This window comes from Hibiscus syriacus, unplaced genomic scaffold, assembly GCF_006381635.1.
Source record: "Hibiscus syriacus cultivar Baekdansim isolate YM2019G1 unplaced genomic scaffold, ASM638163v2 tig00000340_pilon, whole genome shotgun sequence".
Classification (NCBI taxonomy): domain Eukaryota; kingdom Viridiplantae; phylum Streptophyta; class Magnoliopsida; order Malvales; family Malvaceae; genus Hibiscus; species Hibiscus syriacus.
This window is the reverse complement of record NW_024061783.1, coordinates 3,496,409-3,612,316: the sequence shown is the minus strand read 5'-3', so window position 1 is coordinate 3,612,316 and position 115,908 is coordinate 3,496,409. Positions and strand designations below refer to the sequence as shown.

The following is a 115,908-nucleotide window of genomic DNA, read 5'->3' as shown; positions in this document are numbered from 1 at the left end:
CTTGCCCTACCCATTTGTTATCCCTATTTACACAAATATAAAATAGGGTCAACTATAAATGTTTTAGTAAATTTTCATTTTCCTCGCTGAAGTTTTAAAAGTTACAAATTGATCACTAACATTATCAGTTTGTTATAAATTGGTCATTAGTGTTATCAATTTGTTTTAAATTGGTCACTCAATATTAACCGTCATTAACATATATGAGGGAATGCACAATTGGACCGTTTAAAGCTTACATGAACTAGGTTGACCATTACGTTGGAGATCCAAATGTCTTCTACGTTCACCTCTTCACCTTTGAATAAAAAAAATCTTACCCCTAAACTAATTTAGGGTTTTTTCATTCATGTCTCTTTTATTTAGAATTTTTCAGAAAATTATAAGAAAAATACCAATAAAGTGAAGATGAAAAACTCCATGGGTGTTCCATTTTACAACTATTGATACTCAGTTAAGATGGACATTGCTTAGACGATTAAAAATTGTAGGAGGAAGTTCTTTGGACCAAGGATATGTGATCTGATGAGATCTAAGATAAAGAGAAGGAAAACGAAAGAGGAAAAGATTATAGGAGAAAGAGAGGTACCACCCTCTAAAATTTATTGATCATGGTTGTAACATCTCTCAACGGAGACCAACTTATTTATACAATAGGTTGCAGATATAGAGATGATTGAGAATACAGTTTATCTAACAAACAACCTAATCACCTCTCTAATTGACTCTAATTGCCATCTTTATAGAATGATGCAATAGAAAATAACCTTGCTACACTTATTAGCTAAAGACTAGACATTTAACTATGATATATACTTCAATATTCACCTTGCTTTACTTAAATTAAAAAAAAAATCAGTATTCACTTTGCTTGACTTCAATCAACAGGCCAAGTCAAACTATAACAGACCCAAAATTTACAGAAACCACAACTAACGTATGCTTATGTCTGTTGAACACTGTGGCAGACAAAGATTTAGTCATGATATCGGTAACTTGTTTGTAAGCAGGAACTTCATGAACTTATAATTTTTCATAAACAACCTTTTCTCTAACAAAATATAAGTCTAATTCAACATGTTTGAATTTATAATGTGTCATAGGATTTACTAAAACAACAACAACATTAGAGTTATCGCACCATAGTGTAGGTTTTCTATGTAGAGAAACATGCATCTCACTTAGAAAGGACTTAATCCAAATTATTTCTGTAGTGACACATGCCATACTTCTATATTTTTTTTAGTCGTAGACTGAGCAACCACTTGTTGTTTCTTCGACTCCAAAGACAAGATTGTTACCAAAATATATGTAATATCCAAACGTGGATCGTCTATCATCAATATGAAAACTCCAATTCGCATCAGCAAACCCAATATTAGACAATCTTTTAGAAGGAGAAAATTTCAGACCATAGTCAATAGTTCCTCGTAGATAGCGTAGAATTCATTTTACTGCTTGAAACTGAACATCCAGAGAAGCCTGCATAAACTGATAGACCTTGTTAATCGCAAAAGCAATATCAGGTCTAGTAATAAGAATGTATTGTACAGCTCTAACAACACTCCTATATTCAGTGACATTTTCTATTAGACTTTCCTCTTTGATAGACAACTTACAACCTGTCACAATAAGTATAAGTAGCCCTTTCACTGAATCCAAGCCAATTTTATGCAACAAGTCCTGAATATATTTTTTCTGACTCAATATAAGTCCATCAGATTGATATCCAACTTCAACACCTAAATATTAATGTAAAGTGCCAAGATCTTTTAAAGAAAACTCCTTGTTTAAATCATATATTACTTCTTGAACTTAATGTGTATAGTCAGTACAAATAATATTATCGACGTATACTAGTAGTACACTATACTTGAACCTGTATTCCTCAGAAAAAGAAAAGCATCAGACTTGGCTAAAACAAAAGTTTGAGATACAAGATATTTCTTAAGCTTTTTAAACCAAACTTTGAGAGCTTGTTTCAGCCCGTAAATAGTTTTGTTCACTTTATAAACAAAATCTTGTTTGAACCCTCTTGTTCATAGGTTGGTGGTTGAGTCATGTAAACTTCCTCTATTAGTTCTCCATTCAATACAACATTATTAATGTCTACTTGTTGTAACCTCCTACCATTTGTTATTGCAAGAGTAAGAATTATCCTTACAGTAGTAGGTTTAACAACGAGACTAAAAACTTCATGAAAATCAACACCTATCTCTTGAAGATACCCTCTTGCCACAAGTCGAGCCTTGTATCAAGAAATAGTTCCATTAGCATTTCTCTTAATTTTGGAAATCCACTTGCAACTTAAAATTTTTCGATTTAGTGGTAGCTGAACTAGAGACCTTCATACTTTGCATGAGCTGTTGCTCACAACTTTTCACTTTTCATGGATTATCCTATAGTTTTAGGTTCTTTTTCCTAACTCGTATATTCTAAAGATACTTGAAAAACTTTGGGTTTCCTTATCTCATTCTTATTTCTTGTAACCATATGATGAACAGTTACAACTTTATGTTGTCTATCAATAAAAAATGACTATGTTCTCTTCGAATTATGCATTTCTAGATCATCATGCATTTCTATTATGTTATTCAAAACTTCATCCTCAGAATCTGCCCAGTTCAAAAAAATTGATGATCCATCATTTTAAGTACTTTGTTATCGACTATCAATCTCTAATAAATCATTGTTTTGAGTACATAACAAGAGCTCAATTACATGTTCAAGAGAATTATTATGTTGTTGATTAATCTCAACCAATAAAACATATGTCGATGATGCAAGTTGAAGTTGAGTGTCATTTTCCAATGAGTCACCTGACACATTTTCAAGAGAAGCATTTTGTTGTTGATCACTCCAAATCAATAAAAAACCTGTCGATGATGAGTTGATTTTGAGTTTCATTTACCACTTGACACATTTTTAAGAGAAACATTTTGTTGTTGATTACTCTCAATTAAAAAACCACATGTTGTTTGACACGGTTCAGAACACTCTACATGTGTTTTAGGTAAAGACATTATCAAGTCAGGATTCATAGAAGTACCAATTAGTGGCAGCCATTGTTGAACACCTTCACTACTAGTAATGGACTTAGAAGTAGTTTTCAGCAAAAAAAAAGGAAAAACATTTTCATCGAATATCACAGGTCAAGAAACAATAATTTTACCATCATCATCCATACATTTATACCCTTTGTGAAGAGGACTATAACCAAGAAAAACACATATTTTTTAGTGAAAATCCAACTTATTCCGATTAAAAGGTCGCAAGTAGGGATAACATGCACATCCAAACATTCTCATATTAGAGTAATCAGGTGCCTGATGATAAAGAACTTCATACGAACTCTTTCCATGCAGTACCTCAATTGAAAACCTGTTAATTAGAAAAACTACAATGACAAAAGCATGACTCCAAAATTTTAAAGGCAACGACAATTCATCTAACATAGTCAATCCCATTTCAACAATATGATGATGTTTGCGTTCAACCTTGTCATTTTGTTCTAACGTATGTGGACATGACAAACGATGTTAAACACCATTTGAGACCAACCAATGTGTGAGAGCTTGGTATTTTCCTCCCCATATGTATGTAAGGCTTTGATATTACATCCAAATTAAACTTCAACCATTTTGTGAAAATTAACAAAACATTGCAAGACTTTAACTTTAGACTTTCTCTTAACTAGAAACACCCAAGTATATCGACTAAAAACATCAATAAAAGATACATCATTCAAAAAACTAGCAAAAGAAGTGTGTTGCACCCCAAACATCATAGACTACCAACTAAAAATGTGTTATATATTCATTTAAAGACTTCGAAAAGGGCAGCTTATGAACCTTCCATTGTAGACAAGCAGAACAAATATGAGACATTTTATTATCACTAACATCTATATCACACGATTTTAGAACAGTCTTGAGGACACTTTGAGAGGGGTGCCCTAGACGTTTATGTCAAAGGTCAAAAGAACTTCGAGACTTAGACACATAAAATGTCTTTGTAGTAGCATGATTATTACTTGCAACAGCAACAGGAAGTGCCAATTGATAAAACACTTCAGGAGTGAGCTTTCCTTTTAATAGAATAGTCTGAATCTAAGCATCTTTCACATAACATCCATAAAAGTGAAACTCAAAAAATACATTATTATCACGAGCAAGTTGAGAAACTGACAATAAATTCTTTCTAATATCAAGAACATGTGAAATATTCTATAAACATAAAAGCCGAGTAAAAGAATTAGTTTTAAAAAAGTTGTAACCAATGTGAGCTATCTTGACACCATCTCCATTACCCATATGTAGAGCATTATTACATGTGTAAACTATACCTGAATGAAGATTGGAATGATTATTTGTAATGTGATATGTTGCCCCTGTATCTAGATACCAGGCAACATCATTAGAGGTTGTTGTGTTGACTTGAACAGGAGAAATATGTGTACTTACAAAGGTTTTAGGAGCCATAGGAGAATGTGAGTTTGATAGTGTAGCAAGGGAAAAAAATTGTTTGCATGCCTATGAGTATCATAAAAATAACTTGAAGTTATTCATGTAGGTAACACTGCAGTAGACAAATGTAAGTTGGAAATATGATGATAGTTAAAACCATGACATAGAGGAACAGTTCCAGAAAAACTAGATCCATATCGTGTTGTTGAGTTATTGTCATTGGAGCAATAGTGTGAGTATAAACTTGTCTGTGAGTTTTTGCCCTTTGTGTGTTGTTATTATGAGTTGAATGATCACATATTTTGTAATCATCACCACCGCGTGTTTCATTTTCACTAGAATTATAAACATGGTAATCATGATCAAATCGATAGTAGCATTTTTTAACAGTAAGACCAATCCGACCATATAATTGGCACTATGGTTAATTGGAATAAGACCTGCCACGACCACGACCTCCTCTGTAATTATTACCACCACCACGACTCCCTCTTGACTGAATAAATTTCCCTTGATATCAATCAACATTATCCTCCTTCTTATCTATTTCTTGGGCCACCATGTTTGCTTGAGCTGAGAAATTATGACATAAACATCTTTTGCCTTACCTCATAATCTAGAAGCATTTTCGTAAGAGCCTCCATTGCCAATGACTCATGCAAAACTATCGCAATAATATACTCAAACTCAATCGACAAACCAACAAGCACCATGCTAGCCGGTTATTGATTAGTGACTATATTTCCTGAAGCAACGAGCATGTAACAAATGAGCTTTATTTTAGTCAAGTATTCACTAACAGACATACCACACTTTTTTTGATAATGTAAGTTATGATGAAGAGATGAGATTTTTGTATTTGACTGATCCCCAAACAAATAAGAGATAACACTCTAGATAGTATAGGTGGTATTGAATCCCGTAAGATGTGGGAGAAAATCATTACTAATTGTGGTCAACAACCAAGAAACTAATAGTTTATCTTGTTGTTGATAAACCTAGAACAATGGATTTTTTTCAGTTTCGCATGATTTATTGGTAAAAATTTGACAATGAGGTATAGTATCAACAGATATAAACTTTATCAGCCCATAACTATCAATAATAAGCGTAACTTGATGTTTTCATGGGATATAAGTACTTTCAGTAAGCTTTGTTAACCGAAAGTAACAATCCGAGACAAAAATGAAACCTGAAAAAAAAGTAAAAGAAAGAAATCAGATTCTTTAAAATATAAGAGAATTAAAAGGAAATAAAATTACTCTTTTTTAAATTTTATGTGTGATCGGAATCAATTGAGGCATGTCGCTACACAATTTCCTTAAGATAGATTTTCGGTCAGTCCTTAGTGCTCGAGATCTTTTGATCATCTGTCTCCTAAGATACAACAACTTGATGATCAACTATAGTAGCACAATAGTAGATATCATGAACTTTCCTTGCCTTCGACTATCACCGAAAAACTAAGGGAGAAAAGAATATTTTCTGAGAATGAGAGAAAATATTTTTCAAGAAAAGAAAACTTCTTGAATTTTGAGATGTGAAATAACTAAGAGGATTTCAATATTTATAGGGGAATTTAGAGAGAGTTTTACTCCAACTAAAACTCTTCTAACATCTAAATTTAAATAGATAATAATATCTTTTAAATTTAAAATATTAAACTTGATAGCTTTACTCCAACTAAATATCTTTTAATATTTAAATGTAAACAGATAGTAATATCTTTTAAATTTAAAATATTAAACAAATATATCATCATTTTATTATTCAAATTAAATAAATATTAATTTAATTTAAAATATACAAAAGTATATAATTATCTTTAATATTCAAAGTTAAAAAAGCTAACAAATAGCTTTTTAAATTGACATATTCAAATAATAGTTATCCTACTAATATTCGAATTAAATGATATCTTTTAATTTGAAATATTTAAAAGGACTCTAAATTTAATATTTCATCAATGTAATTCACCATTTTTTCCAACAATCCCCCACATGAATGAAATTGATGATTTAATCAAAAACATTTTGACTCGATGTGGTGATAGCATTTACGATCGATAGTTACATAAGATAGGTAGGTGTTCTTTGAACCTTCCCTTGTGAAAGTATATTTACTTTACTAGTTAAACAGTAGAGCGATGTCCTTGAATTATTCTGTCGTTTGTGTAAACGATGACATACTTCACACAACTACCCCTCTGACAATAATTTAGTTCTCATGGGTATGTCCCTAAAGCCATTGGCATCGCCTGGTTCTACAAGAGTTTGAGAGAACTATGCCCGATTGTCTCCTTGAAGCGGCCCCACTTCACTCTTACATAGGTGACTTAGGTTTCTTGGCTCACCGTAGCACACAATAGTCATTAAAAGCTTTTCTTAGCCTATACCTCTTTGATCACTATTTACATCACAAGAACAAACTTGGGATAAGAAACCCCCACAGTGACTGTACATGGTTTATGGAATTAGGTTTCCCCTTTGAACCTAGATCTTAGGATCTTTAATCAACAAGGTAGAGTTTTCCTTCACATAACACCTTTAAATTTCATGGGGTTTAGTCCCATTCTTTTAGATGTTTTCTCAACATGATCTCGATTTAACCCTTTGGTTAGCAGATTCATGATGTTATACTTTGATTTTACATAATTAATAGAGATGACTCTATTTGAGATCAGTTGTCTAATGGTATTGTGTCGATGACATATATATCTCGATTTACCATTATACATAAAATTATGTGCATATCAATTGTTTCTTGGTTATCACAATATATACATAATGTGGGCACAAGTTTCGACCAATCTGGAATATCCTCAAGAAAGTTTCGAAGACATTCTGATTCTTCTCTAGCTTTGTCTAGAGCTACAAACTCAGATTCCATTGTGAATCTAGTTATAATCATTTGTCTTGAGGATTTCCAAGACACAACTCTTCCTCCTAAAGTGAATACTTATCCACTTGTACCTTTGGTATCTTGAATATCATATATCCAACTAGCATCAGAATATTCTTCTAAGACAGTAGGATCTTTAGAATAATGCAACCTATAATCTCGAATATATCTAAGATATCTTAGTATCATTTTTTTATCAATTTTCATTGATTTTCACCTGGATTACTTGTGAATCTACTTAGACTGCTCACAGTAAAAGCGATGTCTAATCTTGTATAGCTCATGAGATACATTAAGCTACCTATAACCCTTGCATATTCCATATGGTATACACTTTTACCTTGATTTTTAAACAAATATGAACATGAGTCTATTGGAGTTATGACTATACCAGGAACATCCTTGTTAAAATTTTCATGGATCTTGTACACATAGTGTAATTGTGTTAGAATAAGGCCTTCGAGTGACCTTTTAATTTGGATACCTAAGATCATATAGACCAATACCATGTCTTTCATGTCAAATCTTGAATTTAACATGTCTTTGGTACGTTTTACCATTTCATTTTTACTCCCAACAATGAGTATGTCATCAACATATAAGCATATAATCACATATCCCATATCCAATGTTTTTAGTTTTGACATATACACATTTGTCACACTCATTTATCTTGAAGCCATTTTTCATCACGACACTATCGAACTTCTCATGTCATTGTTTTGGTGCTTGTTTAAGTTCATACAAAGATTTCACCGACCTACATATTTTCCTTTATTGACCTATAACTATATGATCCTCATGTTGTTCCATGTAAATTCCTTATTCAAGGTGCCCATTCAGGAAAGTTGTTTTAACATCCATTTGATGTACTTCTAGATTTCACAAAGTGACAATTGTAAGTATCATTCTTATGGATGTTATTCTTGATGCAAGAGAGTATGCATCAAAATAGTCAGGGCATTTCTTTTGTCGATATTCTTTTATTACCAATCTAACCTTGTACTTATCAATTGTTCTATCTGCTTTTATTTTTTGTTTGAAAATTTATTTAGAATTTAGTGGTTTAATCCCAAAGGGAGATCCATAAATTCCCACGTATGGTTCTGCATGATGGAATCTATTTCGCTCTTAATGGCTTCCTTTTATAAGGTGCCTTTAGAGGATCATATAGCTTCACTATACATTTGAGGTTCAACCTCCAACATAAAGGTTAAAAAGTTTGGCCCAAATGATTTTCCAACCCTTGTACATTTACTCCTTCTTGGCTCTATCTCAATTTCAGCCTCTTTTTGATTAATCAGACTATCCTTATTATTAGTCTATAAGGTTCTTTTTATTAAAATTTGATCAACCTCCTTAGATTTATAAAGAAAAATATTTTCAAAGAACGATGCATTCTTTGATTCCATTATCACATTCTTCTGAATCTAAGGATTATTTGATTCATACACAAGAAATCGATATGCGTTGTTATATTCTGCATAGCCTATGAAAATAAAATCCACAGTTTTAAGACCTATTTTTATTTGCTTCGGTGATGGGGCCATTACTTTGGCAAGACACCACCACATTTTCAAATGTTTGTATGAAGGTTTCCGGCCTTCCATAATTCGTATAATGTCTTGTCTTTTTTTTCTTTCGGGGTACCTTATTTAAAAGGTAATTAGTTGAAAGGATAACTTCCCCCATATATTATGTGATAACCCATATTGCCTGACAAGGCATTCATCTTTTCTTTCAGAGTCTGATTTTTCCGCTAGGCTACTCCATTTGATTGAGGAGAATATGATGGTGTTACTTGGTGAATAATACCATATTGTGAACAAAATTCACCAAATAGTTCAACATCTTCACCACCATGATTACTTCTTACCATCTTAATCTTTTTATTAAGTTGGTTTTCAACTTCATGTTAATAGAAAACAAATTTCTTTATAACATCGTTTTTGCACTTTTAACAAATACATATAGCAATACTTTTTCTATCATCACTATAGGTAATAAAATATTTATTCTCCCACACCTGTGCCATTATTACGATTTTTAAGAACTTGACCACTAAAATTTCCTTAATGACCGCATCTTTCGTTTCGTATTTATGGTCCAATGTCATCCATAATTCTTTAGCCATTTTAAACAGTGTACACTTCATAACGTGCATCATATAAGGCTTTGAGAATGTGATTACATCTTAGAAAACCATGTTTTCCAAGCTTTGATTTGATACTTTCAAGAAGTAATTTATTTCTTTTTACAAGGTAGAATCATACTTGATTCTCAAGAAATAAATCCAATGATTTAATTTCTTTTACAAACAAAATCATACAAGTAATTTATTTTCTTGTATAAGATGAAATCGATCAAGATTTCCAAGAAAATAAATTTGACATTTTATTTTCTTTTACCAAAGAGAATCATACAAGATTCATAGGAAAATAAATTCAACGATTTATTTCCTTTTCAAAGTTAGAATCAACACAAGATTCTAAGGTAAAATAAATTCAAAATTTTATTTCTATTTTTCCAGTGTTATATCTTCTGAAACATATATATCAAGACAACTCGATTCTGATTAACAATGTAACATCCCAAAATCAGAGTTAGTGACTAAAATGTGAATTTTGAAAGCTTTCTATTCAATTTTGAAATAAGTGAAAAGTTCATAGATTTAATTGGAAATTATATGAGTATGATTGATTAGTAAAGATTGAAAGAAAGAAGGGTAAAATGGTCATTTTGCAATAAAGATTTTTATTTCTTCCCTTTAGGGGCTATATATATACGTGGAGGGTTAAGAAAAGGAAATAAAAGCTTCCAGCGTTATCTTTTTCTCCTCTCTTCTTCCTACGTGAAGGTCTCAAAGTAAAGGTAAATTTTATTGTTAGTTGATAATTAGTTGAAATTCAAGTTTGGTTTTTAGCATTAGGTGATAATTAAGCTTAAGGAAAGCTTAAATTGTCTTAAAACAATAAGATGAAGATAATAGAATGAATTAAAGAAAAGGGGGAATAAGTGAAATCTTAGAAGATGGTTATTTAATGAAGTTTGAGACTGAATTTGACTTGTCATCAATCTAATTAAGAAGTATGAAGTGTTAGAATTGGAATTAGAACATGTTGCAAAATTGGTGTAATTCTTAAATTATATATGGATGATAGGATTTTAAGGTTAAAGATGTGATAAATGAGTATTAATGACCTTAAACGTGTGTATGTGAGTTAGGAACATGTAAGGGGTGAAATAAGAAGCAATTGAGTTAAAATGAAGTGATTTGTGTGCTTAAAACTGATTTTTAGGCTGGTGTGTATCGGTACACATTCAATAGGTACTGATACATCAAGAGTAAAATCTGGGAAGATGTTCAAAGTGTACCGATACATTCAGGAGTGTATCGATACCCCCTTGAACAGAAAAAACTTTCGAATGTAATTTGTGTATCGATACATAGGTAGTGTATTGATACACACGTTAAGGGATATACTTATACACTATAGAGTGTACCGATACATACCTTAAATAAAAGATGAAAGTATCATTTTTAGTTTAAGAAATAAAAATTAGAGTATGCCAAGTGAAATTCTAATATGTATCAATGTATGATTATGTAGACATCAAGTGTAAGGAACTTTCGGATCGAGCACCGAGTTAAGATTTGATCGAACGAAAGGAAATCATAAAAGTGGATTTGGAACTTAGTGAGGCCAAGGTGAGTGCATATTAAGAGTATATGATGTTTAATGGAAATAAGACTTGCAACAAGTCTATTTCCGATTGTAAAATGCATGAATTCATAAATAGAAGAATGTAATTGTTATGATTTATATGTGTGCATGAATATATGTGTTGACATGTTGTTGTGTATATTACATGATTTATGTACAAATATATGTTAGTGTGATAAGTCATGTGGAATAATACAAATGATATATATGATTATATAAGAAAATGAAATAAGTTATATGATAGGGACATAAGGAGGTTTATAAACATATGATAGGTGACCATACATGTTACATAATATATGTGATCAATTATAGGAATCAGTATAAAAGAATTATATGACTAAATGAGAAGTGAGATGAGTTAAATAAGATTAGACTATAGAATAATATAAGAACATATATTAGTGTGGAAACTTGAGTATAAATGATGATATCAAACTATAAGATAAAAGATATAAGGAATATTTATATGGATGTGTGATAATATGGAAAAGTGAACTAAGTTCAATGATATTGAACTCTATGAGTATAAGTACATGTGATGTGTGACATATGAATGTGAAATCATATGAAAATAAGTAATATGGTTACATTATCACAAGACATGAGATATATGAAAGAGAAAGTATATGTGATACGTGAAATGTGAATCATATGTCTATATGAATATTGGAAATTATATAATGTTAATATCCATGTTATGTGTAAGGAGAACTAGAGGTATAGTTGGCATGCCAAGAGTCGAGGGTTCATAGGTCCTTCGGGACATACAGAGGTCCTTCGGGATATACATAGGTCATTTGGGACAAATTGCATATGCCCCTAGTGGGACCCCATACGAGCGGTGGTGACAGTATAGTGCACAACCTCAATGTACTCACATATATATAGTTCCCACATATGTAAATGGGCTAACAAAGAGATAATAACAAACATATGATATATGTTGTATATGCTTTTGGTGAAATGAATTGTATTATATGATTTAAATGATGATATGTGTATTGCGTAGTTAAATGAGTCATGTTGGTTAAAAACGTTAGGTATAAAATGATATGATTACAAGATATAAATGATAATCATATTGATAGTGAAATAAAGTTAATGATGGAAAGGATGAATGATGTGTATATGTGTATATTTGATTATATGTAATGTTATATTGTTTTGATTGTGATAGCATGATATGATATATTCATGCATGATTAAGTAGTTAGAGTTACTTTTATACATTAATGCCTCACTGAGACATCGACTTAGCGTGTGAATGTTTCACACGTAGGTTTGGAGAGCGAGAAGAGAAGTAAAGAGGAGCAAGACAGGTCAACATCTTCCTTACGAATATCAGATTAGAAAAATATTAAATATATATGTATTGTGTTTTATAGAATTTAGTTGGCATATAGTTACAAGATTTGAATCGAATATGCTCTGATCGGTTTGTAAAACAATTTGATTGTATTTATTAATGTAAAGTATTCATTTTCTCAAATGATGAATTTATGATTTTGGTGGATTTGCAAAGAACAGAGTTTTGAAAAGTCAATGTGACACCTCGGACTCGGATCCAGATCGGATACGGGTTGGGGGTGTTACATTTAATGGTATGAGCTAAGGTTTAGCCGATTCTAGGCTTAAGCCAAAGTCAAACAAGTTTTAAAAATTTGTACATGCCAACATAGAGTGAAAATTTTCTGATCTAATAGTGTAAGGAGTATGTTGTCTTGCTAATAGAATTATATTATTAAGTTATGATAGAAGTATGATTATGATGATTTTGAAATGAAGTGAGAGGCGATATTCCTGATTGTGATAGCAATTCACCTGCCCTGGCCAGGCAGGATGAAGAGCGGACACCTCAGGAAGTGCCTCATAAGATCAAAGGTTGATTTTAGAAAGTTGAAATCATATTAGAATTGTGATAGAAGGTTTTCACAGTTTTAAATTGGAAAAGTGATGTGAAATATTCTTATTATTTCGTGGATAAGATAAAATATGGTGAACAAGTGTCACCACAAGGACGTTAAAAGATTAAATGATGCGGTGAGAATTTGTAAAAGAGCTCAAGAATAAGGGCATCAGTGACAAGTGTATAAGATAAAATGAAACAACAGTTTATGAGTTTGAAATAAAAGAATAATATTGTATAGGTAAGAGGGTGGATTTGATAGGGGTTTGTATATTTAATTGAAATAGTTGATGCTGGCTAATAATGATGTGTAATGAAAGGTGTATTGGAGTTAAAAGATTTGAAGGTATGGTTAGGATAAACTAACCAACTATGAAACGGATATGGATATAGTTGTGTATCTCGATTATGTAAATGTGTGTGAAGGAGACAAAGATTCATATGTTTAAGAGAAGTTAAAGAGTAATAGAAAAGTTTAAGAATAAGTATATCAATGATCAGTTTATAAGACAAAGAAAGTAATAACGTTTGAGCTTGGAATAAGGGAATAGTATTGTGTATGAGTAAGAGTATGAGTTTGAAAAGTTGAGTAAGATACCGTTAAGGAAATTTCGACAGAAAAGAAGGTATATGATTAGTTTGATAAGGGTTGTACCCTAGATTAAAAAGTTAAGGATTGTGTTTAGAAGATTGAAAGTGTAATTGATTAATGTTAGAGGATCTCCACTATTCTAAAGTGGAGAATTTAGATGAAGTAATTTAGTTGCTATGCGGTTGAACTAAAGTATAGTAAACAAATATTATCATGAGAATAATAGAAGATTCATTGAGGTGGATATTGTTTCGGAAGAGTTTAAGAAATATGTACATCAGTGATTAGTTTATAAGATAGAAGAAGTTGAAATGTTGAGTGTGAACAAAGAAAATTTCATGGTGTATGAGAAAGGATTGCGGATTTGATAAATTAAGTTAATCAAGTATAATGTGGATTTGGACGTGGTTGTATATTCTGATCACATAGATATGAGATAGACAAGAAAATAAGTATTTGTATGTTTTAAAAGGGGGCTTAAGGAAGGAAATACAAGTACACGAGATGGTAAAGAATGAGGTTCTGTATAAGTAAAGTAGATTATCAAAGTTATTAAGAAGTGATGAAGATCGGTAATCAGAGATGAGTATAAGTTATAGGAAAAGAGTATGTGAACATTAAAGAAGAGATATGATATGTGTATAAGGAGATTTTTATTTTTTTAAGGGAATAAAAGAATAAATGGATAAATAAATGAAAAGGAATGAGTTTAAAGGATCAGATATAATAAAGGTTATATGGAAGTGTAGACGATAAGTTCGATATAGAAGTAAGAAAAATGTGCGAGGTGATGTGAAAAGATTGTTTGATTCTGTAAAGTATATGTTTAATCACATTTGAAGAAGATTTAAGGTTGTGTTCTTGGTCAAATGATGATGGAATAAGAGTTTGGTTATTGTTATAAGGTAATTAGAGATGAATTTATGATGTTGAGTGATAAAAATGGATGTTACTGTCTACGTGATGAGTGACATTATATGGATATTAGAAAAGTCCAAGGAAAATACAGAATCGAAAGAGAGAAATGACATAAATGGATTGAGGTTACTGATTATTGTTTATATGATAAGTGACAGTAGGTGAATGTATAAGGGAAAAAGGTAGTTGAAGAACCAAAGGAAGTAAAGATTACGTAAAGGAGGCGACATGAGAACAGTAGAAGATATGTTCTTATCAATGTGCAATGAAAATTTGAGGACGAATTTTCTTAAAAGGATGACAGATTTGTAACATCCCAAAATTAGAGCTAGTGACTAAAATGTAAATTTTGAAAGCTTTCTGTTCAATTTCGAAATAAGTGAAAAGTTCAGGGATTTAATTAGAAATTATGTGACTATGATTGATTAGTAAAGATAGAAAGAAAGAAGGTTAAAATGGCCATTTTGCAATAAAGATTTTTATTTCTTCCCTTTAGGAGTTGTATATATACATGGAAGGTTAAGAAAAGGAAATAAAAGCTTCCAGAGTTATCTTCTTCTCCACTCTTCTTTCTACGTGAAGGCCTCAAAGTAAAGGTAAGTTTTATTGTTAGTTGATAATTAGTTGAAATTCAAGTTTGGTTTTGAGCATTAGGTGATAATTAAGCTTAAAGAAAGCTTAAATTGTCTTAAAACAATAAGATGAAGAGAATATAATAAATTAAAGAAAATGGGGAATAAGTGAAATCTTGGAAGAGGGTTCTTTAATAAAGTTTGAGACTGAATTTGACTTGTCATCAATCTAATTAAGAAGTATGAAGTGTTAGAATTAAAATTAGAACATGTCGTAAAATTGGTGAAATTCTTAAATTACATATGGATGATAGGATTTTAAGGTTAAAGATGTAATAAATGAGTATTAATGAGCTTAAACATGTGTATGTGAGTTAGGAATATGTAAGGGGATGAAATAGGAAGCAATTGAGTTAGAATGAAGGGGTTTTCATGCTTAAAACTGATTTCTGGGTTGGCGTGTATCGATACATATTCAATAGGTACCGATACATCAAGAGTAAAATCTGGGAAGATGTTCAAAGTGTACCGATACATTCAGGAGTATAACGATACCCTCTTGAACAGGAAAAACTTTCGAATGTAATTTGTGTATCGATACATAGGTATCAATGTAATCAATGTGTATCGATACATCCCACTTGTTGCAAGTCTTATTTCCATTAGAGTATGCCAAGTGGAATTATAATATGTATCAATGTCTGATTATGTAGACATCGAGTGTAAGCAAGTTTTGGATCGAGCGCCGAGTTAAGATTTGATCTAACTAAAGGAAATCATAAAAGTGGATTTGGAACTTAGTGAGGCCAAGGTGAGTGCATATTAATAGTATATGATGTTTAATGGAAATAAGACTTGCAACAAGTCTATTTCCCTATTTCCGATTGTAAAATGCATGAATTCATAAATAGAAGAATGTAATTGTTATGATTTATATGTGTTGACATGTGGTTGTGTATGTTACATGATTTATGTACAAATATATGTTAGTGTGATAAGTCATGTGGAATAGTACAAATGATATATATGATTATATAAGAATATGGAATAAGTTTTAGGATAGGGACATAAGGAGTTGTATGAACATATGATAGGTGACCATACATGTTACATAATATATGTGATCAATTATAGGAATCAGTATAAGAGAATTATATATCTAAATGAGAAGTGAGATGAGTTAAATAAGATTAGACTATAGAATAATATGAGAACATTATATTAGTGAGGAAACTTGAGTATAAATGATGATATAAAACTATAAGATAAGAGATATAAGGAAGATTTATATGTATGTGTGATAATGTGGAAAAGTGAACTAAGTTCAATGATATTGAACCCTATGAGTATAAGTATATGTGATGTGTAACATTTGAATGTGAAATCATATGAAAATAAGTAATGTGCTTACATGATCACAAGACATGAGATATATGAAAGAGAAAGTATATGTGATACGTGAAAGTGAATCATATGTCTATATGAATATGGGAAATGTTATAATGTTAATGCCCATGTTATGTGTAAGGAGAGCTAGATGTATAGTTGGCATGTCAAGAGTCGAGGGTTCATAAGTCCTTCGGGACATATATAGGTCATTCGGAACAAATTTCACATGCCCCTAGTAGGACCCCATACGAGCTATGGTGACATCATAGTACACAACCTCAATGTACTCACATATCTATAGTTCTCACATATGTACATGGGCTAACAAAGAGATAATAACAAACTCATTAGCTAAAGACTAGTTATGCTATATACTTCAATATGATCACCCCTTTTAGTTCCATTCCTCCGCCACTGCTGAATAAGTTGAAGTCTTCTGACTCATCCCTTTATTGGCATGTGTATTAAGTTCCAATTCATCAGATTGAAAATTACCCTAGTACATAGGAAGAATGGAAATATATATATGAACAGATGAAGATGTCATGATTTTTATTAAAATAACTTCATACTTTTTTTAGGGTTATATTTATGGTGGGAAACAACAGTCATCAATCAAGCCATGAAATAGAATAGCAATTAAAGCATCTAATACTAAAGAAGCCGAGAAGAAACACTGCATGCATGGAATGCATGTATGTACTATGTACATGTTGAAATCTACCGTACTGTTGGCTAGACATATACACTAATACTTGCATTTTCTACTAACTATTTCAGACAATCAACTTGAAAACGTACTACTTTCATGTTGGATCACATTGGCATTGCTGCTGCATCTCACTAAATATTTCATATTGGTGGCTCTTAATTTTATAAATATGGTTCAATCACTTTTGAAAATAATGGGCCACAGGTCAATCTATAATATATATCTACAGCAAGAAACAAAACACTCCCACTCGAAACCAACATATACTAATTCAGCACAACCAAACAGAATTTTCGATACAAATTCTCCAATGGCAATTTAGTGTTTCAGGAAGATGAGGTACTTCAGAAGAACCATCAGTAGTCAAGTTTTCATTAAGAATAATTCAAACAAACTTCTGCATTCTTTTGACAAATGATTCAAAGAAGATACCCAACATTGATTTACAATTTTCTGACAAATTTTTTGTTACAATTTTCTGAAAAATTTTAAACACAAAATAGCTACAAATGAAAAACCCTAAATTAAGTTTAGGGATTGAGTTTTTTATTTAAAAGTGAATAGGTGACCGTAGTGTGGCGGTCAACCCAGTTCAGATAAGCTTTAAATGGTTCAACTGTGCATTATGTCACCCATGTTAACGGCGGCTAATGTCGAATGATCAATTTTCAACAAATTGATAACGTTAATAACCAATTTGTAATAAACTGATAAAGTTAGTGACTGATTTATAACTTTTAGAACTTCAATGGGGAAAATGAAAATTTACTCACAAACTAGTGACCATTTGTGTAGTTCACCCTCAAATCTTATTATATGGTTAAAAATAAAATTGATTGAAAAAATAAAAATATAATCAAAATTAGCAATAATTAGGTGACATGTTAATTTGATTTCTTTTCGATCACGTGGTTAATAGAAAAAATATTTTTCAACATTGTACATTGAATTTTAAAATACAAATATTTATTTTAATAAAAATAAAAAATTAATATTTCAGTAAACATGTTGCTGACATGGGAACATTTACAATGACAGGATCCGATATAGAAGCTGATATTATTTTCAATGGGTCATACAATACTAACAGTAGGACTAGAAGTAGTAGATAAAAGGCTAAGAAGCCTATAGGGTACCCATTCCTTAAAACAGGGAAAGAAGGGCCCATAACTAACCCAAAAGACCCTATTTTTTACATTAGAGGAAGGGACCATTGTTTTCTCCCTTTGCCAATCACCATCACCTGCAAAAGCCTAGGCAAATTATATAAGCTTATTCATAGGGTATAGGGCACCTTACTTACTAGGTCTAGGAGGCGAGGGGACCATTCTATTTTACGAAAAGCCCAACAGATGGTAAATTAATTAATGTTAATTTAAATAGAACCATTTAATAAGTTTGATTAGTTTTTATTAGAGCGGATAATTGTTTTTTAATATTTTTTAATTTCTTATTTATTATAAAACCAACTGCATTTTATATTCTTAAATTACCATCCTCATTTTAAAGTATTTTTTAAATCTTTAAATCTTCTATTTTTACATATGAGTTATAACTCTCATTTTAAATTAATCTTAAAATTTCGAATGTTTTAAATTTATCCTCAAAATTTGACCTTCTTTTTAGATTAATCTTTATATTTTTGAACGTTCCAATAGTATCCCCTAAAATCATTTAAAAGTTTGGAGATATAAATGGAACATACAAAAGTTTAGGGGCTAGTATAGGATGAGAGTCATAGTTTAGGGATAAGTTTATAATGCTCAAAACTTCGAAGATCAATTTAGAATAAGATTCATGATTTAGGGATGAAACCAAAATATTTAAATCCTTGAAGATCAACTTAAAATAAAAATCATAGTTTGAAGACATATAATCTAATTAATTCTGTTTATTTATCAAAATTTAAAATAAAAATCAAATTAAAACAAAATTAAATGTCAAACATAATCGAATCAAGTTATACAAATTTAATTTGATTTATCACTCTCGAAATATTCTTTATCATAGATTTTCTGTTCAATAAATTTATTTTAAATCTGAAAAATAGAGGAAATAAATTCTAGAAATAGAAATAATAGGACTGAATTCTAAAAGTTAAAAGAGTAGAGAGACTTGAAAGAGAAATGAACCTTTTTAAATGATAATTTTAGGTGAGGATTGCGTATGAAATTCCCCAAGCTAAAACGACTATCGGGTGATTCAGTTTTGATGTGTGATCCCCTAAAAAACTGACACGTATATACTAATAAACCCTACTGCTGCTTACGATTCTTCTAGGCTTCTCCACTTATAGCTTCGCTCCAAAATCGAATTATTACAGCAAATCTTTCTTTCTACTCCTTTCCCACAACAATCTTCTAGTCACTATTTCTTATAAATAAATTGAATAAATAATTTTAATTTTTTAATTAAATTTTAAGATGATATTGTCAAAAAAAATTAATTATTCATAATATATACATGTTGTAAATATAATTATTCAAACTTAAAATTTTAACAATCCAAGTTATTCAATAAATATAATTATAAACTATTATTAATATCTCTTCTATCTGTATTGATAATGGTCGTTCCTAGTCAATGGATCAAATGTTGAGAAGTTTTTAACATTAGGTATTAAAATAAAATAAAAATTAAATTTTAAATATACAATTTAAATATTTAAATATTAAAACAGATAAAAATTGATAATTTATGTATTAAATAATTATGGTAGCCTAAAATATATTAGAGAAAATATAAGTGGAGGTGTGTATATGGATGGTGAATGTGGCACAGGGCTCGAGGACTTTGAATACCCACCACCTTTCCTTTTCATAAACAAATTGAAAAATAAAATAAAACTGGTAGTTATGCGTTATGTGGGATTTTGGTGGGCATGTGAACCCTACTCTGCCTACCCTATGCGGCTACGACCTATAATCCTACGCCCCCTAGGCCTACGTCCTACACTCGCAGCTCTGCCGCCCGCTATGGTTTCCATTTTTCAACTAGTATTTGTAGATCTGCGCTGTAATACAATATCACCACACCACCTCCACTTTTACCCTTCTTACTTCCCCCACTCTCTCCCTCAACGCGTGTCTACACACCTCCAAGAGGTAAAAATACAAGCGAGAGGCAGTAATGCAATGCACGGTTTCGTGGACCGCCGCTTTCTTTAATTGTTTGCCTCACGGTAACTTATTTTATTGACAGTCTATATGATAGTTTTTTTTTTTCCAAAAATTTTTGATAATAATATTAACTGATAAATTGATATAACATTTTAATTTTCACATGTAAAATAAGATGTTAATATTGATTTGAAATAGTTTTTTTTAATATTTGAAAGAGAGTAAAGATCACGGCAAGGAGGACGGGACACAGTGCTCGAGGAACGGAGATGATTAATGATATTTAACATGCTCACCCACTTGATGAAAAAACACCGATAATAATATGATTAAAATGATATTCTTCTTTTAAAAAATCGTTTATTTATTTTAAATTTAATAAAAACAATATGTTACTCTCTCTTTAAAGATGAGTATTACTCTACTTCAGATTATTACTTAAAAATATAACTAAAATAAAAACTCTAAATGTCTTATCATAATACATTAATGAAAATATAGATATCATAATACATTAATGAAAATATAGATGGAAAGGAAATTATATTTGACATCTTATTTTATCTGATTCAATTAGATAATGTTAAATTTTTTTTTTATAAAAATTTAAAATTTAAAATAGATTGAATTAATAATTTTATTTGATTTTCTTTATATATATAGTTTGGGTTTGTTTTTTCTAATCCAAAGTGAACAAGTTAAATGCAAGCGTTACAGCAAAAGGTCAGCACAGCAGTGTATGAGCTTGCGGCTAAATTTTGCTTCTCTTTTCCTCCTCGTCAAGTATCAAAACCCCAGACTTTTTCCCTAATAAAACCCAAAGCAACTCAACCTCTCAGATTCCAGAAAGGCAAGGGGAAAAAGAAGAAGAGATCTAAAGCTGCACCAACCTCTCTCTTTCTGTACTAAAAACCTTCTCTTTTCTTCTATCTTCTTCTGCTTTAGTTTCAGAGATTTCGACCGACTCCACACACATATAACATCATCCGTATATATATATATACACACATATTTATATGTTTGATGTTTGTGAAGATTGAGTTTTTAGCTACTGAAGGAGCTATCTTTATATATGTAATAGTTTTGTTGTTATCATCGTCATTGTGGCTACCACAAGAAGGCAATTGCCGTCCGACTCTGGAGGAGCCTTTGCAGATTGGTCGACTTCATCGTCCACAGCAATCCGAGCTGGCCCCGATGACCTTTCCCTGGGCTTTAATGCTAACGCTGCCGCCGCTGCTGCAGCCGTTCCCCCGGGATCCACCAACACTCAATGGCCACCCTCAGCTCGTTCTGTCAACTATGGGCTTCCCCCTGAAATGGGGATGGTCGGTCTCCGGGATTTCGTCGTTGTTGCCCCGGCGTCGTTTAATCACCACCACCACCATCACCACCACCACCATACTCAAGATCCTATCATGTCGAACGATCAAATCAGCGGTCCGAATGCTTCGACGGCTCTTGGTGTCGGCGTTGGCGTTATCCCGCTTCTAACAACGGCTCCTTGTTTAGCTCCTCTAAATGTGGACGACCCTGATTTGTTCAATAACAATGGTCGTAACAAGCTCAGTGGGATGCAGCTATGGCAGAATCAAAATTCTTCCCCTCACGACTATCTTAAGAAACCATCTTCGTTCCCTAACAACAATTATCTGATACAAAGCAGTGGCGGCGTCGGGATGGGAGGTGATGCGAGTGGTGGTTCGGGTTCAAGCTCGACGACCACGTGTCATGATTGCGGGAACCAAGCTAAGAAAGGCTGTTCCCATAGGAGATGTCGAACATGTTGTAAAAGTCGAGGTTTTGAATGCCCTAACCACGTAAAGAGCACGTGGGTGCCTGCTGCTAGGAGAAGAGAACGTCAGCTCATGGCGGCTGCGGCCACCACCGCCGGTGCTGGCTCATCGGGGTCGACTTCCGGGGCAAAAAAACCGAGGCTCATAACTTCGCAAAACACAACTACTTCCCATACATCGACTTCAAACACTACTAGAAGCTTTGACACTAGCTCAAGTAACCAAGGTTAGCTTCTATATATATATATTTGTATTTTGCTAGGGTTTTGCTGCTGAAGTTACTATTTGCATATGCAGGCTTTAAAGAGGCACTCCCGGGACAAGTACGTGCGCCGGCGGTATTCAAGTGTGTTCGAGTGACGGCGGTGGAGGACGGTGACGATGAGTTTGCATATCAAGCAGTTGTTAAGATTGGTGGACATGTGTTCAAAGGGTTTCTTTATGACCAAGGAGTTGAAGGAAGAGATGGGTTCCCTAATATGTCTGAATTGAATTTAGGTGGTGGTGCTGGCGGCCGTGGCAATGGTGGTGATGGATGTGGAGGTGGTGCAAGAAGTGGTGGGTCTTCGTCTCCGGTTCTAGATCCTTCTGAAGTTTATGCAGCTACCGGAGGTTGCTTGCTTGGTGGTTCCAGTTATGGTAATCCAATAAACTAATATCCCATATTTCCAAGTAATGTATTGGTTGTTGTTAATATAAATGATAGCAATGTAGCGTAATTCTTCTTTTGTAGACTTAATTATCCTTTTATATATATATATTTCATTTATTTTGTTTTTCAACTGTTTTGGGGCTTTGAATTTCTTATTTTCTATGCTTAATTGTCTTTTAAATTTGCTGTACTTTATCCTTATGTATGTTGAGGCCTCTAAAGTTCTTAGAATCTTTGAGTAATACAATCCCTTGACATTTCCACTGTCCAACCCATCGTGGCTAAATTTATTATACGGTCAAGTCTATTCACTCTGTCGAGGTATAAATAGTCATCAACAAAATTGCACTTAGAGGATCATAGAAAGATAAAGGCGACCATAAGAGATCCGACACTAATAGAAGTATACGGATGCCATAGTTAGAACTCAAACCTCAGACATTTGAGACGTCAACACTGAAGGTTAACCTTATGTTCTTGAAGCTGTTGCCTTTGTTTTGTTTTTTTGTTCACAACTGTTTTACTTGCGAAAGTGAAATATATGGTGCATAAGTGGTTTTCACCATCAAAAGAATGTGCTATGGACCCTAGCTTAATGCGAATTCAGGATCATGCCGTGTCGGACGAATTTCTTGCAGCGATCATCGGAGATCTATAACATTGTATTGCACTAGCTTGCTGTCCTGCTGGTTTAGTTTTCGGTATGTCATGCACCCAAAGCAAATGCAGTTGTACCGTCACCATCATTCATTGCCGAACACAAACATGCATTACATGACCGGCCTATTTCGCCGGTCCGGTATCCCTGCAATGCGGACAAAGCCTTCAATTGCATGCATTCATGAATGCTTGATGTACTCGCTTGAATTCTACATCCATTGGCCCGCCTATCCTGGGAGACATCGGTGATGATAGTTCTTGTGAACTGAAACTTCTAATTATATTGCTGCTTTTGCATTTTGATTATGCAACATTCTATCGTGATCTGGTTTAGGGTATAACTTTTATACATTGTCTGTATTAGATAGGATAAAATGCAAGTTTTCTCATGGGCTATAAGTTGAAGATGAGGCATTCTTCAGAAGCTATTGTGCTACAATAGGTAATAGTTAAATTGCAAATTGAAGGACCAAATTAAATCTTGACCAAACTATGAAAGACCAATACTGTAATTTCTCCTATATAAAAATACAGATCCACTAACCGGGTCGGGTCACAGGACTTACGAATGGGTAACCAATGACAAAAACTACATTGTTTTATCATGGGTATATAAACCAATAAGCCATATATTCTTTCTAAGTTCCCCCATTTTTTTATTCGTTTCTTTCCCTTCCTCTCCCAAAATTTTCTCCGAACCATTGTTGTAATCCGATAATCCGATTGGTTACCTGCGTGTCGGTCCAAATCCGGCTACTGTTCGCCGCTGCTTCGGCATCACACGACTGTTGTTGCTGTTGTGATCACCCGAGGGCTCACCAAGCCCGTTCCTGATTGGGGAGTTGAGTGATGAACCAATTGGGCTCCATTTAGCTGGATTTACTGTTTTATATAAAAATACATATCTATTAGATTTTATTCCAACTTTTGAGGAAGTGGTGGACATGTGGAATTCTTACCGAAATACTTCCAAGCCTCCAAACAAATGACGTGTAATGTGTCAGCTACCTCCGTGTCCTCCTCAGAAAATGGAAAAAAGAAAAAATAATAAAAATTTAAGAAAAAATACCACATAATTTTGTCATCTCAATTCCCATTCCTCTTGGTCAGGGTACTAACTTCTCTCTTGTTCTCTGGGAACGGAAGAATAATTCTTTTGCATCTTCGACTCTTTGTTTTTTTTTTAACTATAGAATCAGAAGAAATTGTTTGCTAGATTAACCTAGGACTGTAAATCAGAATCATAATTTTAGATTTAATTCAGAATAAAAAAAACCAAAACCATGTCTTCAGCGACCAAGATCGTCGGTGAACAACTTGCCATCGCTTTCCCGGATCTCTCCCTTATTGATCAGAACCAGGTACCTTCTTTTTATTTCTAATTTTGATTTTTTTCTTAGCTTTTAGAGCCAGATCTGTATGATTTTTCTGCTGAAATGAAATGTGTTATATTTTGACCCAAATTATAATTAGTAATTAAGTTGAATTTTATTGTAATTGTTTTAGGTAAAAATTATTATGGATTAAGAATTCTTGGTGATCTAGGATTTGATTTTATAAATATAGATAATGTTTGGGGAAATATAATATTTTTTGGATTTTTTAACTTTTGGGTTACAAAGATAGTTTTGTAAGAATTGAGAGATTTTTTGGATACACCGGATTTTGTATCTATACCGGATTTTGGGATACATGTGATATTATGTCCATGTACTTATATTTTTTGTGTTCTTTACATCTATAGTAAATTATTGTTCATCACGTCTGTGGAGATAATAAGGTTGAATCACGTTAAATCTCGTTTCCTGTGCATGTATTATTTTATGTTAATATCGTTTTGATTATTTTTCCACTTTCAGATTATAACAAAATGGAACGAAACAAATGGATATTTCATTGATTAATGGTTATGCACTGCGTAGTAATTTGGTTGATTAATGCGTATGTAACAGTTCTTTTTTAGGATTTTTTTTGTCAATTATTAATACTAAAGTTATTAAATATTTTGTTTGGGTTTTTTTTTTTGCTAGCAGGAGATGAAGAATAAAGAGGCTGTTAGCGAAGAAAGTTGCCAAAGTCATGGTGGAATATGTGCGATATGTTTAGATAAAATAGTTCTACAGGAAACTGCACTCGTAAAAGCCTGCGAGCATGCTTACTGGTTTGTCTAACCTCTCTTAACCAATATTTTCAATTGTGCTCTCGGTTATGTGGTCTGTTCTGTTTCCACTTTCGCTGCTTATTTTTAAAATTTTAAGCCTTTTTGATTTTGCTGGAAACTTCAATGATTTGTTTTGTTGTTCTTATTCTAATTGCCTATTTTAAGTTTTTGTTTAGTAATGGTCACTTTTAGGGTATAGAGTTACCCAAGTATTTTGAATTCAACTTTTGGGATATCTGTTTAATCATATAATGGTCTTGAATTTTGTTTTAGATGATTCTTTTAGTGTCATTCCCTTCATTAATTAATTACATAATGCGTATTATTTGGATAAATTTGCCCCTGAATCCTTCCTATGATTTCTGTGACTGTTTGGCACTGATTCAAGGGAGTTTAGGGTCACAGAATGAGTTGAGGTCTATGGTGTTGTTATTCTGTGAGAAAGAGAGAGAAGTGAAGATTTAGTGGTGGAATGGTCTGAAATGCTCATGTTGATCTCACCAGATGGGGAAGGGTGTGGGTCTCATGTTATGTGCTTACGTTGACTGTCATGTTAATTTGTTGGCATATGGTTCTTGGGGCCAATATGTTTAAGCTGTCACGTCTCTTTTGTGAGACATTTGTGTATGTGATGTGTGACAAATATACCACAAATGCTGGGAGAAGAAATATGTTATATGTTTATGACACTTCATCCTTTCTCTTGACACGCATGTCATTATCTTTGGTGATATAAGTTCTGTTTTGTATACTGTCACATTTCTATAGCTTGTCAAGAAATGTTGTTGCCATATTAAAGGTTTGGACTTTCGAGCGAGATCTGAAGAAGAGATGTCAAGTGTGCATGCTTGAGATATGTTTTTTTATTAAATGTTTTCTTCTTATCCCTACATACTATTTTTTCTTATTTTTTAATTGTTTCTTTTGTTTTGAAATTTTATGATGCCTTGCATGATAGCTTTGAGGCCTACTCTTTGCCTCAAAAGTGGGAGTTAATTGAAAAATTCATTGCTGTCATACTGCCTTTTGAAATCTTGGTTTAAATTGCCAAAATTTAATAGAAAAAGTACGTTATTTGCAGTCTATCATCATTTGCATGTTTCTGCTATACCAATGCATGTTTTGGGGTTCTGTTCATACTATCTCTAAATGTATGCTTTGCTGTCTGGGGTTCTATGAACTGCTAAAAGTTGGTTGGTTATGTTGAGGTAGTAGTCTATTTTCAGATAAGACTCGTATAAGTTACTGGACGTTTATTATAAGTTGAGAAGCATGGGCAATTAATTCCATTAGCTGAATCTGTTTTTTTTTATAAGAATAGTAGGCCTCATTAAAATCCCCCTTCATGATTAATGGAACTTGAAGACAGTTCCTTAATCAGCGGAAGGAAGAAAAGAGTGCCCTAGGATTTCATTAACATCAAATAATTACATAGGAATACAAGACCTAAACTCCCTTAAGGAGATAGAAAACCAAAAAGAAACAACCCTTAACAGAACATAATGATCAACCAATGCCAGCCTTAGCTAGGGTGTCCGCCTCTATATTAGCTGTCCTATTAACCCATCTAATAAGACCTTCACAATCTCTAAGCTTTTGAATAATGTCTTTAACAATTTGAACATAAACTACTGGACATAAAACAATATCCTTAACCCAGTCAACTGCCACCCTACTATCACCCTCAATAATCAAGCGGCCCTTAAATCTATGATGAATAGATTCAAAAAAAATCTAAACCCTTTAGGATAGCTTTCAATTCCATCAAAGCTGGAGGCCCCGGACCAGCAGCCTCTTTGAAAGAGCCAAGGATCGAACCAGACATGTCTTTTAGAACACCACCTAAACCACCCCTCTTCCAATCACTAGTAATAGCAACATCCACATTAAGTTTAATAAAGCCCTTTGGAGGAGGGGACCAAGGAAACTTAGTTGAAATCAGAGTAGAATGGGACGAGTAATAATCCCCTAAGGAAGGGTCAGCAATAAGAACATCCTTGGAGATAGAAACCAGATTTTTCTTAGCTAAAAACCATGAAGCAAGCCTGAACCTTGCTAGAAAGAAAATTTCAGCTCGATCTAGCGTCCCTCCTTCGAACACAATAGAATTTCTCGTTTTCCATATTGTCCATAGAACCACTCCAGGAATAAGTGACCATATTAGAGAGTTGGTCTTCAAATCAGCCCATGCTAGGAGGAAACTTTTAGCATCTTCGTGAAAAACAAACTGAAAATTCTAGTAGCTCATGAATTTAGTCCATATTGACCAAACAAACGAACAAGAAAAGAATAAATGAGATGGAGACTCTTCTAATAGCTTACAAAAGAGACATAAAGTATCATCTATGCCCTTAACACCTCTTTTAACCAGAGCTGTCTTCACTGCCAGCTTCTTTAAAATCACTTGCCAAAGAAAAGTCTCCACTCTTGGAGGCAGCAAGCCCCTCCAAACAATAGTCTTCCAAAAATAAGCTTCCTTCGAATCCGAAATACCCGAGTAAGATAGATTAACACATGATTTAACAGAGATAACCCCGTCTCCAGAACCCTTCCACAACAGCCCATCAGCAGAATCAACAGAAATAGAAAAATCGGAAATAGCAGCCATCAAATTTGTCCATTGCTCATATTCCCAGTCATTCAACTCCCTTCTCAACTGAACATTCCAAAACCAGCCCCACGAGCTGTATTCCCCAAATTGGAATAATTTTCCAGTTTTGTTCACTGCGATAGAGTATAGTATAGGGAAAATGACCATTAAAGGATGATCCCCATTAGCTGAATCTGTCCAACTGTACTGCCATTCAATGTTGTGGGTTCCATCTCCCTCATTTTCTTTCTCAGATGAACTAAGCTTGTTTTAAATCTCTAGTCATCGTTATTTTGCCTTTGAATCTCTCACTCCCACTCGATAATAGCACACTCTAAACCAGATAATCCATAGAGAAAAAAAGGTTATAGTTTTTAAGAAAAACCTAAAATATGATGATTGGCGCATGGAATATGTAGTTTATTAGGTGCACCTCTTGGTGTTGGCAATCGATTCCAATTTATCCTACACTATGGTGTAGGAGCATGTCCTCTGTTCAGGGCATAAAGCACTTTGTCTAGTTTAGAGGATCTTTTAGTTTTGATGAATTATTAATTCTATAGACATTGAACTTTTCGGAGATTATCAATATTTGATTCACTTACTATTCAGTTATTGATTCGATTACAGTTGACATTTGGCACATGCTTTATACTTTCAGTGGATTGGGTATGGGATTTCAGGTTTTGTGTAATTTGCTCTTTGTTCTTGCCGTGTAACATGCATCCTTCGATGGGCAACATATAGTAAAATGCCTACATGCCCTCAGTGTAAACATCCATTCGAGTTCCTCAATGTTCATCGTTCGCTTGACGGCAGGCAATCTCAAATCCTCCATTCCTGATTGTTGAATTGTCCTTGTTATGTTGGCATTTCCCAGTGAGGGAATTCTAGTAGTGAGTTATAATCCATTTTTGGTTGTTGCTTTTTCTTTATAAGGATCAACGACTACATGTTCGAGGAAAGCGTGTGCCTGCTTCTTAGAGCCACATGGTTTAAACCTTTGATTGTGGAGGAACGTGAAGAGGTATATGATGAACTGGAAGATTATTATTACAATTATCCTTAATGAAGACGATGACAACGAGGAAGATGAAGTTTATAACAACAGTGCACCGAGTCTCCGCTTCGGGAATCGGAGATGGGGTGATAACGGATATGTAAGGTCAGGGCGTCAAGAAGCCAGACCTGTCCAACGATCATCCAGTTCCCAGAATACTGCCGCCTCATCGTCTTCAAGTGAGCCCAAGAAGAAAGAAGTTTCGAAAAGTACGATGGGGCGAAGCGAGCTCTGATGCGTGAAGCAGCCGATAAGGCAGCTGCAACCAAACATCAAGAGCATTTGATGAGGCTGGGGCGGAAGTGATCTTTGATTCAATGTCTTTTTTATAGGACATTGAACCGAAGTGCTTAAGGGTGATTGAACCGATAAGCCAGCACTTTTTTTAAGCTTTTATTACAACAATTATATACTTAAGGTATATTGGTACATTATCTTTTTCATTTAAATTCATTTAAATACTTAAAATATTTTTTTTATCAAAATAAGTACTTTAAATATTTCTGATCAAAATAAATATTAAAGATATCAAAATAAGCATTTGAAGTATTTAATTTTTTTTGTCTAAGAATCAAAAATATTCTATAACTTATACCATATGTTAATTTTTTCGAAATTTATTAGGATTTAGATGAATTAGATTTTTTTTCAGAATTTATTAGGATTTAGATAAATTAGAATTTAGATGCAAACATTTGAGTAGTTTAGCTGCTTGTTTTTGATACAAAATAATATAAAACATAAGAATAGTTTAATTATTTAGTATTTCATATAAAATATTTTCAATATTTATTTTGATTAAAAAATAATTTGAAATACTTATATTGATAAAAGAATATTTTAAACATTTAAATAAATAAAAAATATTTTAGATATTTAAATAAATAAGTGGATATATTTTAAGTATTTATTATTATATAATTTTCTTTTTAATTTGTAATTATCGATGTTCATTAAAAAATAATTGAATATTGCACGAATGTTTTTTACATATCATATAACCATCAAATATAGGAACTCAATTTGTTCTTTTTGCATATTATATGATCATCAATCATCAACTATAGGAACCCAACTTGTATCAATAGAAAGAGCTTTTTAATGAGGTTCAATTTTTTTTTCAAATATGGAGTCTTAATTTGTATTGGTAGAAAGGGTTTTTAACAAGATTCAATTTCCTTAAAAAATTCATTCAAATATCTTTAAGAAATTATGTTAACTTTAAGAAATTATTTTTAGTTGGAGTATTATTTAAATATAATATATTAAAATATTGATTAGATGTTTAATTTTTTTAAAATTTAAATCTAGCATGTCGGATAAAATTTTGAAATAATAATTTTAAAACATAAGTTTGAGTATTTGATAATAAAATTGATTACTGATTTTAAAAATCATATTAATTTATAAAATTAAATTAAATATTTACGAATATGAATTTATATGATCTATAACCATTCTAAACTAATCAAGACATAATAAAAGTATCATATACATTACCATTTTAAACAAACCAAGATATAATCTTGATAAACTAAATCATGTATGCATGAGGAACTATATATAATATATATATGAGTGAATTGATATATATATATATATATATATATATATGATATTTTTTTTCATCAAAACAAATAGAATATAATAAATATGAAATTCGAAGTAATGGTTACATGTACAAAAAAAGAAAATAGGTGTCCTAAAAGGTTAACTATTTTCAATGAAGTTGAGATGATACCGATGGTGCATAAACCCTAATTAAGCCACATAGCAAATTCATCTTCTGTGAAGGATCTCTGCATAAGAAGTTGAGTAAACGTTAAGGTGCATGCAGCCGGATTCTCCCCTCCCATGTGCACGCCAGTAGAAGCGGAACTCCCGGTTGCGCCGTTAGCGTTACGAGCTTTTTCTGGCTGACGGCGAACTTCATTGTCATCGAACCAAGGGTTTTCCAAAATAGCCGCCACCACCACCACTTGTGTTGCCGCCGTCAGTTGCCCCACTACTCTCCCTCCAAGGAGTTGAAATTGTGGCCCTTCAAGAGTTATGTGAAAAGAATGACACGACAGTGATGATTGGGGTACTGGTCCGTTGGAAGAAGGCGGATTAACGTATTCCGGGAAGAATGAGCCGATCAAGGAGTGTAACTCAAGGGGTCCCTCCAGAAAGAGCGGTGGTTGTAGTGGAGAAGCATTGCAGAGCTCGACGTTTGAAACAGAACCGGTGGCGCTGATTATACCAACACCGACATGATTTCTACAGGCGAAGTTGATAATCCTCTCGATAACATCGAACCCGGGGGAGATTTCAAAAGCCACCGTCTTCAGCGGCGAAGTTTCACTGTCCCTCCTCACAACAATGGGCGGTTTGGGTTTGTTCTTGGATCCTCGAGGCCTACCTGTACGCCTCTTTGCAGTCTTCTCATCAGTTTGTTGATGATTATCAATGGTACTACTACTAGCCTTAATGTTAGAGTTGGGAGACCTGCCGCCGGAGAAGGAGAAACTTAGAGGGTTTGAATCTTCGTCGTTGACGGAGGCGTGAGGTTGAAAATCAGAGACGGGTGCGCTATAATCCGCCATCGTATGATATCGGAGGCTGAGGTAAACAGAAGTAGAGAACAAGAAACGGAAAGAAACACTTTTTATAGGCTTCGGGGATGCTACGTCGGTGTACTAAAAATTTAAGATTTGGTTCTAATTGGATTCTACTTAAGTTTCTTTAAACCGACTTCAGGGTAAATTACTTATTTGCTCACCGTTTTATTATGATAATTTTATTTTAATCACTTAACTATTTTTTTAAATCATATCTAATATTATATTTTATTTTCATTTTTCATTGTTGGGTTTTACCGTGAAATAAAATAAAATAATGGTGTGATATAATATAATAATAATTTTAGTTCACAAAACTTATACATTATATTAATTTGGTTCTAATTAAAAATAATTAAATAAATCTTTAATATTTTAATTTCTTTTTACCAAATTGATCATCTTTTTAAGCCTTGATAGGCTTGTTTGATTGTAGGCTTAATTGGAAAATAAGTATCAAATTATATTGTTTTTCTCAAATAGGTGTCCAAACGTTTTTCAATTCTTCAAGGTGTCTATTGTTACAAATGTTATCATTTTAGGTGTCTCGACTGTAACGGCCGATAAAAAAATCAGTTAAGTGACACGTGTTATAATATGATATATTTAGAAAATTTATTTTAAAAAAAATTAAAATATTATTAAATTTAAAACCCTAACTTTTCTATTTTACACAAGATACCCCACAATTCATAAAAATCATAATTCCCAAATCTCAAAAACCTAATTTTCTAAAATCTAAAAAATTTAGATCCCTAAAATCTTTAATTCTAATCCACTTATTAATTGTAGTTGGCAATTTTCAACCACTATCTCCATTATGGAATGATTATCCATATGTTATCGCCTACCTACAAATCAATTATCACCCATATCACTATCTTAAACTCCTAGAGATCAATTTGAAATCGAAAAAGTCAAGATTATTTAACCACTGTCGTCAAAAAAAACCTTAGAGATAATCTTAGAAAACGTACAATAAGAGCATATAAAAATGTGTCACAAGAGTATAGAATTTTTATAAAATTTAAATATGTTATAAATTTGTAATCTAAACTATAGTATTTTCATAAAATATAATAGATTTAGACTATAAATTTTATTACCAGTTTTAAAATTTTAAAATCTAGATCAAATTTTAAGTGTTAAAATTTTCTAAGTTTTTTTCCTACAGTGACTTGATTCGGGAATTCGCATCTTTTAACAATCTCTTGTTTTTTTAATTGTTTCATTCTAATTCTCAATTTGATGATTTTAATATTTCTAATTGTTTTTAGTTTCGTCACTTCTTTGATTTGTCATCATTGTCGATAACACATGTTAACTTCCTAACAAATTGAAACCGCAGCTAACCACCTCCAAAGGCCAAATACAAACCAGTCGTAGCCTTTGCTACCCAATAGCACACTACACAACACCCTCTCAAAGCCCCGAGGCTCCACGACAAACCTGAATCAACGTAGCTCAGCTCCCCACTCACAAACTTTCAGCAACAGAACCCACTAACAGCACAGTAGATTTGCTCGCCGCTCTTGGATTTTCCCACCAATCATTCACATTAAAAGCACCTTCGCTATTGGTCGCCTTAATCTAAAAAAAAAAAAGCACACAGCTTGGAGAAGAATAAGATATCAACGAAACTTACTGATTTAGCATTGAAAATCTTATCGTTCCTAGCTAGCCACAAACTCCATAAAGCAGCACCTACCGAAATCAACCATAGACTCCTATGAATACCTAAAAAGTTCATGCCATAAAAAAACTTTAGGGAGGGTGGCAAGGCATCCGGCACAACCCAACCAACTCCCCACCATTCACAAAATAAAATCCAGAAGGATTGAACATGGGTACACCCCATAAACAAGTGGAAAGCGTCCTCAAGAACAAGATTGCATCAAGCACACAAACAATCAACCTCACCTCTTAATAAACCTTTCCTCCTAAGAACAACCTTTGTAGGTAATCTACCAATTTTAAGCATCCATAAAATGCTTTTTATCTTTGGCGGCACTTTTAGTTTCCAAACTAGATCAAAGTTAAAAAGAGTATCATTCACTTCCACACTTAAAATCAACTCTGAAAGCTTTTTAACCGAGAAATAAACCGATTTATCATGGATCCACATTAACCTATTCGGCGAAAAGGGCGGAAGATCGCCGCCTCCTCCACCAAACTCGTAATCTGTCTGACCCTTTCTTATTCACGGTCAAAGAGTGGCCTAGAAAAAAGACACTCCCAATTTTCATTATTCGACTCAATGGTCTACCCAACTTCGGATAGAGGCACACCTTTCTCAACGACCAACCTAAACAACCTTGGGAATAATTTAGATAAAGGTGCGTCACTGCACCAAGCATCCTCCCATAACAGTATATCATTCCCATCTCCCACTTGCCAACGAAATGAGTCTTTGCCCATCCATTTAGCCACATAATCCTTCTTCCAGTTATTAATAATCCAGCTCCTTCACTTTCTGCCAAAGCCCAACTTATGTTGCACCATATCGGGGAAATCCTATCTCACGCAATCATACACCTTAGAGAAGTCCAACTTAAGAACATCATCACTTGCTTCCATATCATCCTCACCCATGGAATGGATGATTTCATTGGCAATTAAAATGTCGTCAAAGCTTTTGACGACCCTTCATGAACGCACATTGACTTTCACTTATAATTTGATCCATCACCGTCCTGAGTTGTCTCCTAAATCGACCTAACAAGACTGATAGGCCTATATTCAAAGATATTCACCGGATCACCAACCTTAGGAATTAAGGCTATAATTGTAAAACAAGATTTTATATCAATTATATAGTCAAATTATTTTTAATACTTATGATTAAAGGTTTAATTTTCACTAATATTTATTATTAATATAGTGCATTAATATTTATATTTAAAAAATCTGAGGCATCAGATTACCATATAACTAAAGCATGCATGCAAGCATTAAAAAACTCGATTTATGAAAAATTTCCACAAAACAAATAGAATAGAATAAATGTCCTAATTAAAAGGTTTACTATTTTCAATGATATCAATGGTGTACAAACCCTAATTAAAACCACATAGCTAATTCATCTTCTGGGAAGGACCCCAACCAATGGGCATCAGAGTAAACTGCAAGTTTGGTGGAGCAGGATTCGCTCCTCCGTAAACACTCGTGGCCATGCCAGTAGAACCGAAACTCCCGATTGCGCCATTTGCGTTACAAGCTTTTTTACGCTGACGGCGATCTTCATTATCATCCAACGTAGGGTTTTCCAAAACAGCAGCCACCACCAGCACTTGTGTTGCCGCTTCCAGTTTCCCGAATACTCTCCCTCCAATGAGTTGAAATTGTGTCCGTTCAAGTGTTACGCGAAAAGAATGACACGGCGGTAATGATTGGGTTGTTCCGTTAGAAGAAGGCGGAGTACCATGTTCTGGGAAGAATGAGCCGATCAACGAGTGTAACTCAAAAGTTCCCGGAAGAAAGATTGGTGGTTCTAGTGGAGAACCATTGCAGAGATTGACGTTTGATACAAAGCCGGTGGCGCTGATTATACCAATACCGACATGGTTTCTACAGGCGAAGCTGATAATTCTCTCGATCACATCAAAACCACGGGAGATTTCGAAAGCCACCGTCTTCACAGGTGAAGGATCACTGTCCCTCGCTACAACAATCGGCGGTTTGGGTTTGTTCTTGGATCCTTGAGGCCTTCCTCTACGCCTCTTTGCAGTGTTCTCTTCAGTTTGTAGATGATAATCATTGGTACTTGTCTTGGCGTCGGCAGAGCCGCCGCCGAAGTCTAAGGAACTTGGAAAGTTTCGCTCTTCGTCGTTGCCGGTGGCGTGAGCTTGAAAATCGAAGACCGGTGCACTATAATCCGCCATCGTTTGATATCGGAGGCTGAGATAAAGAGAAGTAGAGAAGAAGAAACGGAGGGAAGCGCTCTTTATAGAGGTTTTGGACATGAAGTGTCGGAGACTTAAATCTGGGCCGTGTTTTGTTGGCTTTAGAAAACTAATTCTATTCGACTTAAGTTTCTTCTAACCGCCTTAATAATAATGGTAAATTCACTGTTTCGTCATACATATATTTTTATATTTTTATTTTAGTCACTTAATTATTTTTTAAATCATATTTAACGTCTCATTGTTTTACTCGCTCATCGTTTACTTAACCAAAATAATGATTTGATATAATATAATAATAATAATTTTAATCCATAAAACTAATATATCATATCAATTTAATTTCTAATATGATAATTTTATAAATCATTAATATTTTAATTTTTTTATCAATTTAATGTTCATTTTAATTTAAAATTATTTTATAATTCAACCACATAATTTTCGATCAAATTAGATTATAATACAGAAAAAAGAGAACCTCAAATACTAACCTTCGTATACAATTTATGTGTTCATAAGCATATATAACAATCATGAATTTTAAAGCGTAAATAAAAAAAATCAATTGAATACGGTCTGATTTATTCGTATCTATTTTTTTGTTTAAATTTTTTGTTAAGCTTTTAGTTTTTTATTGTATGCTCATTGTGTTATTTTAAATGACTAAGTTGATATTAATGATTATGAAACGATGTACTAATTATGCGGTTAATTTATCTTTATAATAATAAATATGAATTATATTTTTGGATATTTCATCTTTCTAACAACATTAACGGTTTCTATAAAAAATTCAATCAAAATTGACTATTGATAGAATCTTATAAAAAATATATATTTATTTGTTCTTTCATTCACATCATAAATATGATAAAATTTAATATTAATAATATAATATTCGACTAAAAAACTGATTTTGAAAAGATTTGAAAGGAACTAAATAATAAAATTATAATTAAATATTTTAAAAGTGTTTAATTATTATTATTTGTTTGTTGTCATTTAGTTCCAAGATTTCGTTTTGAATAATCTGGACTAGGGGTGTTTAATGAGTTGAGTCGAGCAGAGGCATCGTTTCATCAGAATTAGAAACATCGTTGGGGAGTGATTCTGTGGAGGCATAGAGGGGAGGGATGTCGATAGAGGCAGGATCGTTGAAGGAAGAAGGGGATCCACCCGTCTGGTGGATCATCATCTTGCTGTTTGGGTTTTTAAAGGTCTTCAGAGGAAACATACATCTTATATTAAATTTATTTTATAAATTTATCGATCACATTAAATATAAAAATAATTTTAAGAGCTGAATTATATTTTTGAAAGAAAGGTACAAAGGTGTACCCTTTTGCCTTAATAAATATTGACAGATGACAAGCCAAATGCATAGATCTTATTGTTTTCAACATAAACCACATCAGTTGTCGACCAAGTAGACCCCATTTTTTATTTGTGGTTTTTATTTTATAACTTAGAAACATTCAGCCCTTGCCAAAACTTCCGGCTTTTCCTCCATTGGCGTTGAACAGAAGAAATTTCAGGGCTTTTTTTTCAGGTACCCCTACTACATTCATCTCTCATTAATTCATTCCTTTTTTTGAAAATTTATTGGTTTGTTGTTGTTTCTGTAATTTTTTTATTTCTGGGTTTTGTTTCATTTGCTTCTTTTTAATTTGAAAAAGTAGAATATCAGATCGGATCTTTGTCAATTTTGAATTCTGATCAATACCTTTCATTCTGTTGGTTTGAGATTGGATATTCATTATTTTGTGCTCTGTTGTTTTGAACATTGCGGTTTTGATGCAGCATTGACTCGTGTATTATTGTCATGCTGCTTGCATTGTATTGATGCAGGTTCAATTCTATGGATTTCTGAGAGTTGTGTTATCAATCGTCTTAGATATTGCAACAAAAGGTTTTCTTACGCGCTGCAATTCTACACTGCATTGCATCAAAATTTGAAGGTTCAGTTGAATTATTGTGAATTTTTGCTCTTTCAAATGTTGCTATAGATAACATTTGAACTAAGCCCTGTGGCTGTGAGAAAGGCGGGATTTTGTATTGTGTAGTGAATGATGAGGCGTGTTTCGCCGCTCTTTTTGGTACTTTTAGTGCTGGGGTTTTTCTTTGCAACATATAATTTGTTGACTATGATAATACACTACAATACATATTCAGAAGAGTGGGATGATCCTTTTCTAAAGCCGGAAAATTTGAATGAATTTGGGGGTTCGAAGTCAAAGTACCATGTTGCTCTCACGGCAACTGATGCTCCGTATAGCCAATGGCAGTGTCGGATTATGTATTATTGGTATAAGAAGGCAAAAAATATGCCCGGATCAGATATGGGAAAGTTCACTCGGATTTTGCATTCGGGTAAATCCGACAGTTTGATGGAGGAGATTCCAAGTTTTGTTGTTGATCCTCTTCCAGAGGGTTTAGATCGGGTGAGCCTTTTTTTGTTTGGTATTTCGATTCTTCATTTCCCCTTGTATTTTTGAACATGTAACTCAGTGAACAAGCAACCAAACCATATATAGATATAATCGGAACTGAAAACAACTTGTTTTAACTAAATTTTTCTTGTTGTCTCAATGCCGTCTTCAGGGTTATGTTGTCTTGAATAGACCGTGGGCTTTTGTGCAATGGTTGGAAAAAGCAATAATTGACGAAGAGTGAGTTTTCGTTTAACCGATAAGACCATCCATGGTGTATGCTATTTCTTTATTTTATCTGAAACGTTACCGCATTTTATGACTGATGCAGATACATTCTAATGGCAGAACCTGACCATATATTCGTAAATCCTTTGCCTAACTTAGCTCGCGGACAATATCCAGCAGGGTTCCCTTTCTTCTACATTAAGCCATCTGATCACGAGACTATTATTAGGAAGTATTATCCCAAGGAGAAGGGTTCTCTGATGGACATTGGTCCGATTGGCAATTCTCCCGTGATTATTAGAAAGGTAGCCCTTTAAGATCGTTGTAGCTTGTGTGACAAGTTTGTTCTGAGCATAAATCACCTTCAAATTTCTTTCACAGTAATTTTTAATGCAAATTTAAAGCATGATTTCTTGTTTTATAACAGCCTGTGCTGGAGAAAATTGCACCGACATGGATGAATATTTCATTAATGATGAAAGACGATCCAGCAAGTGATAAGGCATTTGGATGGGTTCTAGAAATGTAAGACACTTTTCACTTTTAATTGTATTCTTTTTTGTTGATATGGCCTTTTGACATGTGCGATTGTTCGATCGAAACTTAGGTATGCATATGCTGTGGCATCAGCACTACATAATGTGCATCATATACTTCGTGAAGACTTCATGCTCCAGGTTTTAATAAAAACACGATGAACATTTTTTTTCTTTTCTCTCGATGACCTTTAGATACAATTCGATATTAAACTCTTGTCGCTGTTCATTCTCAGCCACCTTGGGATGTGGAAATAGGGATGAAGTTTATACTCCATTATACTTACGGATGTGACTACAATTTAAAGGTACAATTATAAAAGAATAGCTCTCTCTGTAATTCATTGTTTTTCGAGTCTATATGTAATTTTTCATTTGTTTTACCACTTTAAGATTAACTTTTGCCTACAACTTGTTCACTCTGAGTTGGCATTACAGGGAGAATTAACTTATGGAAAGATCGGAGAATGGCGTTTCGACAAGAGATCGTATCTTAGCGGGCCTCCTCCACGGAATCTCTCTTTGCCCCCTCCAGGTGTTCCTGAAAGTGTGGTAAGTTCATCCATTTGGGAAAATATAGGAGTTGGTAGACTGATTCATTAAGTTAAAAGAACTCAAGCCACACCCTAGAGTGAATCTAGGTAATAGTTGTAATCATTGTCTCACTCATTGCAGGTTTATCAATTAGTCGTTGTAGTTTCTCGGCATATTAGATAGTTTCTCGACATGAACTTTTTGAGTTTTAAACAGTTCCTTTTCAATTTCTGCAGGTGAGACTTGTGCAGATGGTGAACGAGGCTACAGCAAATATTCCCGATTGGGACGCACTTTAAGTTGTGGCTGAGACCCAATCTTATTAGTTAGTGCATCCATTCGGATGCTGATATTGATCTCCTTCCACCGAGAGTTATCTGCGAAATAGAGGTAGCTGAGACACCAGTATACATAGCGAAAAGGGTATGTTTTCAAGTTAACAAGGGATGCATCATTTTTGTCACTTTTATTAAACATTTAAAGCATTGATTTCCTTTCTTTTGTGTTATATATAAATATGAAGTCTATTTATCGATTTTTTCTCGTGAAGTTTCGAGAATGTAAATCACATTTTGGAGATACAGATCAGTGAGTGATTAAAAATCCTTTTTTTTTTGCTTAATTCAATTCGGTGCCTTATTGGAAAAGTATTTAAGTACACATCACTCAATTCACCCACACCACCATAATCCCGATCCCATCGCCCAAGCGACTCATCTGCAGACTATACATACCTAGTAGACATCTCAACTAGAGTTCTGAAGCCTCCTTGTCTGCAGAGGACTGGCTGAGCATTGGAGCATATTCGTATGAGATTGCTGACTTCGAACCATTAGAAAATAGGATAGTAAACCAAGTTTATTCGACCAAATCCCCGAGAAATAGCCCCCAAAAGTATTAAAAATCCTTTTTTTGCCTAATTCAATCCGGTGCCTTGTTGGAAAAGTATTAAGTACAAATCACTCGATACTAACCAACACCACCATAATCCCGATCCCATTGCCCAAAAAACTCACCCCAGCTCCCAACCTGCCCTTCGCCAGTTGGAAATGGAGGCAAGAGGTCGCCCAAACCCGTGTTTTTTGCTTGAAAAGACCACTACTAAGGGAGGGTAGAAGGGAGAGGCTTACAGATGATAAATTAGGTCTCACGTATACTATATTTCTAGGTCTGTCCGCTGAAAGTGAGAGGAATGGGAGTGGCTCTACTGTTAAGAAGATAAACAGAATTCGAGTTACCGCTTTCTTTCATTTCGGAATGTGGGACGACAATAGAGGTTCTTGATTTCAGAATTTAGGTACAGGACCATAGATGCAGACCATACGTACCTAGTAGACATCTCAGCTAGAGTTCTGAAGCCTTGTCTGCAGAGAACTGGCCGAGCATTGGATCATATTCATATGAGATTGCTGACTTCGAACCATTAGAAAATAGGATAGTAAACCAAGTTTATTCGACCAAATCCCCGAGAAAGAGTCCCCCAAAAAGTTTCGTGGCACTTAAGGCACCAGGTTGTTAAAAGTTTCATGGCTTAGAGGCGACTTCCTCGATCTTTCTCCACTTATCTAGCGAAATCTGAGCCGATCATGTCCCAAGTAAACCGAAAAATATGGTTTGCGTGATAGAACAGGCGTCAACATGCGCACCAGGTTCAAACTAACAGAACCGGACCTGTGAAAGCATTTTGTCTGGTATGGAGTACATAATGGTTTAGACGCATTAGTTTGATGTAGTAAATTCGTAAGAATCATTCCCAAAAACCTAAAGAACAGAAACAAAAGTTGATGAACAAGCTATTTGAAAATAACTTAAACGACAATAACGATCAACTCGAAATCAAGAAGAAGGAAAGGAGCAATAATGAAAAGCTACCTTGTATACTTGCATATTGATTATCGATCTCACATGAAGTACAACCAGTTTTTCCATTTGGAACTGCAATGGTGGCACCTGTGTTTCCAGGGAAAAGAAAGCTTTTTATCCCAGTGAAGACATTGCTGCTTTTATGGCATATAGGGAATATGCACGAGATGCATAATTGACAGAACTATCAAGCTCGGAGCCTTTTGAGGTCACCTCGGAACTACTTTGATCGAGTTTTGAAGTCTCGGATTGGATCAACCACCTCAATTCGCTTCTCATTCACAGATGGCTGGAAAACAATCACTTCATCATCGTCTTCTTCACCAACCATTCCAGGTTGTGGAAATGGCAGAGCATATTGCCAGTATTAATCGTCTTGTCAAAGGGGATTTCATGCTCTGCACCATTTTTTATCAGTGGGTAGAAGACCTGAATGTGACATCTTCACTGGGCTCAGCACCAACAAGAAATTTATTGTCTTTTGAATCAAAAAACACAGTTTTCCAATCAATCCTAATGACATTAGCTAATAGCTAGAGCCCTCCCAGAAGCTATAATTCTCTTGAAACGGGCTTTCTTTTGAAGTATACATGATTGTCATGCAAGATGTCATACCAATAAAATTAAGGGTAAACTACTTGAATGACCACCTAACTATAGGATTGGTGTCAATATGACCACCATTTTTAAAATTTCATCAATATGACCACTTAACTAATTATTAGAGTTTAACATAGCTACATGCTGTTAACAAAATTGGTATAATCACATATATGATCCTTGACACTTATAAATTCTATCACTTTTGTCATAATTTTAATTTAATTCAATAAATTTATACACATTTGGGATGTATTTTACAGCATAATGTATATATTTAATAAACTAGTTAATGCTAGAAAATAAAAGAAATGAAAATGTCCATGGATGGATTTGAACCTAGGGCACATGAAAAATTTGAAAGCAGCAACCACCAAAACAAATCTTACAATCAAACAATATTTTGATAGATTTCGTATATAAATTTAACACTAATTTATACAATATTAAAAGAAAATTAAATTTAAAATTTATATATTTTTAAAATAAATTTAATTGTTTCACATTTATGTTCAATGATTGCATATAATCTTAAATTGGGTCTTTTCAATTTAATTAATAATCTATATGTAATTTAAATTATAAAATTAATGACTTTAAATTGCACATTTTAAATTTCACAATCTAATAAAAAATTAACTAAAATATGATTCATACATTTTTTAAATAAAAATAAAATCATTAACTAAATTAAAAACTCACGAATTAAGATTATATATAATCATTGAATTATAAATGTGAAAAAAATATTAAACTTATTTTAAAAATATATAAAATTTAAATTTATTTTTCTTATAATATTGTATAAATCAATATTTTTTATAGAAAGTCGCTAATTTTATTAAAAATAGAAAATATCTAAAATTACAATGAATATTTACGAGCATAACCGTAAACATATACTAAATTATAATTAGGACATTTTTTATATAATCATTAATACAAAAACTAACCACCTAAATCACACAAGGACCATAAAAGGAAAATGTTAACAAACTTAACCAATGCTCGAATAAAATAAAGATAGGAACAAATCTGACTGCATCGGCAAACGAACCACAAAAGAAGATGAAACTACTGAAAGAATACTGACTAATCGCAAATCAGAGGGTCCAAAGTAGGGAAGATCAACATGATAACAAATAAGCGTCATCTTGATCAATCGTTGCGATATCAAATCCAACCCTGTGAAAAAAGATAAACGAAAACAACGGTAAAAAACTATAAGCTAAAAGGCAGAGAAAACATGCCACAAAGATAGAGAAAAACGAGTCATAAAGATAAAAAACATGTCACAATGACATAATTATTCTTGTTAAAAAAATTAAAAAACAACAAAGAAAAAAGATAACCGACAGGCGGCAACCACCATCAAAACTGGTGTTGCCGCTGGTTAAACAAATATAAAAAAGAAAAAGTTAGATTAATCAACAAAATTGACACAAGTTGTAAAGAAAAAAAAAGAAAGAGGAAGAGAGAGGAGGAGGAAGAAAGCGGGTAATTGTATAAATCAATATTAAATGTATATATAAAATCTATCAAAATATTTTAAAAGTAAGATTTTGTTTAATGGTTTGTGTTTTCAAGTTTGTTCATGTGGCTTAGGTTAAATCCCTTCATAAGCATTTTCATTTTTTTTCCTTTTTAGCGTTGAACAGTTTATACAAATATATATTATGCTGTAAAATACAGCCCAAGTGCGGATGTTGACTCAGTGGTTATACATTATGCTGTAAAATACAGCCCAAGTGCGGAGGTTGACTCAGTGGTTATGCATGCAAGTCTGTGTTGCCTAGGCCTTGAGTTTCCTTTGTAATTTAATTTTCCTTTAACACTACCTTATTAGTGACTAAATTTATTGAGTTAAATTAAAATTATGATCAAATTGATAGAATTTACAAGTATTGAGAATCAAATATATAATTATATCAATTTTATTAATTGTTACACAAACAAATGTTAACAGCAAATGACTATATTGAATTCAATTAATTAGTTAAATGGATGAACTTTTAAAATTGATGGTCATTTCGACATCAATAACATAATTAAGTGGTCATTAAAATAGTTTATCTTAAGATTAAAAAATATATTGTTTTAGTAAGTATTTATGTTTATAATTATTTTAAAAGATTGAAAATAAGAATTAATTAAAAAAGATCAAGAGTTAAATATGAATTTTTTTAAAAAAAAGAAAAGAAAAATAATAAAAGATAAGAAAATCGAAAACCAAATCTATCATCCTACCACAGTTTTTTCTATCGTTTGTATTAACGATTTGTACTTTAATTTTAGTTATCATATATAAGTTGGTATAAATTAATTTAGGATAAACTATTTATATAATTAGTCACTCACTAAGTTAAAACATGAATTAAGGAATAGGTGGATGTTCAAATATGTAATTTATTTATTAATTTATTTATTTAAATAAACAAAATTAAAAAAAAAAACCTCACGTATATATATATATACTCAGACCGACATTTCGCTTGCGAGATGAGAATATACTTCTCAGGATTGAATCTCATCTCACTTAGGATTTCTCATGTGTATATGTAGTCTTTCAGCTGACCAAAATCAAACCATTCCATTCCGTCTTTGAATCCATCGTGTTCTGGTAGAGTTGCATGTTGTTCGTTGTTCATCATCTTCCTTTCTAATTCTTTGCGTATTGGGTTCATAGTAATCAGCCATTCTCGAAAGCTGGAAATAGAGCGAAACTCGATCGCTGCCATGAAACACTCTCCGGAAGAAGATCGTTCAACTTGCTTTTACCGCGAAGAAGAAGAAGACTGCAAAGAGCGTTTTCCGACGATGAAATTGTTTTGCCAGCATATGAAGAGCAACCATCGTCAGAGAAACTCCAGTGGCATTCGAAGTGAAACGGAGACGAATGATATCCCCAAGTGGTCTCGAACCGTTAAGAGAACGAGGAGGCAAACAGCAGCGGGATATGAGTTTTCGAGAGTCTACTATGGATCTTTAGTGTTGCCTCAACTAGAAGAAGGAGAAGATTCGGGTTCGACCCAAAAGAAGCAGAAGACCGGAGATACCAGGCGGAATCGAGGTGCGTTAATGGCGTTCTCTGAATCGGGTGATAATTATGAGTGCGAATCCATCTCCAGCCGTGGAAGAATGTTGAAGAACCCTAGACCAGGGAAGGCCGTGAAAAGTGTGCACCGATGTGAGATTTGTGGCAACCTGTTTGGAACCGGTCAAGCACTCGGCGGCCACAAAACGTCTCATCGGGTGAAGGTGTGGTGAAGTATCGGTTTACCGGTGCCAGACTGCCACGTGTCACCATTGACAAGTTTAGGTTACAAAATTCACAGGACAAATGCCACCCTATATTTAAATTTTAGCAAGGTTTTCTATTTAATATGTGCATTGGGTCCTATTAGATTTGTTTTGTATTTGTTATTTTACGTATTAATTTATAATTATCGAAAATTGATCACATATTTATGGATTACTCCATCGTTCTAACCACTAATATATTATTTTTATGTGTTGTGACATTTATATTCGATATCTAAATAATATTGATATTATAACATGTAAGGGTAGGATACCTCGACCGAATATCAACAAGAAAATAAATAAACATGAAGAATTGTATCGAATCTCCTAACTATGAGTAAGAAAATTACAATGTTAATATAAAAAAAAGAGAGGAGAAAAAGGCAACTAAGCCGTACAACTTCAGTCATCTCCTTAATTCACAAAAATATTCATCTCCAAGCTGTGTTGTCATATATTTTCTTGTTAGCTTGTAATGTACAAATTCTGCATTGCCCTTCATCTCAATTATTCCTTATCATCATCCCTTCCCCGTGTGCTCTGCTAAACAAGGAAATATTCACAATGCCTTCCTTCTCAGTTTTGATCCACTTCCTTCGATCACCTCAAAATATCAGACGAATACGTCGTCACGCCGCTTCTTCGGGTTCGCCTCGGGGTTTCCTTTCCTCATCATTGTAACAAACTCATCGTAGTCTATCCTTCCATCCTGTAAAATGATTTTTTTTCAAACAATTGGCAATGAATTTGCTTCGAAAACGAAAAAGTGTATACGTTTCTGTATACATATAAATAATTAGCTTACGTTGTCAGTATCTACATCAGTAAGGATCTCCTTTAGGTCTCTGCCATCATGCATGCCATATTCACGTAGAGCTTGCTCTAGTTCTTCAGTCGTGATGAATCTGAAAAAGGTAAGCATATGTGTACATAAAGTACTTAAGCAAATGAGAATTGCAGAAGATGGTGGAATTAGCTGCAATATTATCACTATTGTTACCCGCTATTGTCTTTGTCAAAGTGTTGGAAGGCATGGTAGAGATGTTCTTCTCGATCCATTCGGTTCATATGCATCGTGGCCGTGATGAACTCGTCGTAGTCTATGGTTCCGTTTCCATCTGCATCGGCCTATTATTCAAAGAAAATAACAAATGTTCATCTTATTGACAGAGAAAAATGATGGGAATCGAATCATTGATCTTTGGAAATGGCTTACAGCTTCCATAAGTTGCTTAACTTCGTATTCAGAGAGTTTTGTTCCTTGCTTAGCTAGACCTTGCCTCAATTCTTCAAGTGTAATTGTCCCACTGTTGTCAGTGTCTATGCCTTTAAACATCTCCTTCAATCCCATGATTTCTTCCTCCGATAAACAGCCTGCGATGACCTAACAATGTCGTCGAAAAACGAGTCAGAGACTAATTCCGTCGAGTCGTATAACATTTAGACCTTTCATTAAATTGTTTATCAATGTTTAATACCCTTAAAGCAACTTTCTTGAACTGGTTCATTGCTTTGAACTGTTTGAGCCTGTTTAGCACCGCGTTGTCGAGAGGTGTATCGGGTGCTTCACCGTCCACTTTGATCCATGGATGTTCTGTTGATGGACATACAATATAATCAGAATCATGCAAATAACGTGGCCACCATAGCTGAATTTAAGGAACAGAACATTGAGCTTAGACATATATAAATATATATACATATACTTACTTAGAACCTGAACTGCAGTTAACCTCTGCTTGGGATCCAAAGTTAACATCTTCTTAATAAGGTCCTTTGCTGGAGCTGAGATTTTAGGCCATGGAGCACACGTGAAATCGACATGGCCACGTAAAATTGCAGTGAATATCCCGTTTTCAGATTCTAGCAGGGAAAATATGATCTTAGTTTGGGTTCCGGTAAGGTTACTTGAGAAACAAGTTATTAATGAAGTACATGTTCTTAATAATAAATCTTAGTAAATAATATTTCTTGGTGACCAAGGTAGAAGAGAGACGGAAGCACCGAGGGTTGATTAAATGTCGGTTCTGTTTCCGACCACAAATTCACGATGATACATTGAAAAGTTTGAGAAATGACAATGGAAGAAGTTACCTGCCCAGAAAGGAGGAACACCAGAGAGAAGAATGTACAGCATAACTCCAATGCTCCATATATCAGCTTCTGGTCCATATCTCCTCTTTAGGACTTCAGGTGCAATATAATATGCACTGCCAACAATATCTTTAAATTCTTCACCTGTTCCGAAGGCAGAATTAACCATTAAATGTATATCGAATAATCGAATGAAATACGAAGAAGTCAAGGAAATTAAATTATCTCAACCTGGCTTGTAAAAGACTGATAGACCGAAATCCGTGGCCTTCAAGGGGGAATTTTCGTCTTTGTTCAACAACAAGAAATTCTCAGGCTTGAGATCCCTATGGATGACACCCATGGAATGGCATGTATGCACGATTTGAACGATTGTTCTCAGCAAAGAAGCAGCTGCACGCTCGGTGTAATGTCCCTTAGCAATGATCCGATCAAACAATTCTCCGCCGGCGCATAACTCCATCACGAGATGAACCGAATGTCTATCCTCATAAGCACCCTTGAGTTCCACGATGTTGGCCTGGCCCGTCAAATGGTGCATGATCTGCACCTCCCTTCGAACATCCTCGATGTCCTCCTTGTTTGAGAGTTTCCTCTTGGCAATGGTCTTGCAGGCGAACGGTTCGCCGGTCTGCTTGTGAGTGCACAAATGTGTGACCCCAAACTGTCCCCTACCCAATTCTTTCCCAATGTTGTAGGTGGCCTTGATGTCTTCCATAGGTCGGCCTAGCACGGGACCGGTTCCAGAACACTTGGAATACTTGGAGGAGTCTCCTCCACCCCCGGAGAAGGCCGAATGCCTCGAGTTCTGCGCTCGAGAACTGCTCCCGGGATTGTTGTTGACGTTATCCGCCGCGGTGTGTCCCTTCCCGTTGCCGCCGTCATCGGTGAGACTGCTACGAGAGCAACAATTCCCCATTGTTGTAAGGGGGAGAAGGGGGTCAAGTCAGGGTGGCGTTAAACCAGAAAGTAGAAAATTAAAGGTCTTGGTTACAAAGAAATGGACACAATGTATAAGTGATGGTGAAGAATTGGGATTTGGTGAAGGGATTGATGGTGAGGGATTTTAGGATTAAAACTGTCAAACGTGTGTTGAAACCAGTCATTGAGGTGTGTTTTTTTAAGACAACAGTTGGGAGCATTTGTCGTGCCTCCTCTATATTCTGGTATTACCGTTTTCTCTTTCTACGGCTGAAAATCAAAGGGGGGGGGGGGAATATTGCTCTTGTATCAAGTGTTCCACTCTGTTCTTTGGTAATAAAACTAAAAGGTTATAAAGAAAAAGTTTGGATTTTAACGATTAAATAATTATTTTATTTCACTTCAAAAAAAAAATAATTATTTTATTGTTAGTTTATATTTATGGGATCTAATACTAAATACTTATTAAACAAAAGATGTATAGAATACGTATTTGTAGATGTTTATTAGACAGTAAAAATGAAGTGTTCGACTATGTTTAAGTTATTATTTATGTGATCTAATATTATTGAAGTTTAGTTAAGTTTATATTTATGTGACGCAATCCCATTTTTCGTAAAATATTAACAGTTAGTGGTTTGATTAACATATTTAATTTCAAAATTAGTGATTAAAATGAAAATGAACAATAATTAAATGGTTATACGAATAGTTCCACCTTTTTCATTTACTCTCGGCCCACTTGAATTATTGTAATCGCATTTATATATGATTTAGGCCCTTTTTTGCTGAGTTTTCGGTTTTGAGGAAATGCTTGTATTTGTGTGTTATGTACTTCAGTACTTGTGAGATTTTGATATAATTTCTGGTTTTGAGGAAATGCTCGTCTTTGTATGTGTTATGAGGGGCATAGGATCCGAACCCGACGGGTTTTGATCCAACCCGATCCGATCGAATTGAATTTTTTTTAAATTCGAGTTTAGATTGGATCAGGTCGGATTTAGATTTAGGGTAAAAAATATCCGACCTAACCCAACTTGAAAAAATATAAAATTTTACGACCCGATATGACCCAATCATTTCCTCAAAAATATACACCTTCAATCAGGTCAGAACCCATCGGTTTTAGGTCATATTGAGAATGAGCTTGTATCTTCTCTTGATCTTAGGTGAATATATGGGATGTAGCATATGTTCATGACATGATTTATTCATATCCAACTTAATGAGATAGTATTTGCATCTGCTTAGCAATTCAAAAATTACGACGATAGTGTTATTTTTCTTGGAGGTATTTGGTTCAAGCAGACACGTCTGTAAGATATGTCTACATTCATTGTTAATTGATTAAGAAAATTTTAAACAAATACTACCTTAGAAGCAACATATTAATAAAAACAAATATTATGAATGGAAGAACCATAAAATATAATCAAGGACTTTATACTTTGAGAACATTGTTTCCTTTACTTATTGAGGTTCACTTTGTTGGGAATCTTGATGTCTTAGGTTAGGTTGGAACCGTTTGTCCGGTAAAAAGTCATCTTCCGTTAAGCCTAAATTCTAAACCTTAAATTCTAATATTAAGAACAGTAAGATTTTGTATTTGAAACTTAATAAAAAAAAGGAATATATCGTGAATATCTTTATTGAATACTTATTAATATTTTTTAATTAAAAAAACAAATGTTCAAGCCTCATCCTATTTGAATGTAAAAAAAAACATGTTTGTATGGCGTAGCCATTAGGCTAATCCAAAGTGAATAAACCACTAAACATTAGTAGTCAGATGCCAAATAAAACAAGGCACCCCATTTGTTCGGTCAAATAGAAACGCCTTAAGAACGAGGGATCCACTCAGGGATGGACATGAGATCCAAATCTAATAGGTTTCGACCCAACCTGATCTGATTGGATTAGATTTTTAAAAACATTCAAGGTCAGATTGGGTCGGGTTTTTTAAATAGGGGTGTTCGGGTTGGGTTCGGGTTTATGGTGAAAAATATCATACCCAGAAAAAATATAATTTTAACTTATATATTTAGGAATAATTACAATAACACCCTTCTATATATTATTTTTTCAATTAAATCATTATTTTTTTGAATAAAAATAATATTTTTTTATTATTTAGGTCGGATTGAGTTTAAATTTTATTTCAAAAAGTCAGGTCAGATTCGGGTCGGGCCAGATTTCAAATGGAGGAGTCGTTATTCTCGGGTTGAGTTGATAGACTAAAATTCCGATCCATGTCCATCCCTATCTACTATCAACCTTTAACCAAAAAATAAATAACTTTGAACGCTTTAAACTTCTCAAATAAGATTAAAAATTCAATATATATATATATATATATATAAGGAACAAAAAGTAGGTGAATATTATTAAACTCGCTAATATTTTTTTGAATTACACTAATAATGCAAGGAATAATAAAGTTTTGATGAAATAAAATAAAAGAAAGTTGAAATAATTGAGGTGCAATTTGGGTTATGCAAATCCACCAAACTCCAATCCTTTTGCTTGGATTGTGTGGATATAATACTACGAGGTGAGCTTAGCTTGGCGAAAACAGAGGGTTTGATGATGGAGGATGATGCGTGGAATGCTTAACCTTTACCGGACAAACAATCTAAAAGATTTTAAGTATCTTATGGGAACTCTAAACTAACCAAAAAGAATAATATATATATACAGGGCGTAGCTAAGTTTTCGGGAGATTCTTATAAAGAGGTTCTATTTTTTAGATATATTCGATTTCGAGGTAATAATAGTGGCGTTTTTTAAAAAAACGTCGCAATAGATTCATCTATAGTGGTATTTATTGGAAAAACACCATATATATATATATATATATATATATATATATATATATATATATATATATATATATACTTTTTTTGGTTTTTTTTGGGCCTACGCAATAGTAGTAGATTTTTTTTTTGAAAAAACGTCGCAATAAGTCCATCTATAGTGGCGTTTATTAAAAGAACGCCACTAAATATATACTTTTTTGGGGGCCCTGCGCGGTCGCATAGTTTGCGCCGCCCAAGCCACGCCCCTGTATATATATATATATATATATATAGGTATGATCCACTTATATGATGTAAAATTCTTTAATTTTATATAAATTTAAAATGAGATGAGTAATTTTATCGACAATAGGCATATTTTATGGGACAGAGAGAATAGTCTGGGGTGATTATAATGGTAGTATGTGTTTATAATATTTTTCAACTATTGACAATGCACACATCTTACAAACGTAATTGTTTGAACTTAGGACGTTAAGAGAGAACAACACTCAATATGTTCTATTCAATAAATTAGATATTAATAATTATAAAAAAAACATTACTTCAACATTCATATACATATTGTTTTTATAATTTGACTTCAATTAATCGCTTTAATAATAACAATTTCTCCCTTAGAACTTCCCCATATTCAAAATTTATGTCCTTCAAGCAACAACAAAATTTATGTCTTAGTTTTAATGTTTTTTTCTCATTTTATATTGGTGTCAACCCCTTATAATGAGTTGAAAAACTTTAATCAAATTATATAAAATTAGATCAAACCTTAAGGGGAAAATACATATTATATATATACCCTAAAGATTAGGTTGATTTAATGGGCAGCAACCTTTGAAAAATCTTTTAATAATTTTTTATTTTTTTAAAATTTAATAATATTTATTTAAAAATGAAATAAACCCTTAAATTAATAAAAGATTAATTAAACATCAAATTAAAAAAAATCAATTAAGCATTTAAACTCTTTATCAGGACATCATTTACATGTACATTATTGTGTCAATATTAAAACAATTAATGATAATTTTTATCAATTTAAAATTATATTAATTAATCTTTTAAATTTCATTAACTATAAAAACCCAAATACTAAATTATTTTTAAAAAGTTCAAAAAAAAATTTACACCTTTAAAACCATTTTTCAAGTACCTTGGAAATTGGAACTCCCTTACTAGGGGGAGCAAGATGCACGTGCATGTCACGTGCGGTAGCAGTAGCAAATTGCATGAATGATCCAAGGGCGGTGGTTTTCAGGGTCCCTAGTGCCACCCATAATCATCAACATGATTGGTCCGCCAGCCTTTAAGCTTTAACTTTAGGCTGCAGTTTCCTTGGTGTCACCAATACTATTTTATTTTTTTCATTGGTTATAAAGTAATGCTGATTTATAATTTATTTTAGCTTATTAATAATTTATACATATTTTATAAATGTAATTGTCCTTTAAATTCTTAGCTTAGAATCCTGCTTAGTGGAGTGGAAACCCAATTACTCTAAGCGTCGTTAAAAAATCAACATCAAGTTTGGATTATATTTCTAAAAGTAAAATGTTTAATTAAAAAATGAGTGATTACATTATATTTCAAAATACGATGTGATTTTTAAATTCTCTTTGTTAAAATATATATTTATTATTTTCAACGTTATATTTTTAGGGGTCTGACATTAACTGTGGTTAAAAATCTCTGTTAAGTGACATATGTCATGTTTTTGATAATTTTGAGAATTTTTATTTAAAATAAAAATACTTTTGATAATTTTAGAAAAACTTTTTCTTTAAAATCTAAAAAACCCAAAACTTTTAAAACCTTATTTTTAATCCCTTTACCACTGCCGACCATCACCAACACCGTCAATCAATCGAATACCCAACGACGTATAACCAACCAGCCACCCATGATCAAAATCCCTATGCTTCCACAACTGATCGAACACCTAAAAAGGGTATAAATGAAAGATTTTATTTTAAGGTTTCGAATCCCTATAAATTCCTTTACCGTAGTAATCGGCCGTTTGATCGAACGTGGTGGTCGGCCATTTTTCGTTTGGTCGTCATGGTAGTCGGCCGTGACAATCAACTATGGCAGCCGACCTTTGGTCGATTGCAGAGGAGGAGAACATAGGAGGAGAATGGAGAGGGGGAGGGAGTTTTTTTTATAATAAAAATATTTTAGTATTAAAATATCAAAATATGAAAAATATAACGTAGACTTCTAAAAGTATAATTAAGAAAATATTAGATATCTTTTTTGAAATTTTTTTAAATATTAAAACGATTTTTGAAACATAATTTAAGCACTTATTTTTTATTAAGCCAAATTATAATTATCATTATAAAAATTATAAAAAAATAAATTATTTTCTTAATTATATTACTATAAAAAATTATACAAAACATACATTATAGAATATTAAGATTTAAGTTTAGATTTGACAATTATAAATAAAATGTAAAAAATAAATAATTTTGAGTGAAAATTAAGGGTAAACTATATGTTTTGTACTTTATTTATCAATTTTGTTTTGTCTTAGTCATCAAATTATTTTTTTAAATCATATCTAATGTTACGTTTTTTATTTTATTTTGATTACCTTCCATTAAAAAATTAATAGAACTACTGATGTTTCATTTTTTTTATTTTTTCAATGACAACATGGAATTATCTTATGTTAATAAATCATCAGTTTTGTTATTTTTTTAACGGTTGGTGATCAAAATAAAATCAAAACTAAAGGATAGTTATGATTTTTTAAAAATAATAGTTAAAGTGACCAAAACATAATAAAAATAATAGTTGAGGTACTAAAATTATAGTTTACCCTTGAGGACTAAGCTTTTGAAATTCCAGCCCCTGCCATTTTGATTTTTTTTGGGTACTTGAGTCTGAATTGCTTCTTAATTAAATTATCCTCAAACCAAAAAGAGTTGATTTTCATGGATAAACGGATTTTCCTCCCACTTGTAAAAACACACAGACAAAAATAATTTTCATAAAATTTAGCTTTTAATCCACACGAAGACGTATATATATTTCCCCTTTAGCCATCGTCTTCCTCAACCTATTGATAAACAAATAAGGAAAGACGAAAAAGAAAAGAGAAAGAGACAGAATTTGATGAAGAAGGTCGAAATCCATGAACTAAGGTCTTCTTCATCAAATCTCTGAATCTCAATTATTTATTTTCTGTTTTGTCTTTTCTTTCAATCCAAAACTAACCCAGATTTGGTTTTATTTCTCAAATAAACAAAAAAATCCGTGTTTTATCCGAGATTGTATGGATATGGGTGGTTGCATCTAGACTTAATTATCATCTTCGAGAAAAAGATTCTTTTTTGGTGGTTAAAATTTTCCAGGTGTCAGAAAATACCCCATATCAGATCTCACTAACCCCACCACCATATTTCATTTCACCTCTTTCTGGGTTCATCCACTACGATATCCTTGTTATTATACGACAGCTGTGTAGTTGTCTGTACGATTGAATTGTTGTTTTTTCTATAAAAAAAATGTTAAAAAATGGAATAATTTTGTTTTCTTTGGCTGTTAGGTAACTTTTCTGTTTGGGAGGAAAGAAAAATCTGTTCTTTTCAATATTTACTACTAATTTTTGTTTTGATTAGTCATTAACAAGGAAGGTCCACCTTTGAGGGTTTGGTGGGCTTTGATGTAAGCCAATAAAACCCCTCTCTTTTTATGATTTTTTAAAAGAAAATCAAAGTTGGGGTCTTTGTTCTATTGATGATCTCACTTTGTTTTTTAATGGGAAGGAGATGAGATGGGAGCAAGAGGATAGACAATTGGGGTTCTTCCATTGATTTCTTTTACATTATTGAATTGGGACCCATAAGAGAATTCAGTCATTCACCTCTTTGTTTTTTTCACCTTTCCTTTTTGTATTTCTTAGAATGCTACTTTGCTTGCACCTCACTTGTTTCCCCCTCATATTCTTTCTTTAATTTGAAACCACTTCCACCACCATGGGGGTTTGAGTTGAAACTTTCCTTTGCTTCCATTTCCAAGTTGATCAAAAACAGTTCTGCTCTTACTTATCTCATCTCAAAAATGTCCCTAAAAAATCTGTCTTTCTCTTCAAAAGTTGATAATTTTGATGAGGTTGAAGAAGGTAATGATGTCCTCTCTGTTCTGGACTTACCAGAATTGGTCTTGGAATGCATAATTGAGAGGCTGCCTCCCGCCGGTCTGTGTAGCATGGCGGGTGTTTGCTGCTCTTTGAGGGATCGGTGCAGGGCTGATCATTTCTGGGAAAAACATATGAAGAACAAATGGGGTAGAATCATTGGCCCTGCTGCCATTAGGGAGTGGCAATGGCATGTTGCTTTGAGAAAGGATTCGAATCATTCTAAACAAGGCAGGCCAAAGGGGCTGATGATGATTTTGTCGATCGTTAGGCCATCTTGGTGGATTAAACCAAAGGTTGATGATCGTTGTAAGCCGAGTTCTTTGCCGGATGATTCTATCATGTCTTGGTTTCTTTCTCTTGAAAATGGCAGATTCTGGTTCCCTGCTCAGGTCTATAACCGAGAGGTAATCAAATTTCCCACTTTTGTTTGTGCTACTTTTCCAATTTGACTATTAAACTCTGTTTGTGCTGGGTTTTTTTTATTATTATTGTAGAATGGCCATGTTGGGTTTATATTGTCATGCTATGATGCTGAACTCAGCTATGATCAACTTACTGACACATTCCAAGCAAGGTAATTTGGGATATGAACATATTGTTTGATGGTGGTTTTGAAACATAGATTAATCTGGTGGATTGATACTAGATTTGGTTTGATGATTTTTAGGTACCCTCCACATGGAAGGAGGGCAATGGCCATCGAGAACAACGTGTCGTGGGAGCGGCTAAGAGCACCGCCGGTCGATATTTCTCCGCACGATCTTCTCATTTCCGATTGTTTGAATGAGCTACGCCCGGGTGATCACATTGAGATTCAGTGGAGAAGAAACAAAGAATTCCCATATGGTTAGTTTTGCATATCTCAGAATGCTTATCCTATCATTGATTCTATAGCCTCATAAAATTTCCATATATATGTATGTATATTGTAGGTTGGTGGTATGGTGTAGTCGGTCACTTGGAATCGTGTGACGGGAACGAAAATTACTGCCGGTGTCATCAGAGTGGTAAGTTTGATCTCGTGTTTTCTTTTCGCAAGCGAGAGGCTCTGTGATATTCCCATAAGACTGCCCAGAGAATGATAATCTAAATAGAAATTGTGGTTAGGCATGTTACTTTTGTACTTGTTGCAAGCATCACATGATATCTGCCTCTTAAGCTATTCCAAGGGACACATCTTCTGCCTCTAGGAGTAGAAATATCTTCTCTTAAGCTGTTCTTGTAAGCTATGTTACGAGTCGGTATCTAACACCGAATATGATCAAATTTATTCATATATCTGGAAAACCATTATCCTTTACCAGATTAGTTATGTTCGAATATGAGTCGGATCCAGATACTTTTGTGGGAAATGAAAAGTTTGGGTAATATAGCAATTTATAAAAGTTAACTTTCATGGACGACATCCCGTCGTTTTCAGGAACCTCATTTTTCCAATACACGGGCCCCAAGTTGTGGTGTTGGATTGGTCCCCAATCACGAATCGCTATCGTTATGTCGTAAATTCAACCGGCATCATGATAGCTTCTGTCTCAGCAGAATATTAATGGCCAACCACACAAAAAGGACTCAATGTCTCCACTGGACCCTATTTACTTATCTAGAATCTTTAAGTCTTGTGGGGCTGCACTTGCAAATTCTCATTTATGCTCTTCCTTCTTCCGCACTAGCACAAGTCACATCAAAAATAAAAGAAAAAAGGGGTTTTTTTTTGGTAATCATTTGCAACTTGAGAAACCAGATAGATTTGCACATTTGTTACATCGAAATAAAAAGGTAACGGTGTTGTAATAAAGGCTTTTTGCTATGTCTTGAAAATCTTTGTTTTTAACATCGTACTGCTGCTACAGGTACTGTGGCGTTGGAGTTCAACCAGTACGCCCCCGGCTCAAGGTGGCGACATACAACGGTCAACCGGAAAGAACATCGCGAGGAGGGAAACGAGGCGGATGGATTTTATGGTGGAATCCGAAAACTCAGCAGCGTCGAGGAGATATCGACATGGAAACGGCTCTGGCCATCTGAAATCCTGGAATAGACTGTGTGCACCAACATTTAAGTACAGATATTGGTCTATTTCCCTTCCGACTATGCAAAATCTGTCAGATTTTCCTGCTCCATTAATGGCGCTCCCGGAAACCAGAATTCGACTTGAGAGTTGCATGAAAGTGAAAGTAAACTCCTCTTATTTACTTGGCGTATCCCACGATTATGTAAAGATTTTGTTAAAGAAAGCATTCGGAAGGGATGTGATAGAGAATTCCATTACTATATGTTGTAGAGATCACACAGTTTAGATTGTTTTTTCACATTAATGATATAGTTGATATTGCTTTCACCATGACATGAACAGACAGCTTGATTAAATGATGTTTAAATTCGAAACGATTGATAACTCGAATTTTTCAAGTTCAAACTCAACTCTATAATTAGTTATTGAATCGAATTTGAGTTGAAGTCAGATAGCTTACTTGGCGTTCATTTGTTTCATATTCTCGATTTAGTGACGGTTGCTACTGGTAAAACATTTTCATAACTAATAGTTCTAAAGATTAACCTTTGAATAAATTTCCCTGATAAGATATCTTAATCTTCGGCTCATTCTATAACCGGTTATTCAAGGATTATATATCAAAATGAGTTGTTTTGCCGGTCGTTGGAACGTCTTAGCCTTTTGAAAGTCCAATTTGATAAGATACTAACTTACGCCTCATTACGAGGGTGTGGATTTAAAACCAAGAGATTTCGAGGTTTGGAGCTTGAAATTTACTGGAATTACAGTGTTTGCAATTGTTTACCGGATGCCTCTCATCCTGCTTCTTTCATCGCGTCTCTAGTGGAATGGTGATTGTTTCCCAGTGCAGCTTTTTGGCCAGCTTTTGATATTGTGTTGTTCTTGCAATTGGTAATATTTTTTTTTTGAAGTTTTAAGACATTGTTAGTGAGTCGTCTTTTGCCTTGGTGCCTTTTTTTGGGTATGAAAGTTGTGCATATTTGCTTATTAGCATGACAAATTTAGATGATTATGTTACATGAAAAAAGATAGTTGAAATACAAAAGAGTCGATATAACATGGAGCAGGTGGCTCGTGCAGGATTACCTCGGTTGATGTGGGGGCGGAGAGCCACTATGATGGTGGTGAATGACCGAAGCATGGCTTCATTTGAGGAAGAAAGCGTGAATGATCAATGTAAAATAAAAATACATGATTTATTATGGTATAGTCGTGAAAGAAAAATACACCTGGGCTGCACAACATACCCACCTCCAATCTCACACCTCCGAAAAGAACCGATTCCTTTATATGTTGTGAGATGCAAGAAGCCAATAGAGAGAGGGGATTTCACCGCCTTGACTGAACTGTTGAAGATGAGAGAGATGGGGACAACGCATTGCTGCGCAGTGCATCATCTCCAACCATACGGATCACATGATGTCCCATTGTTCTGCCCCCTTACCTTAAAATGAGTAGGGACAGACGTCAGAGGTCTCAGAAAGTTGAATCTTTAATTAAAGAGGAGGGCGAAATGTCAGACAATGAGGAGGTACTTGAGCAGTTTAAGGAAGTGGATGGAGTGGTGTGAAGATGTTATGATTGATGAAATTAAAACCCTTCGTCGTCTCCAAAGATTGCAGACTACTAGTGCTGATCTCCACAAGGATAAGGTTTAGCTATTTCTGTTCCTAGTCCCTAATTTTAGATTTCTTTTGTATTTGTTATTGTTTTGTGAATTGAAAAAGTTCCATTTCGTTCCAGGTGCTTTCAAAAATTCGGAATTATTTGCAGCTTCTTAGAAGGAGGATAGATGGAATTGTCAGAGAACATGAAGTTGAGCTTTATAGAAAAGATAGTATGTGGTTCTTCTTGCTGTTGTTGATACTTTTGTTTGTTTGTTTATTTGTTTAATCACCTTTTCACCCATTCATTTGGTCTCTCGTATGCAATTTCACAATTTTAAACGTTTAAAGAATCCAGATGTGTGATAAATTCCATTTAATTTCAATTCTCATTGCAGGGATGACAATGCGGTTATGGAACTATGTCTCGACATTCTCGAATCTTTCTGGTGAGAGGCTGCATCAGATTTATTCCAAGTTTAAGCAGGAGAGGGGAGAAGAGGGAGGGGTCGGACCCTCACATATGAATGGCTTTATGTCTGGTCATGTCCATAGAGATGGTGATCCTGACTACTTCCCTCCTTTCTCACGTTCTGTTGAGAATCAAAGAGGGTACAAGAATGCCATGGCTCATCAAACATCACAACCAATTCACAAAGGCATTGATGCTGCAAAGTTTGAAGCTTGGAAACGGAGGCAGAGAGCGGAAGTGGATATTCATGCTCAATTACAGCCCTCGACTCAAAGACCTATGGACAATGGCAACCGTGTAGTGGATCCAAACTCCTTGGGGATTCTTGGGGCAGGACCATCAGATAAAAGTCTTGTTAGTAATGAGAGACTACATCGAACGCGTTAAACAGGTAGAAGCGTTGTGCCGATGGGCATCTAGTAAAGTAAGCTTGTAGTGCAGTGCTGGATGATATTAGGCAGAAGCATTGTGCTGACTGGCTTCGACCATGAGGCAAAAGACTACTTCAGTCTGAGTATTTGCTGGGATTCATTTTTCGGCATGGAAATAATAAGTCGCTACTTGAACCTGACTCATCAGATAAGAATTTCGTCCATGCAAAAAGCGGCTGTGGAAGAAAAATTGACTAACATGAGCAAGGCATGCTGGAGCAGTCTTGCAACAAATTTTTCTTTTCCTACCGGTTCTTTTTGTTAGCGAGTCGAGTGATTCTTTACGTGTATAGCACAAGAATAGCTGGAAAAGAAATTTCATTCATTTTTTGAGAAACATACCCGGGAGAAAAGTGTACATTTGTCAGTTGTGAATTTTTGTCTTGACAATATGCAAATTTTGTTAGCAATCATAATGGTATCAATGGACGAAGTTGGTTTGCTTTTCGATTCAAAGTTGGGTTTATTTGAGGCAAAAGCCACTCGATTCGACTTCAGGTGATTCTAGTTTCTGGAAATATCTGAACTTGAAAACAAAACTTGTAGTTCCTTACAATTTAAGAGCTTAACAGGTTTCAGAAGCATATTCCGTTTACTATAAGCAGAAGGCATCATCTTTCCCCCTTTTTCTATGTAATTATCATTCTGCAATATCTGTTCGACACCCATAATAAAATATTGAAAAAAAAAACACAAATCTGACATCACAAGACCATTGGAGTTGATGTATCTTAGCTTATGGTGCAAAAATATGATCTTTTGTGTGGTGCTTGCCTGCTTGGTTTGCAGCTGAAACTACATACACAGTTCTGGCGGTATAATGAACCTCATCTTGCTTCTCAAGACCACAATAGTAAAATTGTGTTTGGCCTTCCATTTACCATCATGAGCCATTGGGTATTTTTTTTGAAGGGGGGGGGGGGGGGGGGCTGGTCCTCATCTATTGTTGTTTCTGAAACATTTATTTTGTTTACAAAATGAAATAAGTACATGTATATTGTCCATTGTACAAATTAGAAAACGATGGATTAACTGCAAAGCACATGCAGCGTTGCAAACATTTGAAGGTTTGTGCAGGGAAGCTTGTAGAGACGGCCCTAACTATTACAAAAGATTAGAGAGATATATAAACACAATTTGAATAAAGCAGCATTATCAATTCTTCACTCTTGGAAGACATGTTTCTCGTGGAACTATTCTTGGGGTGTTTTAAATAACTCTTGCCACTTTTCGGGATCTGTTCCTGGACCTTCCCCCTGCAAAACAAATCAATATATCAGTTGTCGACTTTGGCAGAGCAGCTCTTCAGGCATATATATATATATATATGCCTGAAACTTATATGATATCTTTCGCAACCTAATGCCAAAGTGGGGATCGGATTCTTCCAAGGGTTTTCCTAATACGGTCTGATCTTTACACTTTTTTTTTCTAGGAAAGCTCAGGTATCATGTGTTCTTGCAAGAAACGATGTATATGCTAAACTGAAATGGGACTGTTGAATGAAAGACCATAAATTTTGGAAACATAACGTACCGAAGCTAAAGAGTTCTACCAAAGTCCACAGGCTCATTTTACACCTACTATCAATGTCAATAGAGAGTTCTTTCAGAGTCCACAGGTTCATTTTATACCTACTATCAATATCAATGCCTAATTGCTACGGGAAAATGTGGCATATTGTTACGAGGGCTTCAAAATCACTTGTTCTAAATAACAGTCTCAAGAAAGAAATATCACCTGGTATACACACCCGTTATCCGCTCAATGAATTGATAGGTGAAAATGTTTAAAAATACTTGCCTATCGGAACCAAGACCATTAACTCTAGGCAATTCACCATCTTTCGATGATCAAACAGGTTTAATGATCTACATGCTCTTATTGCTTCATGTTTCAGTTTCGGACAAACTAAAATGTAGACGACTGCATGTGTGGAATGCCCTGTATTTACCCTACAACTGTTGCATGTACTAACCTCAACCGAGTTGATTTCATAAATTTTGCCCTCAGTAAATTCGATGTCTAGTGCTTGTATGCAAGCTTCAGCAACCACAAGCCTGCTTACCTCTCCCACCAGTTTATCTCCTGTGTCATTTTCAAAGAAATGAAAATAAAATACACAGCTCATATAATCTGTTTTACCGTTTGCATATGAATCCCTATGCAAAGCTTTTGTTGTTTGCATGATTTAAAATGTCCATATCAAGAGAAGAGAAAGTCAGAGTGCAATGAATCGGAATTTTAGTTTCCCTATAATAGCTGTTGAAATAGGTTTTGACAACTTAATGAGAAACAGTTTAGAGTCCCATCGAAAAACCAGATTTAACATACCCTGACCAATAACAACTCTTCGACGTTGCCCAGCAGTAGCTCGAAGCAAAGTATTAAGATCATATGATGTGTAAGGTCCATCTGTCAATCTACCAGCTCTGTACACAAAAAGGTATTGTTTGGAAACACATTGAAGAAAATACAACCACCAAAAGCATGCTGATGCACTGTTTCACCATATAAAAACATATGATTAGCCATTGACCTGATGATGGTAAACGGAAGGCCAGAATTGCGAAGAAAATCTTCCCCTTTCTTTTTGTATTTGAGAACCCCAAAAAGGTTCATAATGCTGCCAAAATTAATATAAACACAGAGATAGAGTTGATGAGAAGTTTTAGCTGTAAACCAACACCCCTCAGATATTTTTAAATTTACAGGGAATAACATGATAGAACTGTATGAAACGATATTCTACTATATATTCGGCACGTAATGCAGCATGATACCTTTTCGTTTCACTGGATGAGAAGTTCATTTCAAATAATTACAAGCGGAACGAAGAAATATCGAGGCAATTTGTGAGAAATCATAATGCTAACAGAGAGTAGGAACTCTATAATTTACTATCCAAAAGATTTTCCAAATAATTATTCTTCTTACCTCCATGGTAGTTCATTGAACTTGGTTACACCAATTGATGAAACAAGAACTACTCTCTTCAACGACGAAGGCAATGCAGATACAAGATTCCTTACACCCTCCCAATCTTCAAAAAAAAATTACAAAATAGTCAAAGCCCGTCTCTCTATGTGAACATACGCATACGAGCCCATGTCTAGTTTCAGAGACATATAGCACTTTTGATGATTATGTTTTTCATTCATCACTAAAAATGTAATATTCAAGGAAAAATGACAAGAATGTTGGTAAAAAGATGTTGAACTGTTTATATGTTAAAGCAATTTCCGACCTACTCTTTCGGGAGTATTATCCCCATCCCATCTCTTGGAAGGAAATGCAGTAGTTCCTGTGCAACAAATCACATGTGTAACCCCCTGTACGAAAATCGTAAAATATTAGTACATTTGAAAATTCTGAACTGTTTGAGGTATTAATGCAAACCAAATAATGTCATTTATCTAGGAAATAAATGGAAAGAAGTTAAAGGTTTGATAGACATAAGTAAAATGCACAAACCTCAAACATAGATGGATCTAGATCTGCTGGGTTTCTTGTGTCACCTTTAAAAATCTATCAAAATTTAAAGTCACTTTCAAATTAAATTTTATATCTGACTATAGCGAAAAAATAAATAAATTAAAAATTAGAACACCGTGCAACATGAAATCAATGGAAATTCAAGGAAAACAATCGATGAGCTTGAATTATCCATGTATCAGATGGAACTCACACCTGTAGCTTCTCTTCATCTTGGTTACCAAACAGAGAAACTGCCTTCTCAGGATCTCGTAATATTAGGCGAGATTTGATGTTCCGGTTCAGCAAAGCTGCCACAACCAACTGCCCTGAAAAAAGACCAACTTGCTGATATTATGAATAACAAGTAAAGTTCGACATTGATCAGAAGTATATTTAGCCATCAGGTCAATTTGCTTGAGAGTGCACTAAGTTGAAAAAGGATTTATCCATGCGTGGTTGTCTCATTACCTAAGTTCTCTTTCATGTTTAGATCCTCTCTTTGGTTGTGCTTAGATATATCGAAGTCGATGATCAATAGGGATATGTTTAATTCATTAACAGAATGTGGAACAAAACCAATAGGTGCCTTGTATCCTAGGAAGTAATACAGAATCCATTATTTTCCCCAAGTACTTTCTACATGATTAATGAATAAGAAGACGAATATCGGGTCATAGTAGGCTGATAAAAAGGATTAAGACTGTTAGAGTTTGTTGAATATGAAAATATACTCTACTAATTCCATTCCTTGTATGCAAACATGAAATATGGTAACAAAGAAATGATGGGAAGCAAAATTCCTCCTACAACTACAATAAGTAACAATATGTTACGGTAAATCAGGAAGATAATGGAGAACAACAAACAAACAAGATCACAAACAAGAACACATAAATTTAAATGAAAAATCCTTATCTAGTCCTTCCACATCCACCGCATATCCCATTAAGGGCAAATTTTCCAGACCAAACCATAATAGAATTCGGATCACAAACTCTAACAGTCTTCGAGAGCAAATCTACACTACCTGAAACTAGAGTATAGACCAACAATGAAAAACTAAACAACAAAACCATGAAAAATCCCTCCTTTTCAGCCTTGCTTTTGCTTATTCTCATCCTTAACATTAGGTAATCTTCATAATCTCTTATCTATTGTTTTAGAGTTTGATTTGAATTTGATGTGACACAAGTTCTGAAACCAGAGTACAGACCAATAACTGCAAACTAAAAAACATAACCATGAAAAGCCCTTCCTTTCAGCCGTGCTTTTGCTTATTCTTCTCCTTAACATGAGGTAATCATTCATAACCTCTTATCTTTGTTGTTAGAGTTTGATTCGAATTCAATGCAACACAAGTTAATTAAGAGATAACTGTGCTTTTATTATAACATGTGTCTTAGTTAAGCACTTAGCCATTCGATCCATTTGTGAAAAATGCCTAGAAAATGATTTCATATGTGTTGTTTCTTACAGGAAACTGGGTTATTACAAATGCACAAGCCATGTGTAAGAAACCATTGCATGGAGGTGGCTGCAAGCCATATGAGTGAAATTTAAGGGAAATTCCAGACAATTACAACAGGCCTTCTCTAAACACTAAACTAATCCAAATGCAAAGTTCAGTGAACAAATCCACAGCTACAAATAAGCAAACCACAGTAAAATTATACAAAATACAAAGTAAAAAGAAAAGAGCTTACCGACGCCGCCGGTGGCGCCTACAACAAGAACAAGCTTAGAGGAAGAAGGAGTAGTTGTTGGAGAAAGAAGGGTAGTTTCTGAAGTTGTAGATTGGATCACTTCTTCTTGCAGAGCATTCACTTTCACCGATAATTCTCCTCTAAAGCCTGAGTTTTTCTTGGAGAATCCAAACCCATCACAATAACTTTGGTGCGAAAGAGCCAAGCTTGGCTTTTTTTGAAATGCTTTTGAGGGTTTCTCTAGAGGGAATTGGAATGTGAAGGAGAGCTTGGCAGCCATGAAAATAAAAAATTTGACACAAGGAAGAAGAACAAATGTAGGAGGAATCGTTTGTTTGTGGCTGTTATATTTGCTGCCGATTCACTAAAATATGTGTTGGGTAAAAATATTGGAAAAATGTCCAGATTGGCAAACACGGGTCACTCCTTGAACAAGATTTTTTAGACATATGGAATGTTCCTAGACACGTGGATAAATTAGCTTATATGAAATTACTTGAAATAAAAAATCAAACATGTCTTTAATTCATTAATATCATTTTGAAATTTAATATTTTTCAAGGAAAATTACACATTTAATATTTCAATTATCACTTTTGTTTCGTTTTGGTCACTCAACTATTTTTCTAAAATCATACCTAACATCTAGTTTTAGTTTTATTTTGGTCTCTCACAATTAAAAAATTAACGCTAATGTTGTTGTGTCACTATAAGGTAATGTCACGTTATCATTGAAAAAAAATTTACATTTTAGCAGTTATGTTAATTTTTTAACGCTGAGTGATCAAGATATGATTTTAGAAAAAATAATTGGGTAACCGAAATGGAACAAAAGTAATATTTATGATACTAAGTGTGTAATTTTCCCAAAAATAATCATGTTCACTATTTGCATAATGGTAAATAAGAAGTTTGTATTATTGACAAGTAAAATGGTAAAGTCAATCTCTCGTGGACATGGGGTGCCCAAATAATATCTGTAGAAGTATCATGTAGTTTGTTTCCTCCTCTACTATTCAAATCCTTTGGAATGGGTCGCTCTAGAAGGAGTTCAAACCCACCCGGGATATTCGTCAAGGTTATCCCCTTTCGCCTTACCTTTTCATCATTTGTATTGAGAGACTTAGCTAAAGCATCCACTATGCTATGATATTGGCCTTTAGGAGCCGATGATTCTCTCTCGTGGGGGACCTTCGCTATCTCACCTCTTTTTTGCCGACGATTTAGTTCTTCTGAGAAAAGCTTCCTCCAATCAGGCTGATATGATAAAGGTGATCCTTGATCAGTTTAGTAGGTTTGATGGTCACAAGGTTAGCGCCATCAAGACAAGGGTTTTCTTTTCCTCTAATGTTATTGATGTTACTATTAATAATCTTTGCAGGCATATGGTTTCCAGTACACTAAAAACCTTGGTAAATACCTAGGCATACCCTTATTCCACAAGAGAGTGACAAAGAATGTCTTTCAGTTCATTATGGATAAAGTCAACAACAAACTTAGCAGTTGGACGGCTACCAAATTCTCTCTGGCCGGTTGGATCAAACTTGCCAAAGTCACCTTGTTAGCTATTATGTTTAATCTATTTTGATATAACAAATTAAGCTCAAAATGTTTTTGGACTTCATTGAATTTATTCAAAGCTTTCAAAAATAATTCAAAGTCCAGTAAACTATAATTTGAACACAAGAAAATTTTTCTGGCAAAGAAGTATTGATATTGTGCTTACAGTATCGATACCTCATTAACAGTATCGATATTGTTCTTGTAATATCAATACCAAAGGCAAGCAAAGTATCGATACCCATATGGTAGTACCGATACTACTAGAAGTTTTCAAAAGTGTTCAGATTTCATAATGCAATTTTGGTACCGATACTTAAAGGAGTATTGATACTACTTTGTACAGTAGTATTGATACCATGATCCTATTATCGATACTGGTGTGGCCCAACAGTCTTTAACGACTAGTTTTATTTAAAAAGTTATTAAGACAATACCGATACTCATATCTTGAGTACCAATACTCTTTGGTCTGGGCAATTTTATTTTGCAGCAATTAAGTCCCTAATGGCTAGAAACGGTCACAAACTTATTCTAATATATAGAAAAACAAGTTGAAGACACTTGAAGAATGTTACAACACTTATCCAAGCAATCCACATCAAGAGAAAATCTTTTTCATTCTTATTTTTCCTTTTCTCTTGTAAATAGAGTATTTTAGTGAGCTTAAATTGTAAACACTTACCTTGTAGAGGTTTTCTTGTTTGCACAATTCTTATCATTTGTTGAAAAATGGTTGGTTTTAGTTTAACCATTTAAAACTAGGGAATTTGTAACAGGTTGCTTTTGAGTCTAGAAAAAGAAAAAATAAATTAGTGAATTTGTTAGAAATTATTAGTTAGGAGATAAGGTAGTGGATGTACACTTCATTAAAAAAGTTGAACCACTATAAATATTTGTGTAAATTTTCTTATCATTTAATTCCCAAAGTTTTCAAAAAAAAAAACAAATTCACCTCATCTTGACTTTTTTTGGCTAATTTTATAAAACATTAAATCCTAACAATTGGTATCAGAGCTTGTATCATTTAAAGGTCTTACAACCTCTTAAGACGATCTTTGAAGAAACTCTATCAACTCCCGACTAAACCGAGAAGATGATTTTGACTTCCGACTCATACTACCTTAAGGACTTTCACTTCATCAAGAGGCATCCTTACTTCAATGGTGTCAATTACTCCTATTGGAATAATAGGATAAGTTTGTTCATTCAAGCGATCAATCTTGATGTTTGGGATGCAATCATCGACAGTTCTCTCGTTCCTCAAAGAAAATGGTCTAAGTGGACCAAGAAAGATAAAAAACTTGCCCAACACAACGCTAAAACCATGCACATTCTCTTTTATGCACTTGGGTCGGACTAATATAGTAGAGCATCTTCATGCTCTAATGTAAAGAATATTTGGGACAAGTTGGAGGTAACACATGAAAGAACAAGCTAAGTCAAGAAGTCCAAGATTGACATTCTCACTCTCAACTACGAGAACTTCAAGATGAAACCTGATGAAGACATAAAGAAAATGTCCAATCGGTCCACTTCAATCGTCAATGAGTTGAAGAACTTTGGGAATGTCTATCCCAATGAAGAAATAGTGAGAAAGATGTTTGCATCACTGCCAACATCTTGGGAGGGCAAAGCAACCGCCATCGAAGAAGCCAAGGATTTAGAGTTGTAGACCCTCGATGAGCTCATCGATTCTTTACTTACTCATGAGGTGATACTCCAAAAGAATAAGGAAAAAGAAGAAGAGAATAATAATAAGAAAAAGAAAGAAGTAGAAATCGCCTTCAAATCCACCAATGAGAGTAATCAAGACTCATGTGAAGAGGTGGATGAAGATGAAGAGATTGCCAAGCTCTTTAAAAGATTCAAACAATTCATGACTTTGAAAGAAGACAAGAAGCATGAATCGAGTAAAAAAAAATCTTCCATAGTATGTTTTGAGTGCCAAAAAATGGGGCATGTCAAATATGAATGTCCCTTCCTAAAGAAGAAGTGATAAAAAAAGACATTTTTGGCGGCTTGGAGTGATGAAAAAAACTCCAATGATGAAGATGAAGTTGCCAACCTATGTCTGATGGCTATCGAAGAAGATTCAATAGTAGCTTCTAACTCTAGTGATTTAAATTCTTATTCATTTAAAGAGTTACAAGATGTCTATGATGAATTGTGTTTGGAATTTGAGACCATGAATTCCAAATATAAGAAATTAATTTCAAAATTTAAAGTTGAAAATGATTTTCCTTTGAAAGCAAAATTAGATTTTTAAAAGCAAAATGCAATTTTGAAATATGATTTTGAGATTTCAAAAAATGAAATATTGATTTAAAAGTTAAGTTTGAATGTTTAACGAAAGAAAAAGAAATAATTTCTCAAAATAATTCATCATGTTTAAAAATGACAAAATGCTCACACTGTCATTTTTATGGTCACATGAAACATACTTGTCCTTTAACACTTAGAAAACATTTTAAAATTAGACAAACATTTGCACTAACAATCAAGAATCCAAAGCAATTTGGATAGCAAAATCCAAATGAATGTCTCTTGTAGGTGTGTGGGAGCAATGTTAACAAAAGTGAAGAAATTCAAATGCTCTAACCGCACAAGGAAACGAATGTGAAACCTCTAAATTTCATGTTTTTGTTTCTATATATTGGTTGCCTATTTTTTTTTATGCATGCATGACTTTTTAGCATAAATGATTAATTTTTCTCATGCTTGTTAAAATGTGTTATGGTGAACATTTTAAAGTTTCAATGATTTTAATTAAATTTTTAGTTCATCATAATGATATTTTTGTCAAATTTGTTTTCTAATGTTTTTTACAAAAATATGTTTTTTACAAAATTTTATTTTTGACCTTAAATTTAAATGTTTATGCATGTGTTTTTTGTTGTAATGATATTTCTCTAACAATTAATATCAAAATTTTCAAATGCATAACATTTTTAGAAAGCTTTATGCATATGAGCTTTAATGTCTCATGTTAATATTGCATAAAGTAGAATAGACTAATATTTATTGAATTTCATGTGTTACTAATATGTTTGTTTATCTTTGTTAAAATTCAATAGTTTTTTAGTGTCAAGTTTTTAGAGTCAAATTTTTTTTCCAGGAATGCTTTTGTTGAGGAGGAGTTTTGACTTCTCAAAAAGAGTTTATGTTAAAATTTTTACTTACTCTCCAGTGTTATTTTGAAATTATAAGTTTGAATTATTTGCGATATAACAAAAAGAGGGAGAAATATATGTTTGAAAAATTCAATTTCAAGAATGAAAAATGAGGAGCTTAAATATTTTTCAACATACTTCTCTTTTTCATTAATGTTTTATTAAGAAGTCTTGCCAATGTCATTTTTCAAATGTTTTGTTGTATCGAAAAGGGTAAAAAAAATTTGGACTTGATTGAATTTATTCAAAGCTTTCAAAAATAATTCAAAGTCCATTAAACAAGAATTTGAACACAAGAACATTTTTTTGGCAAAGAAGTATTGATATTGTGCTTACAATATCGATACCTCATTAATAGTACCGATATCGTTTTTGTAATATAGATACTAAAGGCAAGCAAAGTATCGACACCCAAATGATAGTACCGATAAGAAGTCTTCAAAAGTGTTCAGATTCCATAATGCAATTTTGGTATCGATACTCAAAGTAATATCGATACCATGACCCTAGTACCGATACTGATGTGGCCCAAAAGTCTTTAACATCTAGTTTTATTTAAAAAGTTATTAAGGCAGTACAAATACTCCTATCCTGAGTATCAATACTATATGGTCTGGGAAATTTTATTTTGCAGCAATTAAGTTCCCAAAGGCTAAAAACTGTCACAAACTTATTCCTATATATAAAAACAAGTTGAATACACTTGAAGAATGTTACAACACCTATCCAAGCAATCCACATCAAGAAAAAAACTGTTTCATTCTTATTTTCATTTTCTATTGTAAATAGAGTGTTTTAGTAAGCTTAAATTGTAAACACCAATATTGTAGATGTTTTCTTATTTACACGATTCTTGTCCTTTGTTGAAAAGGGGTTGTTCTAGTTTAGCCATTGAAAACTGGGAAATTTGTAAAATATTACTCTTGAGCATAGAAAACGAAATAACAAATTAGTGAATTTGTTAGAAATCATTAGTGAGGAGCTAAGGTAGTGGATATTAGAGGTGGTAATCAGGTCATTCGGATCGGGTTTGGATTGGGTCATTTCGGATTGGGTCATTTCAGATCGGGCTACATTTGGTTCAGATTCGGTTCAGATCAGATCGGATCTAGTTTAGGTCTATATAAATTTAGTTCGGTTAGGGTCAAAATTGGATCGATTAGTTTTCGGGTTGGGTCAAAATGTAATACCCCAAAAATTCATATAATGACCAAAATAAAAATTTTGAAAGTTTGATGGTCAAAGTAAAAAATTGGGAAAAGTTTGAGGAATTAAGTGATAATTTCCTAAAAGGAATGTTATTCCATTAATAGATAGTTTACTCTTGAGAGTGGAGTTTTATAGAAAACATATTTTTTGATTTAGAATTTTAGTAAAGAAAAATTAGAAAGGGTTAAAGCCGGTAAGGAATTAGAAATTAAGATCGAATTGGAATTTTACAAAAATTTGAAGGATGTTTTTAAATGGTTGGAAATATTATTTTAATATTTTAGATCAGAGAAATTTGGTTTGCAAATGTGCAATTTTTCAGATTTAACCGAAATAGTGGAATTTAGTGACTAAAACGCAATATTTGAAAAATTCATGGGAAATTTCTTAAATTAAAGTCAAATTAATACATATTTGACTTTGAAAGATGATAAGGATGAGGTGTCTTGATTTTATGGTGAATATGAAGATTCATTAAGGGTGATTTGGTCTTATCTCAATTAAATGAATATTTTATTCATTTATAGTGGAATTTATTGTAAAATAAGATGAAATGTACCTAACATTTCATCCAAATTGCTCATATTCTTCTCCAAGTTGTCGTGGGTTTCTTCAAAGGTGAGAGAAAGCTTCAATTCCATTTTTAAGCAATTTCATTTGGATTTTGAGTATGCCGTAAAATATAAATTTTTATACGCGAAAAACGCTATCATTTGGTACCAATATTGCATGATAATCTTGTTGGTATTTAAAGATCCCAAATTTTATAGTTTGTGTTCATATAAGGGATCATGAAATTAATGATGGATCTTGATGTTTGTGAGGTAGTAGATTCATATTCAAGCATGTATGATGATTAGAACATGTTTAATCTTTCTAAAAACTTGTTCTTTAAGTTTCGGCCATGGATTGTTTGAGTGAGAAAAATTATGGAAAATTATATATGGGTTGGAAATGATGAAGGAAGTATTCTACAAGTCTTAGAAAATTTAGGGACCATTTTATAACATTTGAAAAGTTGGGGGATCAATTCGACAATTTTGGAAAATTGATGGGTTGTTGTTTAAGTGTTATATAATTGGTGTAATATGCTGAAAATTGTTGTTTTGGAATTAAAATGAGTGTTAGAATGTGAAATTTGATTAGTTTGGGAAGTTTAGAAAGTTTGGTGATTTTAATGCAAATTTCAAATTTGTTTGGGAGTGTTTATTGTAATTATGTATTTGTATGGGTACTTGGTTGATAATACTTTCAATACTGGATTTTTTGTATTGAAATTTTAAAGTGATAAAATGGTGAACGACCATTTTATATAAATTGGAAAAGTTGGTTCCAATGTTAAAAGAAATTATTAAATATTGAGTATTTTGATAGAAAATGGGTTTCAAGTATATTATGGAGTTATTTTGGGATATGTTTATGTTAGTACAACACTAACATATATATCATTATGAATTTGTGATTTATACAGATCATGATTGATTTGCGATTAAAGCAAGTCAAGTAATAAAAAGGGTTTATTGGGGACAATAATGAGGCACATATTTTGAAAGACATAAAGTGTCAAGGTGAGTGCAATACATGCATGAAATTGTACATGGATGTTTTATATATCATCCGAAAGACTTGCGATAAGTCGACATTGTTTATATCAGCATGATATTATGTCATATTTTTATAAATTGACATGACATTGATATGTCAAGGTATGAAATTATAATGCATTGAATATGGAAAATGTGATATTTTACCATGAATGTTATTTTGGGTATAAAATGTCCAATGTTAAATTATGATAATATACTTTTCCATGGATGGATCAAATAAAATAGATTATATGCCCAAGTAAGTCATTGAGGGATAGGGTATAGTTGGCATCCCATAGAGTATAGCAGCTGCAGGTTTATAGTAGCACTATAGTGTATAAGGACACCAAGTGCAGGTTTATGTCCAGATTAGCGCTATAGCATAAGCTTAGTGTAGGTGGTGGGCACGACCTTATGTGTATTATCCGGATTAGCACTATGGCGTAAGCTTAGTGCATGTTTAGCACTATGGTGCAGGTATTTTAATACCCAGGGTCTTTAGGGTTTTATAATGGGTTATTGTCTATGGTTTTATAGATTATTGGTTAATAAATGGTAAGCATGAAATTAAGCTTACGAGCTTATGGAATAAATGGCAAGTATATTGGTAAGAAATTTTATACTCAGTTATATTATTTTGATCATGGTAAAATATTGGATATGTTGGTAACATGATTTTATGTCATTTGATTTTGACATTGATATTCATGCATGAATTGTATTGCACTGTTTATTGTTTTAAATTGTCTCAATAAGTATATGCTTAGCGTGTGATGATTTTCATGCATAGGTAAAAAGTCCGTAGTGGAATAAAGAGTTCAAAGTGACATCAAGCATCGAGGAGTATATTACAATATCAGTAAGACATCCTATGATGGAATTTGACTTAGATAGTGACATGTACTTATTAATGTTTTATTTGTTTTGTTGAACAAATTTAGAAACAAAATGGAAATTTATCAATCAAACATCCAACGTTAAAATTTTTCCAGAATGCTACAGAGGTATCGATACCCTGTTATAGTGTACCGATACCTTCATTGTTCACTATTCACTGTTCACGATACTATTCATAAAAAATCTTTTGAATTAAATTTGTTATAATGAAACATAATTTATATGATATGATATTTTTATAATATCAGTTACCATTTTAAGAAAATAATTTTTTAAATTACTTTTGAATTAGAAAATGGTTTTAGAAATTCGAGTGACATCTATAATCTGTATAGGTACAATTGTACGGATTATGGGTGTTACACAAAATTAGATCAGTTGGCTTTCGATTCAGGTTAATATCGAGTCGTTGGTTTCAAGTCAGTTCAATATCGGATCATTTGGTTTCAGTTCAGGTGAATTCAGATTTGTTTCGATTTGGGTCAACTTTTACATTTATGGTCAATTTGAGTTGCTTTTGATTCGAGTCAACCGTCGTCGTTCTTTGTCATCATAAGCGTCGGTGCTGCTATTTATTACTTATAATTCAAAAAATTTATGCGACAATATATTGTCAAATCCTAAATTTGTGGCTAAAAGTTTTAGTTTAAATCAATCAAATCAATAAATATTTAAAATTTAAAATTGAAGATCAAATTGAAATTTTTGAAATTATAAAAATAACTTTATAAATCCTAATAGATTTTAGGATTGATTATAATATTAGCCCTCAACAATTTTTTACTTTTACTATAACCGATTATCTAGACATTTATCACATTTAAAAATATATATTTTATTTTAATTTTATTTTTATATTATTTTATCATTAGATATTTATCACATTTACTATAACGAATGTAAGTTTTTCATTATTTCTTTTTCTTTTTCTTTCTTATAATAAAATTATTTAATTATATTATCTTCTTGAATTACTAGTTTATCACATATGTTTGTTTTAAATTGAAATTTACTTTGTGTTGAGTTGATCGGTTGACGAATATGGCCATGAGGGGGGTTGAATTGGCAATTAAAATTTTGGTGGAAGCTTTTGTAGAAAATTGAAAGAAATTTGCACATCGATTTAGAGTGGTTCGACTTTCTCAACCAAAATCTACGTCCACTACCTTAGCTATCTACACTAAGGATTTTCCACAAATTCACTAATTTGTCTTTCTTTTGAGGACAAAGAGTAACCTTACAAACCCTCAAGAATTATACCCTAAATTCTTGAGAACACTCTATCCCAAAGAGAACAATACAAATTTGCAAACTTACAAGGAAATCCTCACAAGGTAGATTGTTTGCACAATTCTAGAACAAAGAAAAGAACACTCAAAAATTGAATACAATTGAGCACAATAAGTGTTCTTGAAAGCAAATGAATATTGAATGAAAAATAGGCTTGAAATGCTCAAACTTGAGGTTTGATGCTTTCTCTTTTATTCTCTCTTGATTCTAGTTGCTTGATGTTTCTTGTTATTGATCAATGGCTTCTAAGCTTGCTTAAATACACCTTGAATCACTTCTGAACGTTGGGGATGATTAGTGGAGTCAATATAGCCGTTTAAGTGTGAAAACAATTAATTAAAAACAATTGGGAGCGTCAGTGCATCGATGCATACCCATGGTGCATCGGTGCATCAGTGTAAAATTCAAATATTTTGACCGTTGGACCCTTAGTGCATCGGTGCACTAAGAGTGCATCGATGCATCAAGTGCATTCGATGTTTCAAAATAGCCAGAGTGCATCGATGCATGGCTGGTGCATCGATGCATCAAATGCATTCGATGTTTTCATAAAATCCTCAGTGCATCGGTGCATGGTATGTGCATCAATGCATGAAATGCATTTGATGTTCAATTTAATTCATGGTGCATCGATGCATGGATTGGTGCATCGGTGCATCACTCTGAAAAATTGATTTTAGGCTTGATTTTTGGTTCAAAATACTTTGTGAAAATTGTTTCAAAAATATATTAAGTATAAAACACAATTTTACACATTTAGTAAGGTTTGAAATTGATCTTAAAAGACTTGGAATAATAATTTGATATTCGATTAATTGAATCGAATATATTTAGAAAATCATTTGTAAAATCTTAAAATTTATTTAAACTAATTTGTTATATCGAAATACAAAAATGTTTTCAACAATCTCCCCCTTTTTTGATATAACAAAACATTTGTGTTATTTTAAGATTTTCTAAAAATTTGAAATCAAATTCAATTTAGAAAAATTACTCCCCCTTACTATAACACTTCTCCCTTTTAAAACATTTTAACACTTAACATTTCTCCCCTTTTTGTTAAATCAAAAAGACTTAAAATCGATTTGAACAAGGTTTGAAAACCATAGCCAATTGATTAAATATCTATATATATATATAGGTTAAGCTTCTAAGATCACAATCAAAAAGAGAGTTAGCCATTAGTTTCATAATCAATATTCATAATAAAAATGTGAAATGGTAAATTGGTCATATTGCAACTAAAAAATAAATGATGCATATGTTGTAATAAACCAAAATATATATAAAATATCAAACAGTCATCCAACGATCAAAAAAAGTTAATCCAAAATGTTTTAACAATTCAACTTCAACCCAAAAACAATGAAAGATAAGTCTATTCATCCATTGAAAGATCGGGAGGAGGAGGAGGGTAACGAGCTCTCATCTCAAGCGAGAGTGCATCCAAACGATCATTCATATCTTGTTGTCGAGCTCCCAAGGTAGAGAGCTGGACTCAATGAATGTGAAGCGTGAATCCATGGACGCATACCGTAAATCAAATGTCTCCAAAAACGAACGAAAATACGGAGGCATTTGTTCTTCTTGTGGAGCTGGTTCCGGTGTAGGCTCGTCATCAGGGACGTGGTCATCAATGTCTTGCATAAGTTGTTGAAATTCAGGATCATCGTCATCAGCCGGAGCTGGAGGAGGAGGAGCACGAGAGGAGCTAGGAGCAGCTCGTGAGGAACTAGCTCCCGGAGTTTGCTTTCCGGGTCTAAAAACCCATTGACCGGTAACCTCGTCTTGTTTCCAATCCTCTTTCTTCAAGGTTGTGAGATTGATATGATTTTGAAGTGGGATAGGATTGTCAATAGAAACGTCTAGACCAAGTTTGATAAAGAGGTTACTAAGAAGACATCCATAAATCAATGTTTCAATATGTTTTGAAGGAACAATGTTTATGATGTCCACTAGTTGACTGAATATAATGTGGGGCATATTTATTTTAATTTTATTTTTAAGACAATACATCCACCATAAATCCCTAGCACGAAGTGTGGAGTACCTACCTCCGGATGGTCTAAACCACCAAGAGATCATCAAATGGAGAAAACAATCGTGATGAGATCGTAGAGTACTAACACTTAAGTTTGGAACATAGGGATATTCCACATTTTCATTTTCATTATATACACCATTATCATCTAATCCAAATCGGAAAACTATAGTCTCGGGGTCAATATTAATATATTGGCCTAAAAGATAGGATCTAATGGCTATAGTTCCACATTGAGTTACATTTTGAATACACACCTCATTGGAATAGAAAATGCGGACAAATTATTGATAGACGATAGGTTTAAGCTTAAACAATTTATCAAGCTTCCAAGCTTTAAGAATCGGAAGGTATTCGAAATCAATGTCAACCATAGCTTGAAGCGAAGGAATACATTCTTCACGGATTCTATAAGTTTGGAAAGAGTTTCTGTACCTAGAGTACAATTTGTCTCTACGACGCTCAGGCATGTTAAAACAAGATCCTAATAGAGATGAAGGTGGAGGAGGAACAAGATTAGGAGGTTGAGGAATGAGAGGACGGTTTTGGTTTGACCGACTCGAAGATGACCTAGGTCGTTTAGGATTTGACATGATTAAAGGAAATCGGAATAAGGAATATCACCTGCAATTTGAAACACATGTATGCATAATCAATCCCAAAACTCAAATGAGTCCTCAATAATTCAAGGTTCTCTAAACCATATCCTAATGGGCATGTTTTGAAACTTTTTAATAATATCATAATATAGTTTTCATGAAAACAACACAATTAAATCAAAAATATTACTAATTTTCGATTTTTTTTAAATTTTGAAATTCAAAGAAAAATCTTGAAAAATTGTTTGTTTTTGACGAAATTGGTAGTAAAATCTAGTTTAGAACCAACAAACAATCAATGTCCGATATAATGTTCATCCTAGAACTAATCAAAACTAGTTCTAAAATAAAAAATCAATAAAATAGAGTTTTTTTTAAATATTACCTTGAAAATTCGGATTGAGAGGGATGAGGAGTTGTTTTGCACGATTTAATGATATAAGCAGGTTTGAAAGTTGAAGAACTTGAAGATTCCGACTAAAAATCGTTGATTTTGAGCAAGAATGGAGATTTTTAGAGTGGGAGGGGCGAATGGCTAGAGATGATAGTTTTTAGGGTTTGAGATAAATAAGCTTTTAAATCCCCAAAACCCGATGGATGCATCGATGCATGACCATGTGCATCGATGCACATTCAAGGCGTGCATCGATGCATCAACATGATGAATCGATGCACATTCAAAGGGATGCATCGATGCACTGTTAAGTGAATCGATGCACTAAGCACAGAAATGACAAAAATCCATTTTAAAATACTCAAAATGCTAAATTAATTTTCTCTAGTGGTATTGGCAACTCATATATTGAAAATTAATCACGTTCAAACAATCAAATTAATCTTTAAACTATATTTGAACATAAAATTAATTTTCATCAAGAATCATAGACCCCCCCTAACTAATAGCAATGAATGCAATCAAAAATTAAGCAATTTTCATTTAGTCTTAAAAGTGCTAAAATTATTTTAAACACTAAGTGAAGATAGGTTGGTCAAACCTAATTCTCTCCTAAGTGTCCAAAATATTTCCTTGTCTAAAGGTTTTGTAAAGATATTCGCTAATTGGTGCAAAGTATCAACAAATTCTAGAACTACATCTTCCTTAGTGATATGGTCTCTAATGAAGTGATGTCTTATTTCAATGTGCTTAGTTCTAGAGTGTTGGATGGAATTTTTAGTGAGACAAATAGCACTAGTATTGTCACACTTGATAGGAATGGTACCTACTTCAATTCCATAATCAAAAAGTTGTTGTTTCACCCATAAAACTTGTGCACAACAACTACCAGCTGAAATGTATTCGACTTCAGTGGTAGATAATGCAACACAGTTTTGTTTCTTTGAAAACCAAGAAATTAGCATATTTCCAAGGAATTGGCAAGTTCCTGAGGTGTTTTTCCTATCTAATTTGCATCTTCCATAATCCGCATCATAAAAGGCATGCAAGCTAAAGCTAGAGTCTCTAGGATACCAAAGTCCTAAACTAGGAGTGTCCTTAAGGTATCTAAAGATTCTCTTAACAGCTAGTAAATGTGATTTCTTAGGGCATGATTGAAATCTAGCACATAAGCAAACACTAAACATAATGTCAGGTCTACTTGCAGTTAGATAAAGTAAAGATCCAATCATTGACCTATATAATTTAACATCTACATATTTACCTCCTTCATCCAAGTCAAGCTTTGTAGAAGAGCTCATTGGAGTGTCATGAAGTTTCCCATTTTCCAGTCCAAACTTCTTGAGCATATCTTTGACGTACTTAGCTTGATTGATGAAGATGCCATCTTTTCTTTGCTTGATTTGGAGTCCCAAAAAAATGAGAGCTCCCCCATCATGCTCATTTCAAATTCGCTTTGCATTAGCATAAAAATTATTGGCAAAGAATATCATTAGTAGAACCAAATATTATATTATCAACATAAATTTGAACTACTAATAAATCTTTACCTTTATGCTTTAAAAATAATGTAGTGTCAACCTTCCCTTTTAAAAAACATTTTTCAATTAAAAAATTTGACAGTCTTTCATACCAAGCTCTAGGAGCTTGTTTTAAACCATAAAGCACTTTTGTCAACTTAAGAACATGATCTGGAAATTTTGAATCTTCAAAACCTGGAGGTTGTTCCACATACACTTCTTCCTTTATAAAACCATTTAAAAATGCACTTTTAACATCCATTTGATCTAATTTAAATTCATGAAAACATGCAAATGCTAATAACATTCTAATTGATTCCATCCTAGCTACGGGAGCGTATGTTTCATCATAGTCTATGCCCTCTTCTTGAGTATACCCTTGAGCAACAAGTCTAGCCTTGTTTCTCACTATATTACCACTCTCATCAAGCTTATTCCTAAATATCCATCTAGTACCTACAGTAGATTTATTATTAAGCCTTTCAACTAATGTCCATACTTTACTTCTCTCAAATTGATTTATTCTTCTTGCATAGCCATAATCCAATGTTCATCTTTTGATGTTTCTTTAATATTCTTAGGCTCTATGCATGAAATAAATGCAACATAATTACAAATATTTCTAAGAGAAGATTGAGTTGTTACCCCTTTGGATGGATCACCTATAATCTCACCATCCTTGACATAGTTGTACTCTCTTGGATAAGATACTTCCCTTTCTTCAATGGTTGGATTCTCAAGAGGATCATGAGTTGCCTCATCTTTGGTTTCTTCCTTTGATGATGGTTCTTCAACGTCATGTCTAACTTTATTTGTATTTATAATACCTACATCATCATTCATACAAGAATCCTTCCTCGGAAGGGGATTATCATCGAAAACAACATGTATAGACTCTTCTACAACTAAAGTTCTTTTATTAAATACTCGATAAGCTTTAGAATTTAAGGAATAACCCAGAAAAATTCCTTCATCACTTTTAGCATCAAATTTGCCAAGGTTTTCTTTACTGTTATTTAAAACAAAACATTTACATCCAAAAGGATGAAAATAGCTAATGTTAGGCTTTTTATTTTTGAAAATTTCATATGGAGTTTTCTTTAAAATTGGCCTAATCATTACTCGATTTAAAACATAACAAGCGGTAATTGTGGCTTCCGCCCAAAAATATTTTGGCAAATTATTTTCACAAAGCATGGTTCTAACCATTTCTTCTAAAGTTCGATTTTTCCTCTCAACAACTCCATTTTTTTAGGGGTTCTAGGTGCTGAAAAATTATGGCTAATACCATTAGAATTACAAAACTCATTAAATCCAAGATTTTCAAATTCAGTGCCATGATCACTTCTAACACTAGTGATAGAGTAACCTTTTTCGTTTTGGATTAGTTTTGAAAATGTGATGAAATTTTCTAATGCTTCATCTTTAGTACTTAAGAATAGAACCCAAGTATATCTAGAATAGTCATCTACCAAGACAAATGCATATTGTTTTCCACCCAAGCTAGTAGTCCTAGTTGGCCCAAAAAGATCTATATGGATCAATTGTAATACTCTACTAGTTGATACGTCATTAATGGATTTAAAAGAAACTCGTTTTTGTTTTCCTTTAGCACAAGCATCACAGATTTTATCATTATCAAATTTAAGTTTAGTCAACCCTCGAACTAAATCACCTTGAATTAGCCATTGTAAAACACTCATACTAGCATGTCCTAGTCTCCTATGCCATAACCAACTATCATGTTCATCCTTAGCAACTAGGCACAAATTAGTCATATCAATAGAATCTAAATGCACCATGTATATGTTTCCTATTCTATGACCAACAAGCATAATCTGATTAGATGCAATGTTAATGACTTTACAACCATTAATATCAAACATGAAATTGAATCCCATATCACAAAATTGACTAATACTCAATAGATTATGCTTTAATCCATTCACATATAAAACATTCTTAATTTGTATGGAAGAGGTATTACCAATAGTACTAATACCTTCAATGTGACCTTTTGAATCATCACCAAAAGTCACTTCTCCTCTATTTTTGGCGTTAAACTCACTGAATCGGGTTTTGTCTCCGGTCATGTGTCTTGAGCATCCACTATCAAGGTACCATGAATTTGGATTTGTTTCCCATGCCTTGTAGCAATGCTCCTTTTCCTACAAACATAGATTAATTTCTAATTTTTGGAACCCAAATTCTTTTGGGTCCATATTCATTAGTTTCCAAAACCTAGTCCCCTTAGGTATTATTTGTGTAGGATATCCTTATCTTTAGTAGTAATGAGCTCTTTAGGAACCCATATACTTCTAACGATTTTTCCATTAGAGGTTCTTTGGGGACCTCTATGATTGTAGTTTTTAAAACTTTTTCTAACAAAGTTGGATTTTGAATTTTCTCCATTTTCAAAACGTTTTGTTCCAACTTTATCAAAAGAAGTTTTAAGATCATCATTGACCTTAAAAAGTAAATTTTGCAAATCCAAATTTTTCTTTTCAAACTCTTCTAGTTTGATTTGCAAATCTTTGATTTTACTTTCAAGATCGTTGTTGGTTTTGGATATGAGTTTATTTTCATTTTTCAATTTTGAAACATCATTTTTATATTTTAAAAACAATTTCTCATAATCCGAAGTCAACCCATTATATTCCTCTAATAACTCATCATAGGATAAATCATCAAAATCAGATGAGTTAGAGGTTACCTTAGAATCTTCCCCGAATGCCATCAAGCACAAGTTTGCTACTTCTTGTTCCTCTTCATCGGAACCTTCTTCATCACTCCATGTAGCCACATGAGCCTTGTGCTTATTCTTTGATTGACCCTTTCTCTTCAATTGTGGGCAATCATATTTGACATGCCCCGGCGTTTTGCATTCATAGCAAATGATCGGATCCTTCTCTTTTAGTTCATTTTTGAGGCCTTCATTTCATTTGAATTTTCTTCCTCGGTAAGGTCTCATCATTTTTTTGAACCGTTTGGCAAACAATTCTATTTCCTCGTCATCGTCATCGTCATCTTCATCCGAATCACTCTCATTTTTTGTGGATTTGAGAGCAACTCCAATGTTTTTCTTCTTCTCCTTCTCCTTTGGTGTCTCTTCAATCTTATCAAGGTTCACCTCATCTTCAAGCATCATTTCATGAGTGAGGAGTGAACCGATTATCTCTTCAAGAGTTAAGGACTTTAGATCCTTAGACTCGATGATTGTCGTTTTCTTTTATTGCCACGATTTTAGGAGGGAGTAGACTAACTTCCTCACAAGTTTTTCATTTGAAATGATCTCTCCATATGATTTGAGACCATTGACAATCGTTGAGAATCTATTCGTCATAGCTTTGATATCTTCATTTGGTTTCATCATGAAATTTTCATAGCTATGCGTTAGAATACTAATTTTAGATTTCTTTACCTCATCGGTACCTTCATGAGTGACTTGAAGTTTGTCCCATATTTCTTTGGCGGTTGTACAAGATGAAACTCTTCCGTATTCATCTGGTCCAAGAGCAAAAAATATGATATGGATGGCTTTGGAGTTGAGTTGGAACATTTTTGTCTCTCCTTCACTCCATAATCTTGGATGAGTGAGAGGCTTGAAGTATCATTCTTCTACGACATTCCATGCTCCCATGTCACTTGCTTGAATGAAGTACATCATCCTATTTTTCCAATAGGCATAATTAGCCCCATTAAAGAAATGAGGCTTGTTTACGGGCATCGAATCGAGAACGGAGTCGAAGTTTGAAGTAGAGGCCATTGATGAATTTGATTATCGATGTAACTCTTCCCGAATCGACTCAAGAGGAGATTAAACCTTCAAATGAGTTAGGCTCAGATACCAATTGTTGAGTTGATCTATTGACGAATATGGCCAAGAGAGGGTGAATTGGCAATTAAAATTTTGGTAGAAGTTTTTGCAGAAAATTGAAAGAAATTTGCACTGCGATTTAGAGTGGTTCGACTTTCTCAACCAAAGTCTATGTCCATTACCTTAGCTATCCACACTAAGGATTTTCCATAAATTCACTAATTTTTCTTTCTTTTGAGGACAAAGAGTAACCTTATAAGCCCTCAAGAATTATACCCCAAATTCTTGAGAACACTCTCTCCCAAAGAGAACAATACAAATTTGCAAACTTACAAGGAAATCCTCACAAGGTAGATTGTTTGTACAATTCTAGAACAAAGAAAGGAACACTCAAAAATTGAATACAATTTAGCACAATAAGTGTTCTTGAAAGCAAAATGAATATTGAATGAAAAATAGGCTTGAAATGCTCAAACTTGAGGTTTGATGTTTTCTCTTTGATTCTCTCTTGATTCTAGTTGCTTGATGTTTCTTGTTATTGATCAATGGCTTCTAAGCTTGCTTAAATACACCTTGAATCACTTCTGAACATTGGTGATGATTAGTGGAGTCAATATAGCCGTTTAAGTGTGAAAACAATTAATTAAAAACAATTGGGAGCGTCAGTGCTTTGATGCATACCCATGGTGCATCGGTGCATCAATGTAAAATTCAAATATTTTGATCGTTGGATCCTTAGTGCATTGGTGCACTAAGAGTGCATCGATGCATCAAGTGCATTCGATGTTTCAAAATAGCCAGAGTGCATCGATGCATGGCTGGTGCATCGATGCATCAAATGCATTCGATGTTTTCATAAAATCCTCAGTGCATCGGTGCATGGTATGTGCATCGATGCATGAAATGCATTCGATGTTCAATTTAATTCATGGTGCATCGATGCATGGATTGGTGCATCTGTGCATCACTCTGAAAAATTGATTTTAGGCTTGATTTTTGGTTCAAAATACTTTGTGAAAATTGTTTCAAAAATATATTAAGTATAAAACACAATTTTACACATTTAGTAAGGTTTGAAATTGATCTTAAAAGACTTGGAGTAATAATTTGATATTTGATTAATTGAACCAAATATATTTAGAAAATCATTTGTAAAATCTTAAAATTTATTTAAACTAATTTGTTATATCGAAATACAAAAATGTTTTCAACACATTGCTTAATTTCCTCTTTCACTAATAATTTAAATAAATTAATAATTGTTTTGTTGTTTTTTATGCAGCTACGAAAGATGATGAGTTTTTTGGCTTTAATATGGATTGAACTACAACAAAGTTTAATAGTTGATGCATATGTTACTTGTGTTTATTAATATTATAAGATTTAATATGGTTGAATACTTCAGTTTAATTTTGTGAGACAATTTTTTTAAGTTTTAAGAAATTATTTTAAAAAATATATAACTGTGTTTAACATACAAGAATAATTGAGTGTTAATATTTGACTTGGTTTATATTTTCATATCAGTTTTGAAAGAGAGCTCTTTATTTAACACTTATATTTAAAATTTATTTTCTATTAAAGTTAACTATAGTTAATCGTCTAAATAATGTGAATAAAAGTTATCACATAAATTAGAATTTTTGTTTGAGTAATTTTAATTTATAATCATTCATATCAAATAATATTTTGAAATAATTTAGAAGTTATTGCATCATATATAAAAATAATTTTTTAACTAAAGAAAAATTATATTAAACCATTAAATTATTACTAGAAGTATTATCATTTGATCTCATGTGATGATTACTAGTAGTATAAAATAAAATGAGAATAAATATTCAATCATTTTACCATTTTCAATGCCAAAAGTAGATGATGATGATGATGATGATGATGATGATGATGATGATGATGATGATGATGATGATGATGATGATGATGATGATGATGATGATGATGATGATAATATAAATAAATGATTCATTTACTTAGAATCAATGATCAGGTTAAAATCGGGGCGAAGTTCGGTTCGATTTGGATATGGATAAATCATATTCGGGTTACTTTTGATTCGGGTTATTTTCGGTTATGGTTATTTCAGTTTGAGTTACTTTCGGTTCGGGTTGATTTTGATTCAGTTTGCTTTCGGTCCACCTAAAATTCGGGTCGATTTCGATTTGATTCAGTTTATTTAGGGTCTCGGATCAATTTTAGATCATTATGTTCAGGTCTATATTGATTCTCGGATTGAGTAAATCAGTTAGGATAATCGGGTACGAGTCAAATTTATCAGGTCTAGTAGATGTAAACTTCATTAAAAAAATTGAATTACTATAAATTTTTATACAAATTTTCCTATCTTTTCTCCTCAATTCCCGAAGTTTTCAAAAATTCAATTCACCCCTCTTGATTTTTTTTTTTGATTTTATAGTCTAAAATCCTAACCTTTTCTAAATGACTTTATGCAAACGGTGGCAATTCCACGTGGCATATGTGACAACATTGAGCAAATGGCCCGTCATTTTATTTGGGGTGAAAAGCATAATATGACACTTGCCAAGTGGAAACAATGTTGTCAACGGTAATTAAGTGGTGGTTTGGGTATCCGGTCGATCCGTACCCAAAACGATGCTTACCTCACTAAGATGAGATATTTTTTTTTAATTAAACAGGATGCTCTCTGGGTTCAGGTGCTTCGATCGAAATATGAAGTTAGGGATCAACGTCCGACACACATCACCACTATCAGTTCCTATGTCTAGAAGTCCCTTGGTCGGATTTGGAACTTCATTTGGGATAATGTCTGATGGTTCCTGAGAGATGGTAGGAAAACGCACTTTTGGACCGACTCTTGGATACCTGGCACTAAACCCTTGGTGGAGACCCTTTCACCGAATGTGTCTTTTGATGAGAGTGCCACTATGCGAGACTATATTTCCTCTTATGGGAGCTGGAACTTTCAACGCATGAAACACCTCCTTGATGATATTACCATCCAGAGGATCATGGCGGTTCCTCCTCCTCGTGACTCGGCGGGTGAAGATATGCCTACATGGTGTTTGGGCTTCATATCGGAAGTTATTCGCTCGGCCGTCTCCTTGGCGAAAGTGTTGCGAAACCGTGCTGCCATGAAGTCCTGTAAAACTGTCCATAGACACATAAAGCAATGGGCCTCCCTCCGGTGTCTTGAAGGTGAACACAGATGGTGCTGTCAATCCTGACTCTACGACAGCTGTCAGTGGTGGCGTTCTTCGAGACAACGAAGGCAGATGGGATCTTGTTTGAGGTGATAGTATTGCTTGAAATAAATTTAAGGGATCTTGTAGCATTGTTTGCATATAAAAGATTAGGTTCATTAATTTCACTTCATGATAACCTAGCTAATAAATATGCTTTGGTGATGTTTAGTTTTTTTGTTTTTTGTTTTTGTTTTTGGATAATTCTTATTTTATTACCCAATGCAAAATTAAAGATACAACCAATCAATAACAAATAATCAAAACAACCAACTCAAAATGATTGGTTATACTATACCCCAAACGCTACAAAGCCGTAAGTTAGTACTATCAAGTCTATTAATATTAGTTCCCCTAAGACGGATTCCAGTAACTTCTTTAACCTCCTTTAGCAGGCAGGCGGTCGTTCTACTCCTTCCTTGAAAATTTCTCTGATTTCTTTCCTGCCACAAAGTGTAAATAACAACAGTCCATGAAATTTTCAGAATGGTGCTGAGCAAAGACTTCCCTTTCCATAATGAACAAGCCTTTATGACCATTTCATCCCATGATAAGAAAATGGTATTCACCCTATTAAGTTTCAGAATTGAATTCCAGAGTTCCACTGCCATTGTACATTGTGAAAAGAGATGGTCTCTTGATTCATAAGAGGTACTGCAATTAACGCAAATACTGTCGGTGGTAATTCCCATTTTAAGAAGTATGTCTCTTATAGGCAATTTGTTGAGCAGAGCCATCCAAGCAATTAAGATGAACTTAGGAATGGGAACCAAATGAGTTTGTGCCATATAACAGTCTGCCCTTTGCAACGAATCAAGTCCCAAATTTCATTAGCTTGCGGAGAACCGGTGGAAAGGAATGGAAGAGCTTCAACTCTTGATTTTAAGATCCTGTTGATGGTCCAACTTAAGTTAGTTGCTGCTTGATAGTGCCAAAAATCCTGCTCCTTAAAGACATATGCCTTAAGCCACGCTACCCACAGGGATCCGTCTCCTGCTAATATTTTCCGGATGAGGATAATGAGACAAGCTTTGTTCCAAGTTTTAATGTTCTTCAATCCGAGGCCACCTTCTGATTTGGAAATACAAATTTTATCCCAACTCACACGAGCACCAGCAGCAGATTTATCTGCTCCTTTCCAGAAGTACCTGGAGCAAATCTGATCCACTTTTTTAAGAATGGAAGCTGGTAGAACAAGTTGTCTGCACCAGTAGCTGCTGACATTGAATAAGACTGATCTGATGAGCTCTAATCGGCCTGCATAACTGAGATTTCTGTTAGACCAGTGATGAAGTTTGAGCTTGATATTGTCGATTAAAGCTTGGCAATCCTTTTCAGTAAGTTTACGGGTGACAAGAGGAATACCAAGATAATGAACAGGGAGATTTCCAATTTTAAACCCTGTAATAATTTTTAAATTCTCCATGATTCTTGGATGAATCCCCGCAGCAAAAATCTCACATTTGGCAGGATTCAGCTTGAGCCCAAAGACATCATAGAATTGGTCAAGAGTAGTGAGAACACCAACAACATAGTCAACATTACCTTTGCAAAAGATCAATAAATCGTCAGCAAACGAGAGATGAGTAAGACCAATTTTCCTACACTTTAGATGGAAGCCAAGCATTCCTCTTTCGGCAACTAAATTTAGCATTATGGATAAAATATTCATTGCAAGAACAAAAAGGTAGGGGGATAAAGGGTCTCTCTGCCTTAGGCCTCTAACTCCTTTAAAATAGCCGATTAAGGTACCATTAAAAGAAATGGAGTACCTTGCTCCTGTGAAACAAGCTTCGATCCAAGCATTGAAAGCAATAGGGAGATTGAGAGCTTTAAGAATTTGAATGATGAATCCCCAGTGAATGGAATCAAAAGCTTTATGAAGGTCGATCTTCAGAGCGCATCTCGGGGAAATGGATTTCCTTGCATAGCCTTTAACCATCTCCTGTGCAAGGAGGGTATTATCTATAATGCTCCTTCCTCTGATGAAAGTTGTTTGATTCAAAGTAATAATCTCTGGGAGAACATCAGTCAATCTTCTAACGATGATTTTGGTAATGATTTTGTTGATAACAGAACAACAAGAGATAGGCCGATAGTCTTTAACTGCACTCGGATTTGGAACTTTAGGAACAAGAGCAATAATAGTAGAGTTAAAAGCATGGTGAATTTTAGCATTGAGAAATAAGAATTTAATAGCAGCTACAACATCCTCACCCACTATATTCCAAGAGTTCTTGAAGAAGAAAGGGGCGAAACCGTCGGGTCCAGAAGCTTTATCATTACCTTGGCAGAAAACTGCTTTCTGGATTTTTTCTCGAGTAATATCCTTAACAAGGCTAGAAGAAGCTTCATATGTCAATGAATAGTTGAAAAGGTCTTTGAGAAGAATAGGATCGATATCTTTGACTAGGTTGTCAGTTGTTCTAATCAGATTGGAAAAGAATGAGATTACTTCTTTTGACATTGTTTCAAAGGACTCCAATCTATTGCCTTGATCATCCACAAGAACTCGGACAGTATCCCTTTTGTTTTTAAAAGAAATCATCGAATAGAAAAATCTGGAATTTTTATCTCCATCTTTAATCAACTGCACTTTTGCCTTTTGCTTAAGGAACGCAACTTCAGAATCTTCCAAAGTATTCAGCTCTTTTTGTAATAATAGTTCCTTATCGATTGTGTCATGTCCCTTTAAAGTGAGTAGTTGTTGATGTTCCAACTCTATTCTTTTAAGCTTGATTCGATCAGAGAGATTGCTATAATTTTCCTTATTAGAACACTTAAGACATACTTTGAGTCTTTTAAGTTTAGTAAGGAGAATTTGCATAGGATCGCCATGAGCAGGTTGGGACCATGAATGACTTACTACATTTATGAAGCTTGGATGAGTAGCCCAAAAATTGAAGAATTTGAACGGCTTTGGCCTATTAGCAGGAACTTCTTTGACTAGCCATGTTAGAGACATGCAATGGTCTGAGACTCCTGGTGCCATGAACTCAACAAAAGAGTGCTGGAAAATAGAAGCTCAATTAGAGTTTATCATGACCCTGTCAAGTTTCCTTGCAAGAAAGAATTCTTTTTGCTTATTGGACCAAGTGAATGAAGGGCCAAAGTAAGGGTGGTCATGGATTTCAAGCTCTTGAGCTAAGTCTTGGAAGTCTTTCATATCAGAAGTGAGATAATGGCCAAGGACTTCATGGTCAGTACTTTCATGGGAGTGCAAGATAATATTAAAATCCCCTCCTAAAATCCATGCTGACTTATTAACAATATGATCAACTTCTCTTAAGGTCTGCCAAAGTTGTCTTCTAGCAATACCATCATTACTACCATAAATAGTCGAAATAAACATAGGAGTACCTTGGTGAGAACCTCTGAGTGTAATGCATTGATCAGAATTTTGAATGACAGAAAGATTAATGCCCTTCCTCCAAAGAACCCAAATTCTACCATTGCTAGCATGGTGATAATTGAAACAGAAATTCCAGTTCTGGAATTTAGAAGCACAAATAGTCTCTGCTTTGTCCATCTTCACTCTAGTCTCCAATAAACAAAGGACGTCAACATTGTTTCGGGTGGCTCGAATAACCACTTCTTTCTGCTTTAGAGGACTGTTAAGTCCTCTAATGTTCCAAAAACTAACTATCATTGAGAAGGCGATCCCAAAGAACCCCCTTGACCTCCAGCAGTGATCACTTTAGCTATCTCAAGCTAAACCTTCTTTTTTTGATTTTAGTTCTTTCACTAAGCTTGCCACTCCCAAAGAAGTTGGCCTAGGTTTTCTTTGAATTTCTGAACAGTTAGGATTCTCTTCAGCAGAATTGAGTAAATCAAATCTGTTGGATGAACCTGAAAACTGAGATTTGGCAGTTCCCTTAAAATTTTATTTTATGGTAAAATAAACTTAACTTTTGACAAAATAATCACTTTGGCATTTATTCTTTTATTTTTGTGGCATTTTAACTCTCAATATTTCATTTTAGGTTAAAAAAGCTCATGTTTTTTAGCATTAATCGTATGTTAACTAATGATTTTCATCTATAGATGGAGCTTTTTGCCCTAAAATGAAACTTTGGAGGCCAAAACGCTCCAAAGAAAAAAGGGACAAAAATGACTATTTTGATAAACATTTGAGACTATTTTTGATATCATGTCAAAAAATATTAATGATACATAGCAAGTATCGATTCCTATCTTAGAGTATGGATACTGTAATACTAGGTGACCATATGTAAGCTTTTAAATTGAAGATTTTGATTTGTGATGACCATGAATTTTGAATTGTATACCCTCTGACCCCTAAGAGTTGATATACTTTCGTCGAGTTAATAAGTGGTGAATTACTTTTTAATTCTAAATGTTGTTTGTTCTAAAACTCAGGTGTAACATCTCCTGCCCCAGTGAACTTCTGGATAATCTGTTTCCTTGAAAATTTGCTTCTCGTTACTACTAAAATTTGAAGAATACAATAGGCATGAAAACTTTCAATTGTTATATATTAGATTTTATTTTGTATTTTCTGTTGATAATATGTTTTTAGTCCTTAGTTTTCCTTTAAAAATTTAAAAGTTCGTCTCCTAACAACTTAAAAAACTAAAAAAAAAAAAAAAACAACTAGCACACAAAGTAATAGGGTTGTACACCTTCCTCTCTTTAGCTATTCTGCATTCGTTGTTGATTTCCTAATTTTCCATTCGACTTTTCATATTGTTCTGGTTCAAGAAATTAGCATTACTCTTAGGTTATTTTGCTTCAGTTCGATGCATCGCACTCTGCGTCATGTTGGTTATAGGTGATACTTTGTTGCAAGCTATACTTGCTTCAAATATGAAAAGCGTTCTGAGTTGCTATTATCTTGCATTCAGTGAATGTGAACGGATCTTCTATTTTTAATCAGTATCTCTGTATGATGTTTGCTGACAATTTGCATTGAGAGAATGAGATGTTTGTACCGTTTGAGGCTAGTGTAAGAGCTACCGACCAAGCTTTTCCTTTGCCAGGATTATGGAAATCTCGCTTTGTATCTCAAGTGCTTTGTATCTGATGTTTGTTAATGGGAATGAAAGGGTTGCGGCGGTTGTACTTTGTTGAACATTTTTACTTTAGGTGATGGGTGATAGATTGATATTTGGTTGGTGTTAAATATCCTATTTCTATAAGGAGGTAGAAGAGAGATGAATGACGGTGAGATGATTTCATTTGGGTTCCATCTTTTCTCTCGATTTTGATCGAAACGTTTTATATTGACTGTTGGAGTTAGCGTCAGGCGTAGGGACATTATAACTACCAATAAGCTGGCAGGTTAGGTGGATATATTAAGTTGACTATAGATTTAGTTCTAGTATGTCACCTGACTTGTCGATAGTCATTTCAACAAGTCACGACTTCTCGAGGGATGTTAGATATTCAATATCTTTTTTCTGAAGATATTCTCCTGGTGTTTTCTGAAGTTCTCTGAACGTTGAATATTCGTAATTGCTTTTAAGTCATTATAAAACACGAAAATAATATGCCAAGAACCTTTTACGAAAACCTCAATCAATATCGCACAAGAATAGTATGCATGGAAAAATTTGGGGAAATAAATGTCTAGGTAAATCAATCTTTTGTATATTGCTAGCAATATAAGTGATATTGGGGTCACCCCATTGTTTGCTTGGGAGATTATGTTTCATGTTATTCATTTTTTTAAAAATTTATCATATTACTATATTTTTATATGTCGATGGAAAATTTGAGATTGTGGTGTTATCAACAGTTTATCTTTTTTGATTTGGGTAGGGAATGACAATAGCTTGTTTCATAAAAGAGAGAAAGAGGGTGGTCGAGCTGATGAAGGTGATGAACAATCGTCCAAAGAAAGATATAGAGAGGGAGCTCCAGAGAGACTTCAGCCTTGTATAGTGACATATATATCGACTTTTAGTGCTTGTGCCAGACTTAGGATGATGATGATGATGATTTATTGGTTGACAAACAAAATAGATTTGACTATCATATATTAGATTGTAGACTAGGTGAATTTTTCAGAGATTACGTCAAAGGGTCGTATCTATTCGAAGGACACAATTTTAGAAGTCAAGAGGAACTCTATCTAAACTTTGAAACCTTTGAGAAATTTTTAAGACCTCAACGCTCAATAGGTACATGAATGACAATGAAAGTACGATTTCTAAAAGAGATCCGAAAGAGATACAACAATATCTTATCGTACTCGTGTGTGTGCTCCGTAACTCAAAAGCTTACAGGGAAAATCCAAACATAAAATTTTGTTGTCACATTGTGATGGCTGCAGAGGCACATAAAATGCACGAAACTGCATGGGCATCACCACGCCCGGCTGTGCACTCTAAAATAATCCAATCGAATCGACCCATCATGTCCAAATATCTCCTTTCCCATCTCATTTGATCTCATTCATTGTTTCGGAACATGTTTGAAGAGAATAAAAATCTATTTGTCGTCCTTCAACATGAAGAAAACCAAGCAGCACGAAGATTGTGCTGGCAAATCAAACTTTCCTGGTTTGTTTCAATCATATTGCAGACCAAACCATGGACAGATTTGATGTCTGGAGCAGTGCAAAACAGAACCAAGCTTTGGTCGTAGGAAAACTTTTGATTCCGACACACCCTAATGGGACAGCTTAACCACATGCTTATGAGTTGGAGCCACCCCTTTCCTTTTTACTTAGCTGGCCTGGACCATTCAAAGTATCCCATTCCTGTTCCCAGTATCTTTCTGCACTCATATGTATAAATGATCTTTAATAATGAAAGATCATTTTAATTTTAAATTTTAGATAAAATATTAATTTAACTTTTAAATTCAATCAAAATCTTATGTCGCAGCCATCATTCATTGTCGTTATTATCGGTCATTATCAATCAACATCGGTTTTAATTCTCGAAGACTGTTATACATCAAATTTTACAATTTATTATTTTATATTCTAAATACAATCTAATATCCGCTTTATATCTAGCTTAAAACTCATCTGACTTCTTTTAAAATAAAATCATAATAAAAAATTTATTATTAATATGATATGTACCTGACACATACGTAAATAATCAGGGAAGTTCTATAGTTACATCACTCTTAATATACGGTTAAAAAAATGTATTATTAGTTTTATTATTTTTTTAATAAAATTAGTAAATAAAATACCTAAAATATTATTATTTTTACCTAAACGTTAATATTTTTTAATAAATCCGGTAAAGTGCCCAATAATAACAAAACCGGTAGAAAAATAACAAAACCGATAGCGTTTTACCGGATATTTAACAAAACCGGTAAAACACCCAATAATAACAAAACCGATAGAAATAATAATATTTTTAATTATTTAAAAATAACAAAATTAATAATGTCTTTTCTTAATCGTATATTAAAAGTGTCGCACGTGAGAATTTCCAAAGCAATTATCATGTGAGTCACTTGCAGTTCAATTGAAATTAATGAAAAATTAATTTTAGTTTTGTCCGAAGCTGTGATGTGGTGGTGGTAGCACAAAGACAAACATTGAAGGTGAACCGAAACAAGCCAAACATATGTTCCAACAAAATTATATAATTTATTTTGATATATTACATATTTAGTACCTAAATTATTAAATTTAGACTATTTTAGTACATAAACTTTCATTTTTTTTAAAATCATATCTAAAAATTAGTTTCTGTTTCATTTTAGAATCCCGTTCAAATTTAACGTTAAGTTTTTAAGAAGATTGAAAGTTTAGGTACTAAAACGGATTAAAACTGACAGTTTATATACTAAACGCATTAAGTTTTTAACAGCATGGTACTAAACGGATAAAAACTAAGTATTAGGTAGGATTTTGAAAAAAAATGAAAGTTTAGGTCTAAAAGGGACTAAAATTAATAGTTTAGATACTAAATATATAGTTTACGTTCTCTTTAGAATTCAAGAGAACTCAATTTATAGAGACGGCAATGCCACCTTTTTTGTCACTTTTCAATTCTCACCATTGTTTTTTCCTCCATTCCAATTTACACCTTACGAAACTTCCACTACAAATTTCAAATCTCGTGGGCAGGGATGGACCAAGAGGGTCGTATGGGGAGAGTCATCTCCTGAAAATTTTAATTTCTCTTATATTTTAAAAATTTTTGTTCATAATCTATTTTCTCTCCCCTAAAATTTTATAAATTAAATTCGTCTTTTTATATAAAATTTTGCGTACATCACTACTTATGGACTGCTTTTTCCTATTTTAGTATTAGCCATTTGATCTAACATGATAAAATATTAGATAAAGTATCAAAAATAACTTTTTGATATTAATTTAAATAAATCAACAAATAAATCAAATAAATCAACATTTCCTTGACACGTCATATTTTTTAAAAAATCAACAGGTCAATATTAAATATACAAAAAAAAGAGTAATTAACATTTTTTTATTTATTTATTATTAGTGAAATAAGCAAAAAATGATATTTTAATTATATTTTATAAATAATTAACATTTTTTAATAACATATCAGTATCACATGAAAAAAAATTATAAACCAAACATAAAATTAATTTTTAATTAGTTTAGAGTGATTACAAAGTATTATCTATTTTAGCCACTAAAAATGTACACACTCTACAAATACAACTATTCGATAACATTATCTCTTAACATTGATTTGAGACTATTCAATAAAATAAAAATAAAATTTTACACCTAAATGAAAACAAAAATAAAATAAACAAAAATTAAGTCTTAACTATAAAATAAGTGCCCAAACTATATTGTTAATTTCAAATATATGTCCAAACTTTTTTTTGAATCATCTAGGCGCTAACATTACAAAAATATCATTTTAGGTGTCCGAGACGTAACAACCGTTAAAAAATTTTGTTAATAGAATATGTCACGCTTTGGTAATTTTGAAATATTTTTTTAAAAAAATAAAAAATTATTATATTTATAAAAAACCTTATTTTTAAAAAAAATATGAAAAAAGCTCTAACTCTCTAAAATTCTCCAATCAATAACCCTAACCCTACCTCTCTTTCTGGCCACGATCATCGCCGCTGACATCGTCCTAGTCATCTCCCTAGTCGGACAATATCGTCCTTGTTGTGGAGTCGTGATGGTCTTTGCGATGGTCGTGATGGAGTCCCATTCAAAGATTGGCGTCAGGGTAGTTTTCATAGCGATTTAGGGATTTTCAATTGCTATTATGGTGGTTGTTCATCGAGTAACTGGTCGTTGTTGGAGGCACAACTAGGTGGAAGTTCGATTGACGACAACGATGACAGCAGGCGGGAACGGGCATTGGTATATGGACTAGATTTAGGGTTTTCAAAGTTTATGGGAAGTTTTAAAAAAATTGAAAATTTTTGGGTTCTTTTAAATATATTTTAAACTTTTTTTAAACAGATTTTTCAAAATTTCCTGAAGGCGACACGTGTTACTTAACGGAAAAAATTAACGGCAGCTACAGCCCAAACACCTAAAGTGATAATATTTATAACATTAAGCACCTGAATAATTCAAAAAAAAAAATTAAACACCTAAAGTGCTCTTCACATGGGTATTGTAGGCCTCATCAAAACAAGGTTGAACTTCCAATTTTAAGACAACATTTATATCACTTTCTCTATGAAATGACCATCCAGCTCATTTGGTAGAGCATAAGGCTTTTAATCTTGGGGTCGTGGGATCGAGTCCCACGGAGGGCATTTCATAATTCGGAGGTCTCCTACGGAAGCTGCTCTCAACCTAGCGTTTGGGGCAGCCTACTATCCTACCTCCCCCTTACCCATTACATATGGGAATAAGGGTCAGTTAATTTTTTATAACATATTTTTATAATATTTGGTATGGATTAATGAATTAGTAAATAAAATATAAGTAAATTTATATAAAATATCAGTTTGAACGGTTGCAACATAAAATTTACAAATAAAAGATGGTTGAATAATGTTGGTAGGTGAAAAGAGTAGAGTAAATTGGTTCAAAAGATTGGTATCAACTAATTTAGGAGACGAGGAAGCTCAAATTGTGAGGTTAAATGGCTGAACACGAAAAGCCCTAAGCTGCCTCTAATTCCTCGAAGTGTTGTTAAGAAATTAACATTTCATCATGTCATACTACACCAACTCTCTGCCATAAATAAATAAACACCATTCTCATTTCTTTATATCTATGGATTTTAATTAAGGACGGTATTTAGACTCAAATTTAATAAGTTTTTATTCTATTTGATTTTATAATATAGATTTTTTTTTTAAAAGAAATCAAGTTCAAGTTGAACAGGGTTAAGGTGAAAAACAACCGACCTGAGTTGAGATAATAGTATAATTTTCCCTATATATTTAGGATATCTGCTACTCCAAATATTTCTCTCTCCATATTTTTTAAATCAGATACTTATTTTATCAAATAAAAATTCTCATTCTTATATTTGAGTCGAATGAAATTTTTCTAAACTCGAATAAGATTAAAAATCTAGTTTGACCTGAGTCATTATTATTCCTAATTTTTGGTGTTATTATATGGATTATATTTATGGAACTAAATATTATATTAAAAATTAATTTAAAGATTTAACACAAATATGAGTATGCCAATTTTATTGTATTTATATATGAAACATAAATATAATATAAATAAGATTGGATTAGGAGAGTGTTGGGAATGATCGTACATCTTATAAAACTTAAATTCATATATAATTTAGATATTGTTTTATATTTTTTATTAATAATATAATTTTATATTTTTTAAAATTTTATAATTTCACATCACCCAAGTTTATAATATAATTTTTTTTAAAGATTTATATTCATGGCAAAATATTGTATTGATCCCTAAATATACGATTTCTAATTATATCTAAAAGCAAAGTGAAGATATAATTATGGGTTTTGAGCTAAGAACAAATCCCAACAAGTAAAGATAAATGTAGTATATTATAGTGTTGGAAGATAGCTTGGCTCACTTGTCTATCTGCTTAATATATATACCAAAGAAGAAACAACAACAACAAAATTTTATTCCCAAATGTAATATGATAAGGGGAGTTAGTGTAGTAGACTGGTTTTAACGTCAGATTGAGAGTAACTTTCGTAGAAGACCTTCGGCAATCAAGGAAATTAAAAATAAAGATAAAATATAATACATATATAAATAAATAAATACATAATTGAACAATCTTCATAAGCAATCTTTATATAAAAAAAAATGGATGTCCCTTTTTTCCCATATGTATGGGGTAAGGGGGAGGTAAGATAGTAGGCTGCCCCCAACACCAGGTTGAGAGCAGCTTCCGTAGGAGACCTCCAAATTATGAAATGCCCTCCGTGGGACTTGATCCCACAACCTCAAGGTTTAGAACCTTGTGCCCAACAAAAACTAAAACCATTTAAGGACAGCTGAGCCTTCACACTTTGGGAAAAAAACCACTAGGAAACAAAACTGAAGAGGGGAAGAGCACATTCTTTGGTGTGTCTTTGTTAGGGCATGTTTGGCTGTTTCTTCCCTTTGGGAATCTGTTAAAAAGGCAGGGTCTTTGAGAGAAGATGCCAAACCAAACACTAATGCAAAGACAAAGAAAACCCATTAAAGATTAAAGCTTTGGGGGGGGGGGGGTTTGAGTTAATTTGAAACTTGAGGGAAAGTAAAAGACAAGCTTTACTCAGAAAATTCCATATTCCACTGAGAGGGAACGACAACAAATCATAAAAGGACAATGCTTTCCTTCACGCATGACCTAATACCATTTCCCCCCCCCCTTTTCTCTTCTTTTTGAAACCCTTTCCTTTTACTCTCTTTCTATTGGGAAAAATAGCATTTTTGTTCATTCTTTGCTTGAATCACAGAATTCAATCTTGGAAACTTTTATGTGTTTTGGTTTTTGGATTTTTGATGAATTGCAAAACCCAGTAAGAATTTCTTATTTCTTCTGTTGTTACTGAGTTTTATGTTTGAATTTGGTGATACTTCCATGAGCTTGTCTAAAGGACAATTGGGGTTGTCTTTGTTTCTGAATTTTCAGTTGGCTTAAAGATTACTCTGAATCTGGAGTTGTTTTTGGTTAAATTTGCCAACTTTTTAACCTTTCTTCTGGTGAATTTCATCTACATGCAAAATCTCAATCTTTGCATGAAAGTTTGAAACTATGTATGGTCTTTAGATTAAAAGACCAGAACTTTTCGTGCAATGTTCCAAGACGAATCATCGTCTGTAACATCATCATCGCCTCTGCAAGTTTTCTCCATGATGTCACTCTCGCCAAACTTGGGATCACCATATCCATGGCTTAGAGAGTTGAAATCAGAAGAAAGGGGTTTATATTTGATCCATTTGTTGCTCAATTGTGCTAATCATGTAGCGAATGGTAGCCTTGAAAATGCCAACATTGCACTCGAGCAGATATCGCAGCTCGCGTCGCCAGACGGTGACACGATGCAGCGAATGGCTACTTATTTTACGGAGGCGCTCGCCGATAGGATCCTCAAAGCCTGGCCTGGTCTTCATAAGGCTCTCAATTCGACTAGGATAACTTTGGTTTCCGAAGAAATCCTTGTTCGAAAACTGTTTTTCGAGTTGTTCCCCTTCTTGAAGGTGGCCTTCGTGCTTACGAACCAAGCCGTGATCGAAGCTATGGAAGGCGAAAAAATGGTTCATATAATTGATCTTAATGCAGCCAATCCTGCGCAGTGGGTTGCGCTTATTCAAGCTTTGAGTGCAAGGCCCGAAGGGCCGCCTCATTTGAGGATTACCGGCATTCATCAAAGGAAAGAAGTGTTGGATCAAATGGCTCATAGATTGACTGAAGAAGCCGAAAAATTGAACCTCCCTTTTCAGTTCAATCCGGTTGTTAGCAAATTAGAAAATCTGGACGTCGAGAAATTGCGGGTTAAAACCGGGGAGGCTCTTGCAATCAGCTCTGTTCTCCAGCTGCATTCGTTTTTGGCCTCTGATGATGAACACCATCGAAAGAAAATGCCTCTAGGATCGAAGAATTTGAATGGAGTTCACTTGCAAATAGCACTCCAGATGAACCAGAGCACTTTAGGAGAGTTGCTCGGAAAAGACACGGTTAATGGATATAGCCCTAGTCCTGATTCGGCATCATCGTCACCATTATCTTCATCCGGTTTGGCCAAGGTAGATAGCTTCCTTAATGCATTGTGGGGTTTGTCACCGAAACTGATGGTGGTAACAGAACAAGATTCTGACCATAATGGATCTACTCTAATGGGGAGACTATTAGAATCCCTTTACTCTTATGCAGCATTGTTCGATTGTTCGGAGTCCACGGCCTCGAGAACATCTCTGGAGAGATTTAAGGTGGAAAAGATGCTTTTCGGAGAGGAAATAAAAAACATAATAGCATGTGAGGGAGCCGAGCGGAAGGAGAGACACGAAAAGCTCGAGAAGTGGATACAAAAGCTCAACTTGGCCGGTTTCGGGAACATCCCTTTGAGTTACTACGGGATGTTGCACGCCAGGAGATTGCTGCAGGGGTATAACTGCGACGGGTATAAAATGAAGGAAGAAAACGGTGGTTGCATCGTGATTTGCTGGCAAGACCGACCGCTGTTCTCGGTATCGGCTTGGAGTTGTAGGAAGTAAAACTATGGTAGGACATCAGACTTTTTTTTTTCTTTTTTACCTTTCATTTTATCAAATGAAATGAAAAGGATTTTGTCATCAAAAGGAACCCAAATTACTGATAATTTGGGGGTGTAATGAATAATGATGTTAAAGCTTTGTGAACTTTGGAATGCAATGTACAGTTGTTTATTTAGAAATCTCTGCTTGTTCAAATGAAGAGAGTAATGAGAGATCAGATCATTCAAATTTGATCAAACAGATGATTCAACTGTGAATGGTCGAAACTCGGACTCGTGTTTTTGATGTTATATTATTTGTATGCAATTAGAACCTGCAACTTCTGGGGACAACCTCATCTAGGGTGCTGCAATTTGGCTTCTCTTTTCTAGCATTCTTTGCCAGTTACATTAGTTGTTCAATATAACTATTGTAAATTAATCTGCAAGTCAATATAGGTACTAAACATTTTAAATATATATTAATTCAAAACAAAATAAAATTTAAGTAATATATTCCTTATAATTTAATATCTTAAACAAATAAACTTACGGTCAAACACAAAAAGATAAAAAAAATAGAAACATAAACACAATTCTATTTGTTATCACCAATGTCATACATATTTACTTCACACCTCATCAAAGACCAAATAGAGGGGAGAAAGTTTACCAGTTAACAATGCAACTTGATAACACGAGATAATCTATCAAAGAAAACGGGGCACATATTTGTGCTGAACATAATGACATCCCTCATCCACTCCGGTGCCACTCTCTCGAATGTCCCTAACGACGATACCCGGTACACCAGCTCGGCTTCCTCTATGCCCGTTCTGTTTATCCACGTTAGGCTGAACGAGTAACCTGTTCCATTTATCCAGTATCAAATAATGAAAGTCTGTTTCTTGTACGCTGCAGCTAATTGTTGAATATTTATGACGTATCAGAAACATAAAGTACTTATGGATGTATAATGTATTCATTAAAACTCTACGTCGGTTCATGTTACATATGTATGTTTAACTTCTTTTCATGCTTTTTTTATGATTATAGTCTCTTTCCATGTCCAAATGGATGTCGAACGCAAATGTCAAACATGGATAAAGAAAACCAAGATGCACCATAAACATGCTTCAAACAATGAGATACAACAAATCAATAACATACCGACTTTACAGGGGAAATACCGGGAACTAGGACCAAAAGAAAGATGGAAATACTCAAAATTGAATGAAATGGCTATGATTCTCAAGTTAAGAATTACCACTTGATTGATGCAGAGCTGAAATGCGTAGTCCATCAGTTTGATTAATGGAGGACACTTTCATGCCCACTAAGCATTCAATAAGAACTTGAAACAAACAAGTTCCATGATCAGTGGCATTTGCATTTACGCCTTTACAGCATTCTGGCTGCATAATCATCCAAATGGTCAGTAAAGATGTAAAAACTCACGTCTTTTGAGTAAAGAGATGATTAATTGGAGATATACCAGCTGAACATTTGGAAGAACCTCACATGACAAAGCTTTCTCAGGAAGGTATTCGGTCAATGCACATGATGCAGTAACTTTACCATTAGCCGAATTAGGAGTAACAATGCTGTCTTCTGTCTTAGCGGTTGATTTCCTGCTACGCTTTCTTGTCATCATTCTAGTGGAGTTACCAGAAACCCTTTCTGCCGCAACATGTACACTTCCTGGAGAGACTGTTGGTACATTACCTCTATTGCCACCCTTAACATGTCCCTTTCGATGCAGGTTTTGCGGTCTCGTAACTTCTTCAGAAAGCGCTTTACCTGCGATAAATTTTTAGCTTTTGGTAAGGAAAAAAAAGGCTATGGACATGCCAATAGAAAGTTAAAGCATATAACAAAGGCAAGTCTACAAAGAAGTTTCAAATTCGATCCTTCTTCCCCAGAAAGGTACAAATTGTCTCAAATTTATATATATATATATATTCAGCCAATAATTACCGGTGCCTGCAAATTTAACTTGTTAAAATTTCAAAGACGTCACGTACAAATTGAAGATAAAAATGGAGATGAAGACAATTTTGAATATTCAATTTGATCATAAGCATGAAACCATCAAAACTTTGATTTAACCCTCCAAAGTTATACTGAGAGGGGAAGGGGAAAACCTGAACAGACTTTGGAACAATACAAAAAACCTAACTACCAACTTCAAAGTTAATGATAGACCTAAAACCCTAAATCCATGTTCTACTCAATCAAGAACTTGAGCATAGAAATCCAATTCTTTAATCAAAACTCAAAAGCATAATACAGGGTGCTTTAGTCCTTTAAACTAACAAGTTATTTTCTTGTTCTTACCCAGCATAGCTAACACTCTCAGCATCAATTTATGCCAGTTTCCTTGCAGTAGCATATTAAACAAAGATAAAGCAAGAAGAATGCTAAGAAAGTTGAGGATGTTGATGTTAGTAACTGATCGCTACTTACGCTTCTGGCTCTCTTCAATCAAAAGCTTTTGGTAGTCTACACATTGCTTGTCCTTGCTGGACCTGCAATATTATATTCATGCAAAAGGTCAAGAAAGCAGGCACTGGCATCCTAGCATGTAAAGGCCATCAGTGAATTAAATTTACTTACATTATAGAGGCCACTTCACTTCTCAATTCAGTAACTTCAGCATTTAATTTGTCATTTTCACTCCTCAAGTGCTGTATCAACTCCTCTGCAGCTGTAACGAGAGAAAGCAAATGATAGTTATATTTCCATGATATACGCACAATAAACACCAGAGAAAACAAAAACGAAGAGAAGGCTTTGTGATTCACATTAAATATGAAGACAGAGATTAAAAAATAGTAACTATAACATGTAAATATACTCACCACGCACATAATTTAAGAATTTTTCTTCTTGATCTCTATGTATATCATCCATTTCAGACAGTTTTCTCTTCTGAAAAAAGAAACGAAAACCAAAATCTTAATAAAAGAGCAGATATAAAGCTAGATTTGCATCCCAACGGATTAAAAAGGAGAGGAAATAAAACAAAAAAATTCATTCTAATCAAACTAACAAGAAATCGTATAAACCTAGCAGATGAATCTTATTCCACGTTAACGAGGAAAAACAAAACATTTCGCTCTTTTCTTTAGTTTTATTGGTAACCAAATTTATAGAGAAATAAATTGTACAACAGATCTTAAAAGAAGGGGAGGAAAGGTGAAAATATAAAATTATCATTATTGAAAATAAAATATTAGGGGAGAGAGGAGTTGCGATACCTTGAGTTTGTCATACTTATCGTAAAGCTTTGCATATAAAGACTCCATCTGCAAATCAAATGAAAAAAAATGTCATTTAATTCGTGTAGACAGGGTATGGAATATGAAATTCATTACTAAAATCCGTGATTTTGGAATCCAAACTCAAATGCTTAAATAAACCCTTGTTTTCGTGCTCAAAATCGATAACTACAAAAAACGAAACGGTAAAAAGAACGGAAATTCAAGCGTTGTAAAGAGGACCATATAAGTACCTCTTCCTTTCCTTTTTTGTTCCTTTTTCCTTCCTTTTCTAAGCAAACAAACAGAAACTAACGAGAATGAAGTGGAGACAAATGGCGATGATGAAGGTATGGAAAAGTTGAAGTGAGATTTAGAAGATGAGAGAGACTTGTTTACTTTTTACCCCTGTTTGGTAACCTAGGAAACGCGGGAAAGTGGAATTTCAAAAATCCAGGAAACTAAGCTCTCTTGGTTGGCTACTGCACACTCCACTTGCTGAAGCGCGAAGCGGGAGAGGAAAAGTAAAATTGAATTTTTCAAATTTATCAGCCCATGAATATGGCCTAATAAGCCTAAAAGCATTACTAAATAGGGTAAATTACGCGTTTAATCGCCTAATAAAAATTATTTTTATTTATCTACAAAAATTAAACTTCGATATATGTTTCTTTAATTTAATTTTTGCTAGGCCCATTTTCTACGTTATAGTCAAATTTAAGAGAAGAATCCGATTATGGTTAACTATAAACATGAATAAAACATTATTTGTTTTGAAAAAACAAATGTTGCATTTAATAATTATTATCTTATTGTCAATCAAAACAATGAACGAATAATAATAAGGCTTAATGTTCAATTAAGTGTTCAGACTATACATTTTGTGTCAAATAAGTGCTTATATTTTTTGGCCTACCTGGTTCCTAACGTTACAAATATTAGTATTTTAAGTGCTTGGGTCGTCAATGGTGTTAGTGTCCGCGTGTGTGAGTACTATAAAATATACGCAAATAATGTGCAAGTATACACAATTCGCTCAAGTAATATAATGAAGAGTGAGTATCGTCTCCACAGGGATTGGGTGAAATTACAAAAGTCTAACCAAAACTAAACACTAATCTATCTATGTATAGTTAGTCTTTATATATACAAATGTCACGGCAAATGAAAATGTGTATGCTGATGGATGTAGATGAATGGTTTGATGGTGTATCAGATGGAAATGCAGTGGTAAGATAAGATGTTTAGTGTTGAAAATTGTGCAATGTCGAGGCAATGGAAGATGGTAAATAAACAATAAATAAACAGCAAATAAAATGAAAAGAAGATAATCCTCACGTGACAAGCTTCCAATGGAATGAATGGTAGGGACTGATCTAAGGATGCTAAACTTATCTCTCAGGCATATTTAAGCTATCTAATCTTTACTTGCTCGACAAGGCTTTCCTAAAATGTTCTCAAAGGAACCTAGCAGAATAGGATGTTAAGGCATCTACTCTCACTCAACGATGTTGGCCAGCCTACCCTATTGATAAAGACACTATTTTTAGTCGTTGAAATCATATCCTAGTCTCTCCTGAGATTTAAGGGATTAGGTTATAATATCCCTAGGCTGGTTCAAAGCCCCTTGAAAATATTATAACTCATTACTTATGAGGATCTTGTTTTGCGGTTCTCTCGAATACTTACAAGTATTTGTAGCTTAGGTTTCTCCCGAATACCTAAACTTCATCTAAGAAATGGACATTTCCATGCCTCTTACAAGCCTAGATGGTGAAGCATTCATAAGCAAAGCAAATAAAAACCAAAATAAACTTAAATATACAATTAAAATAAAGTCTAAACATTCATTAAACCAACCACCACCAAATAAGTTAGTTCATGGTGGGGTTCGAAATATCCAAACACGAAGTCATGTAAATATTCGTTCCAACAGCCCACAAATAAATAGAAAAATAGTAGCAAAAAGGGAAATGAGAAGTAGCCTTCGACGAGCCACTGGATGTCTCATCGGCCACCACGAACCACCTTAGCTCACTAGCTCCTTTCGGCAGTTAGCTCGCCACTCCTTGGAGCTTTATCAATGGAGGAAAACCCAAGGAAGAAGAAAAGGAAAATAAAATAAAAATCTGATTTTTTCCTGCTCTATGCGTTTCCTTTCTTCCTTGAGGTGTAATATATAATAAAAATATCTAGGGGTAATGATGAGGTTGTTGGGTGCAAAATACCCCTCATACCCCTAGAATCACACATTGTGTGTGAACCTTATCCTCCAGGTGGCAGTGGTCCCATAGCAGCTCTGGCAGACGGTTACAGCAATCATTTCACGTGCAGAGCCAGCTGTCCTCGTACAGCGTTATCTTTTTGTCGTTTTTTACGCCAGAAATGCCAAGGTATTTCAATCTGCTTCAGCAACGTGTGATGCCGCGGCATTACTTCTCATCTAGTCCTTTTTGCTTGCTATTCCCTACACACCACAGACAAACTGCACCTTTCCTTCAAGAAGCATCATTAAGAAATAAAATAGCACTACCACCACAAATGCAACTATATGCAACTACATGATCCTAAAATGCCTAAAATGAGCTTTTAAACAAACAATAACTTAAGTGAAAAAGGCCTTGAAAGTAGCCTTTTTAGGAAGTTAACAGTTAGTTTTCTCGTTAAGTGACACGTGTCACAACATGGTAATTTTAAAATTTATTTTTCAAAAAATATTAAAAATATTATTATATTTATTAAAAAACCTAACTTTTCTTATATCATAAAACAGCCCCAAAATCTCAAATCCTAACCTTAATCTACCGTCGCTACCCTCTCCAGTCACGACCACTGCCACCAACGTAGTCCTTATCATCATCCTAGTTATATGATGTCATAGTTGTTGCCAATTAACCATCAGAATCACGTGGGATCGTGATTTTCATCCTAAGGTTCATGAGATTTAAAACATTAATTTGTCATCGATCAGTCGTCAACTAGTCACGATTTCATAGGGGTTTTGGTCGTCGGGGGGAGGGGAGGCTAGGTGGAGCTTCTTCGACAGTAAAGAGTGGCAGTCGATGTGGATTTAGGGGTTGAAATGACGGTTTTCAAAGTTTAGGAGTTATTTCAAAATTTATATGTTTTCTTTTTATAAAATATATAATTTTATTTTTTTATTTTATATAAAAAATTAAAATTATCAGGTTGTGACACATGTCACTTAACGGTAAAAACTAACGTTGTTGATGGCATGGGCACCTAAAGTGCTAACGTTTGTAATGTTAGGTACCCGGATGGGCCAAAAAATGTAGGCACTTATTTGGCACAAAATGTATAGTTTGGGCACTTATTTGGGCATTAAGCCTAATAATTATAATAACAATAATAGGCTTAATACACTTTTAGGTGTATAAATTATACTTTAAATTATTTTTTGATATCTAAAGAAATTTTCGTTAAAAATAAGAATATAATGTTTTCTCCGTACTTTTAGGTGCATACCATTAAAAAACATTTAAGAGACACTTGTCATGTCCATATTTTTTAAAGAATATTTTTGAAAAAAAAATTATTTTAAAAAAATAAAAAAAATATATACACGTGACATGTGTCACTTAACGATTTTTTAACAGCATTCACCTAAAAGTGTAACAAAGAAAATATTAGGCATTTATTTTTAACAAAAAAATTATTGAGGATCTAAAAGTCAATTTGAGGTATATTAGACACATAAGAGTGTATTAAACCATAATAATAAAATGCAATATTGCTTCTTCTTTTTTAATTTCCTCCGCTAGTATACTGAAAGATTATGATGAATAAAATGCTTAATTTCAACAAGTTATACTCAATCATATGTAATAAGATCATATTTTAAATATTGGGTTTTGAGATGGATTTTAAAAGAAAATAGAGTAAAGTTTAAGGATAATCTATCTCATCAGTCTCATAATATTTAGGAATATCATTATATTTATTATATTAATTAACATATTTACGAAAGTGTCATTATACATTGTTTTGTCAAATTTCAGTTTCAGTTGAAATTGGATTAATTTTTTATACTAAAAAATTTAGGTTAGGAGTGACTCACTCAGTCTAGGGCCAGAGCATACCTAAGACCCAATTAGGATTTACATATGAATTTACATGTTGTCCACCAAGAGTGACGGTAATAGGATTCAAACTTGGCCTTACAAGCTCAAATTCTTGAATCTCAACCACATGTATCAATACTCGTTGGCATTGAACTTGGATTAATAGTCATGTGACACTCTATTTTTTGCTTACTTTACAATTTGATCATAAATTTTTTAAGGCTTAAGGATTACTTTTGCTCCTGTAGTAGACTCAATTAATTAATTTCGTCCTTATGGTATTTTGTATCAATTTATCTCGAAGTTGTTTAATCACATCAATATTTGAAATATTTACCATTGTTTAGGATTTTAAGTTAGGGCTTAAGGTTTAGAGTTTAAGTTTTATGGATTAGAGGTTAGGCAATGGGGTTTAGAATTTAGGGTTTAGTTTTAGAGTTTAGGATGACGTAATTAAATAATTTTGAGAGTTAAATTATGTGAAAACACCATAAGTGTCAAAATGATAAATTAGATCTATTATAGGGACAAAAATAACACTTAAGCCAACTTTTAATTACCAATTTTTAATTTAATTTCAAAATAAGCCATCATTTAATCAAACTAAAATAATCGATTTATACACACTGTCCAACTATTTAAGAATATTTTAATTCTAAAAAAGATTTTCCATTCATTAAACTTTAAAAGATATAATTTTAAAAAAATAAAAAATGTTAAACATAGGCTATTTAATTGTGCACATATAAATTTATTTGATTTTCCTAACTATGTGTAGGGATATAAAGGGGAAAATGGTATGTATTGTTGGAAATAGAAACTGTAAAACGAAATCGTTAGTGGAAATTAATAAAATAAATAATTAGTAAATCTTATAATTGTGTCGTGGTATAAATTATTGCTTAGTAATGAATTTTGCATCGATATGTGTTGAAAACATTTTGATGTTTTGATATAACAAATTAAATTAAATAAATTTTAATATTTCACAAATGATTTTCTAAGTATATTCGATTTAATTACTCGAATATCAAATTATTACTCCAAGTCTTTCCAGATCAATTTCAAACCTTACTAAATGTGTAAAATTGTGTTTTATACTTAAACTATTTTTGAAACAATTTTCACAAAGTATTTTAAACCAAAATCAAGCCTAAAATTAATTTTTCAAAGCGATGCACCATTCCATGCATCGATGCACCAATTAATTTTTCAAACATCGAATGCATTTTATACATCGATGCACTCAGTGCATTTGATGCATCGATGCACAAGACCATGCATCGATGCACTCAGGCTTTTTCAAAACATCGAATGCATTTTATGCATCGATGCACTCTTAGTGCACCGATGCACTGAGAGTCCAACGATCAAAATATTTGAATTTTACACTGATGCACCTAGGGTATGCATCGATGCACTGACGCTCCCAACTGAATTTATTAATTGTTTTCACAGTTAAACGGGTCTATTGACTCCACTAATCATCCCCAACATTCATAATCATTTGAAGGTGTATTTAAACAAGCTTAGAAGCCATTGATCAACAACAAAAACAACAAGCAAATAGAATCAAGAGATAATCAAAGAGAAATCATCAAACCTCAAGTTTGAGCATTTCAAGCCTATTTTTCATTCAATATTCATTTTGCTTTCAAGAACACTACTTGCACTCAATTGTATTAATTCTTGAGTGTTCTTTTCTTTGTTCTAGAATTGTGAAAACAATTTACCTTGTGAGGATTTCCTTGTAAGTTTGCAAATTTGTAATATTCACTTTAAGAAAGAGTGTTCTCAAGAATTGGGGTATATTCTTGATGGTGTTGTAAGGTTATCTCTTTGGCCTCAAAAGAAAGAACAAATTAGTGAATTTGTTGGAAAATCCTTAGTGTGGATAGCTAAGGTAGTGATCGTAGACTTTGGTTGAGAAAGTTGAACCACTCTAAATCGCTGTGCAAATCCTTTCAATTTTCTGTAAAAGCTCCACCGAAATTTTTAATTGGCAATTCACCCCCTCTTGGCCGATTCTGTCGATCAATTAACTCAACAATTGGTATCAGAGCCTCACTCATTTGAAGGTTTAATCGCCTCTTGAGTCGATTTGGGAAGAGTTACATCGATAATCAAGTCATCAATGGCCTCCACTTCAAACGTCGACTCCGGTCTCGATTCGATGCCCGTCAACAAGCCTCCTTTCTTCAATGGAGCTAACTATGCCTATTGGAAGAATAAAATGATGTATTTCATTCAAGCAAGTGACATGAGAGCATGGAATGTTGTAGAAGACGGATATATCAAACCTCTCACTCATCCAAGATTGTGGAGTGAAGGAGAGACAAAAATGTTCCAGCTCAACTCCAAAGCCATCCATATCATATTTTATGCTCTTGGACCAGATGAATATGGAAGAGTTTCATCTTGTATAACCGCCAAAGAAATATGGGATAAACTACAAGTCACTCATGAAGGCACCGACGAGGTAAAAGAATCTAAAATAAGTCTTCTAACACATAGCTATGAAAATTTTAGGATGAAACCAAATGAAGATATCAAAGTTATGACGGATAGATTCTCAACGATTGTCAATTGTCTCAAATCATATGGAGAGATCATTCCAAACGAGAAGCTTGTGAGGAAGTTAGTTTACTCACTTCCAAAATCATGGTAATCTAAGAAGACGATAATCATTGAGGCTAAGAACCTAAAATCCTTAACTCTTGAAGAGCTAATCGGTTCCCTCCTTACTCATGAAATGATGCTTGAAGATGAGGTGGACCTCGATAAGATTGAAGAGACACCAAAGGAGAAAGAGAAGAAGAAAAAGATTGGAGTTGCTCTCAAATCCACAAAAGATGAGAGTGATTCGGATGAAGATGACGAGGAGATGGCATTGTTTGCCAAACGGTTCAGAAAAATGATGAGACCTTACTGAGGAAGAAAATCCAAACGAAATGAAGGCCTAAAGAATGAACCAAAAGAGAAGGACTCAATCATTTGCTATAAATGCAAAAAGCCGGGGTATGTCAAATATGATTACCCACAATTGAAGAGGAAGGGTCAATCAAAGAATAAACACAAGGCTCATGTGGCTACATGGAGCGATGAAGAAGGTTTCGATGAAGAAGGTTCCGATGAAGAGGAACAAGAAGTAGCAAACTTGTGTTTGATGGCATTCGGGGAAGATTCTAAGGTAACATCTAACTCATCTGAATTAGATGATTTGTCGTATGATGAGTTATTAGAGGAATATAATGGATTGGCTTCGGATTATGAGAAATTTTTTTTAAAATATAAAAATTATATTTCAAAATTGAAAAATGAAAATAAACTCATATCCAAGACCAACAATGATCTTGAAAGTAAAATAAAAAATTTGCAAATCAAACTAGAAGAGTTTGAAAAGAAAAATTTGGATTTGCAAAATTTACTTTCAAAGGTTAATGATGATCATCAAAAGAAAATTGATGATGTTAAAGCTTCTTTTGATAAAGTTGGAACAAAACATTTTGAAAAAGGAGAAAATTCAAAAACCAATTTTGTTAGAAAAAGTTTTAAAAACTACAATCATAGAGGTCCCCGAAGAACCTCTAATGGAAAAATCATTATAAGTATGTGGATTCCTAAAGAACTCATTACTACTAAAGATAAAGATATCCTACACAAATGGATACCTAAGGGGACTAGGATTTTGGAAACTAATGAATATGGACCCAAAAGAATTTGGGTACCAAAAATCAAAAATTAATATATGTTTGTAGGAAAAGGAGCATTGCTACAAGGAACGGGAAACAAATTCAAATTCATGGTACCTTGATAGTGGATGCTCGAGACACATGACCGGTGACAAAAGCCGATTCATTGAGCTTAACGCCAAAAATGGAGGAAAAGTGACTTTTGGTGATGATTCAAAAGGTCACATTGAAGGTATAGGTACAATAGGTAATACCTCTTCCATACAAATTAAAAATATGTTATATGTGAATGGATTAAAGCATAATCTCTTGAGTATTAGTCAATTATGTGATAAGGGATTCAATGCCATATTTGAAACTAATGGTTGTAAAGTCATTGACATTGCATCTAATAGGATTATGCTTGTTGGTCATAGAATAGGAAACATATACATGGTGCATTTAGACTCTATAGAAATGACTAATTTATGCCTAGTTGCAAAGGATGAGCAAGATAATTGGTTATGACATAGGAGACTAGGACATGCTAGCATGAGTGTTTTGCAACGGTTAGTTCAAGGAGAATTGGTTCGAGGGCTGCCTAAACTAAAATTTGATAATGATAAAATCTGTGATGCTTGTGCTAAAGGAAAACAAAAGCGAGTTTCTTTTAAATCCATTAATGATGTGTCAACTAGTAAAGTATTACAATTGATCCATATAGATCTTTTTGGGCCAACTAGGACTACTAGCTTGAGTGGAAAATAATATGCATTTGTCTTGGTAGATGACTATTCTAGATATACTTGGGTTCTATTCTTAAGTACTAAAGATGAAGCATTAGAAAATTTCATCACATTTTCAAAAGTAATCCAAAACGAAAAAGGTTACTCTATCACTAATGTTAGAAGTGATAATGGCACTGAATTTGAAAATCTTGGATTTAATGAGTTTTCTAATTCTAATGGTATTAGCCATAATTTTTCAGCACCTAGAACCCCTCAACAAAATGGAGTTATTGAGAGGAAAAATCGAACTTTAGAAGAAATGGCTAGAACCATGCTTTGTGAAAATAATTTGCCAAAATATTTTTGGGCGGAAGCCACAAATACCGCTTGTTATGTTGTAAATCGAGTAATGATTAGGCCAATTTTAAAGAAAACTCCATATGAAATTTTCAAAAATAAAAAGCCTAACATTAGTTATTTTCATCCTTTTGGATGTAAATGTTTTGTTTTAAACAACGGTAAAGAAAACCTTGGAAAACTTGATGCTAAAAATGATGAAGGAATTTTTCGGGGTTATTCGTTAAATTCTAAAGCTTATCGAGTATTTAATAAAAGAACTCTGGTTTTAGAAGAGTCTATACATATTGTTTTTGATGATAATCTCCTTCCGATGAAGGATTCTTGTTTGAATGATGATGTAGGTATTATAAATACAAATGACGTTAGACATGACGTTGGAGAATCATCATCAAAGAAAGAAAATAAAAATGAGGAAACTCATGATCCTCTTGAGAATCCAACCATTGAAGAAAGGGAAGTCTCTTACCCAAGGGAATACAACTATGTCAAGGATGGTGAGATTATAGGTGATTCATCCAAAGGGGTAACAACGCGACCCTCTCTTAGAAATATTTGTAATTATGTGGCATTTATCTCATTCATAGAGCCTAAGAATTTTAAAGAAGCATTAAAAGATGAACATTGGATTATGGCTATGCAAGAAGAGTTAAATCAATTTGAGAGGAGTAAAGTATGGACATTAGTTGAAAGGCCTAGTAATAAATCTACTGTAAGTACTAGATGGGTATTTAGGAATAAGCTTGATGAGAGTGGTAATATAGTGAGAAACAAAGGCTAGACTTGTTGCTCAAGGCTATACTCAAGAAGAAGGCATAGACTATGATGAAACATACGCTCCCGTAGCTAGGATGGAAGCAATTAGAATGTTATTAGCATTTGCATGTTTTCATGAATTTAAATTATATCAAATGGATGTTAAAAGTGCATTTTTAAATAGTTTTATAAAAGAAGAAGTGTATGTGGAACAACCTCCAGGTTTTGAAGATTCAAAATTTTCGGACCATGTTCTTAAATTGACAAAAATGCTTTATGGTTTAAAACAAGCTCCTAGAGCTTGGTATGAAAGATTGCCAAATTTTTTAATTGAAAAAGGTTTTTCAAAAGGGAAGGTTGACACTACATTGTTTTTAAAGCATAAAGGTAAAGATTTATTAGTAGTTCAAATTTATGTTGATGATATAATATTTGGTTCTACTAATGATGTTCTTTGTCAAGAATTTTCTAAGCTAATGCAAAGTGAATTTGAGATGAACATGATGGGGGAGCTCTCATTTTTCTTGGGACTCCAAATCAAGCAAAGAAAAGATGGCATCTTCATCAATCAAGCTAAATATGTCAAAGATATGCTCAAGAAGTTTGGACTGGAAAATGGGAAACCTCATGACACTCCAATGAGCTCATCAACAAAGCTTGACTTAGATGAAGGAGGTAAATGTATGGGTGTTAAATTTTGTAGGTCAATGATTGGTTCTTTGCTTTATCTAACTGCAAGTAGACCGGGCATTATGTTTAGTGTTTGCCTATGTGATAGATTTCAATCATGCCCTAAGGAATCACATTTACTAGTTCTTAAGAGGATCTTTAGATACCTTAAGGACACTCCTAGTTTAGGACTTTGGTATCCTAGATAATCTAGCTTTAGCTTGTATGCCTTCTCCGATGCGGATTATAGAGGATGCAAATTAGATAGGAAAAGCACCTCCGGTACTTTCCAATTCCTTGGAAATATGATGATTTCTTGGTTTTCAAAGAAACAAAATTGTGTTGCATTATCTACCACTGAAGCGAAATACATTTCAGCCGGTAGTTGTTGTGCACAAGTTTTATGGATGAAACAACAACTTTTTGATTATGGAATTGAAGTAAGTACCATTCCTATCAAGTGTGACAATACTAGTTCTATTTGTCTCACTAAAAATCCCATCCAACACTCTAGAACTAAGCACATTGAAATAAGACATCACTTCATTAGAGACCATGTCACTAAGGAAAATGTAGTTCTAGAATTTATTGATACTTTGCATCAATTAGCGGATATCTTTAAAAAACCTTTAGACAAGGAAAGATTTTGGACACTTAGGAGAGAATTAGGTTTAACTGACCTATCTTCACTTAGTGTTTAAAATAATTTTAGCACTTTTAAGAATAAATGAAAAATGCTTATAATAGTTGTACTTATTGCTATTAGTTAGGAGGAGTTTATGTTATTTGGTGAAAATTAATTTTATGTTCAAATGTTGTTTAAAGAGTAATTTGATTGATTGAACATGATTAATTTTCAATATATGAGTTGTCAATACCACTAGAGCTAATTAATTTAGCATTTTAAGTATTTAAAACAGATTGTTGATATTTTTGTACTTCATGCATCGATACACTTAACAGTGCATCGATGCATCCCTTTGAATGTGCATCGATGCATCCCTTTGAATGTGCATCGCTTCATCATGTTGATGCACCGATACACACCTTGAATGTGCATCGATGCACAGGGTCATGCATCGATGCATTCGTCGGGTTTTAGGTATTAAAACCCTATTTTCTCATTCTTTAAAATGTCTAAACCTCAAAACACCCCATCATTTGTCCCTCTTTCACTCAAAAATCTCCTTTTGCTTAAAATCAACTAAATATTGTTGGAATCTTCGAGTTTTTCAACTCCTAATCCTGTATTTATCATCAAATCATGCAAAACAACATCACATTCCTCTCAAATCTGAAATTTTCAAGGTAATATTTCAAAAACCCTATTTTATTGATTTGTGATCTTAGGACTAGTTTTAATTAGTTCTAGGATGAACATTATATCGGGCATTGAGAGTTTGATGATTACAAACTAGTTTTTACAACTAATTTCATCAAAAACTCACAAATTTTCAATGAATTTATGAATTTTTGAAATAAAAAAAATGAAAATCTAAATTTAATTTCTAAATTTGATGTTTTTGATTTAATTATGTTGTTTTCATGAAAAACTATACATATTATTTACAAATATTATTTTCAAATAGTTTTTCAAAACATTGCCCATTAGGATTTGGTTTAGAGAACCTTGAATTATTGAGGACTCAATTGAGTTTTAGATTGATTATTGTGCATACATGTGTTTCATATTGTAGGTTACATTCCTAAACCATGTCTAAACCCAAACGCCCTAGAACTTCATCGAGTCATTCTTGTTCAAACCAACCTCCAAATCCTGTTCCTCCTCCTCCTAATAATCTTATAGGACTTTGTTTCAACATGCATGAACGTCGTATAGATGACTTGTACCATAGGTATATGGAGTCTTTCCAATCCTATAGATTCCAGGAAAAGTGTATTCCTTCTCTTCAAGCCATGATTGACATTGATTTTGAATACCTCTCAATTCTTAAAACTTGGAAGTTTGATAAATTGTTTCATCTCAAACCTGTCGTTTTTCATCAGTTAGTCCGCATTTTCTATTCTAATGCGGTGTGCATTCAAAATGATACTCAATGTGGAACTATTGCTATTAGATCCTATGTCTTAGGCCAATATATTAATATTGACCCCTCGACTATAGCCTCACGTTTTGGGTTAGATGATGATGGGTCATATAATGAAAATGAAAATGTCAATTATCCCTATATTCCAAACGCTAGTGTTAGTAACCTTCGTTCTCATCACGATCGTTTTCTTCATTTGATAATCTCATGGTGGTTTCGACCATCTGCTGGTAGGTACTCCACTCTTCATGCTAGGGATTTATGGTGGATATATTGTATTAAGAACAAAATCAAAATAAATCTGCCCCACATTATTTTTAACCAACTAGTAGATATCATAAACATTGTTCCTTCAAAACATGTAGAAACATTAGTTTATGGATGTCTTCTTAGTAACCTCTTTATCAAACTTGGTCTAGACGTCTCTCTCGATAATCTCATTCATCTCCAAAACCCAATCAATCTAACCTCGTTAAAGAAGGCTAAGTGGAAACAAGACGAGGAAACCGGTCAATGGGTCTTTAGACCCGGA

At 33.5% G+C, this 115,908-nt stretch overlaps 11 protein-coding genes and 2 pseudogenes across 12 annotated transcripts; 7 read left to right on the top strand and 6 right to left on the bottom strand.

Moving 5' to 3' along the window:
* Nucleotides 1-21,006: 21,006 nt before the first annotated feature.
* LOC120203065 (protein LATERAL ROOT PRIMORDIUM 1-like) lies at nucleotides 21,007-22,848 on the top strand. The gene is made up of 2 exons (XM_039203431.1): nucleotides 21,007-22,325; nucleotides 22,397-22,848. Exons 1-2 carry the CDS (start codon nucleotides 21,623-21,625, stop codon nucleotides 22,753-22,755), a joined length of 1,062 nt encoding a protein of 353 aa, XP_039059362.1. The 5' UTR covers nucleotides 21,007-21,622; the 3' UTR covers nucleotides 22,756-22,848.
* A 6,008-nt stretch (nucleotides 22,849-28,856) lies between these two features.
* Nucleotides 28,857-29,613, top strand: LOC120191098 (annotated as a pseudogene).
* A 1,366-nt stretch (nucleotides 29,614-30,979) lies between these two features.
* On the bottom strand, nucleotides 30,980-31,807 carry LOC120191008 (AT-hook motif nuclear-localized protein 16-like). The gene has a single exon (XM_039194038.1). The coding sequence runs from the start codon at nucleotides 31,805-31,807 to the stop codon at nucleotides 30,980-30,982; it is 828 nt and encodes a 275-aa protein (XP_039049969.1).
* Nucleotides 31,808-34,896: 3,089 nt separating this feature from the next.
* On the bottom strand, nucleotides 34,897-35,703 carry LOC120190919 (AT-hook motif nuclear-localized protein 23-like). Its single transcript, XM_039193956.1, has one exon. It carries the CDS (start codon nucleotides 35,701-35,703, stop codon nucleotides 34,897-34,899), a length of 807 nt encoding a protein of 268 aa, XP_039049887.1.
* A 1,868-nt stretch (nucleotides 35,704-37,571) lies between these two features.
* Nucleotides 37,572-39,952, top strand: LOC120196863 (hydroxyproline O-arabinosyltransferase PLENTY-like). Its single transcript, XM_039198581.1, has 8 exons — nucleotides 37,572-38,168; nucleotides 38,329-38,396; nucleotides 38,488-38,689; nucleotides 38,812-38,909; nucleotides 38,992-39,061; nucleotides 39,157-39,228; nucleotides 39,359-39,472; nucleotides 39,691-39,952. Exons 1-8 carry the CDS (start codon nucleotides 37,794-37,796, stop codon nucleotides 39,751-39,753), a joined length of 1,062 nt encoding a protein of 353 aa, XP_039054512.1. The 5' UTR covers nucleotides 37,572-37,793; the 3' UTR covers nucleotides 39,754-39,952.
* Nucleotides 39,953-44,653: 4,701 nt separating this feature from the next.
* On the top strand, nucleotides 44,654-45,184 carry LOC120190820 (zinc finger protein AZF3-like). The gene has a single exon (XM_039193890.1). The coding sequence runs from the start codon at nucleotides 44,654-44,656 to the stop codon at nucleotides 45,182-45,184; it is 531 nt and encodes a 176-aa protein (XP_039049821.1).
* A 592-nt stretch (nucleotides 45,185-45,776) lies between these two features.
* Nucleotides 45,777-48,047, bottom strand: LOC120196766 (calcium-dependent protein kinase 17-like). The gene is made up of 8 exons (XM_039198514.1): nucleotides 47,546-48,047; nucleotides 47,315-47,458; nucleotides 46,931-47,083; nucleotides 46,699-46,814; nucleotides 46,437-46,604; nucleotides 46,221-46,348; nucleotides 46,026-46,125; nucleotides 45,777-45,929 (listed from the first exon to the last, which is right to left on the bottom strand). The coding sequence occupies exons 1-8, from the start codon at nucleotides 48,030-48,032 to the stop codon at nucleotides 45,834-45,836; spliced, it is 1,392 nt and encodes a 463-aa protein (XP_039054445.1). The 5' UTR covers nucleotides 48,033-48,047; the 3' UTR covers nucleotides 45,777-45,833.
* Nucleotides 48,048-54,577: 6,530 nt separating this feature from the next.
* Nucleotides 54,578-57,284, top strand: LOC120203054 (annotated as a pseudogene).
* Nucleotides 57,285-58,663: 1,379 nt separating this feature from the next.
* LOC120196661 (protein CHROMATIN REMODELING 5-like) lies at nucleotides 58,664-59,675 on the top strand. Its single transcript, XM_039198437.1, has 3 exons — nucleotides 58,664-58,864; nucleotides 58,956-59,049; nucleotides 59,215-59,675. The coding sequence occupies exons 1-3, from the start codon at nucleotides 58,736-58,738 to the stop codon at nucleotides 59,673-59,675; spliced, it is 684 nt and encodes a 227-aa protein (XP_039054368.1). The 5' UTR covers nucleotides 58,664-58,735.
* Nucleotides 59,676-60,826: 1,151 nt separating this feature from the next.
* LOC120203046 (sanguinarine reductase-like) lies at nucleotides 60,827-65,221 on the bottom strand. The gene is made up of 9 exons (XM_039203417.1): nucleotides 64,900-65,221; nucleotides 63,410-63,522; nucleotides 63,194-63,247; nucleotides 62,967-63,051; nucleotides 62,657-62,762; nucleotides 62,259-62,345; nucleotides 62,054-62,151; nucleotides 61,698-61,807; nucleotides 60,827-60,975 (listed from the first exon to the last, which is right to left on the bottom strand). Exons 1-9 carry the CDS (start codon nucleotides 65,177-65,179, stop codon nucleotides 60,913-60,915), a joined length of 996 nt encoding a protein of 331 aa, XP_039059348.1. The 5' UTR covers nucleotides 65,180-65,221; the 3' UTR covers nucleotides 60,827-60,912.
* A 21,748-nt stretch (nucleotides 65,222-86,969) lies between these two features.
* On the bottom strand, nucleotides 86,970-89,216 carry LOC120190725. Its single transcript, XM_039193798.1, has one exon. It carries the CDS (start codon nucleotides 89,214-89,216, stop codon nucleotides 86,970-86,972), a length of 2,247 nt encoding a protein of 748 aa, XP_039049729.1.
* Nucleotides 89,217-97,963: 8,747 nt separating this feature from the next.
* LOC120203036 (scarecrow-like protein 3) lies at nucleotides 97,964-99,834 on the top strand. The gene has a single exon (XM_039203410.1). It carries the CDS (start codon nucleotides 98,409-98,411, stop codon nucleotides 99,825-99,827), a length of 1,419 nt encoding a protein of 472 aa, XP_039059341.1. The 5' UTR covers nucleotides 97,964-98,408; the 3' UTR covers nucleotides 99,828-99,834.
* Nucleotides 99,835-100,466: 632 nt separating this feature from the next.
* Nucleotides 100,467-103,563, bottom strand: LOC120196515. Of its 2 annotated transcripts, none has more exons than XM_039198332.1 (9): nucleotides 103,472-103,563; nucleotides 103,255-103,357; nucleotides 103,066-103,113; nucleotides 102,667-102,736; nucleotides 102,422-102,512; nucleotides 102,272-102,333; nucleotides 101,301-101,605; nucleotides 101,073-101,220; nucleotides 100,467-100,672 (listed from the first exon to the last, which is right to left on the bottom strand). In XM_039198332.1, exons 3-9 carry the CDS (start codon nucleotides 103,111-103,113, stop codon nucleotides 100,482-100,484), a joined length of 915 nt encoding a protein of 304 aa, XP_039054263.1. In that variant the 5' UTR covers nucleotides 103,255-103,357; nucleotides 103,472-103,563; the 3' UTR covers nucleotides 100,467-100,481. The 2 variants fall into 2 exon arrangements, with proteins under 2 accessions (XP_039054263.1, XP_039054292.1); XM_039198361.1 differs by having other exon boundaries at nucleotides 103,320-103,357.
* Between the last annotated feature and the right edge of the window lie 12,345 nt (nucleotides 103,564-115,908).

Excerpts from the sequence above, each read along its gene's own strand:
- LOC120191008 (XM_039194038.1), bottom strand. The coding sequence starts at position 31,807 with ATGGCGGATTATAGCGCACCCGTCTCTGATTTTCAACCTCACGCCTCC.
- LOC120203046 (XM_039203417.1), bottom strand. The coding sequence starts at position 65,179 with ATGGCTGCCAAGCTCTCCTTCACATTCCAATTCCCTCTAGAGAAACCC. Across the intron at positions 63,248-63,409 it reads AAGATGAAGAGAAGCTACAG|ATTTTTAAAGGTGACACAAG; the intron begins GTGTGAGTTCCA and ends AAATTTTGATAG. Across the intron at positions 62,346-62,656 it reads TTCAATGAACTACCATGGAG|CATTATGAACCTTTTTGGGG; the intron begins GTAAGAAGAATA and ends TAATTTTGGCAG.
- LOC120190725 (XM_039193798.1), bottom strand. The coding sequence starts at position 89,216 with ATGGCACCAGGAGTCTCAGACCATTGCATGTCTCTAACATGGCTAGTC.
- LOC120203065 (XM_039203431.1), top strand. The coding sequence starts at position 21,623 with ATGGGGATGGTCGGTCTCCGGGATTTCGTCGTTGTTGCCCCGGCGTCG. Across the intron at positions 22,326-22,396 it reads CACTAGCTCAAGTAACCAAG|GCTTTAAAGAGGCACTCCCG; the intron begins GTTAGCTTCTAT and ends TTGCATATGCAG.
- LOC120196766 (XM_039198514.1), bottom strand. The coding sequence starts at position 48,032 with ATGGAAGACATCAAGGCCACCTACAACATTGGGAAAGAATTGGGTAGG. Across the intron at positions 46,349-46,436 it reads TTAAGCAACTTATGGAAGCT|GCCGATGCAGATGGAAACGG; the intron begins GTAAGCCATTTC and ends TTTGAATAATAG. Across the intron at positions 46,126-46,220 it reads TTTGACAAAGACAATAGCGG|ATTCATCACGACTGAAGAAC; the intron begins GTAACAATAGTG and ends TACCTTTTTCAG.
- LOC120196661 (XM_039198437.1), top strand. The coding sequence starts at position 58,736 with ATGAGGAGGTACTTGAGCAGTTTAAGGAAGTGGATGGAGTGGTGTGAA. Across the intron at positions 58,865-58,955 it reads CTGATCTCCACAAGGATAAG|GTGCTTTCAAAAATTCGGAA; the intron begins GTTTAGCTATTT and ends ATTTCGTTCCAG. Across the intron at positions 59,050-59,214 it reads TGAGCTTTATAGAAAAGATA|GGATGACAATGCGGTTATGG; the intron begins GTATGTGGTTCT and ends TTCTCATTGCAG.
- LOC120190820 (XM_039193890.1), top strand. The coding sequence starts at position 44,654 with ATGAAACACTCTCCGGAAGAAGATCGTTCAACTTGCTTTTACCGCGAA.
- LOC120196863 (XM_039198581.1), top strand. The coding sequence starts at position 37,794 with ATGATGAGGCGTGTTTCGCCGCTCTTTTTGGTACTTTTAGTGCTGGGG. Across the intron at positions 38,910-38,991 it reads TTTGGATGGGTTCTAGAAAT|GTATGCATATGCTGTGGCAT; the intron begins GTAAGACACTTT and ends ATCGAAACTTAG. Across the intron at positions 39,473-39,690 it reads CAGGTGTTCCTGAAAGTGTG|GTGAGACTTGTGCAGATGGT; the intron begins GTAAGTTCATCC and ends CAATTTCTGCAG.
- LOC120203036 (XM_039203410.1), top strand. The coding sequence starts at position 98,409 with ATGTTCCAAGACGAATCATCGTCTGTAACATCATCATCGCCTCTGCAA.
- LOC120190919 (XM_039193956.1), bottom strand. The coding sequence starts at position 35,703 with ATGGCGGATTATAGTGCACCGGTCTTCGATTTTCAAGCTCACGCCACC.
- LOC120196515 (XM_039198332.1), bottom strand. The coding sequence starts at position 103,113 with ATGGAGTCTTTATATGCAAAGCTTTACGATAAGTATGACAAACTCAAG. Across the intron at positions 102,513-102,666 it reads ATTCTTAAATTATGTGCGTG|CTGCAGAGGAGTTGATACAG; the intron begins GTGAGTATATTT and ends CTCTCGTTACAG. Across the intron at positions 102,334-102,421 it reads AGTGAAGTGGCCTCTATAAT|GTCCAGCAAGGACAAGCAAT; the intron begins GTAAGTAAATTT and ends ATAATATTGCAG.